The 124,131-nt window shown below is 46.2% G+C and overlaps 1 protein-coding gene across 5 annotated transcripts; it reads right to left on the bottom strand.

Annotated features, from left to right (window-relative positions):
* Positions 1 to 7,490: 7,490 nt before the first annotated feature.
* On the bottom strand, positions 7,491 to 80,499 carry LOC133262054 (zinc finger protein 131-like). 5 transcript variants are annotated; one of them, XM_061440939.1, is made up of 8 exons: positions 80,277 to 80,497; positions 76,453 to 76,591; positions 73,396 to 73,497; positions 71,279 to 71,423; positions 64,095 to 64,455; positions 63,770 to 63,992; positions 48,020 to 48,150; positions 7,491 to 8,359 (listed from the first exon to the last, which is right to left on the bottom strand). In XM_061440939.1, exons 2-8 carry the CDS (start codon positions 76,574 to 76,576, stop codon positions 7,697 to 7,699), a joined length of 1,749 nt encoding a protein of 582 aa, XP_061296923.1. In that variant the 5' UTR covers positions 76,577 to 76,591; positions 80,277 to 80,497; the 3' UTR covers positions 7,491 to 7,696. The 5 variants fall into 5 exon arrangements, with proteins under 5 accessions (XP_061296923.1, XP_061296919.1, XP_061296920.1 ...); XM_061440935.1 differs by having other exon boundaries at positions 63,770 to 64,455; positions 80,277 to 80,499; XM_061440936.1 differs by lacking the exon at positions 80,277 to 80,497 and adding an exon at positions 77,201 to 77,762 and having other exon boundaries at positions 63,770 to 64,455.
* Positions 80,500 to 124,131: the final 43,632 nt, after the last annotated feature.

Below are 124,131 nucleotides of genomic sequence, written 5' to 3'. Positions count from 1 at the left end.
TTCGAGTCAATTTGCCGAGGTGAAAGCAACCCAGCTGTCCTTGGACATTGCTGAATGAGAAAAATGGCCCAGTACTCTATGATGACTCATGGTTGGTGGAAAATGCCCTGTGAGGGTGGTCGCAGCAGTGGAAGCAGAGCAACTGGCAACGCAGAGGTGGGGCTGCTTGCACTGTGTCAAGATATCGCTGCCCAGGTGCAGAACCTGGTGGTGAAGGTACGCCATGTAAATGCTCATGTACCCAAGAGTCATGCCACTGAGGAGCACCAGAACAACCAACAAGTGGATCAAGATGCTAAGATTGTAGTGGCTCAGATGGACTTAGATTGGCAACATCAGGGTGAATTATTTTTGGCCTGGTGGGGCCATGACACTCCAGGCCATCAGTGCAGAGATGCAACATACAGATGGGCTCATGATCGAGGGGTGGACTTTACAATGGACACCATTGCCCAGGTTATTCATGACTGTGAAATGTGCTGTAATTAAGGAAGGTAAGCATTTAAAGCCTCTTTGGTATGGAGGACGATGGCTGAAGTACAAATATGGGGAGGCCTGACAGATTGGTTATATCACACTCCCATCAACCCGCCAAGGCAAGCGCCATGTGCTTACCATAGTGGAATCAAGCACCGGATGACTGGAAACAAATGCTGTGCCCCACACCACTGCCCGGAACACTATCCTGGGACCTGAAGAAACAAATCTTGTGGCGACACGGCACCCCAGAGAGAAGTGAGTCAGACAATGGGACTCATTTCTGGAACAAACTTAAGGACACTTGGGCCAAAGAGCATGGGATGGAGTGGGTATATCACATTCCCCTACCATGCACCAACCTCTGGGAAAATCGAATGGTACAATGGGCTGTTAAAAACTACACTGAGAGCATTGGGTGGTGGGACTTTCAAACATTGGGATACACATTTACCAAAAGCCACTTTGGTTGGTCAGCACCAGAGGATCTGCCAACAGACCTGGCCCATCCCAGTCAGAACTACATACTGTTGAAGGGGATAAAGTTCTTGTGGTGCACACAAAGAATTTGCTGGGGAAGACAGTCTGGGTTATTCCTGCTTAAGGTAAAGGTAAATCCACTCGTGGGATTGCTTTTGCTCAGGAACCTGGATAACAGATTTCCTGGCATATCAGTCCCCCAGGAGTATAAGGCTCTAGTAGATACTGGTGCCCAGTGTACCCTGATGCCATCAAGCTATCAAGGGGTAGAACCCATTTGTGTTTCTGGAGTGTGTCATGGTTTAAGCCCATCTGGTAACTCAGAACCATGCAGCTGCTCACTCACTCCCCCCCTTATTTCCCCCTGCTTCTGGAGGGATGGGGAGGCGAATCTAAAGAGTGTAACTCCCATGGATTGAAATAAGAACAGTCCAGTAACTAAGGTATAATACAATGCTACTACTGCTGCTGCTAATAATAATAATGATAAGGGAAATATTTAGGGGAGAGAATACAATTGATCATTACCTGCCTGACCAATACCCAGCCTGACCCAAAACAGCTATCTGGGCTTTCCAGATAACTCCCCCCAGTTCTATACTGGGCATGATGTGCTGTGTATGGAATACCCCTTTGGCTGGTTTGGGTCAGGTGTCCTGTCTCTGCTTCCTCCAGGCTTCCTGTGCCCCTCCTCACTGGCAGAGCATGAGAATGAGAATGTCCTTGGTCAAAGCATTGCTTAGCATCAACTAAAAACATCGGTGTGTTATCAGCACTGTTCTTACACTAAAGTCAAAACCACAGCACTGCACCAGCTACTAGGAAGGAGAAAAACAGCTGTTACAGCTGAACCCAGGACAAGTGACAGGAAGATCCCAAGAGCTGGCTGTACTGGAGGCTGAAATCAGCCTAACTGGGAAGTAGTGGCAAAAGCACTCCTTTTGTGACTGGCTCTGTGCATCCTAGGATCAGGAGAGGGTACTTCAAGGACACAAAAGGGTTCCAGTGGGATTTTGGTATAGCTGCCTTGGAGACAGATGAAATAAAGTCACTGTATTCACATCTTGCCTGGTCTCTCAGAGGATCCTTCTGTTGTGGGACTGCAAAGAATGACGAAAAACAGGTGCAAATCACTATTGCAATGATGCAGCAGCAACAATATAGTACCAAACATTACCACCCATAAGCTGATCCGTGGAGACTCAAGGAGAGATCAGCAGGATACGCTCAACCGTTAATTGCCCCATATGGCCAATACTAAAATCTAATGGAGAGAGTGGTGACTAACAGTAGGTTATTGTGGCCTGAATGAGGCCACTCCACCACTGAGTGCTGCTGTACTGGACATGCTAGAACTTCGGTATGAACTGGAGTCCAAAGGCAGCCAAGTGGTATGCCACAAGTGTTATTGCCAGTGCATTTTTCTCAACCCCTTTGGCAACAGAGTGCAGGCCACATTTTCTTTCACATGGAGGGGAATACAGTACACTTGGCCAGTACTGGGACCAGTGCTGCTCTGTCAGTGACATGGGCAATGGGGCTGAGTGCACTCTTAGCAAGTTTGCTGATGACATGTCGTGGGTTTAAACCCAGTCAGGTAACTCGTTCACTCACCCCCCCCCCTTCTTTCCCTCCCCTACTCCGGAGGGACGGAGAGGAGAATCGAAAAGAATGCAACTCCCACGGGTTGAGATAGAACAGTTTAGTAACTAAGGTATAACACAGATCACTACTGCTACCACCAATGATAATAATGATAAAGGAAATAACAAGGGAAGAGAATACAACACCTCAGCACCAGCTGACCGATAACTCGCCCCCAAGCCTGACCAAGCTCCGACCGATACCTCCTCCAACCCTGCAGTTCCCAGCCCTTCCGGCTAACTCCCCGTTACCTCCTGGGCATGACGTGCTGTGGTATGGAATACCTCTTGGTCAGTTTGGGTCAGGTGTCCTGTCTCTGCTTCCTCCTGGCTTCCCCTCCTCCCTGGCAGAGCATGAGGCTCAGCAAAGTCCTTGGCCAAACCAAACATCGCTATCAGTTCTGTTCCCAGGCCGAAAGTCAAAACACTGCACTGCACCAGCTACCAAGAAGGAGAAACATGACTGCTACTGCTGAACCCAGGACATGACACCAAGTTGTGTGTGTTCTGACAGCATGGTATGCCACAGAATGACCACACGCCATCTGTATAATATGCAGAGTTTATTAACAAGCACACTAAAGCAAATAAGCACATCAAAGCAAACAATAACACTAGTGTGAATCAGTTATACATATATATAAAATAAATAAGTACAATAAAGCAAATCATATATGTATATATGAGTAAAGTGCAGAGGAAAATTTAGCAATGCAACAAATCATTACTGCATAGAGAGAACAGAGGTTGAGAAGGAAATACATCACAAATTACCACTGAATCATCATCCAGGCCTACACTTCCCACTGGGAAGCCCCATTGCAGCCAATGCCAGGAGTCTCGGGTAACTGGGAAAATTCCTACATAGTGCGTCCACCCATTGGTGAGGCTTCGTATTCAGCCATGAGAAGGGCCTGCTTTTATACCTTTAGAAAAACAAAACATCTTTATGCCAGATCTGTCATTGTTTATTCGTGGGTCTGTTCAGTTACTTGTGATTGCACTGCTGTCCACGCTGAGAAGTGCTGGCCAGGCACGCTGGTGTGGCCAAGTGTGAAGGTCATAGAACAGCTGCACCCTCATGTTTTCCTACCTCTTTCCAACAAACCACTCATGATAAACATAAATATATATACTACACCAAATGCACTTTGACAAAAACATGCTTTGTTATGTCTCTCAGTCATGAGAGGGAATCAACTCTCAGACAGGCTCCCACCTATTAGTGTGGTGCAGTTGACACACTGGAGGGAAGGGATGCCATCCAGAGGGATCTTGAACAGGCTCAGGAAGTGAGCCAGTGCAAACCTCATGAAGTTCAACAAGGCCAAGTGCAAGGTCCTGCACCTGGGTCAGGGCAATCCCAAGCACAACTACAGGCTCTGTGGAGAATGGATTGAGAGAACACCCTGAGGAGGAGGACTTGGGGCTGTTGGTTGATGGGAAGCTCAACATGTGCCAGCAGTGTGCGCTTGCAGCCCAGAAAGCCAACTGTATCCTTGGCTGCATCAAAAAGCAGCATGACCAGCAGATGGAGGGAGGTGATTTACCCCTCTACTCTGCTCTGGTGAGACTCCACCTGCTTGAGCAAGTCCAGAGGAGGGCGATGAAGATGATCAGAGGCTGGACACCTCTGTGAAAGCAGGCTGAGAGAGGTTGGCTTGTTCAGTCAGGAGAATAGAAGGCTCTGGGGACACCTTATAGGTGTCCTTCCAGTACCTAAAGGGGGTCTACATGAAATCTGGAGAGGGAGTTTTTGCAAGGGCATGTAGTAACAGGACAAGGGGGAATAGCTTTAAGTTTACCGAGTGTACATTTTAGATTAGACATTAGGAAAAAATTCTTCACTATAAGGGTGGTGAGACAATGGAACAGTTTGCCCAGAGAAGTTGTGGCTGCCTGATCCCTGGCAGTGGCCAAAGCCAGGTGGGATGGAGCTTTGAGCAAGATGGTCTAGTGGAAGGGGTACCTGTCTGTGCATGGGTTTGGAAATAGATGATATTTAAGGTCCCTTCCAACTCTAACTGTTCTATGATTTTATGATGACTGACCCAGGGGTGGAAACACAGCCCTACCATCTGCCATAGACTGATCCAGACTGCACTGGAACATGGAAAGCTCCAGAACTCCTGCAGTATATTGATGACATTATCGTGTGGGGTGATACAGAAGTTTTTGAGAAAGGGAAGAAAACAATCCAAATCGACACTCAGTGGCTCAACCTCCACCTCCCGCTGTGATTGGCCCGGCGGAGACCAGCAAGTACCACCCTGGGGTGCTTGGCTGAGGCAGTGCCATCTCTGGAGGCTGGTTCTCTGCCTGGGCAGGAGGACACAGCCAGCTGCCATTGGAGCTCCCACTGCTGTACCTGAAAAACAGCTCCCTCCAACCCTGGTTACACAGGGCTGGCCACCCCTTCCCACCTCCCAGGAGACCAAGCTCCCAAGGTGGGATCCTGCATGGCCACTGATGAGAGGGCTGGCAGCCAGGATTGCTTATGCTCCCACCGTGTAGTGGTATGGGTGGTTGTCTTAGGCCAGTGGACAAGATGTGCTAGCAAGACCTTCTGTTGAGTCACAAGGTTCAGAAAAGACCTCTTGCTTTCCAGCTGATCATCAGATATTTAGAGGGGCTGGGTGTGGCTGAAACCAATCCTAGTCTCAGACTTGGTCAACAGTTTATGTCTAAAGGGTTGTGTCACCTTCCTTGTCCAAATTTGTCCTGCATGCCAATACTGTCACATACAAGGGGGGTTTCCTTGAACCCTTTATATTTGACTAGCCTGCCAGTTTCCCAAGAAAGATGAGACCCTTATGCTTGACCAGTTATCCCTGTGGTAACTTTTCTGACACCTCCTGCTTAAAACCCAAAAAGCCAGAGGGATCGTGAGGCCCCGCTTTCACGGTCTGTATTCATACTGAAAATCAAGATCAAGCGAGCTTTTGCCCTTCTGCTCCGCGGAGGTTTCCATCCTCCCTGAGCTCGCCTTAGGACACCTGCTGCCCAGGGAGGTTGTGAGTCTCCTTCCTGGAGACATTCAAAACCCGCCTGGACACATTCCTGTGTAACACTATCTAGGTGTTCCTGCTCCGGCAGGGGGATTGGACTAGATGATCTTTCGAGGTCCCTTCCAATCTCTAGCATACTGTGTGATACTGTGACCAGTCTGTGCGTTCCAGTACTCAACTCTATGACAGCCACCGAATCGGAGGGTGATTTGTCTAACCTATTCAGGGACCTTCCCTGACAGCATCACCAAGTCAAATCCCTATTTAAATTATTGAAGTCTATGGAGACTTACACAAAACAGACTTCAGGCTGAAGATTTTTATTATACAAAATACAAGTTTGTGACAAGATAAGGTTCAAAGATTGCCCGGTGATAAGATATGTCTGCAAAAACAAGCTTGAAGTGATACACAACCAAACTATAATCACTATAACAGCTAGCGTGAGCTAGTTCATTTGGCACGCATAATAAAAAGTTCTTACCCAATAATGTCCCTAGCGGGAGAAGACATGTTCAGCCTGTCAACTGATCCAGAAGTTATGATGGAGTCTTCTCTAACTCCTCCCCTCTTTCATTCACTTTATACCTTTTCTTTTAATCTCAGGTGGAGCTTGAGTGACTCTAGTCATGCATTCTTTTATATTGATTGATCTAAAATTCTCTGCTTTTATCTTAAAGATATAGCCGATAAAATAGCACATGCTCAGTGAGGAGTGGTTGTTCTTGGAGGTGGGTACTTTGGAATGGAGGTGTGCATTAGTGTTGCAATGAGATTATAATGAGCAAGGTCACCTAAGGAAAGTGATTTTACCACAGTTGCTGTCCCAGCAACAGACATCTCTTATATTTTCCAATTTGACAGCTGCTATGAGGCTTAAGATCTGCATGGTACCATCAAGTTCCCAAACCTGCAGGGAGTACAACAGAGCCTGGCCACAGTGTCTCCACTCCTCCCACCCTCCATTGCTCCTCTAAGTATCAGGTTGTGTTGCCTGGGGAAAAGTGGTGGAGTAGATTCCATGCATGCCAACCATCCTGAAAATGGTAACTGTATTTCACCCTAAAAAGGTTTCTTGTAATATTACAACTTCTGTTAGGCCCCAGTTTTCTCAAAAAACCCACGCCCCCTCCCCCCCCCCCCCCTCCCCAAGTGATTTTCCCATACACTACACTCCCACACAGGCTCAGCAGGAGTCTAGATGGAGGCAGCACTGGGCACAACAGCAGAGCACTGTTTCTCGCCTACCAAATTTGCAAGTTGTCATTGTGTCAAATGTCAGAATTTAATTTAAAAAAACAGGAACTCGCTACCATATAGACAAGTCTTCTCTATATTTATGTTTAAAAATACTAATTTTCAAAAATGACAATTTATAAAGGAAGAGTCTGCTGGTAGCTTTCTTTCAGCTCATGCTTACCACAGATTCTACTGAGCTTTTCCTAATTTAAAGTGTCTTGCTGCCTCCATATGGAATCTGTTTCCTCCTTCACCTCCTAAATTTAATGAAAATATAATAATAATAAAAATCAGTAGCTGACAATTTTAAGCAAAAATATAAAGCGCTATAACATTACCTACATTGCCTTTTACTGAACTAGGCTTTTGAACACCCTAGGAGTTTTGTGGAAATTTAACCAGTGTTGAAAAGGCACAGGATTTTTGTGGTCTGAGACTTCCAGCAGCAATGCTTTTTCCCTACATGTTGCCAACAAAGATGTTGAACAGCTCTGGTCACAATACTGACCCCTGAGGAATGCCACTCATCACTGATCTCCACTTGGACATCAAGCCGCTGACTAGAGTTATTTGAGTCTGACCATACCCAGAGATGATGCAACAGTGATACAAGCTATTAATTATTAAAATCCTCACAAAGCTGTCTGTGTCTGGTAGTTTTTGTTCCATGGTATATCATGAATGGGTAAGTTATTTTTCACATAGAAGTTTAGTTGCACATAAAGAAAGATAACTTTGGTCCAAAGGACAGCATATTGGAAATGTGATCACTGAGAGTTCAAAAATCAATGTAAAAGCTAACAAAAATAATTGGGCATTTCATTCCTAAACCTGCACAGTGTGGTTGTCTTAGTAATTTGCCTTTTCATTCTGTGTGTCTGCTAACTGTTGAGTTTTTAAGTCTTCAGCTTGTTCATGATCTTCCTTATCCACATCATCTACATGACTAGATTCCTTTTCTTCTGCTTCTCCTTGATCAGCACTTCCATATTCTACTTGTTCCAGGTCTGTTCCACTTATAAGTTCGGCCTGTACATCTTCCACCTGTATTTGATTTACATGCTCAACATGTAACTGCTCTACGTGAACTTCAGCACCTTGCTCAGTCTGAATATGTTCAACTTCCAAATAACTAATTTGCACCTGTTCTTGCAGTTCATCCACCTGTGTGCCTTTTATTAGATTGTCCTGTATGACATCCTGGTGCATCTGTTCCACAGTTACCTGTGCAGGATCCACCTGTACCTGAATTATTGGTAGGACATGGACTTGCTCCACTTGCTCTATTATAGTCATTGATGTTACTGGTTCAGCTTCTACAGCTTCCACTGGAAGAACCTCTTCTGTCACTATATGTTCTGAAATATTGTGCATGTCTTTGAGATGTCTTCTCAGCTCACTGCCTTGCATAAACCACAAATCACATAAGGTACAGTGGTTGGGTTTGTCACCAGTATGTATTACCAAGTGATCTTTGAATTGATCCCAGCTGTTAAACACACTGTTACAAACCTGAAACAAAAGATACGGTATGTTAAATGGTGCCAACAGAAATATGACATAGTGCCTATTTCAGATTATAGCTTCACATAGTGTAGTTTCTTGCTACTTGGATTAAAAAACAAAACAAAACAAACCTGCCATGTACATTAGAGATAAAAGCTGAGAAGTCAGCTTCAGATGAACAGAAGACCTGGTATTTATTTATTTTTAAGAAATGGTGTGCCGTTCTGAGTTGTGCATACACAGGATACCTACAAAAATTGAGTCAGTACAGCATTTGAAAGTTTTCTTATTTTAACATTATGTGAAATTCACATACAGATTCATGCCCCAATAAATGGTGCTAGAATTTTGGGTGGAAATCTACTTATATAATAATATATGATAAAAGTGTAATACAAACTGTTATTTTACTGAAGTTCTAGATGCATTACTACTAACCATTTCAAAAAAATGCTTGAGTGATTTCAGCAGATAAAAATCTCTTAAAACTTTGTTCCTTTAAGTCTGTTCTAGCTAAACGTACTGCTTTGAATGCAGGCATACTAGTTTCAAAAAGCACTGGAACACACTTCCCTTCAGCTGGCACTGAGATAAGTAACCTGAAAAACACAGAGTGACTGCAGAAATGAATGAGATGCCAGGGTAGAGAGAGAAGAGTGAGGTAGAACCAGGCTTGGAGTAAAGAAACAGGTTCAGAGGTCTTTTGTCCATGCAAGTGTTTGTGGGTGAACACACATTTCACTGTCGGAACCCCTTCAATATTGGCAAATATTTGTGAAACAGAATTTTCCATCTCCTTAATTTAAAGCAGCAGCACAGAAGGATGGAGTATCTGACAGGGATTAACTCGAAGAACAGACCTGTATAATAGACCTGAATATACCCATTTTGCTGTTGAGGTCTTAAAACCATGTTTCTGATGCCAGTGACATGCTTTCTGTCCTGCCCCCCTCCCCCAACGCTTTAGAAAGAAATTGCACACACTTTTCTTAAAATACTGACCTTATAGATAAGCACTCAAAATTACTTATCCATTGTCCTGGTTTCAGCTGGGATAGTTAATTTTCTTCCTAATACCTGATGCAGTGCTGTGTTTTAGGTTTGGTTTGAGAACAATGCTGATAACACACCCATGTTTTAGTTGCTGCTAAGTACAATCAAGGACTTTTCAGTCTCTCATGCTCTGCAAGTGAGGAGGGGCACAAGAAGCTATGGGGGAACATGGCCAGGACAGCTGACCAGAACTAGCCAAAGGGATATTCCATACCACAGAATGTCATGCTTGACCAATCTGATAGCCTTCTATGATGACATGGCAAGATGGGTCGACGAGGGGAGAGCAGTGGATGTTATCTATCCCAACTTCAGCAAGGCTTTTGACACTGTCTCTCATAACATCCTCATAGGTAAGCATAGGAAATGTGGGTTAGATGAATAGACAGTGAGGTGGATCAAAAACTGGCTTAACTGCTGAGCTCAGAGGATCCTGATCAGTGGAGTAGAATCCAGTTGGAAGCCTGTAGTCAGTGGTGTCCCCCGAGGGATCAATACTGGGCCCAGTCTTATTCAACTTGCTTATCAATGACCTGGAGGAAGGGATAGAGTATATCCTCTGCAAGTCTGCTGACCCTATGAAGCTGGGGGGAGTGACCAATACACATGAAGGCTGTGTTGCCATTCAACAGGACCTTGATAGGCTGGAAAATTGGGTGGAGAGAAACCTGTGAGAGACTGAACTGAAATCAGACTCCACTGTCCATTGTCTCAAAGATTGGTATTGGAAGCTGAGATGGGATTCCACCATCCATTGTCTCAGAGATAGGTGGGAGGAGTTGAGATAAGACCCCAAGGTCCATTGCCTGAGAGAAGGGTGTGAGGAACTGAAATGGGACTCCACCATCCATTGCCTGAGAGATGGGTGGGAGGAGCTGAGCTAAGACTCTCCTGTCCATTATCTCCAGGACTGGTGTGAGGAATTGCTACAGACATGTGCAACTGAAGAGCTGGATGCAAGACCAGCAAAACTGGTCCACCAGGAATGTGTAGTACTTGACAATAAGAACAGAGGTACTCCCCCCAACTCCTAATAAAAGAGGGAAAAGGTAATCGCCATCGTGGGACACCCTCCATGGGGACACCTCCAAGAGGACACCCTCCATAAGGACACCTCCACGAGTACACCTCTATGAGGACAACTCCATGGGGGCACCTATCTCTGATGACTACTATGGACCCTTGGGGACACTTTGCTCCAATATTGACGACAAAACCTGGAGGAATCCCACCACCGAGGACAACGACTACAGACCCTAACAAAACCTAATGAGGTTCAACAAGGGCAAGTGTAGGGTACAGCACATGGGAGGAAGAACCCAAAGTACCAGTACAGTTTGGGGGCTGACCTACTAAAGAGCAATTCAGCTAAGAAGGACCTAGGAGCTTTGGTGGATGATAAGTTGACCATGAACCAACAGTGTGCCCTTGTGGCTATGAAGGCCAATAGTATCCTGGGGTACATCAGGAGGAGTGGGGCCAGCAGATTGAAGGGAGGTGATCCTCACCCTCTACTCAGCCCTGGTGAGGCCACATCTGGAGTACTGGAGGAACAAGCAGGTTGTGTTGCTGACCCTGTTGCTGGTGTCCCAGACTGCTGACCAATATGGTCGCCTCCAGAAAGAGAGCTTGCAGTAAGAAGACTGCAGCAACTCAGACAGAGACCCTGTCCCAAACCGTGGCTGTTCAGGTCTCTGGATGCAGGGAGTGCCAGAGCCTGCTGCTGCCGGGGGAGGGAGGACAGCATTCCACTTGCATGAGGTGTGAGCAAGTAGAACATCTGCTTAGCCTGGTGGCAAAACTTAAGGAGGAGGTTGAGACACTGAGGACCATCAGGGAGTGTGAAAGGGAGATCGACTGGTGGAGTAACTCCCTGGTGTGCCAGTCAGAACGGTTCCAGGGAGATACCCCCCAAAAGGGGAACGACCCCCTGCCTTCTCACACAGAGGGGGATGGCACGAGACAGCCCCTGCCCTGTAGCTGTTGCGCAGAGGTAGGGGACCAAAAAGATGACGAGGGTTGGAAGCGAGTTCCAGTTCGGTGTCGTGGGAAACCCTCCCCCCTTCCTGCCCTGCTTCCCCAGGTGTCCCTCCGCAATAGGTTCGAGGCCCTGGATCTTGAAGGAGAGGTAGGTGAGAATGTGGGGCAAGGCCAGCCTACAAGGCCACATAGGAAAAGGCAGTCGACTTTGCACCTCAAGACTGCCTCTGATAAGAAAGAAAGAAGGGTCCCTTCTGAGAGGAACAGAGGGCCCGATATGCAGAGTTGACCCTCATCATAGGGAAGTGTGCAGTCTTCCTGGAGCCTGGATCAGGGATATCACTAGGGCGCTCCCCAACCTGGTGCACCCGACAGACTACTACCCGCTGCTGGTCTTCCAGACAGGTGAGGGGGAAGCTGCTTCCCGCAGTCTGAGGGGGATGAAGAAAGACTACAGGGCCTTGGGGCGGATGGTGAAAGAGTCTGGGGCTCAAGTGATCTTCTCCTCACTCCTTCCATCTTCCACTGATGATGTGGGATGGAATGGGAAGATTCAGTCCATAAACGATTGGCTTCGAGACTGGTGCTACAGGCAGGGCTTTGGATTCTTTGATAACAGCTGGTTTTATAGGGCACCAGTCTGGACAATGACAAGTGGGAAAGGTTTATCTCACAGAGGCAAAAGGATGCTGGGGCATGAATTAGCAGGGCTCATTTGGAGAGCTTTAAACTAGATTTGAAGGGGGATGGGGTTGTAGCTGGGCTTGCCCCAGTGGGGCAGCACTCCAGAATTGATGAAGACTGGGAGGCCTCCTATAATCCTAGGGTGAAATCAGTGTGCTCAGCTCGCTCCCTGGAATGTCTGTACACCAATGCACGCAGCATGGGAAATAAGCAGGAGGAGTTGGAAACCTGTGTTAAGTCAGGAGACTATGATCTGGTGGCAATTACAGAGACGTGGTGGGACAGCTCACATGACTGGAATATAGTCATGGAGGGCTATGTCCTTTTCAGGAAAGACAGGCCAGCCAGGCGGGGTGGTGGGGTTGCTCTTTATGTGCAAGAGCAGCTACAATGCACTGAGTTCTGTCCAGGGACAGATGACGAGCGAGTTGAGAGTCTGTGGGTGAGAATTAAGGGGCAGGCTGGCAGGGGGGATACTGTTGTGGGTGTCTGTTACAGACCACCAGATCAGGGTGAGGAAGTTGACGAGGCCTTCTACAGGCAGCTGAGAGCGGCCTCACAGTCACAGGCCGTGGTCATAGTGGGGGATTTTAACTTCCCTGATATTTGCTGGAAGGACCACTCAGCAACCCAGCCCCAGTCCAGGAGGTTCCTCCAGTGTATGGATGATAATTTCCTCCTGCAAATGGTGGATGAGCCAACCAGGAGAGGAGCGCTGCTGGATCTCATCCTCACTAACAAGGAGGATCTGGTTGAAGCAGTAAGGGTTGAAGGCTGCCTTGGTTGCAGCGACCACGAGATGGTGGAGTTCAGGATCTTGTGTGGTAGGACTAGTAGAATACCAAGTAGAATTGCAACCCTGGACTTTAGCAGGGCAAACCTTGGCCTTCTCAAGCAATTGCTAGGGGAAATCCCATAAGCAAGGCTGTTTGAAGGTAAAGGGGCCCAAGATAGTTGGTTGACATTCAAGGATTGCTTTTTCCAAGTTCAAGATCAGAGCATCCCGACACGTCGGAAGTCAAGGAAGAGGGCCAGGAGACCTGCGTGGCTAAATAGGGAATTGCTGGGTATGCTCAAGTGGAAGAGGAGAGTTTACAGGTCATGGAAGGAGGGGCTGGCCACTTGGGAGGAATATAAGGCTGCTGCTAGAGGATGTAGGAAGGCAGCTAGGAGGACTAAGGCCTCCTTAGAATTAAACCTGGCGAGAAGGGTCAAGGACAGCAAAAAGAGCTTTTCAAATACATGGCAGATAAAACTAACACCAGAGGCAATGTAGGCCCACTGATGAACGGGATGGGTGCCCTGGTGACAGAAGATACAGAGATGGCAGAGTTACTGAATGCCTTCTCTGTCTACTCTGCTGCAGGCAGTCCTGAAGAGCCCTGTACCCCTGAGACCTCAGATGAAGTCAGGTCAACAGAGCGGTTTGCCTTAGTCGATGAGGAATGGGTTAGAGACCAGTTGAGCAATCTGGACACCCATAAATCCATGGGTCCAGATGGGATGCACCCGCGGGTGCTGAGGGAACTGGCGGAAGTCATTGCTAGACCACTCTCCATCATCTTTACCAAGTCTTGGGAAACGGGAGAGGTGCCTGAGGACTGGAGGAAAGCAAATGCCACTCCAGTCTTCAAAAAGGGCAAGAAGGAGGACCCGGGTAACTATAGACCGGTCATCCTCACCTCCATCCCTGGGAAAATGATGGAACACCTTATCCTTGGTGCCATCTTAAGGCATATCAAGGATAAGAGTGTTCTGAGGGGCAGTCAACATGGCTTCACCAAGGGGAAATCATGCTTGACCAATCTCTTAGCCTTTTATGAGGAAATAACACGGTGGATGGATGATGGCAGAGCGGTGGATGTGGTCTACCTTGACTTCAGCAAAGCATTTGACACAGTCTCCCACAGCATTCTCACAGCTAAAATGAGGAAGTGTGGACTGGATGATCAGGTAGTGAGGTGGACTACGAACTGGCTGAAGGAGAGAAGCCAGAGAGTTGTAGTCTATGGGGCTGAGTCTAGTTGGAGGCCTGTAACTAGTGGAGTGCCTCAAGGGTCAGTACTGGGACCAGTATTATTTAATATATTCATCAACAATTTAGATGAGGGAATTGAGTGTAATATCAGCAAGTTTGCTGATGATACTAAGCTGGGAGGAGTGGCTGACACGTCAGAAGGCTGTGCTGCCATCCAGCGAGACCTGGACAGGCTGGAGAGTTGGGCAGGGAATAACTTGATGAAATATAACAAGGGAAAGTGTAGAGTCCTGCATCTGGGCAGGAACAACCCCAGGTTCCAGTACAGGTTGGGGAACGACCTGTTAGAGAGCAGTGTAGGGGAGAGGGACCTGGGGGTCCTAGTGGACGACAGGATGACCATGAGCCAACACTGTGCCCTTGTGGCCAAGAAGGCCAATGGCATCCTGGGGTGTATTAGAAGGGGGGTGGTTAGTAGGTCGAGAGAGGTCCTCCTTCCCCTCTACTCTGCCCTGGTGAGACCCCATCTGGAATATTGTGTCCAGTTCTGGGCCCCTCAGTTCAAGAAGGACAGGGAGCTGCTGGAGAGAGTCCAGCGAAGGGCAATGAAGATGATTAAGGGAGTGGAGCATCTCCCTTATGAGGAAAGACTGAGGGAGCTGGGTCTCTATAGTTTAGAGAAGAGCAGACTGAGGGGTGACCTTATTAGAGTATATAAATATATAAAGGGGGAGTGTCACGAGGATGGAGCCAGGCTCTACTCAGTGGCAAACAATGATAGGACAAGGGGTAATGGGTACAAACTGGAACACAAGAGGTTCCACTTAAACTTGAGAAGAAACTTCTTCTCAGTGAGGGTGACGGAACACTGGAACAGGCTGCCCAGGGGGGCTGTGGAGTCTCCTTCCCTGGAGACATTCAAAACCCGCCTGGACACATTCCTGTGTAACATTATCTAGGTGTTCCTGCTCCAGCAGGGGGATTGGACTAGATGATCTTTCGAGGTCCCTTCCAATCTCTAGCATACTGTGATACTGTGATACTGTGCCCAGTTCTGGGCTCCTCAGTACAAGAAACTGCTGACTGGTGTCAACATCAGAAATTGGGGTTTTTTGACCATGGTTTGGTTTACATGGCACTAGGTCTGCTGGTGGCAGATGGGGTATGCCTGTCCCAAAAGGGGAAAAGGATCCTAGCCAAGGAGCTAGCAGGGCTCATAGAGTGGGCTTTAAACTAGTTTTGAAGGAGGAAGGGAATGAAACCAGGCTCACTATATCCAGGGGGTAGCATGCCACTGCTGGAGGCTAGATCCACAGGGCAATTTAAATGCATCTATGCCAATGCCCACATCATGGGCAGCAAACAGGAGGAGCTGGAAGCCATTGTGCAGCAGGAAAACCATGACATAGTCACCATCACAGAAACATGGTGGGACGATCCGCATGATTGGAGTGCTAAAATGGATGGTTACAGGCTTTACAGAAGGGATAGGCAAGGAAAAAGAGGTGGTGGGGTTGCATTGTATGTCAGGGAGTTCACTGACTGCCCTGAACTTAATGCTGTGAGTGAGAAGGTTGAAAATTTGTGGTTGAAGATCAGGGGGAAGGCCAACCATGCAGATATCCTGGTAGGAGTCTGTTGTATACCACCCAACCAAGACAAAGATACAGATGAAGTGTTCTTCAAACAACTGGGAGAAGTTTCACGATTGCTAGCCCTTGTTCTCATGGGGGACTTCAACCTACCAGATGTCTGCTGGAAGTACAGTCTAGCAGAGAGGAAACAATCCAGGAGGGTCTTGGAGGGTGTGGAAGATAACTTCCTGACCCAGCCCATGAGTGAGCATACACGGGGAGCTGCCCAGCTAGATTTATCATTCGCAAACAGAGAAGGTGGGTGATGTGATGATTGGAGGCCGTCTTGGGCAAAGCAATCATGAAATTATTGAATTTTCAATCCTTGGAGAAGTCAGGAAGAAGGTTAGCAGAACTGCAACCTTATACTACCGGAGGGCTGACTTTGGCCTGTTTAGTATGCTAGTTGGGAGAATCCTTTGGGATACATTACTGAAGGACAAAGGGATCCAGGAAGGCTGGACACCCTTCAAGAATGACATCTTCAAGATGCAGGAGCAGGCAGTCCCCGTGTGCTGAAAACTGAACTGGTGGGGAAAAAGAACAGCCTGGCTGAACAGGGACATACTGGTGGAACTTAGGAAAAAAAGAATTTATCATCTGTAGAAGAAAGGACTGTCGACCCATGAGGAGTACAAGAATATTGTTAGGTTATGCAGAAAGAAAGTTAGAAAGATGAAGGCACAGCTGAAACTTAATCTGGCCACTGTCATAAAAGATAATAAAAAATATTTTCACAATAATATTAGCAATAAAAGGAAGACCAAGGAGAACCTCCATCCTTTACTGGATACTAAGGGAAACCTAGTGACTAAGGATGAGGGAAAAGCTGAGGTACTTAATGCTGCCTTTGCCTCACTCTTTAATAGTTACACCAGCCATCATCAGGTTACTCAGTTCCCTGAGTTGGATTACAGACATGGGGAGTTGATTGAAGTCCACCTAATCCAGGAATAAATGGTTAGTGACCTGCTGCACTTAGATGTCACATGTCTATGAGTCTGGATAGGTTCCACCCAAGAGTGCTGAAGGAGCTGGCAGATTTGCTCACCAAGCCACTCTGCATCATTTATCAGCAGTCCTGGTATAGTGGGCAGGTCCTTAAGGACTGGAGGTTGGCCAACGTGACGCCTCTACAAAACAGGCAGGAAGGAGGACCCCAGAAACTACAGGCCTGTCAGCCTGACCTCAGTGCCAGGGAAGGTCATAGAGCAGATCATCCTAAGTGAGATCACACAGCATATTCAGGAAAAAGAGGGGATTAAGCCCAGTCAGCACAGGTTCATGAAGGGCAGGTCCTGCTTAACCAACCTGATCTCCTTCTATGACAAGGTGACCCATCTGGTTGATGAGGGAAAGGCTGCATACATTGTCTATTTGGGCTTTAGTAAAGCATTTGACACTGTCTCCCACAGCATTCTCCTTGAGAAACTGGCTGCTCATGGCCTGGATAGGTGTATTCTTCACTGGGTAAAATACTGGTTAGATGGCAAAGCACAAAAAGTAGTGGTGAATGGTGTCACATCTAGTTGGTGACTGGTCACTAGTGGTATTCCTCAGGGCTTGGTGTTAGGGCCAGTGTTGTTTAATATCCTCACTGATGATCTGGATGAAGGGATTGAGTGCTTCCTCAGTAAATTTGCAGACTACACCAAGTTGGCTCAGAGCATTGATCTGCTGGAGGGTAGCAAGGATCTGTAGAGAGATCTGGACAGGCTGGATTGATGGGCTGTGGCCACTTGCAGGAAGTTCAACAAGGCAAAGCACTGAGTCCTGTACTTGGGCCACAACAACTCCATGAAATGCTACAGGCTTGTGGAAGAGTGGCTGGAAAGCTGCTTGGGGAAAAGGACCTGGGGGTGCTGACTGATAGCTGGCTGAACATGAGCCAGCAGTGTGCCCAGGTGGCCAAGGACAATAGCATCCTAGCCTGTAACAGAAATAGTGTGGCCAGCAGGACTAGGGATGTGATCGTCCCCCTGTAGTTGGTGCTGGTTAGGCCACAGGTTGAATCCTGTATTCGGCTCTAGGCCCCTAACTACAAGAGAGACTGAGATGCTGGAGCAGGTCCAGAGAAGAGTGATGAAGCTGGTAAAGGGCCTAGAGCACAAGTCTCATGAGGAAACAGCTGAGGGAAATGGGGTTTAGTCTGGAGAAAAGGAGGCTCAGGGGGGACTTTATCTCTCTGCAAGGAGGATGGAGAAAGGAGGTGGCTGGTCTCTTTTCCCAAATAGCAAGTGATAGGACAAGAGGTAATGGCCTCGAGCTGCACCAGGGGAGATTTAGACTGGATATTAGGAAAAATTTCTTCACCAAAAAGGGTAGTCAGGTATTGGAACAGGCTTCCCAGGTAAGTGGTGGAACCACTGTCCATAGAAGTGATATAAAAAATGTGTAGATGAGGCCCTTAGTGACATGGTTTAGTGGTGAATTTGGCAGTCCTGGGGAAATGGTTGGACTTGGTGATCTTAAAGGTCTTTTCCAACCTAAATTCTATGAAAGACAAGGAGCTACTGGAGACGGTCCATCAAAGGTACACAAGGATGATGAGGGGTCTGGAGCATCTCCCTTATGAGGAGAGATTGCAGGAGCTGGGCCTGTTTAGTCTGGAGAAGACTGAGAGGGGATATCATTGATCTCATTAACGCATATCAGTATCTCAAAGGCATGTGCCAAAACCATGTTGCCTGACTCTTTTCAGTGGTGCCCAGCAACAGGATGAGGAGCAATGGCCATAAACTAAAACACAAGAAGTTTCACCTACACATGAAGAAATTCTTTACGTTGAGAGTGACAGGGCAGTAGAACAGGCTGCCCAGGGGAGTTATGGAGTATCCCTCTCTGGAGACATTCAAAACCCTCCTGGAAACGTTCCTGTGTAACCTGCTCTAGGTAGCCCTGCCTTCCAACCCTAACAATTCTGTAATTCTGTAATCCTCAGTATATAAACTGGGGCGAATTGTCCAGAAGAGTCTGATTACTGCTTGGGGAAGGGCTGGGCATCAGTCAGCAGATGGTGAGCAATTGTGTTGTGCATCACTTGGTTTCTGTTTGTTTGATTCCTCTCTCCCTGTTTATTTCCTATTGTTACTATGATTCCTCTTCTTATATTTTACTTTATCTCAATTATTAAATGGTTCTTACCTAAACCCATAGATTTTATCTTTTTTTGATTCTCCTCTCAATCCCACTGGCGAAGGGGGGCAGTGAGCAAGGGGCTGTGTGGTACTGAGTGGCCAGATGGGGTTAAAACACAACAGTCCTTTTTGGTACCCAGCATGAGGCTTGAAGGGTTGAGATAACAACAGATCTGACCAGAGCGTGTTAAAACAAATTTGTTAAAGCATTCACTGCATAGGTTTAATAGTCACTAGTCACAATTTTGATTTATTTGCTCTCAGAGTTGTGCTTGGTCTCAGAGTTGCAATATGTAACACCTTACTTGCAGTAGGTATTCCCTGTGGTGATGTTTATCATTCTTAGGGCCTGGGCTAAGATTATAATTTTGTTGTACTTTGTAACACTGGCTTATGACATGATAGAAATGCCGATCATGAAACTAATCTGGTATGTGCAATCAGCAATGCTGTCACCTCTGTACTTAAGGAGTCAGCTAATAGGAATTATTAATACTTACACTTATTGCTTTCTCTCAGTCAATATATGGGGGAGATATCTTCCCTCACCTTGCTTCCTTTCTTCCCTCCTTCCTTCTCCTCCAGGTTGATTACAGTAGCATTTGAGAATTTTAAAGTTTTTTAATATCCTTTGAATACCCTTGAAACCAACCTGGTCCTTTTGCTAGGAAACAGCATGTTGCTGAATATGTTTCAGACCCTGTTTAAGGTTAAACAACTATGTAAGAATACCACCAGGAAATCTTCCTCGAGGCTGGATAGTTATGAGTGCCAGGGTGTGTGAGATAGTATGATCAAGGACCTAGGACAGCAGGCACCTACAGTGTTTTGGGATATGACCACTAAAGAGGTGCAGGATCCAGAAAAAAAGAGTAAAATATTTGAAAAAAGTATACAGGCCACAGTTTGCTTTTACTTGGAGGGGCATCCAGTACACTTGGAATCGACTGCCCCAGGGGCAGCTCTACCATCTGCCATGGACTGATCCAGACTGCGCAGGAACAGGGTGATGCTCCAGAACACCTGCAATACATTGATGACATCATTGTATAGGGCAATACAGTGGAGGAATCTTTTGAAAAGGGGAAGAAAATAATCCAAATCCTTCTAAAGGCTGTTCTTTCCATAAAACAATGTAAGATCAAGGGACCTGCACAGGAGATCCAGTTTTTAGGAATTAAATGGCAAGACGGACATTGTCAGATCCCAATGGATGTGATCAACAAAATAACAGCAATGTCTCCACCAACTAGCAAGAAAGAAACACAAGCTTTCTTAGGTGTTGTGGGGTTTTGGAAAATGCACATCCCAAATTACAGTCTGATTGTAAACCCTCTCTATCAAGTGACCTGGAAGAACTTGGGGGTCAGGGTTAAAGGGAATATAGCTATGGGAGACATTACTGTGGGGATCTGTTACAGACTGCCTGATCAAGGAGAACCTGCGGATGAAGCACTCTATAGGCAGATAGGAAAAGCCTCACGCTCGCAGGCCCTTGTTCTCATGGGTGACTTCAACCACCCTGACATCTGTTGGAAGGACGGTATGGCCCAGCACAAGCAATCCAGGAGGTTCCTCGATTGTGTAGAAGACAACTTCCTTCTGCAAGTAATAGAGGAGCTGACAAGGAGCGGTGCCATGCTTGACCTCGTGCTCACCAACAGGGAAGGGCTCGTTGTAAATGTGACGCTCCAGGGCAGCCTTGGATGCAGTGATCACGAGATGGTGGAATTTGAGATCCTCAGGACAGTGAGAAGAGCGTGCAGCAAGCTCACTGCCCTGGAATTCAAAAGAGCAAACTTTGGCCTCTTCAGGAATCTGCTTAGTAAGGTTCCATGTGATATAGCCCTAGAGGGCAGGGGGGCCCAAGACTCTTGGTTGATATTCGAGGATCACCTGCTACAAGCTCAGGAGTGTTGCATCCCAACTACAAGGAAGTGCAGCAGGAGGGCCAGGAGACCTCCTTGGATGGATAAGGAGCTCCTGAGGAAAATTAAAATGAAAAAAGAGGCTTATAATAAGTGGAAGCAAGGACAGGTGGCATGGGAAGAGTACAGGGATGTTGTCCAGGAAGCTAGGGACCAGGTTAGGAAAGCTAAGGCTCAGTTAGAATTAAACTTAGCTAGAGGTATTAAAGATAACAGGAAGGGATTCTACAGGTACATAGCAAATAAAAAACAGACTAGGGAGAATGTAGGCCCCCTCAGGAAGCTCTCGGGAGAACTGGCTACACAGGATTTGGAGAAGGCTGAGGTTCTGAATGACTTCTTTGCCTCAGTCTTCACTGGCAAAGGCTCTGACCAAACCACCCAAGTCTTGGAAGGCAGATGCGGGGACTGTGAGAAAGAAGACCTTGCGCCCACTGTAGGAGAGGAACTGGTTCGAGACCATCTTAAAAATCTGAACGTGCACAAGTCCATGGGTCCTGATGAGATCCATCCGCGGGTCCTGAAGGAGCTGGCAAATGAAGTTGCGAAGCCACTGGCCATCATATTTGAGAAATCATGGCAGTCAGGTGAGGTTCCTGATGACTGGAAAAAGGGAAATATAACCCCCATTTTCAAGAAGGGGAAAATGGATGATCCAGGGAATTACAGAGCAGTCAGTCTCACATCTGTGCCTGGCAAAATCTTGGAGCAGATTCTCCTGGAAGGCATGCTAAGGCACATGAAGATCAACAAGGTGCTTGGTGGCAGCCAGCAAGGCTTCATTAAGGGGAAATCCTGCCTGACCAATTTGGTGGCCTTCTATGATGGGGCTACAGAACTGATGGACAGGGGTAGAGCAGTTGATGTCATCTACCTGGACTGGTGCAAAGCATTCGACACTGTCCCACACGACATCCTTGTCTCTAAATTGGAGCGACATCAATTTGATGGATGGACCACTCGGTGGATAAAGAACTGGCTGGATGGCCTCACGCAAAGAGTTGTCGTTAATGGCTCCATGTCCGGCTGGAGACCAATAACGAGTGGTGTCCCTCGGGGATTGGTGTTGGGACCGGTCTTGTTTAAAATCTTTGTCGCTGACATGGACAGTGGGATTGAGCGCGCCCTCAGCAAGTTTGCTGATGACACCAAGGTGTGTGGTTCGGTTGATACGCTGGAGGGAAGGAATGCCATCCAGATGGACCTTGACACACTTGTGAGGTGGGCTGATGCCAACCTCATGAGGTTTAACCATGCCTAGTGCAAGGTCCTACACCTGGGTGGGAGCAATCCCAGGCACACCTACAGGTTGGGCAGAGAAAAGATTCAGAGCAGCCCTGCGGAGAAGGACTTGGGGGTGCTGGTCGATGAGAAAATGAACATGAGCCGGCAGTGTGCGCTTGCAACCCAGAAAGCCAACCGTATCCTGGGCTGCAAAAAAAGGAGCGTGACCAGCAGGTCGAAGGAGGTGATCCTGCCCCTCTACTCTGCTCTTGTGAGACCTCACCTGGAGTATTGTGTGCAGTTCTGGTGTCCTCAACATAAAAAGGACATGGAACTGTTGGAACAAGTCCAGAGAAGGGCCACAAGGATGATCAGGGGACTGGAGCACCTCCCGTATGAAGACAGGCTGAGGAAGTTGGGGCTGTTCAGCCTGGAGAAGAGAAGGCTGCGTGGAGACCTCATAGCAGCCTTCCAGTATCTGAAGGGGGCCTATAGGGATGCTGGAGAGGGACTCTTCATTAGAGACTGTAGTGATAGGACAAGGGGTAATGGGTTAAAACTTAAACAGGGGAAGTTTAGGTTGGATATAAGAAGGAAATTCTTTCCTGTTAGGGTGGTGAGGCACTGGAATGGGTTGCCCAGGGAGGCTGTGAATGCTCCATCCCTGGCAGTGTTCAAGACCAGGTGGGACGAGGCCTTGGGTGATATGATTTAGCATAAGGTGTCCCTGCCCATGGCAAGGGGGGTGGAACTAGATGATCTTAAGGTCCTTTTCAACCCTAACAATTCTATGATTCTAACAGTGATTTCAAATGAGGCCCTGAGTAACAACAAGCATTTGAACAAATTATAGAGGAGATAGTTCATACAGTAGCCCTTGGACCAGTCTGGACAGGGCAAGATGTAAAAAATGCGCCCTACACCACAGACAGGTAGAATGGTCCTATCTGGAGCCTCTGGCAGGAAGCACCAAGGGAGACTGTGCCCTTTCTCTCAAGAAGGAGAATATAAAAGAAACCATGGCAACAGGGTACTCCATGGTTTTACCTGTGAGACCATGGAGAGGACATGAGAAACGGGGATGGAAAACCTACATCAATCCAGAGGCACATGTACCTGACTTGTAAGGAAAACCAACCACAAACAGGGTTTTTTCCAGGAGAGTTGCTGCTCCAATCTCCAGTGGGCAGTTTCCCAGACAGAGTGGAAAGGCTGATCTCACACCTGATCCTATGGAAAGGAATTCTAACCCATTTCTGCAAGAAGTGGAGAATCCTATAGCCAAGACCAGAGGAGCCCTGCCTCCAGCCAGGTGCAGGAGAGGGACAACTGGGTTTACTGGACTGAGTGGATCAGATGGCTTGGCATGTCAGACCTACATATAAAGCTCTAGTAGACACCTTTTTACATTGTGTCCTAAAGCCATCAAGCTACCCAGGGGCAGAACCCATTCGCATTTCCGAAGTGACAGACTTTTGGTAAAGATGCCTTGGAGATAAAAAAATTAAGCAGCTGCCTACATTGCCTGGTGTCTCAGAGGACCCTTCAGCTGTGGGGTTGCTGAAGGCTGAAGAACAACAGGTGCCAATTGCGACCACAACAGTGCACCAGTGGCAATATCACACCAAATGAGACTCACTCATTCACATCCATAAACTGATTTGTCACCTGGAGATCTAGTGATTCAACAGGACCAGCTCACCAAATGTGCTAAGTACAAAAGTCTACTGGAGACTAATAGCAGATTATCATGGCCTGAACAAAGTCACGCCACCACTGCGTGCTGCTGTACCAGACATGCTAGAACTTCAATATAAACTGAAGTCAAAGGCAGCCAAGTGGTATGCTATGACTGATATTGACAATGCATTTTTCTCAATGCCTTTGCAGCAGAGAGCAGGCCACAGTTCACTTTTACTTGGAGGGGTATGTAAATTGTGAAAAATGTGCTCTACACTGCAGCCAGGGAGAATGGTCCTCCCTGGAGCTTCTGGCAGAAAGCTCCAGGGTAGACTTGCCAAGGTTTAAGCCCAGCCAGTAACTCAGAACCACACAGCTGCTCGCTCACTCCCTCCCCCCTTATTCCTCGCCCTGCTCCCAGAAGGATGGGGAGGAGAATTGAAAGAATGCAAATCCTACAAGTTGAGATGAGAACAATCCAGTAACTAAGGTATAATACCAGGCTGACCCCATGGCTTTTGGAGTCAGGGATACAGAGGATCCCAGGCCCTCTACATCTGAAAAAGAGATACTGGCAGATTACAAAGGGGTTTGAGCTGCTTCAGAAGTGATTTCCACAGCTACTCCTGGCCCCCCAGTTGCCCGTGCTGGGCTGGATGTTCAAAGAGAAGGTCTCCTCTACACATAGCGCAGCTGATGCTACGTGGAGTAAGTGGGTTGCACTGATCACACAAAGAGGTCAAATAGGAAATGCCAGTCATCCAGGAATGTTGGAAGTGACCATGGACGTGCCATAGGGCAAAGATTTTGGAATGTCACCACAGTCCATGTCACCAGAGGAGGAGGTGATGTGTTGAGGAGACCCCATTGTCTAAGGAAGTAAAAGGTAAATCTACCCAGTTCACAGAGGCAAAAGCCATCCAGCTGGCCTTGGACATTGCTGAATGAGAAAAATGGCCAGTACTCTATACTGACTCATAGATGGTGGCAAATGCCCTGTGGAGGTGGCTGCAGCAATGGAAGCAGAGCAACTGGCAGTGCAAAGGGAAAGCCATCTGGGCTGCTGCACTGAGGCAAGGTATTGCTGCCTGGGTGAAGAACCTGGTGGTGAAGGTACGCTACGTAGATGCTCATGTATCCAAGAGTTGGGACGCTGAGGTACACCAGAACAACCAACAAGTGGATAAAGCTGCTAAGACTGAAGTGGCTCAGGTGGATTTAGATTGGCAACATAAGGGTGAATTATTTTTAGCCCTGTGGGCCCATGATACATCAGAACATCAAGGAAGAGATGAAACATACAGATGGGCTCGTGATTGAGGTGTAGACATAACCATGGACACTATCACCCAGGTTATTCATGAATATAATATGTTCTTGTCCTGGGTTCAGCAGTAGCAGTCATTTTTTTCCTTCTTGGTAGCTGGTGCAGTGCAGTGTTTTGACTTTCGGCCTGGGAATAGCTGATAACAATGATGTTTTGGTTTGGCCAAGGACTTTGTAAGGCTCATGCTCTGCCAGGGAGGAGGGGAAGCCGGGAGAAAGCGGAGACAGAACACGACTCAAACTGACCAAACAGGTATTCCATACCACAGCACATCATGCCCAGGATGTAACTGGGAGTTAGCCAGAAGGTCTGGGACTGCGGGGTTGGAGGAGGTATTGGTCAGTGCTTGGTCAGGCTGGGGGGGGCGAGTTATCGGTCGGCTGGTGGTGAGATGTTGTATTCTCTTCCCTTGTTATTTCCTTTATCATTGTTATTATTGGTGGCAGCAGTAGTGATTTATGTTATACCTTAGTTACCAAACTGTTCTTATCTCAACCCGTGGGAGTTGCATTCTTTTCGATTCTCCTCTCTGTCCCTCTGGGAGTAAGGGGAGGGAAAGAAGGGGGGGGGAGAGTGAGTGAACGAGTTTCCTGACTGGGTTTAAACCACGACAGCTCTGCAATTACGCAAACACAAACCCATTTGTGAGATCACCATATTAATGAAGAATTAACTTTGATGAAGCCAGACAAAAGTATCAGTGATGGAATCTGAACCGGCTTCAGAATACAACAATCCAACACCACACACCATCTTTACTCTCCTGGAAGACTACTATAATAGAAGAAGCCTGAAGTCATAGACTAAAAGAACTCAACAGACTTTTCTAGGGTTGTTCCATAGACTAAGGGAAAAATATCTGCATGTATACAGCAAAAGACAGGAAAGGTGATGGTGTACTGGGAAGTTTGGGACCTGGCATGATGTAAATGATCTGGAATTAGATGTGGATACTGTCCTGGTTTCGGCTGGTTTCTGCCCTCTTTCAGTTTAAAGCTATTCTCCCTTGTCCTGTTACTACATGCCCTTGCAAAAACTCCCTCTCCAGATTTCATGTAGACCCCCTTTAGGTACTGGAAGGACACCTATAAGGTGTCCCCAGAGCCTTCTATTCTCCTGACTGAACAAGCCCAACTCTCTCAGCCTGTCTTCACAGAGGTGTTCCAGCCCTCTGATCATCTTCATCGCCCTCCTCTGGACTTGCTCAAGCAGGTCCATTTCCCTCTTGTGTTGGGGGCCCCAGAGCTGAACACAGTACTCCAGGTGGAGTCTCACCAGAGCAGAGTAGAGGGGTAAATCACCTCCCTCCATTTGCTGGTCATGCTGCTTTTGATGCAGCCAAGGATACAGTTGGCTTTCTGGGCTGCAAGCGCACACTGCTGGCACATGTTGAGCTTCCCATCAACCAACAGCCCCAAGTCCTCCTCCTCAGGGCTGCTCTCAGTCCATTCTCCACAGAGCCTGTAGTTGTGCTTGGGATTGCCCTGACCCAGGTGCAGGACCTTGCACTTGGCCTTGTTGAACTTCATGAGGTTTGCACTGGCTCACTTCCTGAGCCTGTCAAGATCCCTCTGGATGGTATCTCTCCAGCATGTCAACCACACCACACGGCTTGGTGTCATCGGCAAACTTGATGAGGGTCCACTCAATCCCACTGTCCAAGTTCCTGACAAAGATGTTGAACAACGCCGGTCCCAATACCAACCCCTGAGGAACACCACTCATCACCGGTCTCCACTTGGACATCAAGCTGTTGGCCACAACTCTGAGGGTGAACATCCAACCAATTCCTTATCCACTGAGTGGTCCATCTGTCAAATCCATGCCTCTCCAGTTTAGAGACAAGGATGTCATGTAGGACAGTGTCAAATGGTCTGCCACAAGTCCAGGTAAATTATGTCAGTCACTCTTCCCTTATCCACCAATGCCATGGCCCCATCATAGAAGGGCACCAAATTTGTCAGGCCCAATTTGCCCTTAGTGAAGCCATGTTGGCTGTCGCAGATCACCTCCTTCTGCCTTAGCATACTTTCCAAGAGGATCTGCTCCATGATCTTGCCAGGCACCAACGCAAGACTGACTGGTCTTACTTTTTTCCCTTTTTAAAAATGGGGTTATATTTCCCCTTTTTGATTCAACAGGAACTTCATCAGATTGCCATGGCTTCTCAATGGATAATAATGGATAATGGCTTGGCAACAACATCATTCAAATCCCTCAGGATCCCTCAGAGGAATCTCATCAGGTCCCATGAACTTGTGCACCTTCAGGTTCTTTAGATGATCTCAAACTTGATCTCCTACAGAAGGCAGTTCCTCATTCTCCCTGTCCCTGCCTTTGCCTTCTGTGACTTGAGTGGTGCAGCTGGAGCACTTGCCAGTGAAGACACAGGCAAAAGAAGTCATTGAGTACCTCAGCTTTCTCTGTGTCCCAGATGACCAGGTCTCCCGTTCCCTTCTGGAGGGGGGCCACATTTTCCCTTGTCTTCCTTTTATCCCCAATGTACTTACAGAAGCTTTTATTGTTGACTTTAATATCCTTGGCCAGATTCAGTTCTGTCAGGGCTTTAGCTTTCCGAACCTGATCCCTGCCTGCTCAGACAATTTCGCTATATCCTTCCCAGGCTACCCATCCTTGCTTCCACACTCTGTAGGCCTCCTTTTTATGCTGGAGTTGTTCATCCACACACACCTCCTGGCACTCTTACTCAACTTCTTAGTTGAGATGCATTGCTTCTGAGCCTGGAGGAGGTGATCCTTTAATATTAACCAGCTTTCTTGGGCTGCCTCTTCCCTCCGGGGCTTTATCCCATGGCACTCCAACAAGCAGATCCATCAAGAGGCCAAAGTCTGCTCTCCTGAAATGCAGGGTAGCCAGCTTACTGCACACCCTCCTTACCACCTTAAGGATCTCAAACTCCACCATTTCATGGTCACTGCAGTCAAGGCTTCCCTCCAGCATCACATTCCCCACCAGCCCCTCCTTGTTGGTGAGAACAAGGTCCAAAATAGTCCCTGTCCTTGTTGGTTCCTCTATCACTTGGAGAAGGAGGTTATTATCAATGCATTCCAAGAACCTCCCGGATTGCTTGTGCCATGCTGTGTTGTCCCTCCAACATATATAGGGGTGGTTAAAGTCCCCCCATGAGCCCCAGGGCTTGTGAACATGAGGCCACACCTTTCTGTCTATAGAGGGCATGATCTGCTCATTCTTCCTGGTCAGGTGGCCTATAGCAGACACTCACCGTAATGTCCCCTATCCCTACCCTCCCTTTAATACTGACCTATAAGCACTTACCCCAATCAAAAACTTCTCAGTTTCTCATGCTCTGCCAGTGAGGAGGGGCACAAGAAGCCAGGAGGGAGCAGAGACAGGACACCTTACCCAAACTAGCCAAAGGAGTACTCCTTACCACAGTACATCATGCCTAGTATATAAAGTGGGGGGAGTGACCTGGAAGGGTCAGACTGGGTATTGGTCAGCAGGTGGTGAGTAATTGCACTGTGCATCACTGTTATTGGTTATCATTGTTTTTTTTGTCCCTTTCCCCTTTTAGTTTTATATCTCTTTTCTTGTTATTCCCCTATTATTATTATTAGTAGTAGTAGTGGTAGTAGTAGTATTATACTGTACTTAATCTTAGTTATTAAAGTGTTCTTATATGAACCTGTGGTTTTTAAATTCTTCTGATTCTCCTCCCATCCCACCCAGGAAGAGGGGGTGAGGAAGCAGCTGCATGTTCCTTAATTGCCTCTAGGTTTAAATGACAGCATCTCATCATGAGTTTTAATCATCAGTTTTCTCATCATTTCAGCAGTCAGTATAGAGGGTCCATGTGATGTGATCCACCATCATTTCTTGTCCTTTTTGCACTGTAGTAGATTGGCCAATTTATCTTCTTTTTCCTTACATTCCAGGGGTTCTATTTCTTTTGATGGAATTAGAACATAAATTGTGGCACTCAGTGCCTTATGTTTTTCAGCCTCATCTGCTCTCTGGTTTCCTTGAATTACATTAGAATTTCATTTCTGGTGGGCCTTGCAATGGATTATAGCAACTTCCTTTGGTTTTTGTATTGTTTTTAATAAGTTTAAGATCTCTGTCCCAAATTTTATAGGTGCACTGCTGGCAATAAAGTCCTTGTTCTTTCCAAATAGCTCCATGGGCATGATTAACTCTGTTTTCTTCAGTCAGTTCTAGAGCTCTAGTTAAAGCAATTATTTCTGAATGCTTTAATTTCTCAATCTTCAATTAGGGTTACTGCAGCATAGCCAGCCTTCCTCTCTCATCTCACAAGAATGTTGCTTCCATCAGTATATAGTTCTTTGGAGCTCCAAGAGGAACATCTTTCAAATTCGGCCTACTAGCATATACCTGTTCGATAATTTGCAAACAGTCATGATTAGAATCAATTTATTTTTTTTCTTTTAGATTGCGGGGGTGGGGGGAGGATGGCACATTCTACAAATGGCTTGTTTTCCATCGTTTCCCAATTTTCATTGTCTCTGGGAAATCTCAAATCTGAGACAGTCTGGTTCATAATTTGTACTTTCTTTTCTGATACTCGGTACCCAGCCCTTCCTAAGAAATTTAGGAGGATAAGTCTTTTCTTTACAGATCTCAGCAGTATCTGCCCTCAATAATATATCCACATACTGAAGAAGGGTTATTTGGCTTTCCTTACCTGGCCACTACTCCAGTTCCTTGGCCAGGACTGTTTAAAGATGGTTGGGCTATTTTTGAATCCTTGTGGTAACACAGTCCAGAAGACCTAAGTTATCTTCACAGTCAATGGGTCCTCCCATTCAAGGGCAAAAATGTTTTGGCTGTTGTCTTGGGTTCAGCAGTAGCAGTCATGTTTCTCCTTCTTGGTAGCTGGTGCAGTGCAGTGTTTTGACTTTCGGCCTGGGAACAGAACTGATAGCGATGTTTTGGTTTGGCCAAGGACTTTGTGAGCCTCATGCTCTGCCAGGGAGGAGGGGAAGCCAGGAGGAAGCAGAGACAGGACACCTGACCCAAACTGACCAAAGAGGTATTCCATACCACAGCACATCATGCCCAGGATGCAACTGGGAGTTAGCCGGAAGGGCTGGGAGACTGCAGGGTTGGAGGAGGTATCGGTCGGTGCTTGGTCGGGCTGAGGGGGGCAAGTTATCAGTTGGCTGGTGGTGAGGTGTTGTATTCTCTTCCCTTGTTATTTCCTTTATCATTATTATCATTGGTGGTAGCAGTAGTGATCTGTGTTATACCTTAGTTACTAAACTGTTCTTATCTCAACCCGTGGGAGTTGCATTCTTTTCGATTCTCCTCTCCGTCCCTCCGGGAGCAGGGGGAGGGAAAGAAGTGGGGGGGTGAGTGAACGAGTTACCTGACTGGGTTTAAACCACGACAGCTGTTTTCTTCCAAAGGTATGCAAAAGAATAGTTGTTAACAATGTATATGCTTTTTCACTGGAAGAATGGGATTCTATTCTATTCTATTCAGATTGATATTCTCTCAAAAGTCCATATTTGAAGAAAAATACTCACTATTGTCTCCAGACCTTTTCTGTCTTCTCTACTTGATAGGGTACTGTTTCTTTCTTACCAAACTCCTGATTTCAGTTCAGTTTTCACCGGTTGAACATTTTTTGCTTTTCCAGGTTTTCAGTTGCTCATACAAAAGGAGCAAGTGCATTCTTGATTTCCTCTGGAATGTTTTCAAATTCCTTCTTTGTTTTCTGTCTCCGTCTAATAAATATACTTGAGCTTGCCAAGCATTAGCTTTAGGTAAATGAACTTGGACCTTTCCGTTTTCAAAATTAATTTGTGCTCTTAGTTTATTTAATAAATCCCATCCTAGAAAAGGCATTGGGCACTCTGGTAAGTACCAAAAAAAAAATCCTCCAATTTTACATTTCAGTGGTTTTAAGAATGATTTAACCTCTTGCTTTCCTCTGGCTCCAACAATAGAAAATTGACTCAAGGGTCCTTTACAAGTATTTATAACAGAATGTTTTGCTCCTGTATCTACTAAATCTTCATTTTCATTCTCCAGCTTTTATTCAGATTTCAGTTCCCATTATAAGTAAATCAGCTTCAGGAAGTATTTCCTGAGGCTGCCTGATGCTTTATTTTTTGGAGGGGGCACTCATTTTTCCAGTGTCCTTGGCTCTTTGCAAAAGACACACTGATTGATTCCTAGGGGTCTTATCGTATTTCCATTACCATTTTTTTCTTCTGGTTTGTAAAAATGATTTAATAAAACTTGTATATCTTTCCAATCTGGATTATGATTTTCAATGACCATCTTGAAAGAGCTGTACATTTTCTCTGGGTTTTCTCTATATGATCCAGCTGATTCCTTCCAATTCATTAAGTCAGAAGTATTGAAAGGCACTCTAACAAATACAGGCTTTCCTCCTGGACCTACACCCTGACAGACAGGAGCCACTAGTACAGGATGTTGTTGTGCTGGGGTTCTCCCTGCTATAGAACTAAAATTATCACTCCCTCTGTAGTTATTTCTATGACTATTCCCACTATCTGGAGCTACCAACATCTGATCTTCCTTGTCATCATTTAATATCAAACACCTTTTCCCAATACTACATGCTGAACAACAGCACAAATCTGTATCTTCCATTGTCATCATTACATTTGAATCAGAATCTAACAGTTTACATTTTTTTCCAAGTGTCATGATCTTTTCTTAAAGCAAAAGATAACGACAGATATGACCGGAGTGTGTCAAAATGTATTCGTGATAAGCATTTACTGTTTTGGATTAATAGTCACTCGTCACAATGCTAATTTATTGGCTCTTGGAATTGTTGTGCTTAGTCCAAGTTTCATTATGTCATACCTTACTTGCAGCCAATATTTGCTGGCTTAGTGTTGATCAGTTTTGGGGCCTGGGCTAAGGTTCTCGTTTTCTTGTACTTTATGATAATGGCTTGTAATACAATAGAATTATTGTAAAACTGATCTGGTATGCATTCTCAGTATGGCCGTCACCTCTATACTTCAGGATGCATGTAATGGGAATTGTTAACAATTACACTTCTTTTTCCCCCCTTTGGAGGGCCAACCTATGAAGGATACATCCTCCCGCACCTTCTGCTCCCCCACCAGGCTATTTACAGTAGCATTTGAGAATTTTAAAGATTTTAAATATCCTTTGAATGCCCTGAAACGAGCCTGCTCCTTTTGCTAGGAATCTGCATGTTGCTGCATATACTGCATACATATTACCTATGGCCATACCACCCTGAGAATGCCCGATATTGGCTGATCTCAGAAGCAAAGCAGGATCGGCCTCGGGTCTTGTCTAAGGTTAAACAACTGTCTAAAAATGCCACAAAGAAATCTTCCCTGAGACTGGACAGTCATGAGTGGCAGGGTGTGTGGGATAGCATGGGCAAGTATCTAGGCCAGTGGGCCCCTCCAGTGCTTTGGAACTTTACCCTTGAACAAGTGCAAAATCCAGAAATATTAGCAGAACTCTTAGACAAGGTGTGCTGTTGTCCTGGCAATACCAGAGAGGAACAAATCACCACAACATGCTGGGGTTTGACCTATGCCTACAGAGCCCTGTTCTATAAGAAGGAAAAAGATGTCTTTGGATCTGATGGCAAAGCAACGGACAACATGACTGCTCCATCCCCAGCAAGGAGCACAACAATCACTCCAACTCCATGGAAAGACACTGAAGCCACTCCAACCACAGTAGCTGGCACTGCAGCTGAACCAAAAGGCCAATCCATGCCAATATCATTAGCCAGTATAAGCAAGAGAAAAAGCAAAGGAAAAGCATGAAAAGGAACTCATATAACGAAGAAGATGAAAACTCAATGCACGAATTAGAGGGGATGACATCTGAACGAGAGGAATTAGTACAAGAAACAGAGGAAGAGGTAACGTCTTAATCTCTGTCCTTGAATGAGCTGTGGAATATGCAAAAACATTTCATCATCACCTGGATGCTCCAATGCTGGGACAATGGGGCCAACAGTCATGAACTAGAGGGTAGCAAAGCAGATGGGACCAGTTGCTAGGGAAGGGGGAATTGACAAAGCAATTGACAAAGAGAAATGGGTCCTCAGCCTCTGGAGGTGGATCTTGGCAGATGTGAAGGAAAGGTATATCTACAAGGACGATGTTATATGTCACCCAGGCAAGTAGACAACGACAGAGAAAGGTCTCCAGTACCTGAGAAAATTAGCCATTCCAGAGATGATCTATCATAAACCAGATGCCAGGAATGTACCTGTAGATCCAGATGAAGTCGAATGCACATGACCCATGTGGCGGAAACTTACACGGAGTGCACCATCATCATAAGCCCACTCATTGGCATCAATGAGCAGGGGGGATGCAGCGTCACCAGCACAGGATGAACTGACTCATCATCTCTGAGAGTTTGAAGACAATCTCACCCCTTCCATCATTTCAGTTGTGGAAAAACTCCTGACCCAGGAGTTCAAAGAACTGAGAGATGATCCATCCGATCTATCCAGCTCCCAACAGGTACAGACCCACATTTCAGCTACTAACAAAAGGTGCCCTATTGCTCAAGAGGGAAGATACAGGAGGTACACACCACGGGGCACCCTATGGTTTTACCATGTGCTACATGGAACTATAAAGTCATAGAATCAGCTAGGTTGGAAAAGACCTTTAAGATCATCAAGTCTAACCATTTCCCCAGGACTGCCAAGTCCACCACTAAATTATATCACTAAGAGCCTCATCCACAGGATTTCTGAACAATTCCAAGGATGGTGATTCCACCACTTCAATGGGAAGCCTGTTCTAATACCTGATTATCCTCTCTGTGAAGAAATTCTTCTTAATATTCAATCTAAACCTCTGCTGGAGCAGCTGGAGGCCGTTACATCTTGTCCTATCTCTTGTTACTTGGGAGAAGAGATCAAACCCCAACTCACTACAACATCCTTTTAGGTAGCTGTAGAGAGCGATAAAGTCCCCCATGAGCCCTCTCTTCTCCAGACTACACAACCCCAGTTCCTTCAGCTGTTCCTCTTAAGACTTATTCTCCAGACCCTTCACCAGCTTTCTTGCCCTTTTTTTTGTTGCCATTTTCAGCACATAGAGACCACCTTCTCCTACACCTTGAAGATTTCATTCTTGAAAGGTGTCCAGCCTTCCTGAATCCCTTTGTCCTTCAGTAATGTATCCAAAGGGATTCTACCAACTAGCATACTAAATAGGCCAAAGTCAGACCTCCAGAAATATAAGGTGGCAGTTTTGCTGACCACCTTCTTGACTTCTCCAAGAATTGAAAATTCAGTAATTTCATGATTGCTTTGCCCAAGACGGCCTCCAATCATCACATCACCCACCAGTCCTTCTCTGTTTGCAAATGATAAATCTATCTGGGTGCCCTGGGTTTAGCAGTAGCAGTCAATTTTTCTTGTTCTTGGTAGCTGGTGCAGCGCTGTGTTTTGACTTCAGCCTGGGAACAGTGCGGATAATGCTGATGTTTTCAGTTGTTGCTAAGTAATGTTGTCCTGGGTTCAGCAGTAGCAGTCATGTTTTTCCTTTGTGTTAACTGGTGCAGTGCTGTGTTTTTACTTCTAGCTTGAGAACAGTGTTGGTGAAGCCGATGTTTTCAGTTGTTGCTAAGTGATGTTTACCCTGACCAAGGACTCTGTGAGGCTCATGCTCTGCCAGGGAGGAGGGGAAGCTGTGAGGAAGCAGAGACGGGGCGCCTGACCCGGGCTAGCCGGGGAGGTATTCCATACCACAGCACGTCATGCCCGGGGTGGGGGGGTAACTGGGAATTACCCGGAAGGACAGGGGCTTCCGGGTGGAACTCGTTTTCTTGGCCGGTGGTATCGTATTCTCTTCCCTTGTTATTTTCCCTCATCATTGTTTTAGCTGATAGTAGCGGTGGTGATTTGTTGCTGGACTGTTCTTGCCTCAACCCGTAGGAGTTGCACTCTCTCGATCCTCCTCCCCGTTCCTCCGGGAGCGGGGAAGGGGAGAGCCCCGGTGCGGGGGGGGGGGAGACGGACACGGACCTCGATTGTTGTCAGCTCGGCACCACTCACTGGGAGTGAGTGAACAAGTTACCTGACTGGGTTTAAACCACTACAGTTCTTTTTGGCGCCCAACGTGGGGCACGAGGGGTTGAGATAAGAACAGATCTGACTGGATTGATAGTCACTCGTCACAATGCTGATTTATTGGCTCTCAAGATTTTTCCTCTTGATCACACAGTTTCAGTATATCATATCTTACGTCCATCCGGTATTTGCTGTATTAGTGTTTTTCAAGGGTGGGGCTTGGGCTAAGGTTTTTATCCCATTGTACTTTATGGTAATGACTGGTAATACAATAGAATCATTGATCATGAAACTGATCTGGCTTATGTTCCCAGTGTGGTCACCACCTTTATACTTTGGGAGGTATATGATGGAGGTGCTTAGAAATTACACATCTTTTTTCTCCTTCTCAGGTGCTCAACCTGTGAAGGAGACATCCTTTTACCCTCCTAGTCGTCCCCCCAGACCATTTACATTTGAGAGTTTTGAATTTTTTGAATGGCCTTTTAATGCTGTTGAGACTTGTTTGCTGATGGTGATGGGAATCACCATGCTAACACGCATACAGAGTGTGTTTTGCCCACTACTGATTTCAAGAGTTAAGCAGATTCAGGTTTGGGTCTTGTCTGGGGTCAAACGACGATGTAGGAGGACCGAGAGATTTTCCCTGAGGCTGGACAGCCATGAGTGGCAGGGTGTGTGGGATAGTATGGGCAAGTATCTAGGTCAGTGGGCCCCTCCAGTACTTTGGAATTTCACTACCGAACAACTGCAAAATCCAGAAGAATTAGTAAAACACTTAAATGAGGTGTGTGGTCATTCTGGCCATACCAGAGATGGACAAATCACGGCAACGTGCTGGGGCTTGGCCTATGCTTACAGGGCCTTGTTCAACACTATCCAGCACCTTCAAAAGGAAAAGAATGTCAGCGGATTTGAGGGCAAAGTGACAGTCGCTACTCAAACTTTGGCTGCAATGAACTGCGCAGCTACCCCATTGGCAAGTACAGCAGCTGCTCAAACTTCAACTGCAACAGACAGCACGGTTACCCCAGCTCCAAGCACTGTAGCTACACCACCCCCAGCAACAAGTACAGTCGCTACTCAAACCACAGTGATAATCACTGCAGCCAAACCAGAGGACCAATCCGTACCAATATCGGTTGCCCCTGTACGCAAGAGAACAAGCAAAAAGGAGGCAAAAAGGGTGAAGCGAGATGAAGAACCAATGAATTCACCACCCGGTCCAGAATCTGATCAGGAGTCATCCTCACATGACGAAGAAGAAGAAGAGGTAACTTCTCGACCTCGGACCTCAACCGAGCTGCGGAATATGCAAAAAGATTTTACCCGTCAACCAGGGGAGCACATCATCACCTGGTTACTCCGATGCTGGGACAATGGGGCCGATGGTCACGAACTAGAAGGTACAGAAGCCAAGCAGCTGGGATCACTTGCTAGAGAAGGGGGAATTGACAAAGCAATTGCAAGAGAGAAAAAGTCCCTCAGCCTTTGGAGGAGGCTCCTGGCAGCTGTGAAAGAAAGGTTTCCGTACAAGGATGATGTTACGAGCCGTTCGGCCAAGTGGACTACTATAGACAAAGGCATCCAGTCTCTGAGGGAATCAGCCATCGTAGAGATGATCTATCACATCAAGCCGAATAACGGGGATACACCTATAGATCCAGATGAAGTTGAATGTACACGACCCATGTGGCGAAAACTTAAACGGAATGCACTGTCATCATATGCCCATTCATTGGCAACAGTGACCTGGAATGACATAGTACCACTAACAGTGGATGAAATGGTTCATAAACTCCGAGAGTTCGAAGACAATCTCCCTCCTCCCCCAACAACTGAGCAGCTGACCACCTTGCCTGGTCTCTCAGAAGATCCCTCTGCTGTGGGGTTGCTGAAAGTTGAAGAACAACAAGTGCCAATTGCGACCGCAACAGTGCACCGGCGGCAATATCGCACCAACCGAGACTCCCTGATTCACATCCATCAGTTGATCCGTAGACTGGAGAGTCAGGGGGTGATCAGCAGGACCCGCTCACCCTTCAATAGCCCCATATGGCCAGTGCGAAAGTCTAATGGAGAATGGAGACTAACAGTAGACTATCGTGGCCTGAATGAAGTCACACCACCATTGAGTGCTGCCGTACCGGACATGATAGAACTTCAGTATGAACTAGAGTCAAAGGCAGCCAAGTGGTATGCCACGATTGATATTGCCAATGCATTTTTCTCCATTCCTTTGGCAGCAGAGTGCAGGCCACAGTTTGCTTTTACTTGGAGGGGTGTCCAGTTCACTTGGAACCGACTGCCCCAGGGGTGGAAACACAGCCCTACCATTTGCCATGGACTGATCCAGACTGCACTGGAACAGGGGCAAGCTCCAGAACACCTGCAATACATTGATGACATTATTGTGTGGGGCGATACAGCGGAAGAAGTCTTTGAGAAAGGGAGGAAAATAATCCAAATCCTGCTGAAAGCCAGTTTCGCCATAAAACGGAGTAAGGTCAAGGGACCTGCACAGGAGATTCAATTTTTGGGAATAAAATGGCAAGATGGACGTAGACAGATCCCCACAGATGTGATCAACAAGATAACAGCAATGTCTCCACCAACTAATAAGAAAGAAACGCAAGCTTTCTTGGGTGCAGTGGGGTTCTGGAGAATGCGCATCCCAAATTACAGTTCGATTGTAAGCCCTCTCCATCATGTGACCCGGAAGAAGAATGATTTTAAATGGGGCCCTGAGCAGCAACAAGCCTTTGAGCAAATTAAACGTGAGATAGTTCATGCAGTAGCCCTTGGACCAGTCCGGACCGGACCAGATGTAAAAAATGTACTGTACACTGCAGCTGGGGAGAACGGTCCTACCTGGAGCCTCTGGCAGAAAGCTCCAGGGGAGACTCGAGGTCGACCCCTCAGCTTTTGGAGTCGGGGATATAAAGGATCTGAGGCCAGCTATACAACAACTGAGAAAGAGATACTGGCAGCCTATGAAGGGGTTCGAGCTGCTTCGGAAGCGATTGGCACTGAAGCACAGCTCCTCCTGGCACCCCGGCTGCCCGTGCTGGGCTGGATGTTCAAAGGCAGGGTCTCCTCTACACATCATGCAACTGATGCTACATGGAGTAAATGGGCTGCACTAATTACACAACGAACTCGAATAGGAAATCCCAGTCGTCCAGGCATTCTAGAAGTCATCATGGACTGGCCAGAGGTCAAAGATTTCGGAATGTCACCAGAGGAGGAGGTGATGCGCGCTGAAGAGGCCCCACCATATAAGAAACTGTCAGAAAGTGAAAAGCAGTATGCCTTGTTTACTGATGGCTCTTGCCGTATTGTGGGAAAGCATCGGAGATGGAAGGCAGCTGTATGGAGTCCTGGACGACAAGTTGCAGAAACTGCTGACAGAGAGTGTGAATCGAGTCAGTTTGCTGAGGTGAAAGCCATCCAGCTGGCCCTGGACATTGCTGAACGAGAAAAGTGGCCAGTACTTTATGTCTATACTGACTCATGGATGGTGGCAAATGCCCTGTGGGGGTGGTTGAAGCAATGGAAGCAGAGCAACTGGCAACGCAGAGGTAAACCCATCTGGGCTGCTGCACTGTGGAAAGATATTGCTGCCAGGGTGCAGAACCTGGTGGTGAAGGTACGCCATGTAGATGCCCATGTACCCAAGAGTCGGGCCACTGAGGAACACCAGAACAACCAACAAGTAGATAAAGCGGCTAAGATTGAAGTGGCTCAGATGGACTTAGATTGGCAACATAAAGGTGAATTATTTTTGTCCTGGTGGGCCCATGACACTTCAGGCCATCAGGGCAGAGATGCAACATATAGATGGGCCCGTGACCGAGGGGTGGACTTAACAATGGACACTATTGCCCAGGTTATTCATGAGTGTGAAACGTGCTGCAATTAAACAAGCCAAGCGGTTAAAGCCTCTTTGGTCTGGAGGACGATGGTTGAAGTATAAATATGGGGAGGCCTGGCAGATTGACTATATCACACTGCCACCAACCCGCCAAGGCAAGCGCCATGTGCTTACCATGGTGGAAGCAACCACCGGCTGGCTGGAAACATACGCTGTGCCCCATGCCACTGCCCGGAACACTATCCTGGGCCTTGAGAAACAGATTTTGTGGGGACACGGCACCCCAGAGAGAATTGAGTCAGACAATGGGACTCATTTCCGGAATAACCTTATAGATATTTGGGCCAAAGAGCATGGCATTGAATGGGTATATCACATCCCCTACCATGCACCAGCCTCTGGGAAAATCGAACGGTAAAATGGGCTGTTAAAAACTACACTGAGAGCAATGGGTGGGGGAACTTTCAAGCATTGGGATACACATTTACCAAAGGCCACCTGGTTGGTCAACACCAGAGGATCTGCCAACAGGGCTGGCCCAGCCCAGTCAGAACTTTTACATATTGTAGAGGGGGACAAAGTTCCCGTGGTGCATATGAAGAATTTGCTGGGGAAGACAGTCTGGGTTATTCCTGCTTCAGGTAAAGGCAAACCCACTCGTGGGATTGCTTTTGCTCAGGGACCTGGATATACTTGGCGGGTAATGCGGGAAGATGGGGAAGTCCGATGTATACCTCAAGGGGATTTGATTTTAGGGGAAAACAGCCAGTGAACTCAATTGTATGCCATTGCCTGCTGTGTAATGCTTTTATAGCCCATCAACTAGATGTCTCCAGGTCACCAGCGACTGGCCCTGACTTCCCTCCAGCCATCATCCCAACAGAGAATGAACTTGGAACTTCATGGACCGAATGGACTCGGCAGCATTATAGGGATTGGTCCATGCACTAAGAAAATGATTTTTTCCTCTTGGTCTGTATGTATCTGGATGTATATATGTGGGAGAGCGATGGTGTACTGAAAATGTGGGATCTGAGCACGACGTGAATGGTATGGAATAAGGGGTGGATAATGTCCTGGGTTCAGCAGTAGCAGTCATGTTTTTCCTTTGTGTCAACTGGTGCAGTGCTGTGTTTTGACTTCTAGCTTGAGAACAGTGTTGGTGAAGCCGATGTTTTCGGTTGTTGCTAAGTGATGTTTACCCTGACCAAGGACTCTGTGAGGCTCATGCTCTGCCAGGGAGGAGGGGAAGCTGTGAGGAAGCAGAGATGGGGCGCCTGACCCGGGCTAGCCGGGGAGGTATTCCATACCACAGCACGTCATGCCCGGGGTGGGGGGGTAACTGGGAGTTACCCGGAAGGACAGGGGCTTCCGGGTGGAACTCGTTTTCTTGGCCAGTGGTATCGTATTCTCTTCCCTTGTTATTTTCCCTTATCATTGTTTTAGCTGATAGTAGCGGTGGTGATTTGTTGCTGGACTGTTCTTGTCTCAACCCGTAGGAGTTGTACTCTCTCGATCCTCCTCCCCGTTCCTCCGGGAGCGGGGAAGGGGAGAGCCCCGGTGCGGGGGTGGGGGAGACGGACACGGACCTCGATTGTTGTCAGCTCGGCACCACTCACTGGGAGTGAGTGAACAAGTTACCTGACTGGGTTTAAACCACGACAAATGTTTACCCTGACCAAGGACTTTGTGAGGCTCATGCTCTGCCAGGGAGGAAGGGAAGCCGGGAGGAAGCAGAGACAGGACACCTGACCCAAGCTAGCCGAAGAGGTATTCCATACCACAGCATGTCATGCCCGGGGTGGGGGGTAACTGGGAGTTACCCGGAAGGACATGGGCTTCTGGGTCAGACTCGTTTCTCGGCGGGTTGTATTGTATTCTCTTCCCTTGTTATTTTCTCTTATCGTTGTTGTCGTTGGCAGTAGCGGTGGTGATTTGCGTTGTACATTGTTTGCTGGACTGTTCTTGTCTCAACCCGTGGGAGTTACACTCTTTCGATTCTCCTCCCCATCCCTCCGGGAGCGGGGAAGGGGAGAGCCCCCAGGGGGGAGGCTCAATTGCTTCCAGCCTGGCACCACTCACTGGGAGTGAGTGAACAAGCTGTCTGGCTAGGGTTTAAATGACGACAGTTCTTTTGGCGCCCAATGTGGGGCACGAGGGGTTGAGATAACGACAGATCTGACCAGATTAATAGTCACTCATCACAATGCTGATTTATTGGCTCTCAAGGTTGTTCCTCTTGATCTCACAGTTTCAGTATAACGTACCTTACTTCCAGCCGGTATTTGCTGTATTAGTGTTTTTCAAGGGTGGGGCTTGGGCTAAGGTTTTTGTCTCATTGTACTTTATGGTAATGACTTGTAATACAAGAGTTTCATTGATCATGAAACTGTTCTGGCTTATGTTCCCAGTGTGGTCACCACCTTTATACTTTGGGAGGTATATAATAGAAGTGCTTAGCAATTACACATCTTTTTTCCCCTGCTTGGGTGGTCAACCTGTGAAGGAGACATTCTTTTACCCTCCCAGTCGACCCCCCAGACCATTTACAGCATCATTTGAGAGTTTTGAAGTTTTTGAATGGCCTTTTAATGTTGTTGAGACTTGTTTGCTGATCGTGATGGGGAGCACCATGTTGGCACACATACCGAGTGTATTTTGCCCACTACTGATTTCAAGAGTTAAGCACAGTCAGGTTAGGGTCTTATCTGGGGTCAAACGATGATATAGGAGGACCAAGAGATTTTCCCTGAGGCTGGACAGTCATGAGTGGCAGGGTGTGTGGGATAGTATGGGCAAGTATCTAGGTCAGGGGACCCCTCCAGTACTTTGGAATTTCACCACCGCACAAGTGCAAAATCCAGAAGAATTAGTAAAACATTTAAATGAGGTGTGTGGTCATTCTGGCCATACCAGAGATGAACAAATCATGGCAACGGGCTGGGGCAGGGCCTTGTTCAACACTATCCAGCACCTTCAAAAGGAAAAACCCTATGGTTTTACCTGCGGGATTAAGGAGAAGACAGGAAAAAGTGGGATGGAAGACCTACTTCACCTTTGGAGGAACGGGTGAGTGAACTGAAGAGGGGAGCAAGGGCCAAGACTGATCGTCCCATGAGAGCTACGGCTTCAGTCTCTGGTGAGCAGTTGCCCAGATGGAGTGGAAGAGCTGATTTTACTCCAGCTCCTGTGATAAAGAAGAATAATCCCTTTTACCACGACTTAAGTGTCCAACACTGTTGATGACCATTAGAGGGGCCCTGCCTCCAGCCAGGTGGAGGTAGGAGACAATCGGATTTACTGGACTGTGTGGATCAGATGGCCTGGCACATCAGTCCCACAGAAGTATAAGGCCCTAGTAGATACCGGTGCACAGCGTACCCTGATGCCATCAAGCTGTCAGGGGGTGGAGCCCATCTATATTTCTGGAGTGACAGGAGGATCCCAAGAGTTGACTGTGCTGGAGGCTGAAATCAGCCTGACTGGGAGGGAATGGCAAAAGCACCCTATTGTGACTGGTCCAGAGGCTCCATGCATCCTCGGCATAGACTACCTCAAGAGAGGGTACTTCAAAGACCCAAAAGGGTACCGGTGGGCTTTTGGTATTGCTGCTTTGGAGACTGAGGAAATTGAGCAGCTGTCCACCTTGCCTGGTCTCTCAGAGGATCCTTCTGTTGTGGGGTTGCTGAAAGTTGAAGAACAACAAGTGCCAATTGAGACCACAACAGTGCACCGGCGGCAATATCGCACCAACCGAGACTCCCTGATTCCCATCCATCAGCTGATCCATAGACTGGAGAGTCAGGGAGTGATAAGCAGGACCTGCTCGCCCTTTAATAGCCCTATATGGCCAGTGCAAAAGTCTAATGGAGAGTGGAGACTAACCGTAGACTATGGTGGCCTGAATGAAGTCACACCACCACTGAGTGCTGCCGTACTGGACATGCTAGAACTTCAGTATGAACTTGAGTCAAAGGCAGCCAAGTTGTATGACACAATTGATATTGCCAATGCATTTTTCTCATTTCCTTTGGCAGCAGAGTGCAGGCCACAGTTTGCTTTTACTTGGAGGGGTGTCCAGTTCACTTGGAATTGACTGCCCCAGGGGCAGAGACATAATAATCCTCCTATCCTCCTACTTATCAGTTAGTTTAACTGCAGCCCATCCTGGACACCTGCGGTTCCCAGATACTCCTTATCCCTGTGTCCTGTTCTTCTAGAATGTTTTTCTTAAACTAGCAGGGGGGTTGGAACTAGATGATCTTAAGGTCCTTTCCAACCCTAATTATTCTATGATTCTATGATTCTATGTCACAACTATAACGATTTATCTTGTGAGAATTCTCAGTACGTTCTCTAGCTGTACTCTTTTTTCTCTATGTATCATGCACCTCAGTAATTTTCCATTGCTACTGTTACAAAGCCATCAAACTTAACATTACTTAAAACTAATTCTAAAGGTTTCAACATTCCATTTTGTGATTTTCTGCCCCCTTGTCTCAAATTACAGCCCTACCATTTGCCATGGAATGATCCAGACTGCACTGGAACAGGGGCAAGCTCCAGAACACCTGCAATACATTGATGACATTATTGTGAGGGGCGATACAGCAGAAGAAGTCTTTGAAAAAGGGAGGAAAATAATCCATATCCTGCTGAAAGCCGTTTTGCCATAAAACGGAGTAAGGTCAAGGGACCTGCACAGGAGATTCAATTTTTGGGAATAAAATGGCAAGATGGACGTAGACAGATCCCCACAGATGTGATCAACAAGATAACAGCAATGTCACCACCAACTAATAAGAAAGAAACGCAAGCTTTCTTGGGTGCAGTGGGGTTCTGGAGAATGCACATCCCAAATTACAGTTCGATTTTAAGCCTTATCTATCATGTGACCTGGAAGAAGAATGATTTTAAATGGGGCACTGAGCAACAACAAGCCTTTGAGCAAATTAAACACGAGATAGTTCACGCAGTAGCCCTTGAACCAGTCTGGACTGGGCCAGATGTAAAAAATGTACTGTACACTGCAGCTGGGGAGAACGGTCCTACCTGGAGCCTCTGGCAGAAAGCTCCAGGGGAGACTCGAGGTCGACCCCTCGGCTTTTGGAGTCGGGGATACAAAGGATCTGAGGCCAGCTATACCCCAAATGAAAAAGAGATACCGGCAGCCTATGAAGGGGTTCAAGCTGCTTCGGAAGCGATTGGCACTGAAGCACAGCCCCTCCTGGCAGCCCGGTTGCCCGTGATGGGCTGGATGTTCAAAGGCACGGTCTCCTCTACACATCATGCAACCGATGCTACATGGAGTAAATGGGCTGCACAAATTACACAACGAACTCGAATAGGAAATCCCAGTCGTCCAGGCATTCTAGAAGTCATTATGGACTGGCCAGAGGGCAAAGATTTCGGAATGTCACCAGAGGAGGAGGTGATGCGCGCTGAAGAGGCCCCACCATATAAGAAACTGTCAGAAAGTGAAAAGCAGTACTGATGGGTCCTGCCATATTGTGGGAAAGCATAGGAGATGGAAGGCAGCTGTATGGAGTCCTTGATGACAAGTTGCAGAAATGGCTGAAGGAGAGGGTGAATCGAGTCAGTTTGCTGAGGTGAAAGCCATCCGGGTGGCCCTGGACATTGCTGAATGAGAAAAGTGGCCAGTACTTTACCTCTATAGTGATTCATGGATGGTGGCAAATGCCCTGTGGGGGTGGTTGAAGCAATGGAAGCAGAGCAACTGGCAACGCAGAGGTAAACCCATCTGGGCTGCTGCACTGTGGAAAGATATTGCTGCCAGGGTGCAGAACCTGGTGGTGAAGGTACGTCATGTAGATGCCGATGTGCCCAAGAGTCGGGCCACTGAGGAACACCAGAACAACCAACAAGTGGATAAAGCGGCTAAGATTGAAGTGGCTCAGATGGACTTAGATTGGCAACATAAAGGTGAATTATTTTTGGCCCGGTGAGCCCATGACACTGCAGGCCATCGGTGCAGAGATGCAACATATAGATGGGCTCATGATCGAGGGGTGGACTTAACAATGGACACTATTGCCCAGGTTATTCATGAGTGTGAAACATGTGCTGCAATTAAACAAGCCAAGCGGTTCAAGCCTCTTTGGTCTGGAGGACGATGGTTGAAGTATAAATATGGGGAGGCCTGGCAGATTGACTCTATCACACTGCCGACATCCCGCCAAGGCAAGCGCCATGTGCTTACCATGGTGGAAGCAACCACCGGGTGGCTGGAAACATACGCTGCGCCCCATGCCACTGCCTGGAACACTATCCTGGGCCTTGAGAAACAGATTTTGTGGCGACACGGCACCCCAGAGAGAATTGAGTCAGACAATGGGACTCATTTCCGGAATAACCTTATAGATATTTGGGCCAAAGAGCATGGCATTGAATGGGTATATCACATCCCCTACCATGCACCAGCCTCTGGGAAAATCGAATGGTACAATGGGCTGTTAAAAACTACACTGAGAGCATTTGGTGGTGGGACTTTCAAACATTGGGATACACATTTACCAAAGGCCACCTGGTTGGTCAACACAAGGGGATCTGCCAACAGGGCTGACCCAGCCCAATCAGAACTTTTACATACTGTAGAAGGGGATAAAGTTCCTGTGGTGCACATAAAGAGTTTGCTGGGGAAGACAGTCTGGGTTATTCCTGCTTAAGGTAAAGTGAAACCCACTCATGGGATTGCTTTTGCTCAGGGACCTTGATGCACTTGGTGGGTGATGCGGGAAGATGGGGAAGTCCGGTGTGTACCTCAATGGAATTTAATTTTGGGTGAGAACAGCCAATGAACTCAATTATATTCTGTTGCCTTCTATGTAACTCTCCTATAGCCCATCAGCTAAATGCCTATCTCTGCCACTCTGGGCTTTCAAAAGAAAATATATGCTGCAATGACTGTCAGCAGAGAATAAAGTCAGCAGCAGCAGGAGTCTCCCAGTGCTGTCCTCAGGTCAGCATTGACTGAACCTGACTTCAGTGTGATCATCACCCCAACAAAGAATCAACTTTGATGAGACCAGATGAGATCAGTGGCATCATCAGCAGGCAACAATCCAACACTAAACACTGTCTCTCCTGCCCTGAAACACGACAGATGAATCCCAACATAATGTACTGAATGAACTCAGCGAACATTATAGGGATGGTCCATGGAATAAGGAATGATATCTGTCTCTTTGTGCGCGTGTGTGTGCATATGTGCGTGAGACATATATGTGAGACATATATGTGTGTGTGCATATGTGCGTGAGACAAAAAGCGATGGCGTATTGAAAACAATGTGGGACCTGAGCAAGACATAAATGGGATGGAATAAGGGGTGGATACTGTCCTGGGTTCAGTTGTAACAGTTATTTTTCTCCTTCTTCATAGCTGGTGCAGTGCTGTGTTTTGGCATTAATCCAAGAACAATGCTGATAGCAACAACTAAAACATCGGTGTGTTAAAGTAATGCATACCCTGATCAAGGACTTTTCACAGGAGTGAGTGAGCAGCTGTATGGTTCCAAGTTACTGGCTGGGCTTAAACCAAGACAGGGTCTCAGAAGAGCAGAGTAGACGGGGAGAATCCCCTCTCTCAAGCTGCTGACCATGCTCCTTTTGCTTCAGCAACACAGAGAATTTATTTATCTCCTGCATTAATTCTCACTGCTTTCAGTGAATAAGATCAGTTTTTCTGTAACAATTAAAACCGATATCCAGCAGTTTCATTTACTACAGAACCCAGTTTAACCTCAAACCACAGCTATTCTGTGAACTCAGTAAGGTCAGAACCTTAAGGAAGAAGAATATTCTTAATTGAGACTGTCACAGCAGTGAAGCAGCAAAATGATATATAAAAATGCTACAACTTCAGTTCTCAAGTCTTCTAGCTTTACAGAATCAAGTTTTAAAAGCTAAGTAATCCTTCTGAACAGCTTTTCAAATGTCAGCTATGTATAGTGAACAGGTACACTAGCTATCCATCTACAGCATTTATACTTGCTTAGAAGACATTACAGATTGTCCTCATAAGTTGGAATGACTTTCCAAAGTCAATATATCAGTATTAAACAGAATAATAAAATAGGAAACAAAAATAGTACTGGGTTGGGGCAATCCCAGGCACAGCTACAGGTTGGGCAGAAAAGAGATTCAGAGCAGCCCTGTGGAAAAGGACTTGGGGGTGTTGGCTGATGAGAAAATGAATATGAGCCGGCAGTGTGCGTTCGCAGCCCAGAAAGGCAACCATATCCTGGGCTGCATTAAAAGGAGCATGACCAGCAGGTCGAAGGAGGTGATCCTGCCCCTCTACTCTGCTCTCATGAGACCTTGCTTGGAGTACTGTGTACAGTTCTGGTGTCAGCCTGGAGAAGAGAAGGCTGTGTGGAGACCTCATGGCAGTCTTCCAGTATCTTAAGGACGTCTTCAAGGATGCTGGGAAGGGACTCTTCATTAGGGACTGTATTGATAGGACAAGGGATAACAGGTTCAAACTTAAACAGGGGAAGTTTAGGTTAGATATGAAGAAGTTCTTTACTGCGAGGGTTGTGAGGCACTGAACAGGCTGCCTAAAGTTGTGAATGCTCAATCCCTGTCAGCATTCAAGGCCAGGTTGGATGGAGTCTTAGGTTTAGTGTGGGGTGTCCCTGCCCATGGCATGGGGGTTGGAATAAGATGATCTTAAGGTCCTTTCCAACCTTCACTATTCTATTCTACGATTTATATTTTGGACTTTAGTGAAGCATGCTCATAAGCAGGAAAGGCCTAGGTCAGTGCATCAAGAACCTTGAAAAGGAAGCAGAAAGATCAGTAAAATGCAGATTAACACTTACCTATCCAAAAAAATCTCCCTGGTTAACAATGTATTATGAAGCTCCATATCACTAATTCCATATTTTAAAATGGAACTACTTAGATATAAGAATTTACCTTCATGCTGTGGTTGAATGCCATCTTTATATTTTATTTTACTAAAATTAGTTCTTGGAGACATAAGCCCACTCTCATTGTTTCCTGCTCAGTAATCCCACACTCCCTCAGCACAGGAAGGAATATCTAGCCTCAGACTCTGCTACTTCTGTTACCCACCTGACATTCGTACAGCTTCTTTCTTCCCTTTCTAGCTCCAGCTCCAGACTGACAGGCTGCGAGGTGACATTTGAGCGTGCTATTCCTAGCAAAGCGTTCATGGCAGTTTGGACATTCAAATGGTTTTTCACCTGTTAAGACAGACACAGGGATTTGTAAGCGTATAAAACCAGACAGTTTTCGGTCAGCTCTCCCTTCCCTTCTTCCCCTCTCCCATTTGTGTAGATTGATAAATATGCTGTGAAGACATGGCCAACTGAATTAGTCTACAGAAGAAAAGACATTCTATTTAAAAAAAAAAAAGGAAAAAAAAAGGGCAAAAACCTAAGGTGGACTCATAACTCTCATTTATAAAACAAATAAAACCCAAACCAAGAATGCAGCATAATTCCCAGTGCCATTTAAGGTACATTTAGGTTTTTATGGAAGTTAGATTACTATTCTGATGAAATATCTTAAAGAAACAACAGCTATTTATCTCTTTTCACCTGATAATATTAACAGTTAAAGACTTGACATTAGTATATACTGACACATTAAAGAAGGAAGTATTTAAATAATAAAAGGTTTTATTTTCAAGAACAGCTTATGCTTGAGAGCTGAAACTGAGCTCTTGAAAAAGAAGTTGGCACAAAATGACCATGAAGTAACAATGCATCGGTATTAAAACAAACAACCCCTCCCAAAACTTTCATCCAAAGTAGTATAGCGTTATCATCATCATCAAGTAGTAACAAAGAACAACTTGTGTCCCTGTTTACTAATGTCATCATACACAAATGCAATGAAATTCAAGGAAATTAAAGAGCAAAAAATTAGAAACAGTGTGTTTCTTCTGAAAGTCTAATTATTTTTCTGATGGAGGTACCAATACCAACATAACTACTGAAAGAAAACTACTTAATGAACTCCAAAAGAGGCCAAGACATTTCAGTGAGTAACATCAGAATCTATTATAGCTAGATTAAGTTTAAAAGCCTTTTCAGGAATGCAGTAGTTATTGACTGCAGAGATAGAAAGCCAATAAACCTGTATTTTCAGAAATAAGGATATTCAGGAGTGCCTAACTAGCTTTTAAAAGAAATCCACAAGTAGCATATAATTCTCTCTTATACACCTAAAGGCCACAGAAAAACATTAAGTGGTGGGAACATTCTCCTTAATGCTTACAAAATGCTATGTTTTTGGGGAGTGTTGTACAGGTAATGCAGAGGATGCTGAACTGCCATCAGTCTTGTAGATCAAAAATAACAGACTTTTCACAAGCAACTAAACACATTGGTGAGCCAAGAGGATACTACAGAACAAAACTCACACTACAGACCTTCGCCTGCCGTACAATTTGGTCACATTAAAAGAGTTACTTAGAGCAAAGCACCCCCCAGTTAAGGACAGATTTATTCTATTTTTGCTCAAATTCTTCAATCACCTTCAATGTGTTCTGCCAAAAGTATTTGAAAATGACAATTGAAAGACAACAGTGGTGATATCCAGAGGCCAAAAGACATTGTGTGACTACTTGCACAGTACAAATCAACACTGTGACCTCTGCTGCACCAGTCACAGTAGTGATGGAAAAGAGAGAGCATGTCAACCTGTCTCTAGCTTGAGAAACAGTGGCAAGCTGGGGGGATAGACTCCACTAAAGATGACACCTTACTTCTCTATCCCCAGGTGTCATCCAACTACAAATTTAGTCTGATCTAAGTGAGATTTGAGGAAGAGAAAGGTTTCTGGCCTGATCTAACAATTATCTTTTCTCCATTTATGAAAATAGGTGAGATTTCAGTTGCCAATCATAAGTAACTCACAGGACAGAAATTCTGACCAAAAATAGTCCAATATTGTGCTGTTCCTTTATAATCCTACAGCCAAAGGAAGGCAACTGCCCAAAATAAATATTTCTTAACCCAATGTCCTGGATTCAGCAGTAGAAGTCATTTTTCTCCTTCTTAGTAGCTGGTACAGTGCTGTGGTTTTGACTTTCAGCCTGGGAACAGCGCTGATAACACTGATGTTTTTAGTTGTTGCTAAGTAATGTTTAGTCTGACCAAGGACTTCCTGAGTCTCATGCTCTGCCAGGGAGGAGGGGAAGCAGGCAGGAAGTAGAAACAGGACACCTGACCCAAACTAGCCAGAGGTATTCCATACCACAGCACATCATGCCCAGGAGAGAGAACTGGGGGCAGTTACACAGAAGGGCTACATCACCGCTCAGTTGGGCTGAGTATTGGTCAGCAGGTGGTGAGTGGTTGTACTCTCTTCCCTTGTTATTTCCCTTATCATTATTATTGGTGGTAGCAGCAGTGCTTTCGTGTTATACCTTAGTTACTGGACTGTTCTTATGTCAACCCATGGGAGTTGTATTCTTTCAATTCTCCTCCCCATCCCTCCAGGAGCGAGGGGGGGGGGGGGGGAGAAGTGAGAGAGAGACTGCGTGGTCTGATTTATGGCTGGGCTTAAACGACGACAGTTATTTTTGGCACCCAACGTGGGGCACGAAGGGTTGAGATAATGACAGAACTGACCAGAGTGTGTCAAATCGTATTTGTGATAAGCATTTACTGTTTTGGATTAATAGTCACTCATCACAATGCTGATTTATTGGTTCTCAAAGTTGTCACACTTGATCTCAGAGTTTCAGCATGTCGTTCCTTACTTACAGCCGTTATTTGCTGTGTTAGTGTTTATTGGCTGGGGCCTTGGGCTAAGGTTCTTGTTTCACTGTACTTTATGGTAATGACTTGTAATACAATAGACTCATTGATCGTGAAACTGATCTGACTTGCGCTCCCAGTGCAGTCACCACCTCTATACTTTGGGAGGTATATAATGGAAGTGTATAGCAATTACACATCCTTTTTCCACTCTTCGGGTGGTCAGCCTACGAGGGAGACATTCCCACACACCCCTGCAACAAGTGCAGCAGCTACTCAAACTCCAACCGCAGCAGACAACACAGCTACTCCAACTCCAAGCACAGCAGCTACACCAGTCCCAGTAACAAGTACAGCAGCATCATTTGAGAGCTCTGAAGGTTTTGAACGGCCTTTGGGTACCCTTGAGAACTGCCTGCTGATTGTGATGGGGATCAGCATGTTGGCACACATACAGAGTGCATTTTACCCATGACCATTTTGTCTGATCTCGAAAGTTAAGCAGTCATGTTTGGGTCTTGTCTAGGGTTAGATGATGATATAGGAGGATGAAGAGATTTTCCCCAAGGCTGGACAGTCATGAGTGGCAGGGTGTGTGGGACAGTATGGGCGAGTATCTAGTCCACTGAGCCCCTCCAGTGCTTTGGAAGCATCGGAGATGGAAGGCAGCTGTATGGAGCCCCCAACAACAAGTTGCAGAAACTGCTGAAGGGGAGGCTGAATTATTTTGAGCCTGGTGGGCCCATGACACCTCAGGTCATCAGGGCAGAGATGCAACATACAGATGGACTCACAGTCGAGGGTGGACTTAGCAATGGACACTATTGCCCAGGTTATTCACGAGTATGAACAAGTCCACTACCTGTAAAACACATTTTAGATTTTTAAAGAATGGCTGTCCTGGGTTCAGCAGTATCAGTAATTTTTTCCTCCTTAGTAGCTGGTGCAGTGCTGTGTTTTTGACTTTCAGCCTGGGAACAGCACTAATAACACCGATGTTTTTAGTTGCTGCTCAGTAATGTTTACTCTGACCAAGGACTTCCTGAGTCTCATGCTCTGCCAGTGAGGAGGGGAAGCAGGCAGGAAGTAGAGACAGGACACCTGACCCAAACTAGCCAAAAAGGTATGCGTGCTGTGTGGTTCTGTGTTGCCAGCTGGGCTCTAAACTATGACAACAGCAAAGACCTTAATTAATTTTCTTAATAAGTTTGTACAATCTGCATACGAATTACTTCAGTTACAGTGTTTTTAGACAAGGGCTTTGAAAAATATTCTGCAATCAAAATTCCCAGTAAAATCGGAATCAAAGCTGTTCAGTGTCTCTTTCTGCTAGGGAATATAAGCTTTGCAAAATACCATGACAATCACAATGAGCAGTAGCTTCAATCAAAGACTGATTCACCTCCTCACACTAAGGTGAATCGTCTTGTGTTTTACTGCCTGGCCATTGCTCCTTGTCCTGTCACTGGGCACCACTGAAAAAAGTCTGGTACCATCCTCCTGCCACCCACTTCTCTCAATCTCCTCTTCTCAAGACTAAACAGTCCCAGCTCCAAAATTTCTACTCATAAGAAAGATGCTCCAGATCCTGATCAGCCTTGGGCGCCCTGCAGGACCCTGTCCAGTAGCTCCTTGTCTTGTACTGAGGAGCCCAGAATTGGAAACAGTGCTCCAGATGTGACCTCACAAGGGTCATGTAAGAGGGGGAGGATCACCTCCCTCAACCTACTGGCCCCACTCCTCCCAATGCACCCCAGGATACTATTGGCCCTCCTAGCCACAAGGGCACACTGCTGGCTCAAAGTCAACATAGAATGCACCGATACTCCCAGGTCCTTCTCAGCTGAACTGCCCTCTAGCAGGGCAGCCTCCAACCTGTACTGGTACTTAGTGCTCTTCCTCCCCAGCTGCAGTACCCTACACTTAGAATCATAGAATAGAATCATAGAATCGTTAGGGTTGGAAAGGACCTTAAGATCATCTAGTTCCACCCCCCCTGCCGTGGGCAGGGACAGCTTACGCTAAATCATATCACCCAAGGCCTCGTCCAACCTGGCCTTGAACACTGCCAGGGATGGAGCATTCACAACCTCCCTGGGCAACCCATTCCAGTGCCTCACCACCCTAACAGGAAAGAATTTCCTTCTTATATCCAACCTAAACTTCCCCTGTTTAAGTTTTAACCCGTTACCCCTTGTCCTATCACTACAGTCTCTAATGAAGAGTCCCTCACCAGCACCCCTATAGGCCCCCTTCAGATACTGGAAGGCTGCTATGAGGTCTCCACACAGCCTTCTCTTCCCCAGGCTGAACAACTCCAACTTCCTCAGCCTGTCTTCATACGGGAGGTGCTCCAGTCCCCTGATCATCCTCGTGGCCCTTCTCTGGACTTGTTCCAACAGTTCCATGTCCTTTTTATGTTGAGGACACCAGAACTGCACACAATACTCCAGGTGAGGTCTCACAAGAGCAGAGTAGAGGGGCAGGATCACCTCCTTCGACCTGCTGGCCATGCCCCTTTTGATGCAGCCCAGGATATGGTTGGCTTTCCGGGCTGCGAGCGCACACTGCCTGCTCATGTTCATTTTCTCATCGACCAGCACCCCCAAGACCTTCTGCGCAGGGCTGCTCTGAATCTCTTCTCTGCCCAACCTGTAGCTATCACAGTATCACAGTATGCTAGAGATTGGAAGGGACCTCGAAAGATCATCTAGTCCAATCCCCCGCTGGAGCAGGAACACCTAGATAAGGTTACACAGGAATGTGTCCAGGCGGGTTTTGAATGTCTCCAGGGAAGGAGACTCCACAACCTCCCTGGGCAGCCTGTTCCAGTGTTCCGTCACCCTCACTGAGAAGAAGTTTCCTCTCAAGTTTAAGTGGAACCTCTTGTGTTCCAGTTTGTACCCATTACCCCTTGTCTTATCATTGTTTGCCACTGAGTAGAGCCTGGCTCCATCCTCGTGACACTCCCCCTTTTATATATATTTATATACACTAATAAGGTGTCCTGGGTTCAGCAGTAGCAGTCATGTTTCTCCTTCTTGGTAGCTGGTGCAGTGCAGTGTTTTGACTTTCAGCTCGGGAACAGAGCTGATAGAGATGTTTTGGTTTGGCCAAGGACTTTGTGAGCCTCATGCTCTGCCAGGGAGGAGGGGAAGCTGGGAGGAAGCAGAGACAGGACACCTGACCCAAACTGACCAAAGAGCTATTCCATACCACAGCACGTCATACCCAGGATGTAACTGGGAGTTAGCCAGAAGCGCGGGGAGACTGCAGGGTTGGAGGAGGTATCGGTCGGAGCTTGGTCGGGCTTGGGGGGCGAGTTATCGGTCAGTGGGTGGTGAGGTGTTGTATTCTCTTCCCTTGTTATTTCCTTTATCATTATTATAATTGGTGGCAGCAGTAGTGGTTTGTGTTATACCTTAGTTACTAAACTGTTCTTATCTCAACCCGTGGGAGTTGCATTCTTTTGATTCTCCTCTCCGTCCCTCCGAGAGCAGGGGGAGGGCAAGAAAGGGGGGGAAGTGAGCGAACGAATTACCTGACTGGGTTTAAACCACGACATAAGGTCACCCCTCAGTCTCCTCTTCTCCAAACTATAGAGACCCAGCTCCCTCAGTCTTTCCTCATAAGGGAGATGCTCCACTCCCTTAATCATTTTTGTTGCCCTGCGCTGGACTCTCTCCAGCAGCTCCCTGTCCTTCTTGAACTGAGGGGCCCAGAACTGGACACAATATTCCAGATGGGGTCTCACCAGGGCAGAGTAGAGGGGAAGGAGGACCTCTCTCGACCTACTAACCACACCCCTTCTAATACACCCCAGGATGCCATTGGCCTTCTTGGCCACAAGGGCACAGTGTTGGCTCATGGTCATCCTGTCGTCCACTAGGACCCCCAGGTCCCTCTCCCCTACACTGCTCTCTAACTGGTCGTTCCCCAACCTGTACTGGAACCTGGGGTTGTTCCTGCCCAGATGCAGGACTCTACACTTTCCCTTGTTATATTTCATCAAGTTATTCCCTGCCCAACTCTCCAGCCTGTCCAGGTCTCGCTGGATGGCAGCACAGCCTTCTGGCGTGTCAGCCACTCCTCCCAGCTTAGTGTCATCAGCAAACTTGCTGATAGTACACTCACTTCCCTCATCTAAATCGTTGATGAATATATTAAATAATACCAGTCCCAGTACTGACCCTTGAGGCACTCCACTAGTTACAGGCCTCCAACTAGACTCAGCCCCATAGACTACAACTCTCTGGCTTCTCTCCTTCAGCCAGTTCACAGTCCACCTCACTACCTGATCATCCAGTCCACACTTCCTCAATTTAGCCGTGAGGATGCTGTGGGAGACTGTGTCAAATGCTTTGCTGAAGTCAAGGTAGACCACATCCACCGCTCTGCCATCATCCATCCACCGTGTTATTTCCTCATAAAAGGCTAAGAGATTGGTCAAGCATGATTTCCCCTTGGTGAAGCCATGTTGACTGCCCCTCAGAACCCTCTTATCCTTGATATGCCTTAAGATGGCACCAAGGATAAGGTGTTCCATCATTTTCCCAGGGATGGAGGTGAGGATGACCGGTCTATAGTTACCCGGGTCCTCCTTCTTGCCCTTTTTGAAGACTGGAGTGGCATTTGCTTTCCTCCAGGCCTCAGGCACCTCTCCCGTTTCCCAAGACTTGGTAAAGATGATGGAGAGTGGTCTAGCAATGACTTCCGCCAGTTCCCTCAGCACCCGCGGGTGCATCCCATCTGGACCCATGGATTTATGGATGTCCAGATTGCTCAACCGGTCTCTAACCCATTCCTCATCAACTAAGGCAGGTTTAATTCTAAGGAGGCCTTAGTCCTCCTAGCTGCCTTCCTACATCCTCTAGCAGCAGCCTTATATTCCTCCCAAGTGGCCAGCCCCTCCTTCCATGACCTGTAAACTCTCCTCTTCCACTTGAGCATACCCAGCAATTCCCTATTTAGCCACGCAGGTCTCCTGGCCCTCTTCCTTGACTTCCGACGTGTCGGGATGCTCCGATCTTGAGCTCGGAAAAAGCAATCCTTGAATGTCAACCAACTATCTTGGGCCCCTTTACCTTCAAGCAGCCTTGCCCATGGGATTTCCCCTAGCAATTGCTTGAAAAGGCCAAAGTTTGCCCTGCTAAAGTCCAGGGTTGCAATTCTACTTGCTATTCTACTAGTCCTACCACACAAGATCCTGAACTCCACCATCTCGTGGTCGCTGCAACCAAGGCAGCCCTCAACCCTTACTGCTTCAACCAGATCCTCCTTGTTAGTGAGGATGAGATCCAGCAGCGCTCCTCTCCTGGTTGGCTTATCCACCATTTGCAGGAGGAAGTTATCATCCATACACTGGAAGAACCTCCTGGACTGTGGCTGGGTTGCTGAGTGGTCCTTCCAGCAAATATCAGGGAAGTTAAAATCCCCCACTATGACCACGGCCTGTGACTGTGAGGTCGCTCTCAGCTGCCTGTAGAAGGCCTCGTCAACTTCCTCACCCTGATCTGGTGGTCTGTAACAGACACCTACAATAGCATCCCCCCTGCCAGCCTGCCCCTTAATTCTCACCCACAGACTCTCAACTCGCTCGTCATCTGTCCCTGGACAGAACTCGGTGCATTGTAGTTGCTCTTGCACATAAAGAGCAACCCCACCACCCTTCCTGGCTGGCCTGTCTTTTCTGAAAAGGACATAGCCCTCCATGACTATATTCCAGTCATGTGAGCTGTCCCACCACGTCTCTGTAATTGCCACCAGATCATAGTCTCCTGACTTAACACAGGTTTCCAACTCCTCCTGCTTATTTCCCATGCTGCGTGCATTGGTGTACAGACATTCCAGGGAGCGAGCTGAGCACACTGATTTCACCCTAGGATTATAGGAGGCCTCCCAGTCTTCATCAATTCTGGAGCGCTGCCCCACTGGGGCAAGACCAGCTACAACCCCATCCCCCTTCGAATCTAGTTTAAAGCTCTCCAAATGAGCCCTGCTAATTCATGCCCCAGCATCCTTTTGCCTCTGTGAGATAAACCTTTCTCACTTGTCATTGTCCAGACTGGTGCCCTATAAAACCAGCTGTTATCAAAGAATCCAAAGCCCTGCCTGTAGTACCAGTCTCGAAGCCAATTGTTTATGAGCTGAATCTTCCCATTCCTTCCCACATCATCAGTGGAAGATGGAAGGAGTGAGGAGAAGATCACTTGAGCCCCAGACTCTTTCACCATCCACCCCAAGGCCCTGTAGTCTTTCTTCAGCCCCCTCAGACTGCGGGAAGCAGCTTCCCCCTCACCTGTCTGGAAGACCAGCAGCGGGTAGTAGTCTGTCGGGTGCACCAGGTTGGGGAGCGCCCTAGTGATATCCCTGATCCAGGCTCCAGGAAGACTGCACACTTCCCTATGATGAGGGTCAACTCTGCATATCGGGCCCTCTGTTCCTCTCAGAAGGGAATCCCCTACTACAATGACCCTTCTTTCTTTCTTATCAGAGGCAGTCTTGAGGTGCAAAGTCGACCGCCTTTTCCTATGTGGCCTTCTGGGCTGGCCTTGCCCCACATGCTCTCCTTCAAGATCCAGGGCCTCGAACCTATTACGGAGGGACACCTGGGGAAGCAGGGCAGGAAGGGGGGAGGGTTTCCCACGACGTCGAACTGGAACTCGCTTCCAACCCTCGTCGTCTTTTTGGTCCCCTACCTCTGCGCAAAAGCTACAGGGGAGGGGCTGTCTCGGGCTATGCCTGGGATTGCTCCGACCCAGGGATAGGACCTTGCACTAGGCATGGTTAAACCTCATGAGGTTGGCATCAGCCCACCTCACAAGTGTGTCAAGGTCCATCTGGATGGCATTCCTTCCCTCCAGCGTATCAACCAAACCACACACCTTGGTGTCATCAGCAAACTTGCTGAGGGTGCACTCAATCCCACTGTCCATGCCAGCAACAAAGATTTTAAACAAGACCGGTCCCAACACCGATCCCTGAGGGACACCACTCGTTACCGGTCTCCAGCCGGACATTGAGCCATTGACGACAACTCTTTGCTTGCAGCCATCCAGCCAGTTCTTTATCCACCGAGTGGTCCATCCATCAAATTGATGTCGCTCCAATTTAGAGACAAGGATGTCGTGTGGGACAGTGTCGAATGCTTTGCACAAGTCCAGGTAGATGACATCAACTGCTCTATCCCTGTCCATCAGTTCTGTAGCCCTATCATAGAAGGCCACCAAATTGGTCAGGCAGGATATCCCCTTAGTGAAGCCATGCTGGCTGTCACCAAACACCTTGTTGAACCTCATTAGGTTCCTCTCCACCCAATTTTCCAGCCTATCAAGGTCCTACTGAATGGCAGCACAGCCTTCATGTGTATCAGTCACTCCCCACAGCTTCATATCATCAGCAAACTTGCCAAGGGTACACTCTAGCCCTTCATCCAGGTCATGGACAGACAAGTTGAATAAGATAGTCAATTGCTGAGTTGAGTAACTCCAGAGAGCATGCCTTCAACACCTGAGCAGGGGGAAGCATAGCGTCCAGGAGCCTCAAATCAAAGTGGCAAGAGCCACTGAGGGAGCCTCAAGTCCTTGACAGGACTTGCCCAGAAGCCAGCAGCTCAGCTGATGCAAGCAGCTGACTCACAGGGGGTGGCATCAGGAGGGATGGCACCAGCCCTGACTGAGTAAAAACCCACCCCAGGGAGCACAAGTGACCAGAAGCAGGGCGAACAGGGAGTGGCATGGCAGGGCACAGCACAGCACTTTGCGGAGGCAGGGCAAGCAGGCAGGTGAGCATTTACGTCATGACCAGGGCCTAGTCTGGGAGCTCTACTCTGGTTGTGGCCAACACAGGCACCCAGAGCCGAGGAGAGGTTGCAGCGCAGACCTCAGAGTATAGAAAGTGCCCTGACTGGTCTCTTTAGACAAGGATACAAAATAGACAGGGCTGTGGTCAGTGCACCATGGTGGAGGTCCTCCTGCAGCAGGTGGCTGAGCTGCAGGAGACTGTTGGTAAGCTGAGAGGAAACTGGACTACTTGCCCCAGGCACAAGCTGTGCAGGGGGCTTAAGCATCCATCATAGCACATACAGGAAAGAAGGAGGGCATTAACCCAGGAAGCTGGGAACTAGTAACAATAAAAAAAAAAAAAAGGAAGAGGGCAATATACAATATACATAGCTCTAGAGGGCAGGGGGGCCCAAGACTCTTGGTTGATATTCAAGGATCACCTGCTACAAGCTCAGGAGTGTTGCATCCCAACTAGAAGAAAATGCAGCAGGAGGGCCAGGAGACCTCCTTGGATGGATAAGGAGCTGCTGAGAAAACTTAGAGGGGAAAGAAGAGACTTATAAAAGGCAGAAGCAAGGACAAGCAACCTGGGAAGAATACAGGGATGTTGCTAGGGATCAGGTTAGGAAAGCTAAGGCCCAGTTAGAATTAAACTTGGCCAGGGATGTTAAGGATAACAGGAAAGGATTCTTTAAGTATGTACCAAATAAAAGAGAGACAAGGGACAATGCAGGCCCCCTCAGGAAGCCATCAGGAGAACTGGTGACGTGGATTTGGAGGAGGCTGAGGTTCTTAATGACTTCTTTGCCTCAGTCTTCACTGGCAAATGCTCTGACCACAACACCCAAGTCTTGGAAGGCAGATGCAGGGACTGTAAAAATGAAGACCTTAGGCCCACTGTAGGAGAGGATCTGCTTCGAGACCATCTTAAAAATCAGAACATGCACAAGTCCATGGGACGTGATGAAACCCATCCGTGGGTCCTGAAGGAGCTGGCAAATGAAGTTGCTAAGCCACTGTCCATCATATTTGAAAAATCATGGCAGTCAGGTGAAGCTCCCCGATGACAGGAGAAAGGTAAATATAACCCCCATTTTCAAGAAGGGGAAAATGGATGATGCAGGGAATTACAGACCAGTCAGTCTCACCTCTGTGCCTGGCAAAATCTTGGAGCAGACTCTCCTATAAAGCATGCTAAGGCATATGAAAAACAAGGTGCTTGGTGACAGCCAGCACAGCTTCACTAAGGGGAAATCCTGCCCGACCAATCTGTTGGCCTTCTATGATAGGGCTAGGGAACTGATGGACAGGGGTAGAACAGCTGACATCAGCTACCTGGACTTGTGCAAAGCATTCAACACTGTCCTGCATAACATCCTTGACTCTAAACTGGAGAGACAACAATTTGATAGACCACTCGATGGATAAAGAACTGGATGGATGGCTGCACACAAAGAGTTGTGGTCAACAGCTCAATGTCCAGTTGGAAAACAGTAACAAGTGTTGTCCCTCGGGGACTGGTGTTCGGACTGGTCTTGTTCAACATCTTTGCCAGTGACATGGACAGTGGGACTGAGTGCACCCTTGGCAAGTTTGCCGACGACACCAAGATGTGTGATTCAGTTGATAGGCTGGAAGGAAGGAATGCCATTCAGAGGGACCTTGACACGCTTGCAAGGTGGGCCAATGCCAACCTCATGAAGTTCAACCAAGCCAAATGCAAGGGGTCAGGGCAATCCCAGGCACACCTACAGGTTGGGAGAGAAGAGATTCAGAGCAGCCCTGCAGAGAAGGACTTGGGGGTGCTGGTTGATGAAAAACTGAACATGAGCTGGCTTCAGTGTGCACTCGCAGCCCAGAAAGCCAACCATATCCTGGGCTGCACCAAAAGGAGTGTGACCAGCAAGTCAAAGGAGGTGATCCTGCCCCTCTAACTCTGCTCTCATTAAACCCCACTTGGAGTATTATGAGCAGTTCTGGTGTCCTCAACATAAAAAGGACATGGAACTGCTGGAGCAAGTCCACAGGAAGGCCACGAGGATAACAAGGGGGCTGGAGCACCTCCCGTATGAAGACAGGCTGAGAAAGTTGGGGCTGTTCATCCTGGAGAAGGCTGCTCAGAGACATCATAGCAGCCTTCCAGTATCTGAAGGGGGCATATAGGGATGCTGGGAAGGGACTCTTCATTAGAGACTGCAGTGGCAGGACAAGGGGTAATGGGTTCAAACTTAAACAGGGGAAGTTTAGGTTAGATATAAGGAAGATGTTATTGGCTGTGAGGGTGGCGAGGCACTGGAATGGATTGCCCAAGGAAGTTGTGAAAGCTCCATCCCTGGCAGCATTCAAGGCTGGGTTGGACAGAGGCTTGGGCAACATGGCCTAGTGCGTGGTGTCCCTGCCCATGGCAATGGGGGTTGGAACTAGATGATCTTAAGTTCCTTTCCAACCCTAACGATTCTATGATTCTAAAACCAGACCCAGTATTAATCCCTGAGGAACACCACTGACTACAGGCCTCAACTGCACTCTACTATGCTAATCACAACACTCTGAACTCTGCCATTCAGCCAGTTTTTGATCCACCTCACTGCCTATTCATCTAACTCACATTTCCTAAGCTTACCTACAAGGATTTTACTGGAGACTGTGTCAATAGCCCTGCTGAAGTCAAGGTAGATAACATCCACTGCTTTCCCCTCATTGACCCATTTTGCTATGTCGTCATCAAAGGCTACAAGAACGGTCAAGCAAGATTTACCCTTGTTGAATCCATGCTGACTATTCCTGATGACCTTTTTTTCTATGTGTTTGGTGATGACCTCCAGGATGCCGTTCCATCACCCTTCCAGGGATGGAGGTGAGGCTGACTGGCTGGTAGTTTCCCAGGTCCTCCTTCTTGCCCTTTTTGTAGATGAGAGTAACATTGGCCTTCCTAGGCCAATCACACACTGACCAATATCAACACTCCACAGATGCAAAGACATTCCATTTAAAAGGATTTGGCAGCAAAAAAAAAGCTGAGAATATGTAGGACTGCTACTCTCCATTAAATTCTGGTGATTCATGACTGACATATTAAACAAAAACTTCTGAAATATCGGGACAACATATATTTTATATATATAAATATGCATATAATGTTCAGTACCTATTCAAACAGTAAAAACTTTTCAGTAAGATGAAGTAGCACTTCAACCTCCCATATAAAAGTAGCACAAGTCATTTTGTACTCAAAATATGCTATCCATGTTTCAGAGGCATATTTTACAGTAGTAGACTTTTTTGTCAGTCGCTAGAAAAGATTTGCTGTGTTAACTCACAAAAAAGATTAAATCATAGGTGAGATATCAAATGCAATAATGAAACTCTCAGACAAGATGGTACAAGAGAGTTGTTAGGGGCTATTTTACACCTAATTCATTAATAGGCATTTGTTCAGAAGTTCTGTTAGTTAAAAGGTTTCTTTAAACTGTGTATTCCAGTAAAGATCACAGTTCAAATCATATTTCAACAGAACTGTGAAAATGAGTGGCTCCTCGGTTTGGTAATTTTGGAGAAGAAAATATGCTTTAAGAAATGATTCTGAAAAAAACTTTAAGATCTAACAGACTTGAGAAAGAAGCTTCATTAGTGCTTTCTGTTTTCAGGTGCCTATTTTTAACCACCTCATTCACCCAAAGCTTCTATCCACGGTGTCATGGTTTAGACCCAGCTGGTAACTCAGCACCACACAGCTGTTCACTCACACCACCTCTTCCCCTCCCTTGGCAGGATGGGGAGGAGAATCAAAACAATGTAAATCCCACAGGTTGAGATGAGGACAGTCCAGTAACTAAAGTACAATATTATATTATTATTAAGAATAAGGGAAATAACAAGGGGAGAGAATATAAAGCTTAAAGTGGAAAGGGAAAAAAAAAAAAAACAACAAACCAGTAAACACAAGTGATGCACAATACAATTGCTCACCACCCCCTGACTAATACCCAGCCTGACTCAAACAGCAACTGGTCCCCTCTGTGTAACTCCCCCAGTTTTTATACTGGGCATGACATGCTGTGGTATGGAATACCTCTTTGGCTAGTTTGGGTCAGGTGTCCTGTCTCTGCTTCCTCCCAACTTCTTGTGCCCCACTTCACTGACAGAGCATGAGAGAATGAAAAGTCCTTGATCAGGGTAAGTGCTACTTAACAACAACTAAAACATCTGTCTGTTATCATCACTGTTCTCAGACTAAAGCTGGAACACAGCACTGCAACAGCTATTAGGACGGAGAGGTAAAAAAAACCACAAACAAACAAAAAAACACAACCCCAAAACCAAACACACAAACAACAGCACACACACACACTGAGGCAAGGGGGGCACAAAATTACAAAATTGAATATATAAACCTTTAGAATCAGTTTTAAGTAATATTAAGTTTGATGGCTTTGTAACAGTAGCAATGGAAAATTACTGAGGTGCATAATACACAGAAAAAAAAAAGTAGAGTACAGCTAGAGAACATACTGAGAATTCTTGTATAAGATAAACCATTGCAGTTGACATAGTTTTAGGCCCTATAACCTTAGTACAAAATCAATGTAAGAAAAACAGTGTAGAAGAACAGGACGCAAGAATAAGGAATATCTAGGAATGGCAGGTGTCCAGGATGGGCTACAGTTAAACTAACTGATAAGTAGGAGGATAGGAGGATTATTATGTCTCTGGTGCTAACAAACCAATTAAGCTGGTATAAGCATCTACTGTGTGTGCTTCAAAGGCTGCCAGAAGTGATGAAGATTGTTGGAAGAAGTAAACAACCCTCAGATACCACCACCACAATTCTGTACGCATGGGGGGAACTTTCTGGAAAATAACATAATCCATAAGTAGCCTCATGAATATGTATGTATGCCCAGGGACTACATAAGGATGGCTTGTGTAGCAATAGGGGGACACATGTTAGGAGGAGCTATCCCCCATGTCTCCCGGTGCCGCAATAAAGAATACCTGCTTGTCAACTTGAAACTCTGTTGGCAAGTTTGTTCCTGGAGTTTTCTCCGAATCAACACACACACACACAATAACCCAAACAAAAAACTGTTACAGGTGAAACCAGGACAAACAGCAAAACAAAGAAAAACAAGACACAACCCCCCTCACACACCCCAAACCAGCATTTTAGTTCTAACTAGAAGCCAATTATTTCTAGCACTCAGGACTCACATGCTCTCTTCAGTATATTTTCTATTTCCCCAAAACATGCAAAACCCCAAAATGTTAGAGCTAAGGTCACAAGGACAGAACTATAGAAATGCTCTTACCTGTGTGCTTCCGAAGGTGCTCTTTAAAATGTCCAACGTGGTCAAACTGCTTATCACAGTACTGGCATATATGTATTTTTTTGCCAGGTCTTTGCTTCTTGCTGGCACCACCTTCATCAAGGTGGTAACAGGTGAGGTGCTGTTTCAAAGCAGTCTCTCGTAGGTACCTTTTTTTGCATATGTCACACTTGTACCTCTCAGTAGAGTGTGTTTTCATGTGTTCCTTAAAATGGTAAAACAATTTAAATGAACGGTTACATTTCTCACAGCAGAATAAATTCTTCATATGTGACAGCTGAAGTTCCACAATTTCAAAACCTTCTACCTGTTTGCACAAGGTATCAGATGCACTGTCATCTTCCTCCTGGATCTGGCATTTTCCCTCTCCCTGACGATACTTGCTGGTGATATCTGCTAAAAGAGCCAAAGCAGATGCATCTGATGTACCTGTTGTCTGTATGTACTTTATGGATTGCTCTGCAGAAGCTACTTCAAGTGTTTCGATGCTGTCATCTTCCACTTCAATGATCCCTTCAGCAACCTCAACCTCAATTTCAACAGGCTCTGATTCTGCAGGTGGTAGTGTTTCTGTGATAACATTAGAAGTTTCAGCTACCTTCCTCTTCTTTGGTTTATTTTTATCTTGTATTTGATTTGATTCTAAGGGTGATGAAATTTCTTTGCTCCTGGAAAGCATTTACATAAACATAGTTAAGATCCATAAGCACTTACATAAAAATTCCTGCCTGATAGTGAGCTTATACATTAAACACTCACTAGCTGTTTCTCAAAGCAGCTGAATGATGAACTACCACATAACCTGCATGCATTTTGGAAGCTACTTTGTCCTTAATCTATATTCCTTACAGCTATAGAATAGCATGGTTAATGTTGTGGAAAATCTGACATAAGGTTATTGAAGCGACAGACAGGGGCAGAGCAGTTCACATCATCTATATGGACTTGTGCAAAGCATTCAACACTGTCCTGAACAACATCCTTGTCTCTAAACTGGAGAGACAACAATTTGATAGACAGACCACTCGATGGATAAAGAACTGGATGGATGGCTGCACACAAAGAGTTGTGGTCAACAGCTCAATGTCCAGTTGGAAAACAGTAACAAGTGTTGTCCCTCGGGGACTGGTCTTGTTCAACATCTTTGCCAGTGACATGGACAGTGGGACTGAGTACACCCTTGGCAAGTTTGCCGATGACACCAAGATGTGTGGTTCAATTGAGGCGCTGGAGGGAAGGAATGCCATCCAGAGGGACCTTGACACGCTTGCAAGGTGGGCCAATGCCAACCTCATGAAGTTCAACCAAGCCAAATGCAAGGGGTCAGGGCAATCCCAGGCACACCTACAGGTTGGGAGAGAAGAGATTCAGAGCAGCCCTGCAGAGAAGGACTTGGGGGTGCTGGTTGATGAAAAACTGAACATGAGCTGGCTTCAGTGTGCACTCGCAGCCCAGAAAGCCAACCATATCCTGGGCTGCACCAAAAGGAGCGTGACCAGCAAGTCAAAGGAGGTGATCCTGCCCCTCTAACTCTGCTCTCATTAAACCCCACTTGGAGTATTATGAGCAGTTCTGGTGTCCTCAACATAAAAAGGACATGGAACTGTTGGAGCAAGTCCACAGGAAGGCCACGAGGATAACAAGGGGGCTGGAGCACCTCCCGTATGAAGACAGGCTGAGAAAGTCGGGGCTGTTCAGCCTGGGGAAGAGAAGGCTGCATGGAGACCTCATAGCAGCCTTCCAGTATCTAAAGGGGACCTATAGGGATGCTGGGAAGGGACTCTTCATTAGAGACTGCAGTGGCAGGACAAAGGGTAACGGGTTCAAACTTAAACAGGGGAAGTTTAGGTTAGATATAGGGAAGAAGTTATTTGCTGTGAGGGTGGCGAGGCACTGGAATGGGTTGCCCAAGGAAGTTGTGAATGCTCCATCCCTGGCAGCGTTGGACAGAGCCTTGGGCAACATGGTTTAGTGGGAGGTGTCCCTGCCCATAGCAGGGGGGTTGGAAAGGACCTTAAGATCATCAAGTTCCAACCCTAACTATTCTATGATTCTGATTCTAATAGTTTTAAATAGCTCCACTTGATCAATCCCAGGCATAGCTACAGGTTGGGCAAAGAAGAGATTCAGAGCAGCCCTGCAGAGAAGGACTTGGGGGTGCTGGTCGATGAGAAAATGAACATGAGCCGGCAGTGTGCGCTTGAACTGTTGGAGCAAGTCCACAGGAAGGCCACGAGGATAACAAGGGGACTGGAGCACCTCCCGTATGAAGACAGGCTGAGGAAGTTGGAGTTGTTCAGCCTGGGGAGGAGAAGGCTGTGTGGAGACCTCATAGCAGCCTTCCAGTATCTGAAGAGGGCCTATAGGGATGCTGGAGAGGGACTCTTCATTAAGGACTGTAGTGACAGGACAAGGGGTAATGGGTTAAAACTTAAACAGGGGAAGTTTAGGTTGGGTATAAGAAGGAAGTTCTTTCCTGTTAGGGTGGTGAGGCACTGGAATAGGTTGCCCAGGGAGGTTGTGAATGCTCCATCCCTGGCAGTGTTCAAGGCCAGGTTGGACGAGGCCTTGGGTGATATGATTTAGCGTAAGGTGTCCCTGCCCACGGCATGGGGGTTGGAACTAGATGATCTTAAGGTCCTTTCCAATCCTAACGATTCTATGATCAATATACACTATCTATCAAGAAGAAAAGCCAATTAGTCTAATGGCATAAGTTTATCTAAGAAACTTGTGAAATTCTGTAGTTGGTAAGAAAATTTGCCCAAAGGAAGGAGTTATTTGGCCTGCCTACTCAGAAATGAGACTCAAGTCCTTCCTACACTATTCACCTCTTAAGCTCTGTAGTGAACCCAATTGTCTGCAATACTTGCAGCTTGCTAGAAAAAACTACAGCTGTGACTTCACACAGTGATTATTATAACATCGCATACTTCAGGAAAGCACACAGCTAAGGTTTTTGTTGGGCCTTTTTATTTGGGGGGGGGGGGGGGGTGTTTGGATTTTTTTTTTTTTTTAAAGCAGACACTGGGATGTGGATAGAGTTTAGTTTTATTTAGCTTAATTCTCTGGGCTTAAACAGAACCCACAACTCTCATCCTCTTTTTGCACCATAAACACACACCCCCCTTCCTCCAAGACAGCTGAGTGGGCCAATGCTTTCAAGTCACACTCTCACAGGTGTCAACAGCACTTAAATCAGTAGCAAAACCTCCAGCATGCATCAGTTTTGAAAAAATGAGTGGCTATCTTCCCCTCAAATCAAACTGACAAGAGTAATTCGGGCTTTTACCTTCCTTTACAGCCTGATGAATCCTTTTATGTAAGCTACACCATACCTACTTTCATGTTTTGTAGTAATAGGAAAGATAAGGATTTTCGAGAATACATGTATGTCATACGGCACAGATGTGGCTAATGACCTCATGCAGGACACAGCTTATTATTATGGGGGAGGGGGGCATCATTCCATCCCAAAACTCCCAGTCAGTTGCCAGCACCTATAATAAATGCTCTGAGCAATGTAGAGATATCCCAGCTGCTCCAGCCAATGAGCCGGCTTCATTTGGATCTTGGCTCAGATGCCTCTATACAAATGCCCATAGAATGGGGAACAAACAAGAGGAATTTGAGATGTGTGCACATCTACAAGGATATAACAGGCATCGCAGAAAGATGGTGGGATGGCTCCTATGACTGGAGTGTTGGAATGGAAGGTTACAGGCTTTTTAGAAAAGACAGCCCCGATACGTGGGGAGGGGGAGTTGCCCTTTATGTTAGGGATAGCCTGGAGAGTATGGAACTCTGTCAGGGGACAGGTGAGCAGTCCACAGAGAGTTTGTGGGTCAGGGTTAAAGGGAATATAGCTACGGGGGACATTACTGTGGGGATCTGTTACAGATCGTCCGATGAAGGAGAACCTGCGGATGAAGCACTCCATAGACAGACAGGAACAGCCTCATGCTCGCAGGCCCTTGTTCTCATGGGTGACTTCAACCACCCTGATATCTGTTGAAGGGATGGTACGGCCCGGCACAAGCAATCCAGGAAGTTCCTCGATTGTGTGGAAGATAACTTCCTTCTGCAAGTAATAGAGGAGATGACAAGGAGAGGTGCCATGCTTGACCTCGTGTTCACCAACAAGGAAGGGCTTGTCGGAAAGGTGATGCTCCATGCCAGCCTTTGCTGCAGTGATCACGAGATGGTAGAGTTCGAGATCCTCAGGACAGTGAGAAGAGTGTGCAGCAAGCTCACTGCCCTGGAATTCAAAAGAGCAGACTTTGGCCTCTTCAGGAACCTGCTTAGTAATGTTCCATGGGATACAGCCCTAGAGGGCAGGGGGGCCCAAGACTCTTGGTTGATATTCAAGGATCACCTGCTACAAGCTCAGGAGTGTTGCATCCCAACTACAAGGAAGTGCAGCAGGAGGGCCAGGAGACCTCCTTGGATGGATAAGGAGCTCTTGAGGAAAATTCAAAAGAAAAAAGAGGCTTATAAAAGGTGGAAGCAAGGACAGGCGACCTGGGAAGAATACAGGGATGTTGTCTGGGAAGCTAGGGACCAGGTTAGGAAAGCTAAGGCCCAGTTAGAATTAAACTTGGCCAGGGATGTTAAGGATAACAGGAAGGGATTCTATAGTTACATTGCAAATAAAAAAAAGCAGACTACGGAGAACATAGGCCCCCTCAGGAAGCTCTCGGGAGAACTGGCTACACAGGATTTGGAGAAGGCTGAGGTTCTTAATGACTTCTTTGCCTCAGTCTTCACTGGCAAAGACTCTGACCAAACCACCCAAGTCTTGGAAGGCAGATACAGGGACTGTGAAAATGAAGACCTCAGGCCCACTGTAGGAGAGGATCTGCTTCAAGACCATCTTAAAAATCAGAACATGCACAAGTCCATGGGACCTGATGAAACCCATCCGTGGGTCCTGGAGGAGCTGGCAAATGAAGTTGCGAAGCCGCTGTCCATCATACTTGAAAAATCATGGCAGTCAGGTGAAGCTCCCCGATGACAGGAAAAAGGGAAATATAACCCCCATTTTCAAGAAGGGGAAAATGGATGATCCAGGGAATTACAGAGCAGTCAGTCTCACCTCTGTGCCTGGCAAAATCTTGGAGCAGATTTTATTGGAAGACATGCTAAGGCATATGAAAATCAACAAGGTGCTTGGTAACAGCCAGCATGGCTTCACTAAGGGGAAATCCTGCCTGACCAATTTGGTGGCCTTCTATGATGATGGGGCTACAAAACTGATGGACAGGGGTAGAGCAGCTGATGTCATCTACCTGGACTTGTGTAAAGCGTTTGACACTGTCCCACACGACATCCTTGTCTCGAAATTGGAGCGACATCAATTTGATGGATGGACCACTCGGTGGATAAAGAACTGGCTAGATGGCCGCACACAAAGAGTTGTGGTCAACAGCTCAATGTCCTGCTGGAGACCAGTAACAAGTGGTGTCTCTCAGGGATCAGTGTTGGGACCAGTCTTGTTTAACATCTTCATCGCTGACATGGACAGTGGGATTTAGCGCGCCCTCAGCAAGTTTGCCGATGACACCAAGGTGTGTGGTTTGGTTGATACGCTGGAGGGAAGGAATGCCATCCAGAGGGACCTTGACACACTTGTGAGGTGGGCCAATGACAACCTCATGAAGTTTAACCATAACAAGTGCAAGGTCCTACACCTGGGTTGGAGCAATCCCAGACACACCTACAGGTTGGGCAGAGAAGAGATTCAGAGCAGCCCTGTGGGGAAAGTCTTGGGGGTGTTGGTTGATGAGAAAATGAACATGAGCAGGCAGTGTGCGCTTGCAGCCCAGAAAGCCAACCGTATCCTGGGCTGCATCAAAAGGAGCATGACCAGCAGGTCGAAGGAGGTGATCCTGCCCCTCTACTCTGCTCATGTGAGACCTCACCTGGAGTATTGTGTGCAGTTCTGGTGTCCTCAACATAAAAAGGACATGGAACTGTTGGAACAAGTCCAGAGAAGGGCCACGAGGATGATCAGGGGACTGGAGCACCTCCCGTATGAAGACAGGCTGAGGAAGTTGGGGCTGTTCAGCCTGGAGAAGAGAAGGCTGCGTGGAGACCTCATAGCAGCCTTCCAGTATCTGAAGGGGGCCTATAGGGATGCTGGAGAGGGATTCTTCATTAAGGACTGTAGTGATAGGACAAGGGGTAACGGGTTAAAACTTAAACAGGGGAAGTTTAGATTGGGTATAAGGAGGAAATTCTTTTCTGTTAGGGTGGTGAGGCACTGGAATAGGTTGCCCAGGGAGGTTGTGAATGCTCCATCCCTGACAGTGTTCAAGACCAGGTTGGACAAGGCCTTGGGTGATATGGTTTAGTGTGAGGTGTCCCTGCCAATGGCAGGGGGGTTGGAACTTGATGATCTTAAGGTCCTTTCCAACCCTAACTATTCTATGATTCTATGAAATTGCTTATTAAATATTCAGATACAGAAAGACAGAGCAGCTATACTTATAGTTTCATCTAGCCTGGATTTCTGATGTCTAGGTGGTGACAGTTACTTTGCACATTACTGCAAGGAGCTCCAGAATCACATACCAAAATAATAATCTGCTCGGCAAAGAGGAGAGAGACTACCATCCTTGCGCACATTGTGTGACTCAGGTGTGAAACTCTGGATGGGGATACACACATACAACTCACTGTACCTCAAGGAATAACAGCTGGTTGTTTTCTTTCTAGTCTAGATTATGTGATGTGGAGCTCATTACACAAATGGTTAGTTCTATAATAATCTCTACTTTACCTGAAATTTCTGAAGTTTACCCCTTTCATTCAAAACTCAGACAGAGTCACTGTACTGCAATTCTTCCCCCTTCTACTGGGGTTGGAGAAAACTGAGACTGATAGTGATACACATTTGTTTTTCTAACCAAAGAAACCCCACCAAAAAAAAAAAAAAAAACTATAAAGGATGGCAATAGCTCTAAAACATTTGATTAAACAGCAACATTTGATGAAGTACTGATCCCATATAAAGCTGATAACAATTACATTTGTTCAAGAGATTAACTTTGCACCTTGAAGTTTTTTAATCACTGCCTATTCTCTTGAAAGCAGAAAGCTACATGAAATCAAAACACCAGCACATATTTGTTAATGTGGTCTAATTAACTGAGGCAAATTGTCACTGTACACCCAACTGTAATTGAGTGTGGGCAGTCAGCACTGAGACCTAGTATTAGTTAACACAAAGTCACAGGCCTACAATGTCTGCAACATCTACCAGCCATGTCACTTGTCATCAAGTTCCAGCCCAAAGAATGTGACGTTCACTTTTAAGCCTTTATAATTCTGATCCATATTTTATAGTCAAAGATTATACGGTCCCACACAGGTTTAGAAGGTCCCAGGATAAGAAACAGCACTGCAAAATACAGGCAGCCAGCTCCTGTAAAAGGATTATTAAGACTCTACATTTCAGTGTTGGGAAGAAAAAGAGACTTATGTGTTTACCTGATTTCAAGTGCTTTGATTGCTTCTAACATCTGTAGATACTCAGCTGCTTTCCAAACATCATTTGCTTCTTCCTCACCTTGGACCATTAGTTTTGCTGTATAGGTGAACTCAATTAGGTGACGAAATGCCATGTTACTTACACCTGTTTACAAGCAAAAAAAAACCAGCCTCTTTTACCAATTACTTCATCCTGCACACTTGCCTACTTACCATTTTGCTCACAACACTTAGACAACCAGTTTCATGAAGATGCCACTCTTGAAAGGCTCATGTTGGAATAAGATATCTACTATAGAAATGTGGGAATCTTGAACAACTATAGGGTCATGTCACACCGTTGCGGTTTAAGCCCAGCTGGTAACTCAGAACCATGCAGCTGCTCCCTTACTCCCCCCCTCCTTCCTCCCCCTGCTACTGGAAGGATGGGGAGGAGAATTGAAAGAATGTAACTCCCACGGATTGAAATAAGAACAGTCCAGTAGCTAAAGTATAACACAAAATCACTACTGCTACCACCATTAATAATAACGATAAGGGAAATAATAAGGGGAGAGAATACAACTGCTCACCACCCACTGACAGATACCCAGCCCGACCCAAGCAACAATCTGGGCCTTCTGGGCAACTACCCCCAGTTTATATACTGGGCATGACATGCTGTGGTATGGAACACCCCTTTGCTAGTCTGGGTCAGGTATCCTGTCTCTGCTTCCTCCTGGCTTCCCATGCTCCTCCTCACTGGCAGAGTATGAGACTAAAAGTCCTTGATCTGAGTAAGCATTACTTAGCACCAACTGAAAACATTGGTGTGTTATCTGCATTGTTCCCAGGCTGAAAGTAAAAAATGCAGCATTGCACCAGCAACTAGGAAGGAGAAGAATGACTGCTACAGCTGAACCCAGGACACACCAAAGATAAAAGGAACGGTAAGATGGACAAAAGGCTGCTTGTATGAAATAATAAAATCCATAAATTTAAACATAAAAAAAATAGAGATCTCTCTCTCAGAGATCTCTGAGCAGAAAGTTACTGGAAGCCATATTACTCCAGGAAATCGCTCCTTGCCTGCCAAGCAAGTATTGCTCCACACGTACCCTGTTCTTACACTCCTACCAAGGCATCTTTCTCTTTTTTATTTTTCCTCAGAAGTTTTTTCCAGTGGCAATAGCTATCTGTACTGGTTTTAGATGGGACAGAGTTAAATTTTTTCATAGTAGCTTGAAAAGTGCTGTGTTTTGGATTTGTTCTGAAAATAACTTTGATAAAACACTAATGTTTCAGTTACTGCTGAGCAGTGCTTACACTTCAGTCAAGGTCTTTTCTACTCCTCATACTGACCCACCAGCAAGGAAGCCGAGGGTGTTCAAGAAGTTGGGAGGGGACACAGCTAGGACAGCTGACCCCAACTGACCAAAGGGATATTCCATACCATATGACATCATAGAAGCATAGAATAATTAGGGTTGGAAAGAACCTTAAAATCATCTAGTTCCAACCCCCCTGCCATGGGCAGGGACACCACACACTAAACCATGTCACCCAAGACTCTGTCCAACTTGGCTTGAACACTGTCAGGGATGGAGTATTCACAACTTCTTTGGGCAACCTGTTTCAGTACCTCACCACTAATTCACCTCACTTTATCATGCTCAGTGATAAAACTAGAGGGGGGTGGGAGAAGACAGGCAGAGGGCATCAGTCAGTTGGTGGCAAGCAACTGTTCCTTTGAATCACTTGTCTTTCTTGGGTTTTAATTTCCTGTTATATTTTTCCTGTTATATTTCCTCTGTTATATTTTCTCTTTTCCTTACCATGTTTTGAAAGTTATTTTTTTAATTATTACACTGTTTTTATCTCGACCCATGAGTTTCTCACTTTTACCTTTCCAATTCTTCCCCCCATCTCGCTGGTAGGGGAACAAGCAAGCCTTGCTGTGTGGTGCTTAGTTGCCAGTCAGGGCTAAATCGCAACACTGTCTCAGAACAACTCAATAGCTGAGACCAAGAAAGCTAATCAACATGACCGAGCATGCCTTTAAGTCCATACCAAGGATACTACATTCATTTTGAGCTTGGTCACTCAACTCTGAAGGCTTTTATTTGCATGAATAATACCTTCAATCTCCACCAAGGGCTCCTGAGTGAAATCTTGGAAAAAATTGTAGAAGAACTGGCTACAGGCAGCAAGAACAGCCTTATGAGCTTTGAAATGGTGACCTACAAAAAGAGGAAAAAAAAAAAAAATCAGTTTAGGATAACATCATCCTTACTCATGGCAGAGAAGTGACTCAGAGCAGCCCTGCAGAGAAAGACTTGGGGGTGCTGGCTGATGAGAAACAACATGAGCCGGCAGCGTACACTGACAGCCCAGAAAGACAATCATATCCTGGGCTGCATCAAAAGAAGCATGACCAGCAGGTCAAAGGAGGTGATCTTGCCCCTTTATTCTGATCTCATAGGACCCCACTTAGAGTACTGTGTGCAGTTCTGGTGTCCTCAACATAAGAAGGATATGGAGCTATTACAACAAGTCCAGAGGAGGGCCATGAGGATGATCAGGGGGCTGGAGCACCTCTCACATGAAGACAGGCTGAGAAAGTTGGGGCTGTTCAGCCTGGAGAAGGCTGGGTGGAGACCTCTTAGCAGCCTTCCAATATCTGAAGGGGGCCTATAAGGATGCTGGGGAGGAACTCGTCATTAGAGACTGTAGTGACAGGACAAAGGGCAACAGGCTCAAACTAAACCAGGGGAAGTTCATGTTAGATATAAGGAAGAAGTTCTTTACTGTGAGGATGGCGAGGCACTGGAACAGGTTGCCTAGAGAGGTGGTGAATTCTCCATCCCTGGCAACGTTCAAGGCCAAGTTGGACAGAGTCTTAGGCAACATGGTCTACTGTGAGGTGTCCCTACCAGTGGCAGAGGGGTTGGAACTAGACGATCTTCAGGTCCTTTCCAACCCTAACTATTCTATGATTCTATAGTAAAGAATAAGGGCAGATGCAGAGAAGAGCACAACTGCAGAACCACCCCAGTCTACAAATCTATTTCAGCAGCATATACTATGTCTCCTGGTAACATGGAATACCACTGCACCTAGCCTATCCCATCTCATGCAGGCCCTTGCTGACATCACTGAGCTTGTTGAAGCTATACAACTCAATCAACTGGAGGACTTGCTCATTCCCTAGTGGTTTTTTTTCAGATATTTAATATCCTGTTCAAACTTTTTCTTTGCGCAACCTGTTCCAGTGCCTCACCACCCTCACAGTAAAGGTGAGCAATGCCAGCTCATGTTCAGTTTCTCATCAACCAACATCCCCAAGTCCTTCTCTGCCAGGCTGCTCTGAATTACTTCACTGCTCAACCTGTAGCTGTGCCTGGGATTGCCCCAACCCAGGTGTAGGACCTTGCACTTGGCTTAGTTGAACTCCATGAGGTTGGCATTGGCCCACCTCTCAATTGTGCTAAGGTCCCTCTGGATGGCATCCCTTCTCTCCAGTGTATCAACTGAACCACAGTTTAGTGTCATCAGCAAACTTGTCTTCTCTTCTCCAGGCCGAATGTCCCCAACTCTCTCAGCCATTCCTCATAGGAGAGGTGCTCCATCCCTCTGACCATTTTTGTGGCTCTCCCCTCAACCCTCTCCAACAGGTCCATATCTTTCCTGTATTGAGGACTCCAGAGCTGGACACAATACTCCAGGTGGGGCCTCACCAGAGAAAGGGGCAGAATCATCTCCCTTGACCTGCTGGCCACACTCCTTTGAATGCAGCCCAAGATACGACTGGGCTTCTGGGCTGCAAGCACACATTGCTGTCTTACATCCCATCTTTCATCCACCAGTACCCCCAAGTCCTACTCAGGGATACTCTCAATCCCTTCATCCCCTAGCCTGTACTGATACTGGGGGTTGCACCGACCGTCCTGGGTTCAGCTGTAACAGTTATTTTTCTCCTTCTTAGTAGCTGGTGCAATGCTGCATTTTTGACTTTAGCCTGAGAACAACACTGATGCTTTTAGTTGTTGCTAAGTAATCCGAACAAGGACTTTCTCAGTGTCATGCTCTGCCAGTGAGAAGGGGCACAAGCTGGGAGGAAGCACAGACAGGACACCTGACTCAAACTAACCAAAGGGAAATCCATACCACAGCACTTCATGCCCAGTATATAAACTGGATGGAATTACCCAGAAGGCCCAGATCACTGCTGGGTTGGGCTGGGTATCAGTCAGCAGGTGGTGAGCAATTGTATTGTGCATCACTTGTGTTTATTGTTTTCCTTTTCCCGTTTTAGTTTTATATTCTCTCCCTATGTTATTTCCCTTATCAAATTATTATTGCTGTTAGTAGTAGTGGTTTTGTATTATATCTTAATTACTGGACTGTTCTTATCACCATCTGTGGCATTTACATTCTTTTGATTCTCCTGCCCATCCCTCCAGGAGCAGGGGAAGAACAGAGAGGAGTGAGTGAGCAGCTGCGTGGTTCTGAGTTACCAGCCAGGCTTAAACCACAACACCAACCCAGGTGCAGGACCTTGCATTTGGCCTTGTTGAACCTCATGAGGTTCACATGAGCCCACTTCAAGCTTGTGCAATTTCTTCTGCATGGCATCCTGTCCCTCAGGCATGTCAAGTGCACTACTCAACTTGGTGTCATCAAAATAGTAGAAGCAAGAAGGCAATCTTATTTCAATCTGGGGTTTTTAGTTGTTCATTTGTTGTGGGTAGGGTTTTTTTGTGGGTGTTTTGATTGGTTTTTTTTTGTTGTTGTTGTTGTTTTGAGGTTGTTGGATTTTTTTTTTTTAAATCAACAAATACTTGTTTAAGTTCTCTGCATGCAGTCAGCTCAAGTTAGGCAAAGATATTTTTAGGATATTTTCTGAATCCTTAGACAACACATTAAATATAGTACAGCAGTTTCAAAGTGGGCTTCTATCTGAAAATATTTAGCCCCTTGTTTGGAAAAGCAGAAGCAAAATTACTAACCACTGCTGATGATTCTGTTCAGCCCAAGATTTTAAATGAAACTCTGCAAGCAACTTGCACATCAATACAGATCCAATAATGTTAGCAACCCAGTTTGACAGCTGACCTGTGACAAGTCCCATAGCTTCCCAACACAGCTTTCAGAATTCTCTATACCAACTGGTTCTCAGGCCTGTACATACATACCATCAACAATCAGAGTGATATCTGTAAACTGATCCTGCTCACGTTGTTCATTCAGCCTATTCAAAATAACTTTATAATGCTCAGGGAATTCCTGGATACATTCCATCATTTCTTCAGCTTCCATGGAAAAAGGACTAGTCTGCAAAAAATGGGGTAGGACAGTAAGAATACTGCACAAGTCAGTAAATACTACACAGTCTGGTTAGTATACAAACATGAACTAACTAGCACTTCTCAGGCACTACAAAACAATAAATTGTCTCAGTAACAGGTTTACTTGATTTTAGGTGACAGGTAGGAAGCATTCAGGTTAATGGAGTATAGCATTATTTATACACATGGAAAACGCAGTCAAAGTGGGTAAGTGCATCTCTTTATTCTACAGATTCATCAGAGACCCACCTCCCTCAAAGCAAATACTGCAGGGATATAACATCTCCACAGACAGCTATTCTATAACACCTCAGCACTGTAATGTCAGAATCTTTATAAAATTACTTCTTGCAATTCTACCAGTCCACTCGGTAGAAGAACAGTTCTGACAGTTTTCATACTTAAGTCACATTTTGTATCTAGTGAACACAAAACGTTTACTTCTTTTAAATAAGGATGCAATAAAGCAGCACTTTTCAGCTTCTGAGTACAAAGGAGTTGCCAGGAATATAATATGTTGTCACACCCAAGAGCTTCTTATTCTCTTAGCCTTCTTACACTTCTCCCCCTGCAACACAAAATAGTCTTTGCCAACCTTTTGAGAGAAACACGGAGGCTTGTAATCTGATGGCTCTTACTCCCTTACTTATACAACAAACACAGGGGGTAGAAGTTGCAGAGATTCTCGAACCTGAAGAGTTTTAACAGAACTCTGTGCCTGTAAATAAGACACATATGTTAGTGTGCTGCTTATGCAGAAGGATCTCTGGAGAAAGTCCAAGTGCTTCAATTAAAGCATTTCAAAAATTAACTCCCAACAAAAATTACTTAGGATCTGTGCAGCAGCACTCATCTTCAACTCCCACATTCACATGGCTCTAGTATCAAAAATGCCACAGAAAAAGCAAAGACACTTCAAAGTCACATTAAAGGAAGAAAGGCAGAAGAGCAGCTAGCATCAAGCCAAACATTAAATATAGAGATAGAAAATTCTGGGTGCTTCCTAACTTCTGATGGAGATTTTTGGTGTGATTGGAAAGTCCTGAGCACAAACCTGTTAAACCTGATCCTTATGTGCACTAACAACATCTGAGCTGATACCACCATGCTTGCTAAATCTCCTGTGCAGCTGTATAAATTCTACCTCCCTTCCAACAAACACATACTGGTATACTTCCAACAAACACTGGTATATGGGGTTCAACAGAAGTAGAGAGAAGAACTACCTGGCTGTGATAAAAGCAAAGTTACTTTTTATGACTAACATATTAAGTAAAGAAAATTGTGGAATTCCTATTGTTATGGTTTAAGCCCAGCTGGTAACTAAACAACGCAGCCACTTGCTCACTCCAACCCCTTCTCACCCCACCCCACCCCCCCCCCAGCGGATGGGGAAGAAAAATCAAAACAATACAAATCCCACGGATGGAGATAAGATCAGTGCGGTAACTAAGGTATAACACAAAACCACTACTGCTACCACCAATAATAATAATGGTAAGGGAAATAACAAAGGGAGAGAATATAAAAGGGGAAAGGGAAAAGAAAACAATAAACACAAGTGACACACAATACAATTGCTTACCACCCGCTGACCGATACCCTGCCCAACCTGAGCAGCCATCTGCACCTTCCAAGTAACTTCCCTCAGGACACCTATTTTTACCACAAAGCACACTCTTTCTTGCATCTCAGAAAAACTGTCATATGGAGAAGTCATTTTGCCAAGAGTATGAAAGAAGAGCAGAAGCAACTGTTTATGGAAATCTAGCTCTAGCTGCTATCACTGCTTTGCCAAGCAGATGCCGAAATACATATCAGAGTCTTGTGAAGGCAAATGGGAAGGTGAGGCTGAAGGGAGAGAATGCTGCTGCTGTCTTCACCTCATATGTAATGATGGGTCTAAAACAGATGACCAGCAGCTCCTACCTTTCTTTTGTTGTCTGGTATTCCACATAAAGTTTCATGTGGGAAGCTGTCAGCCACTTACTACACTGTTTAATTCTTCTGGCCCATTTTTGATACATCATACAAGGACAGATGGCTTGCAGTTAAAAGCCTAATTCCCCAAAAGTTAAACCAAACAAAATTTTAACCCCCACATCTCATTATTTCCACCTACCCCAAATTTACTACCAAATCATGTTCGTAGGAAGTTCTTACAAAAAAAAAACTCTCAAAATAACAGAGCGAGCCAGGATAAGAAATTTTGAAGTTTCAGTCTCAGAAGACTGAGTCATGAACAGGAAAACTACAACTTATGATAGATAACTTACTGTCCTGAATTAACACAAAACTAGTAAAAGCCATGTGAATTTATCACATATCTAAATACAGTTGCAGCATTCATCGAGTATTTTCATTTTAAACTCAGTGATATTGCATAAGAAAGCCCAAGAGAACAGCATATTTTCATAATGCTACTTTGCAGCAGGAAGCAAAAGGCACAAATCATCAAAGAAAAACCAAGCAGCCAAGCAAGGCAGACAGAAGCAATCCAAGATCCAAGCTGGCACTTACATGCAGGCTCATAGATGAGAGACAGAAACTGAAATAATTCAGTTAGTTACCTGGATTTTCTTGGAAAACCAAGTTGACTACTGAATTCACCATATCAGCCTCTGACACTGGATGCATGTCATATACATGCAATTTACATATCTGCCCTCATAAATCTACCTCAGTGAGGCCATCTTATTATTTCCACACTCCTGGTCTTCAACAGGAACTCCTCTTATTTTAGGCACTAGACATTTTCTTTGCTTATATGGATCAAACACAAACACAGGCAGGCAGAACAGAGTTATAGCAATTCAGACAACACAGGTCAGCAGACTGAGCACTGGTCAAACCACTGCCATCTCATTGTAGCTATCTCAGGAAAGAAACATGAGGGATACTTGGCAAGTCACTGCTTCAAGAGAACACAGACACGAGAATTTCTCATGCATTTTGCTGTATATTTTCCTTCTAAAAATAACAGCCACAGAGCAAAGATACGAGCCAGTCCCTCAGTCCCCTCTCAGCCACGGACAAGACCTCACTCTGAGGCAGAAGTGACCCAGGCACTCACGCCCTACCGAGCCGAGCAGGGCACACACCAGGTATTACACTGCCAAAGGGCAATAAGAGTCCTCCTGCTGCCCACAGAGACCGTGAGGTGGCGCCACGACCTGCCGTCAACGTCCCTTAGAGTCCCCACCACCCAACAACTCCGCAAAACTCTCAAAGACCAACTAGACCAGGCTAACCGCCTCGGAGCTTTAGCCTGCACAGTGGCCAGCTACAACCCCATTGGCGGGCGCTGATGACAGTCAGTGCGTCCACCACCAATCGTAGGGCGGTGACAGAGCACGCCCCAGGTGGAGAAGCCAATGACCGCTCGCCGAGTCCCAGGAGCGGGAGGAGGCGGAAGGCCTAGTTAGTGCTGAGTGCCTGTTGGGCACAGGCATTTCAAGAGCAGCGTGGGTGGCCATCGGCAGGCGCAATTATTCTACGGGAGTGCCTCCGAGGACAGTGCCGGTCCGAGCCATGCATTTAGCAGCACCGCAGCCTCGTTAGTCGTTATTACGTCATCAAAGCGCGCATTAAATCGATGACTTTTTAAATCCCGGCCGGATTGCTTGTGTGGCGTCCTGTGAGGTGGGAAAACAGTTCTGCTAGGTACTCACCGCGAGGAGCCCCTCGTCCTGCCGCGCTCACTCCTCCGTTACCGATTCCTGCTCCCCAACACGTTGACAAGCGGGGCAAGAGCCAGCCAATCTCTACTCGCATTCCCAACCTGTACTACACGGCGGAAGTCGCGTAGTACAAAATCACCTTTCACATGACAGGGTGTGCAGTTTGATTTTTCGGTGTATTCTGGGAGTTGTAGTCTGGCACTCTGTCAGTCTGCCAGCCAGCACCACGCGGCTCAGGACGGGGCGCGGCCTTTGGGGGTGGCCGGTGCCGCCGCGAGGAGTCGAGTCGAGCCGAGCCGAGCTGAGCTGCGCCGGGCCGGGCCGGGCCACGCCACGCCAGGCCAGGCCTGGCCTAGGAACGGAGCGGGACAGCCAGGCTGTCTACCTCAGGGCTAGCACACTTCGTGCAGTCTCAGCCCGGAACAGGGCCGGGAGCCCTGACGGCAGGCGGCCACTCTTCCCGGCAGGAAGGTTGGCTGGGGGAGCGACCAGCTGCAGCCACCTGAAGCCCCGCGGGAAGGCGGTGTGGCGGCGGGGAGGTGGCCTCGGCTTCTCGGCTGTTCCGCCTCTGGGAGGGGCACGGCTGCTTTCCGATCATGAAAGGAAAATGCATTAAATTCACCATTAGAATAAGATTAATCACCGTCGATTCTCCCAGACCTCAAGTCTGTGCGTTCGCTAGTTTCATAAATGAACCAAGTCCGTGCAAATTGCCACTGTAAAAAGTGCTGAAAATATTTGACTGCCCTTACTGTGTTACGGAAATTATGAATGCCAGCCACTATAAAGGGGTTTGACTCTAGGTTTCTGCCGAATCAATAGGCTGAGAGGAGATTCTTCTATAAAGTCCTTTTTATTAATAGCACTACAGCTTGAGCTGGGTGCCTCGGAGGAGGGATTTTGAACAAAGAAATCCCATGGCAATCTAAATTTCCCACCCCTCATAACAATATTAGGGTCTTGGGTTTATGAAAGAACTTCACTACTTAAGATTTAGCAAAGTGTCTGCTTGTTTTCCACAGGCTGACTGTGGAAATTTCCATTGGAAACCAACTAGAAAGTTGAAATGTGAAGAGAAGTATAATTCAGAACATAACTCATGCAGTTCACAGGGTGATATAGCTGTTGCTGGGTGCTGTATGCCAGTGCTCCAGAAGACCATAAAGGCATTGAAGAATCTCTAGGTGTCATAGGAGTTTCATGTGTTTAGAATGGATATAAAGGTGGGCAGCTTTCCAGATGTGTAGAAAGAGTAGAAAACTGGACCTGTTGCTATCTGTTGGACCACAGTTTAATCTTCAAAGTACTGTACATAAAATGCTTTTGGTAGAACTGCAGGAAAAAAAAAAACAACACATTAGGAACAGCAGGATTTCACAAAATATGTTGGCTTTGCAGCAGCTGGCTCTTGTTTTAAAAGTTCAGTTATTAAAATGCTTTAATTTTTGTGTAATATGTTAAGATTAACAAAAAGCATTTATTTATCAGAACTTTGTGTTTCCGAAAGATTCTGTGTTTACTGTCAGACACTGAAGCAAGTGATAAAATTATGCAATTATAGGACATGTTGGGGAACAGTTTTATAATGCTGTATATTTCTCAATAATGGGTGTTTTCTGAACATGTTAAGCCAAAATTATTATGTTAATGGAATAAAAGGTAAGGATAATTACAGAATTTCTTATGTTTTGATTTTCATAAACATTAAATGGACTCAGTGTGGGCAGGAGATTTTGTAAGATCTTAGGAATCCTGAAACTGAGTTTTCATTTCCTATTTTTGCAAAATTGTTTCTAGTGCCTGCATTCTTAAGAAATTATTGTCAATGGGATTCAAATGCTACAGACTGACTTGTAAAAATCTTTACTTTTTTTTTTTTTTCTGTCAGGTTTCATAATATTTGCTATGTACCAAAATACACTGTTGGTGCAATTACTTCTAAGTCAGCGGAATTACTCTGGAATTAGTTGGAATCACACTGGAATCTGGAATGAACTGGTCTAGATCCTTATGGGTGTAAACTGGATCAGTACTGATTTCAAAACACAAGAAATGAGGCCACTTTAAAATCACTGAAGTGTTAAAAACAAGTCAAGACGAAATTACAAAGAGGAAGGAACAACCTAGTCTGATTAATAGCATTAAAAGAAAATCCAGTTATTTTGAACACTTGCTCTTCAACTGTTTACATATAACAACAACAAAAACAAAGTATATTTATTGTAGGGGAACTCCACTGCAAAATAAAAGAAAGAAGATCATGCAGGAAACATACTAGCTCAAATTTATTTATTTATGTATGTATTTATTTTCCCTGAGTGGAGCCAATATCCTGCTGTGTTTTGCTATGGGAAGTTCAGAGTCTGAAATTTGTTTAGGCATGGATCTCATTTTTGTTTTCTCTTCAGATAAAGCCCAGCCATGTAAGCAGGGCTGGGGCTAGTTCAGGCTCTCTATTTCCTCCCAGGCGGAGGGACAGAGACCCAGAACTGCAAGGAGCCCCAGAATGGCATACTGGGGAGGAGAAGAGTGCTGAATTCTAGAGAGTCAGTGAAAGTGGTGGCTCTCCTCCAAGCTAGCCGATACTTGTGTGTGTCTTCCAGGTAAACATAAATCTCTGTTAAAACATGACTGGTCAATAATTTAGTGACATATGAGGATAATACATGTGCCCAACTACAGATGCACTCAATGAACTCTAGCTTCCTCAAATGCTGCCAACCCAGCTGGCATGTGAGACCCAGTGACCAGGTTAATTCCCAGTGGGAGTGTTCTTTACAAGTGACTCAGATTCTTCAATGCTGTGGTTTAAGCCCAGCCGGTAAATCAGAACCACGCAGCCACTCACTCAGTCCCCCCTCCCCGCTTCCTCCCCCTATTACCGGAGGGATGGGGAGGAGAATCGAAAGAATGTAACTCCCATGGGTTGAGACAAGAGCAGTCCACTAACTAAGGTATAACACAAAACCACTACTGCTACCACCAATAATAATAATGAAAAGGGAAATAACAAGAGAAGAGAATACAACTACTCACCATCCACCGACCGATACCCAGCCCAACCTGAGCAGCAACCTAGCCCTTCTGGGTAACTCCCCCCAGTTCTCCATCCTGGGCATGACTTGTTGTGGTATGGAATAACACTTTGGCTAGTTTGGGTCAGTTATACTATCTCTGCTTCCTCCCGGCTTCCCCTCCTCCCTGGCAGAGCATGAGACTCAAAAAGTCCTTGGTCAGAATAAACATTACTTAGCACCAACTAAAACATGGGTGTTATCAGCATTGTTCCCAGGCTGAAAGTCAAAAACACAGCACTGCACCAACTACTAAGGAGAAAAATGACTGGTACTGCTGAACCCAGGACAGTATCCACCCCTTATTCCATACCATTCACGTCATGCTCAGATCCCACATTTTTCAATATCCCATCACTCTTGTCTCATATATATATATATATACATGCCTCCATACACACACAAAGAGAGAGATATCATTCCTTAGTGCATGGACCAATTCCTATAAAGCTGCTGAGTTCATTCAGTCCATGATGTCAGGATCCATCTCTTCTAACAGTCTTTCAGGGTGTGCAGTGTTGGATTCAGATCAGGGATGTTGCAGAGCAGCTGCCTGCTCTAGTAAGTCCCACTGACTATTACCCACTTCTAGTTGTCCATGTGGGTGCTAGTGATATAGACAGCAGTAGCCCGGAGAACACTGAGAAGGACTACAGAGCCCTGGGAGAGGTGGTTAGGGGCTCTGGAGCTCAGATAGTCTTTTCATCAATTCTCCAGGATAAAGGGGAGGACCTTAAAAAGGCTAGGATGATCAGCCAGGTTAATAAATGCTTAAAACAGTGGTGCCATAGTCAGGGGTTTGGGTATCTATCTTGAACATGGGCCTCAATTTGGGAGGCCAGGTCAACTGGAGGCTGGTGGAGCTGGTCTAACGAAAGGGAAGAGCGGTTTTGGTAAGACACTTGCCAGGCTGGTCAACAAAGCTTTAAACTAGATGTGTTGGGGGAGGGGGGCCTCATTCCATCCCAAAACTCCCAGTCAGTTGCCAGCACCTATAATAAATGCTCAGAGAAACGTAGAGATCATAGACTCATAGAATGATAGAATCATAGAATCGTTAGGGTTGGAAAGGACCTTAAGATCATCTAGTTCCAACCCCCCTGCCGTGGGCAGGGACACCTTACGCTAAATCATATCACCCAAGGCCTCGTCCAACCTGGCCTTGAACACTGCCAGGGATGGAGCATTCACAACCTCCCTGGGCAACCTATTCCAGTGCCTCACCACCCTAACAGGAAAGAATTTCCTTCTTATATCCAACCTAAACTTCCCCTGTTTAAGTTTTAACCCGTTACCCCTTGTCCTGTCACTACAGTCTCTAATGAAGAGTCCCTCTCCAGCATCCCTATAGGCCCCCTTCAGATACTGGAAGGCTGCTATGAGGTCTCCACGCAGCCTTCTCTTCTCCAGGCTGAACAGCCCCAACTTCCTCAGCCTGTCTTTATTCAGGATGTGCTCCAGTCCCCTGATCATCCTCGTGTAGAGATATTCCAGCCGCTCCAACCAGTGAGCCGGCTTCACTTGGAGCTTGGCTCAGATGCCTCTACACAAACACACAAGACAATAGGGAATAAACAAGAGGAATTAGAGATGTGTGCACGTCTACGAGGGTATGATATAATAGGCATCACAGAAACATGGTGGGATGGCTCCTATGACTGGAGTGTTGGAATGGAAGGCTACAGGCCCTTTAGAAAAGACAGGCCCAACAGATGGGGACAGAAAGTTGCTACTTATGTTAGGGATAGGCAGGAGAGTATAGAACTCTATCTGGTGACAGGTGATCAGTTAACAGGGACTTTGTGGGTCAGGGTTAAAGGGAGAACAGCTATGGGAGACATTACTGTGGGGATCTGTTACAGATCATCTGATCAAGAGGACTCTGGATGAAGCACTCTATAGACAGATAGGAACAGCCTCACGTTCACAGGCCCTTGTCCTCATGGGGGACTTCAACCACCCTGATATCTGTTGGAGGGATGGTACGGCCCGGCACAAGCAATCCAGGAAGTTCCTCGATTGTGTGGAAGACAACTTCCTTCTGCAAGTAATAGAGGAGATGACAAGGAGAGGTGCCATGCTTGACCTCGTGTTCACCAACAAGGAAGGGCTCGTTGGAAATGTGATGCTCCAGGGCAGCCTTTGTTGCAGTGATCACGAGATGGTAGAGTTCGAGATCCTCAGGACAGTGAGAAGAGTGTGCAGCAAGCTCACTGCCCTGGAATTCAAAAGAGCAGACTTTGGCCTCTTCAGGAACCTGCTTAGTAATGTTCCATGGGATATAGCCCTAGAGGGCAGGGGGGCCCAAGACTCTTGGTTGATATTCAAGGATCACCTGCTACAAGCTCAGGAGTGTTTCATCCCAACTACAAGGAAGTGCAGCAGGAGGGCCAGGAGACCTCCTTGAATGGATAAGGAGCTCTTGAGGAAAATTCAAAAGAAAAAAGAGGCTTATAAAAGGTGGAAGCAAGGACAGGCGACCTGGGAAGAATACAGGGATGTTGTCTGGGAAGCTAGGGACCAGGTTAGGAAAGCTAAGGCCCGGTTAGAATTAAACTTGGCCAGGGATGTTAAGGATAACAGGAAGGGATTCTATAGTTACATTGCAAATAAAAGACAAACTAGGGACAAAGTATTCCCTCTCCGGAAGCTATCATGAGAACTGGTGACCCTGGATTTGGAGAAGGCTGAGGTTCTTAATGACTTCTTTGCCTCGGTCTTCACTGGCAAAGGCTCTGACCACAACACCCAAGTCTTGGAAGGCAGATGCAGGGACTATGAGAATAAAGACCCCAGTCCCACTGTATGAGAGGATCTGGTTCGAGACCATCTTAAGAACCAGAAATTGCACAAGTCCATGGGACATGATGAAATTCTTTCATGGGTCCTGAAGGAGCTGGCAAATGAAGTTGCTAAGCCACTGTCCATCATATTTGAAAAATCATGGCAGTCAGGTGAAGTTCCCGATGACAGGAGAAAGGGAAATATAAAGTGAAAAATGGAAGACAGATCTTGTTCAACATCGTCGTCGGTGACATTTACAGTGAGATTGAGTGCACCCCAAGGAAGTTTGACGATGACACCAAGCTGTGTGGTTCAATTAATATGCTGGAGAGAAGAAATGCCATCCAGAGGGACCTTGACACATTTGTGAGGTGGGCAGATGCCAACCTTATGAAGTTTAACCATGCCAAGTGCAAGGTCCTACACTCAGATAGGAGCAATCCCAGGCACACCTACAGGTTGGGCAGAGAAAAGATTCAGAGCAGCCGTGAGGAGAAGGACTTGGTGGTGTTGGTTGATGAGAAACTTAACATGAGCAAGCAGTGTGTACTCACAGCCCAGAAAACCAACCATATCCTGGGCTGCATCAAAGGGAATGTGACCAGCAGGTCAAAGGAGGCATCCTGCCCCTCTACTCTGCTCTCATGAGACCTCACTTGGAGTACTACGTACAGTTCTGGTGTCCTCGACATAAAAAGGACATGGAACTGTTGGATGAAGTCCAGCCACGAGGATGATCAGTGGACTGGAGCACCTCCCGTAGGAAGACAGGCTGAGAAAGCTGGGGCTGTTCAGCATGGGGAAGAGAAGGCTGCATGGAGACCTCATAGCAGCCTTCCAGTATCTAAAGGGGGCCTATAAGGATGCTGGGGAGGGACTCTTCATTAGAGACTGCAGTGGCAGGACAAGGGGTAATGGGTTAAATTTCAACAGGGGAAGTTTAGGTTAGATATAAGGAAGAAGTTCTTTACTGTGAGGGTGGCGAGGCACTGGAATGGGTTGCCCAAGGAAGTTGTGAATGCCCCATCCCTGGCTGTGTTGGACAGAGCCTTGGATGACATGGTTTAGTGGGAGGTGTCCCTGCCCATGGCAGGGGGTTGGAACTCGATGACTCGATGAAATCATTCTTTGATTGTTGCCTGCTGATGAGACCGTGGAACTCATCTGGTCACTGCTGAGCTCATCTGGTATCGTCATTCTTCGTTGGGATGATGGTCGGAGGGATGTGAGGTCCAGTCGCTGGCTACCTGAAGACATCTAGTTGGTGGGCTATAAAAGTGCTACATAGTAGGCAACAGCATATAACTGAGTTCATTGGCTGTTTTCCCCTAAATCAAATCCCCTTGAGGTTGACATAGGACTTCTCTATCTTCCCGCATTACACACTAAGTATAACTGGGTCCCTAAGCTAAAGCAATCCCATGAGTGGGTTTGCCTTTACCTGAAGCAGGAATAACCCAGACTGTCTTCCTCAGCAAATTCTTTATGTGCACCACAGGAACTTTATCCCCTTCTAGAATATGTAAAAGTTCTGACTGAGCAGGGCCAGCCCTGCTGGCAGATCCTCTGGTGTTGACCAACCAGGTGGCTTTTGGTAAATGTGTATCCCAATGTTTGAAAGTCCCACCACCAAATGCTCTCAGTGTAGTTTTTATCAGCTCATTGTACCGTTCGATTTTCCCAGAGGCTGATGCATGGTAGGGGATGTGATATACCCACTCAATGCCATGCACATGGTTATGTGTTTGTCTCGATGCTAACAATCCAACTTGGCCTTATACACTTCCAGGGATGGGGCACCCACAACTTCTCTGGGCAACCTTCTCTGGGACAAAGGACTCATAACATCATCCTTGGATGGAAACCTTTCTTTCACAGCTGCCAAGAGCTGCCTCCAAAGGCTGAGGGACCATTTCTCCTTCACAATCACTTTGTCATTTCCCCCTTCCCTAGCAAATTCCCAGCTGCTTAGCTTCTCTAACTTCTAGTTCATGCCTGCCAGCCCCACTGTTCCAGCATCAGAGCAACCAGGTGATGATGTGCTACCCTGGAAGGTGGGTGAAATCTTTTTGAATATTCCGCAGCTCAGTTGAGGTCCAGGGTTGAGAAGTCACCTCTTCTTCCTATTCCTCTGATTCATGTATTAATAACTCTAGTTCAGATGCCATCCCCTGTAGTGAGTGCATTGGGTTTTCATCTTTCTTCACTGCACAGGCTGCTTTGGTTCCTTTTCCCTTTGCTTACAGGGGCAACTGATATTGTCACGGATTGGTTCTTTGGTTTAGCTGCAGTACCTATCACTGTGGTTGGAGTGGCTGCAGTGTCTTTCATTAGGGTTGGAGCAGCTGCAGTGCCTGTCATTGGGGTTGCAGTGGCTGCAGTTTCTGTTGTTGGCGTTGGTCTAGCTGCTGTGCTTGGGGATTGAGTAGCTGCATTGTCTGTTGCTTTGCCATCAGATACAGAGATGTCTTTTTCCAGACACACTCTGTAGGCATATGCCAAGCCCCAGCATGTTGCAGCAAGTTGTCCCTCTCTGATATTGCCAGAATGACAGCACCCCTCTTTTAAGTGTTGTGCTGATTTTTCCGGATTTTGCACTTGTTCATGGGTGAAATTCCAAAGCACTGGAGGGGCCCTCTGGACTAGATACTTGCCCATACTATCCCACACACATTGCCACTCTTGACCGTCCAGCCTCGGGGAAAATCTCTTGGTGGTCCTCTTACATCATCATATAACCCTAGACAAGACCCAAGCCTGACCCTGCTTAACTTTCGAAATCAGATGAAATAGGGCATTCTCAAGGTTGCATGGCTGTGGGCAAAACACGCTGTATGTGTGCTCCATCACAATCAGCAGGCAGGTCTCAAGGGTATTCAAAGGCTATCCAAAACCTTTAGAATTCTCAAATGCTGCTGTAAATAGCCTGGTGGGGGAGTGGAGGTTGTGAGGGAATGTCCCCTTCATTGGTTGACCCCCTGAGGGGAAAAAAAAGTGTAACTGCTAAAAATTCCCATTATATGCCTCCTAAAATATAGAGGTGATGACCACACAGGGAACGCAAGCCAGACCAGTTTCATGATCAATGAGTCTAATGTATTACATGTCTTTACCATAAAATACAGTGAAACAATAACATTAGCCCAGGCATCACAGCTGATAAACACTAAAACAGCAAATACTGGCTGTAAGTAAGGCACAACATGCTGAAACTCCGAGACCAAGATCAACAACTCTGAGAGCAAATACATCAACGTTGTGAATGCTTATCACAAATACGATCAAAGAGAGTCTGGTCAGATCTGTCGCTACCTCAGTCCTTCGTGCCCCACATTGGGCACCAAAAGGAACTGTTGGGTTTAAGCCCAGCCGGTAACTCAGAACTACACAGCTGTTCGCTCACTCCCCCCCCCCCCCCCTTCTTCCCCATTGCTCCCAGAGGGATGGGGAGGAGAATTGAAAGAATATAAATTCCACAGGTTGAGATAAGAACAGTGCAATAACTAAGGTATAATACAGTACTACTACTACCACCAATAATAATAATAATGATAAGGGAAATAACAAGGGGAGAGAATGTAAAAATAAAAGGGGAAAACAAACACAAGTGATGCACAATGCAATTGCTCACTACACGCTGACCAATACTCAGTCTGACCCAAGTAGTGATCTGGGCCTTCCGGGTAACTCCCCCCAGTTTATATACTGGGCATGACATGCTGTGGTATGGAATACCCCTTTGATTAGTTTGGGTCAGGTGTCCTGTCTCTGCTTCCTGTCTGCCTCCTCTCCTCCCTGGCAGAGCATGAGACTGAAAAAGTCCTTGATTGGGGTAAACATTACTTATCAACAACTAAAAACATCCGTGTGTTATCAGCACTGTTCTCAGACTAAAGTAAAAAACACAGCACTTCACCAGCTACTAGGAAGGAGAAAAATAACTTCTACAGTTGAACCCAGGACAGTGTCTGATGTGTGATCCCCCTACATAGTCCAGTAAACCCAAGTTGTCTCTCTCCTCTGCCTGGCTGGAGGCAGGATCCCTCTAATCCTAATCATAAGATTCATCACTTAGTTCTTGTAAAAAGGGATTTAGAATTACTTTTTATAGGAGTTGAAGTCAAATCAGATTTTCCACTCCATGTGAGAAACTGCCCACTGGAGATTGGAGCAGCAACTTTCCTGGGAGGATCCCCGTTCACAGTTGCTTTTCCTTGCAATTCATATATTTGTTCCTGTAGGTCGAGGTAGGTTTTCCACTTCCTTATGTCCTCTCTGTGGTCCAGCAGATAAAACCACAGGGTATCCTGTGGTGTTTACCTTCTCTATCCTCCCTCTCAAGCAGCAGGGTGCTTACTGTTAATAGCTGAGATGTGGGTCAGTACAAATGGGGAGCAGGACATATTCTCTCTGAACTGCTGGAAGTCCCGGACAGTTTCTCCACAGCTGAAATGATGGAAGGGGAAACACTGTACAACTGGAGTTGATGAATCACTTCATCCGCTGTCAGTCCCGCTTTGTCCATCCAGCTCATTACTGCCAATGATTTGGCACATGATGACAGCACACCCTGTACAAATTTCCCCTGCATGGGTTGTGTACATCAGACTTCATCTAGATCTGTGTGTGACTGCTCAGTGTTTGACTTATAATAGATCATCTCTAGAATGGCTACTTCCCTCAGGTACTGGATACCTCTCTCCATTGCTGTCAACTTGACTCTGCAACACATAATGTCTTCCTTGAAGGGATACCTTTCCTTCACACTTAACAGAAGTTGCCTCCAGAGGACTTGTGTCCCTCTTGCAATCGCCTTGTCAATTCCCCTTTCCCTAGCAAATGAACCCAGCTGCTTAGCTTCCCTACCCTCTAATTTGAAACTGTTTGCCCCATTGTTCCAGCATCGGAGCAGCCAGGTGATAATGTGCTCAACTGGATGACAGCTGAAATCTTTTCACATGTCCTGCAGCTCAGTCAAGGAGAGGGACTGAGAGGTTACCTCTTGTTCTGCCTCCTCCTCCTGTTCTGATTATGGCCCTGTTTCATCCTCCTTCACTAAATGAGCTGTCTTTCATGTCCATTTCTTCTTGTATATAGGGGCAACTGATACTAACACAGGTTAGTTTTCTGGTTCATTTGTATCACCTATTGCCAGGGTCTGAGTGGTTGTCATGTTTGTCACTAGGGTTTGAGTAGCTGCAGTGTTTGTCACAGGAATTAAAGTAGCTGCAGTGCCTGTTGCTGGACTTTGAGTAGCTACAGTGCTTGTTATGGAGCTTGCAATAGCTGCAATGCTTGTTGCTGGGGTTAGAGTAGCTATAATGCATGCCACGAGGGTTGATGTAGCTGCAATCCTTGTTGCCGGAGTTTGAGTAGCAACAGTGCTGTTCACTGGAGTTTGAGTCCTTCTCCTTTGAGCCACAGTGCTTCTCAAAGGGGTTGGAGTAGCCACAGGTAGCTGTTTAACCCTAAGCAAGATCTGAACCATATTCAAAACCACGCTGGTTCCTAGCAAAAGAACCAGGCTGTTTTCAAGGGTATCTAAAGGATATTAAAATTCTTATATATTACTGTAATTATCCTGGAGGAGGAGGAGGAGGATATAGGCAGGCAGGCAGGAAGATGTTTCTCTTACAGGTTGGCTCTCGAGGAGAAAAGGCCAAAGTTGTAATTATTAATAGTTTCCACCAGATGGCTCCCGAGGGAAAAAGGTGACGACGATACTGAGTGCGCATACCAAATTAGTTTCTTGACACGATTCTATCGTAGCATAACCCAGCACCGAACAACGAAATGCTGTTCAAAGAAATGATAACCTTATTCCAAGCCCCACGGAAAAACATTACCATAGGGAGCACGTAAAACAAGAATAGTATTACATAGCATGCCTGTGAGCACACACTCATGAACTCTGAAAACAAATGAAGAAACATCATGACAAATTACTATTACAGTACAATAAATGCTTACAACAAATTTGTTTTAACACGCTCTGGTCAGATATATCGTTATCTCAACCTTTCATGTCCCACATTGTGTGCCACAAAGGACTGCTGCAGTTTAAACCCAGCTGGCAGATCAGGTACCATGAAGCCACTCACTCCTACCCCCTTCCCCACCCCCCCTTCAGAAGAATCAGAAGAAGGTAAAACCTATGGTTTGAGATAAGAATAGTTTAATAATTGAAATTCAGTAAAATATAATGATAATAGAATAATAACAACAATAACAATACCAATGATGATAACAGGGAACAATGAAAAAAAAAAAGAGAAATAAAAATTGACAAAGCGGAAGTGACAGACAATAAAAATGTTCACCACCTGCTGACCAATACCCAGCCCATCCCAAGCAGCAAATGATAGCTCCCAAACAATTCCCCCAGTTTATATACTGAGCATGATATTCTATGGTACAGAATACCCCTTTGGCTAGTTAAGGTCAGCTGTCCTGGCTACACTCCATCCAAGCTTCTAGTGCACCTCCTCATTGTCAGGACATAAGAAAATGAGAAGTCCTTCATTTAGAGTAAGCACTACTTAGCAACAACTAAAACATCAGTGTGTTATCAGCATTATTCTCAGACTAAAACAAAAAACACAGCACTGTACCAGCTACTGAGAAGAAAATTAACTATCCCAGCCAAAACCAGAATATGATCACACTCAAGAGTTGCAGTCAACGGCTTGATGTCATTGTGGAGACCAGTGACCAGTGGTGTTCCTCAGGGGTCAGTATTGGCACCAGCACTGTTCAAAATCCTTCTCAGTGACATAAAGAGTGGGATTGAGTGCACCCTCAGCAAGTTTGTTGACGACACCAAGCTGTGCAGTACAGTCAACATGCTGGAGGGAAGGGCTGCCATCCAGAGGGACCTTGACAGGCTGGAGAGGTGGCGCAATGCCAACCTCATGAAGCTCAACAAGGCCAAGTGCAAGGTTATGCACCAGTGTTGGGGCAATCCCAAGCACAAATATAGCCTGAGAGATGAGTGGATTGAGCTGTGTGGGTACTTGGGGATGCTAAAGTGATTATGAGCTGGCAGTGTGCACTTGAAGTGCAGAAAGCCAACCGTATGCGAGGCAGCATCAGAAGTGAGGCTGGAGGGTCAAGAGAGGTGATTCTCCACCTCTACTCCTGTCGTGGTTTAAGACCAGCAGGTAACTCAGAATCATGCAGGTGCTCACTCACTCTCTCCCTACACCCCCCTCACTGTGGTATGTGGATGTGCTGTGGTATTGTCGTGGTTTAAGCCCAGTCAGCCACACATACGCTTGCTCACTCCTCCACCACCCCCCTCCTCCCCCCAGCTCCCAGAGGGATGGGGAGAAGAATCGAAAGAATGTAACTCCCGTGGGAGGAGATAAGAACAGTCCAGGAAATAAGGTATAACACAAAAAAAAAAAAAAAAAAAAAAAAAGCAGTGATCTAACCCTTCCTGGTAACTGACCCCAGTTTATATAGTGGGCATAACATGCTGTGGTATGGAATACCTCTTTGGCTAGTTTGGGTCAGGTGTTCTATCTCTGCTTCCTGCCTGCTTCCCCTCCTCCCTGGGAGAGAATGAGACTCAGAAAGTCCTTGGTCAGAGTAAAAATTACTAAGCAGCAACTAAAAACATGGGTGTTATCAGCGCTGTTCCCAGGCTGAAAGTCAAAACCACAGCACTTCACCAGCTACTAAGAAGGAGAAAAATGACTGCTACTGATGAACCCAGGACAGTATCCACCCCTTATTCCATACCATTCACGTCATGTTCAGATCCCACATATTTAATATACCATCACTCTTATATCATATATATACATATATATACATCCACACAGAGAGAGAGAGAGATAAGTCCTTAGTGCATGGACCAATCCCTATAATGCTGCTGAGTCCATCCAGGCCATAATGTTGGTCTCCATCTCCTGTAACAGTCTTTCAGAGCAGGGGAGGCTGTGCGTAGTGTTGAACTGTTGCCTGCTGATGCTGATCGTTCCTTTAACGCAGAACTCGTCAGGTTTCATCAAATGATGGTCGGAGGGAAGTCAGGGCCAGTTGCTGGTGACCTGAAGACATCTAGTTGGTGGGCTATAAAAGTGCAACACAGTAGGCAACAGCATATAACTGAGATCATTGGCTGTTTTCCCCTAAATCAAATCCCCTTGAGGTAGACATAGGACTTCTCTATCTTCCCGCATTACACACTAAGTATAACTGGGTCCCTAAGCTAAAGCAATCCCACAAGTGACTTTGCCTTTACCTGAAGCAGGAAAAACCCAGACTGTCTTCCTCAGCAAATTCTTTATGTGCACCACAGGAACTTTATCCCCTTCTAGAATATGTAAAAGTTCTGACTGAGCAGGGCCAGCCCTGCTGGCAGATCCTCTGGTGTTGACCAACCAGGTGGCTTTTGGTAAATGTGTATCCCAATGTTTGAAAGTCCCACCACCAAATGCTCTCAGTGTAGTTTTTAACAGCTCATTGTACCGTTCGATTTTCCCAGAGGCTGATGCATGGTAGGGGATGTGATATACCCACTCAATGCCATGCACTTTGGCCCAAGCATCTATAAGTTTGTTCCAGAAATGAGTCCCATTGTCTGACTCTATTCTTTCTGGGGTGCCGAGTCACCAGAAAATTTGTTTCTCAAGCCCCAGGATAGTGTTCTGGGCAGTGGTGTGGGGCACAGCATACATTTCCAGCCACCCGGTGGTTGCTTCCACCATGGTAATCACATGGCGCTTGCCTTGGCGGGTTGGTGGCAGTGTGATATAGTCAATCTGCCAGGCCTCCCCATATTTATACTTCAACCATCGTCCTCCAGACCAAATAGGCTTTAACTGCTTGGCTTGCTTAACTGCAACACATGTTTCACACTCATGAATAACCTGGGCAATAGTGTCCATTATTAAGTCCGCCCCTCGATCACGAGCCCATCTATATGTTGCATCTCTGCACTGATGGCCTTAAGTGTCATGGCCCCACCAGGCCAAAAATAATTCACCCTGATGTTGCCAATCTAAGTCCATCTGAGCCACTTCAGTCTTAGCAGCTTTATCTACTTATTGGTTGTTCTGGTGCTCCTCAGTGGCATGACTCTTGGGTACATGAGCATCTACATGGCGTACCTTCACCACCAGGTTCTGCACCTGGGCAGCGATATCTTGCCACAGTGCAGCAGCCCAGACAGGTTTACCTCTGCATTGCCAGTTACTCTTCTTCCATTGCTACTGTCAACCCCACAGGACGTTTGCCACTATCAATGAGTCAGTATAGAGATAAAGTACTGTCCACTTTTCTCATTCAGCAATGTCCAGGGCCAGCTGGATGGCTTTCACCTCAGCAAACTGACTCGATTCACCCTCTCCTTCAGCAGTTTCTGCAACTTGTCGTCGGGGGCTCCATACAGCTGCCTTCCATCTCCTATGCTTTCACACAATACGGCAGGACCCATCAATAAACAAGGCATACTGCTTTTCACTTTCTGGCAGCTTCTTATATGGTGGGGCCTCTTCAGCACGCATCACCTCCTCCTCTGGTGACATTCCAAAATCTTTGCCCTCTGGCCAGTCCATGATGACTTCTAGAATTCCTGGATGACTGGGAGTTCCTATTTTGAACTGGGAGTTCATTGTGTAATTAGCGCAGCCCACTTACTCCATGTAGCATAGGTTGCATTATGTGTAGAGGAGACTGTGCCTTTGAACATCCAGCCCAGCACGGGCAGCCGGGGTGCCAGGAGGAGCTGTGCTTCAGTGCCAATTACTTCCGAAGCAGCTTGAACCCCTTCATAGGCTGCCAGTATCTCTTTCTCAGTTGGGGTATAGTCAGCCTCTGATCAATTGGCACTTGTTCTTTGACCTTCAGCAACCCCACAACAGAAGGATCCTCTGAGAGACCAGGCAAGGTGGACAGCTGCTCAATTTCCTCTGTCTCCAAAGCAGCAATGCCAAAAGGCTATCAGTACCCTTTTGGGTCTTTGAAGTACCCTCTCCTGGGGTTGTCTATGCCAAGGATGCATGGATCCTCTGGACCAGTCACAACAGGGTGCTTTTGCCACTTCCTCCCTGTCAGGCTGATTTCAGCCTCCAGTACAGTCAACTCTTGGGATCCTCCTGTCACTCCAGCAGTATAAATGGGTTCCACCATTTGGACAGCTTGATGGCATCAGGGTACACTGTGCGCCAGTATCTACTAGAGTCTCATACTTCTGTGGGACTGATGTGCCAGGCCATCTGATCCACACAGTCCACTAAACCCAACTGTCCCTCACCCCCACCTGGATGGAGGCAAGTCCCCTCTAATAGTGATCACAACATTGGTCACTTATGTCTGGTAGACAGGGATTAGTCTTCTTTATCACAGGAGCTGGAGTAAAATCAGCCTTTCCACTCCATCTGGGAACCTGCTCACCAGAGACTGAAGCTGCAGCTTTCATGGGATGATCATCCTTGACCTTTGTTCTCTTCTTCAGTTCACGCACCTGTTCCTCCAGAGCTGAGGTAGGTTTTCCATCCCACTTCATCATGTTTTCTCCGTGATCCCACAGATAAAACCATAGGGTGTCTCGTTGCATGTACCTCCTTTATCTTCTCTCTTGAGCAGTAGGACACCTTTTGTTAATAGCTGAGATATGGGTTGATACACGTGGGGAGCTGGATAGATCAGATAGATCATCTGTCAATTGTTTGAACTACCGGGACAGTTTTTCCACAGCTGAAATGATGGAAGGGGTGAGATTGTCTTCAGACTCTCGGAGTTGACCAATCAGTTCATCCACTGTTGGTAGTACTATGTCATTCCAGGTTATTGCTGCCAATGAGTGGGCATATGATGATGGTGCATTCCATGTAATTTTCCACCACATGGGTCGTGTACATTCTACTTCATCTGGATCTACAGGTGCATTCCCGGCATCCGACCTATGATAGATCATCCCTACAATGGCTGATTCCCTCAGAGACTGGATGCCTTTCTCTAGAGTAGTCCACTTGGCCAAACAACTCATAACATCATCCTTGTACACAGCGTCCAAGAGCCGCCTCCAAATACTGAAGGACCATTTCTGTTTTGCTGTTGCTTTGTCAATTCCCCCTTCCCTAGCAAGTGATCCCAGCTGCTTGACTTCCCTACCTTCTAGTGCGTGACTGTCGGCCCCATTGTCCCAGTATCAGAGCAACCAGGTGATGATGTGCTCCCCTGGTTGATGAGTAAAATCTTTTCACATATTCCGTAGCTTGGTTGAGGTCCGGAGTCAAGAAGTCGCCTCTTCTTCTTCCTCTGAGTCATGTATAATAACTCTTGATCAGATGCTGTTCCGTATAGTAAGTGCATTGGTTCTTCATCTTTCTTCACTGTATGGGTTGCTCTTTGTGCCTCCTTTTTGCTTTTCCCCGTCCATACAGGGGCAACTGATATTAGCACGAATTGGTCCTCTGGTTTAGCTGCAGTGATTATCACTGTGCTTGGAGTGGCTGCAGTATCTGTTGTCAGAGTTGGTGCAGCTGCTGTGCTTGGGGTTTCAGTAGCAGCAGCATCTGTGCTGTCTGTTGCTTTCGGGTTTTGGGTAGCTTCTGTACTTGTCGCTGGGGTTGGTGTAGTTGCTATACTTGGAGTTAGAGTAGCTGCGTTATCTGTTGTAGTCTGAGTTTGGGTAGCTACTGTACTTGTCACTAGAGTTGGTGTAGCTGTTGTATTTGGAGTTGGAGTAGCTGCTTTGTCTGTTGCTTTGCCATCAGATCCAGGGACATTTTTTTCCCTTTGAAGGTGCTGGATAATTTTGAACAGGGCCCTGTAAGCGTAGGCCAAGCCCCAGCACGTTGCCATGTTTTGTCCCTTGCTGGTATGAGCAGGATGACAACGCGCCTTGTTTAAGTGTTTTACTAGTTTTTCTGTATTTTACACTTGCCCACTGGACTAGGTACTAGCCCATACTATCACACGCATCCTGCCACTCATGACTGTCCAGCCTCGTTGAAAACCTCTTGGTCCTCCTATGTCATGGTCTAACCCTAGACAAGACCCAAACCTGTCTCTGCTTAACTTTAGAGATCAGACAAAATGGTTGTGGGTAAAACACACTCTGTGTGTGCTAACATGCTTATCCCCATCACAATCAGCTGGCAGGTCTCAAGGGTACACAAAGGCCATTCAAAACCTTCAGAACTCTCAAATGCTGCTGTAAATTTTCTGGTGGGGGAGCTGGGAACATAAGTGAATGTCTCCTTCATAGGTTGACGACCCGAGGAGGAAACAAAAGGTGCGTAATTGCTAAACACTTCCATTTTATGCCTCTGTCCTGGGTTCAGCAGTAGCAGTCATGTTTCTCCTTCGTGGTAGCTGGTGCAGTGCTGTGTTTTGACTTCTAGCCTGGGAACAGTGTTGGTGATACCGATGTTTTCGGTTGTTGCTAAGTGATGTTTACCCTGACCAAGTACTTTGTGAGGCTCATGCTCTGCCAGGGAGGAGGGGAAGCCGTGAGGAAGCAGAGACGGGGCACCTGACCCAGGCTAGCCAAAGAGGTGTTCCATACCACAGCACGTCATGCCCGGGGTGGGGGGGTAACTGGGAGTTACCCGGAAGGACAGGGGCTTCCGGGTGGAACTGGCTTTCTTGGCCGGTGGTATCGTATTCTCTTCCCTTGCTATTTTCCCTTATCATTGTTTTAGTTGATAGTAGCGGTGGTGATTTGTTGCTGGACTGTTCTTGTCTCAACCCGTAGGAGTTGCACTCTCTCGATCCTCCTCCCCGTTCCTCCGGGAGCGGGGAAGGGGAGAGCCCCGGGGTGGGGGGGCCCTCGATTGCTCTCAGCCCGGCACCACTCACTGGGAGTGAGTGAACAAGCTGTCTGGCTAGGGTTTAAACCACGCCAGCCTCCCAAAGTATAGAGGTGATGACCACACTGGGAACGCAAGCCAGATTAGTTTCATGATCAATGAGTCTATTGTATTACAAGTCATTACCATAAAGTACAGAGAAACAGGAACCTTAGCCCAAGCCCCCCAGCCGATAAACACTAAAACAGCAAATACCAGCTGTAAGTAAGGTACGACATGCTGAAACTCTGATATTAAGAGCATCAACTTTGAGAGAAAAGAAATCAGCATTGTGACGAGTGAGAACTATTCCAAAACAATAAATGCTTATCACAAATAAGATTAGACACACTCTGGTCAGATCTGTTGTTATCTCAACCCTTCGTGCCCCACGTTGGGTGCCACAAAGAACTGTCGTGGTTTAAGCCCAGCCGGTAACTCAGAACCACGCAGACGCTCGCTCACTCCCCCTTCCCTCTTCTTCCTCCCCCCACTCCTGGAGGGATGGGGAGGAGAATCAAAAGAATGTAACTTTCACGGGTTGAGATAAGAAGAGTCCAGTAACTAAGGTGTAATACAAAGTCACTACTACTACCACCAGTGATAATAATGATAAGGGAAATAACAAGGGGAGAGAATACAATTGCTCACCAGCTCACCACCTGCCGACCAATGCCCAACCTGAGCAGCGATCTGGGCCTTCCAGGTAACTCCCCCCATTTTATATACTGGGCATGACATACTGTGGTATGGAATACCCCTTTGGCTAGTTTGGGTCAGGTGTCCTGTCTCTGCTCTCTCCTGGCTTCTTGTGCCCCTCCTCACTTTTGTTAATAGATGAGATGTGGGTTGATATGTTGCAGAATGACTCTAGGAGCAGGAGCATAGAGCCCTGGAGGACTGTGCGAGCAAGGCAGGGGGTGGCCCCCACAGGTAACCGGAAACCGGACATGGGATGAGAATGTGGAAGAAGCTGTGTGGGGCTAACCAATACTGTTGTGCCAAGGAGGAGTGGCTGAATACCACTCCTATATGTATGTTAACTGCATCACAAATGAAGTAGAAGTTTGCTTATCACCCATATTGGGTTGGCCTGTCTGCTTCTCCTCGCCGCTTACAAATGGCGCCCGAACAGGGACCATGGACTACAGGGCCCTGGTCACTGGGGACCTGGAATACAGGGCCCCGACTAGCAGGGACCCGGAATACAGGGCCCCGACTAGCAGGGACCCGGAATACAGGGCCCCGGTTAACGGGGACCCGGATTACAGGGCCCCAGTTAACGGGGACCCGGAACGGCGAGTGATTGGCGCCGGTGGCAGCAGCCCTGGAGCGCGGGCAATGCTGCTGCGGTGGCGTGACGGACCCGGGTGCTTGGACTAACTGAAAGGAATCCGCTGCTGGGGCGAACCAGACACTGCTGCGTCAGGAGGCCGATCGGAGACCGAGGTTACAGGACGATCCAGGAGAAGACGATCCGGAAAAAGCCGCCATCAAAATGGACCGAGAGGTAGCCCTGGACTTATTACAGTGCTTTTTATAAAAGCCGGGAATTGAGCCCTGAACTTATTACAGTGCTTTTTATAAAAGCGGGGAATTGAGCCTGAGACTCTAAAGCAGCTAGCAGGTCTAGTGGCTGCAGGGAAGGCGAAGGGACTTTTTGTAGATCCTAATACAGTTTTTGAGGAGAGTGAGTGGCGAAAGTTTGGTGATGAACTATCTGACTCAATGTTTAATGATTATAAAACGGCAGAGAAACTCGGTAAACCACGGAGAGAAGTAATAAACTGTATAAAAGGTTACAAGGTGGAAAAGGAAACTGCCGCGGTAGCAACGGAGAAACTAGGAACAGACGTCCCCGGTCGGTTGAAGCCGGGGGAAGATTATGACTCGTTTCCCCCAACTCGTGGGAGCACAGGGTTCCTCCCCCCCCTTCCTTTTCTCCCCCTCCATCATAAGGTGCCGCGGAGGAAGTGTAACCCCCTGCTCCCCCACCACCCCAGTTCCAAAAGTAGGGACTTTGAAAAGGACAGAGAAAGTATATTAGAAGGTATACGCATGATAAATATCGAGGAATCCGAAAGAAAGAGGGAGGTGCCTCAGCGCCGGATCGATTGCGGCGCCATTTTGAAGCACGCAGTAGAAAATTTAAAGGAACCGCGAGCCTCTCCAACCCACTATACCCTAGAGTGAAAAAATTTTTAACTCAGTCACGGAGGAGCCAGGTCTGCAGATGGCTACATACCGAACGAGAGACATCTGATAAGAAAGACACAGCTGCGAGCAACGGAGACCCTGAGTTCGGCCCAGGATCAGCCCCCGAATCCCCTGAATCCGAGCCAGATTTATATCCTCTGCTTCCAGACCCTGACTCTTTGTCTCCCGGGTCGGTCTGCTCAGATTTACTGGCCCTGGAGACACTCAGTTGTAACAACGGGTAACCAAGGATGCGATCATTACTGGGGAATTTTCTGCAATGGGCATCTTTGCATATCCTGTGTTTACTACACAGCAGGGGGCTAAAGAGTGGGAAGCTCTTGATCTCAAAATAGTTAAGGAGGCCTGACAAACAGTGACCACGTATGCGTTAAAATCCTCTTATACTCAAGCTGTATATGTTATGATTTTTTTTCTTGCAATTGACAGGGGGAGCCCATACAGTTTCTCTGTGATACTCATGTACTAGAAGTTGGTAAATATAAGTATGTCCAGGTTTCTATCAACCCTTGGAGACCTTTGTAGATACTGCTGGCCACTTCTCCCAGCACAGGCTGGCCACCTGTGTCGGAATGAGTGTGCATTTTGGTCAGTATAAAAGCCCACGCCTCATATGATGTTGGGGAGGCAGAGCCTCTGCGGGGACGCTCGCTAAGGTTGAGCCTGCCACGTCACACTGCAATGATGCTTCTCGGAGCTGGTTTGCTGTTAGTCTCCACAGGGTCCTTGTGCCACGTTCTGTACGTGGAACTGTAGTGGGAGTAATGATTGTCTGGATTTTGTGCTTCAAATATTGTAGTTGTGTGGCGTGTGCTTGTGGGATCCCATACGCGTGTGCGTGTGTGTGTATTGAGGGCAATTCGTGTTTTATGTATTGTTGGGTTCATGTAAAAGTTTTTAACGGGTAGCTGTTTAACATTTTGGGCATGAAAGAGTTAATGTAAAAGTGCGGTTGCCGGCAGGTATTTATAGTTGCTGCTGAAGCAGGCAGGCAGCTGTAGCTGCTGCCAAGCAGGCCGGCTTTTGCAGGGATTAAAAAAAAAAAAAAAAAAAGGAGAAAAGAGCAATGATGCAGCAAACTTCTCAACAGTTAACAATTTGCAGTTTAACCTGTCTGCTTCTCAAGAACTGATAACCTGGGGGAGGGGCTATATTTGTGTCCTCCTGCTTACAGGTCCATGGCGACTGCCTGCAGTTTGTCAATCCTTGCTATGAGCTGGACAGACGAATGGAAAAACCAGATGCCTCAGCTACAGGAGCTGACTGTGAATACCCCAAGCAGAATGAGATAGAGGAAGAGAAAGAACGATTAACTGCAAAACATCACTTGGGGACAACTGTAAAGTAACATCCTGAATATGTGTGCTTGTAAAGTAGCTATTATTAGAGGTTGTGATTTTGTGTATAAAACCACATGTATTTACTAGCTAGTTGCTAATAAGAAACTGCACCTTGTATTGTATAGATTTGTCACTTGTAAAAGAGATGTTAGAGTATGGAAATTTGCAGTAGCTGCTAGAAAATGCTAAGGCAAAAGCTAGAAAGATTTTAATACAATGGTAGTCTTATAAAGCAGGTGATGGAACAAATTAAGAGGGTGGGAGAATTCCACTGGTAAGAAATTTCTTTGGCTAGTCCCTCACTGCCATCAGAATCTTCAATATGCTGCTGCACCCTGTAATAGTTACTCTGCTAATGTAATTGTGTGTGCGCCTTGCTGTAGTAGCGACTTGTTACTGGATAAAACAAAAGGGGGGAGATGTGGAGACAGTGTTCTCACGGGAGAGAGAATGTATGGTTGGTGCATGGACTTTGGGTGGTCCTGAGGGATGCAGCGGGGCCGTGGGAGGCCTGAGGAAGCTTAAGCGGGCAAGATAAGAGGCTGGAGTTCACCGAGTTGGTGAGAACTGTGGACTGTTGGCAGGCTTTTGGGGTTGAGTTCTCACACCTGTGTTTGGCCAGTTGTATGTTGGTCACTGGGGGTCTTCGGGACGTGTATCCAATCATAATATGCCAAATCACTGTAAGTGCTTCAGCCAGGGCCTTGGCTCAACTAAGTAGACTGGGTTGCTGAGTTGCTAAGCAGACAATTTGTCGTGGTTTAAACCCAGTCAGGTAACTCGTTCACTCACTCCCCCCCCTTCTTTCCCTCCCCCTACTCCCAGAGGGACGGAGAGGAGAATCGAAAAGAATGCAACTCCCACGGGCTGAGATAAGAACAGTTTAGTAACTAAGGTATAACACAAATCACTACTGCTACCACCAATGATAATAATGATAAAGGAAATAACAAGGGAACAGAATACAACACCTCAGCACCAGCCAACTGATAACTCGCCCCCCAGGCCCGACCAAGCACCGACCCATACCTCCTCTAACCCTGCAGTCTCCCAGCCCTTCCGGCTAACTCCCAGTTACATCCTGGGCATGACGTGCTGTGGTATGGAATACCTCTTTGGTCAGTTTGGGTCAGGTGTCCTGTCTCTGCTTCCTCCTGGCTTCCCTTCCTCCCTGGCAGAGCATGAGGCTCACAAGGTCCTTGGCCAAACCAAAACATTTCTCTCAGCTCTGTTCCCAGGCCGAAAGTCAAAACACAGCACTGCACCAGCTACCAAGAAGGAGAAAAATGACTGCTACTGCTGAACCCAGGACACAATTCTACATCGAAGGCAATTTCTGATTTGTTTTAATGTTGACTCTGTAAGACATGCAACACTGCAGAACCTTTTGTTGTTGGAACAGGGATATGGATGTGAAGAGTTTGATGGAATGTGTTGTATGAGTCTCTCTGATTATGCTAATTCGATGCACGCACAGCTGAGAACCCTGGCTCAGCTTACCCAGCAATAGTAAATGAGCAATATCCTAAGAATAACTAGATGGTTGTCTTCACGGGGCATTACAGTCAAACACTGCTGTTTAAAGTACTGCACTTATGTATCATTGTTAGGTTAATCATCGTAGCTATTAGACTTGCTTATAGTTGTGTGATAAAACAGGTGAACAGAATAACCCACAATGCCTTGCTCGCACAAAGAAAAAGGGGGGAATTGTTACAGAATGACTCTAGGATCAGGACCATAGAGCCCTGGAGGACTGTGCGAGCAAGGCAGGGGGTGGCCCCCACAGGTAACCGGAAACCGGACATGGGATGAGAATGTGGAAGAAGCTGTGTGGGGCTAACCAATACTGTTGTGCTACGGAGGAGTGGCTGAATATCACTCCTATATATATGTGAACTGCGTCACAAATAAAGTAGAAGTTTGCTTATCACCCATATTGGGTTGGCCTATCTGCTTCTCCTCGCCGCTTACATTGATACACGTGGGGAGCTGGATAAATCAGATAGATTATCTCTCAATCGTTTGAACTCCCGGGACAGTTTTTCCACAGCTGAAATTATGGAAGGGGTGAGATTGTCTTTGAACTCTCAGAGTTTATGAATTATTTCATCTACTTTTAGTGGTCCTGTCATTCCAGGTTACTGTTGCCACTGAATGGGCATATGATGATGGTGCATTCTGTGTAAATTTCCATCACATGGGTTATATACATTCTACTTCTTCCGGATCTATGGGTACCTCCCCATTATTCGGCTTGATGTGATAGACCATCCCTACAATGGCTGATTACCTCAGAGACTGGATGCCTTTCTCTAGAGTAGTCCACTTGGCCGAACAACTCATAACATCGTCCTTGTATGGAAACCTTTCTTTCACAGCTGCCGAGAGCCACTTCCAAAGGCTGAGCGACTGTTTCTCTCTTGCAATTACTTTGTCAGTTCCCCCTTTCCTAGCAAGTGATCCCAGCTGCTTGGCTTCCCTACCTTCTAGTGCATGACTGTCGGCCCCATTGTCCCAGCATCGGAAAAAACAGGTGATGATGTGCTCCCCTGGTTGATGAATAAAATCTTTTCACATATTCCGTAGCTTGGTTGAGGTCCGGGGTTGAGACGTCACCTCTTCTTCCTCTTCTTCCTTTGATTCACATTCTAATAACTCCTGGTCAGATGCTGTCCCAGGTGGTGAGTACATTGTTTCTTCATCTTGCTTCATCTTTCTTGCCTCTTTTTTGCTTTTCCCCTTGTGTACATGGGCACCCGATATTGGCATGAACTGGTCCTCTGGTATAGCTTCTGTACTTGGAGTTGCAGTAGCCGCACTGTCTGTTGCGGTCAGAGTTTGAGTAGCTGCTGTACCTGTTGCTGGGGCTGGTGTAGCTGCTGTACTTGGATTTGGAATTGCTGCGCTGTCTGTTGCGATCAAAGTTTGAGTAGCTACTGTACTTGTCACTAGGGTTAGTGTAGCTGATGTGCTTGGAGCTGGAGTAGCTGTGCTGTCTGTTGCTTTGCCGTCAGATCCACTGACATTTTTTTCCTTTTGAAGGTGCTGGGTAGTGTTGAACAGAGCTCTGTAAGCATAGGACAAGCCCCAGCGCGTTGCCATGATTTGTCCCTCGCTGGTATGGACAGGATGACAACACACCTCATTTAAGTGTTTTACTAATTTCTCTGGATTTTGCACTTGTCCAGTGGTGAAATTCCAAAGCACTGGAGGGGCCCACTGGCCTAGATACTTGCCCATACTATCTCACACGCCCTGCCACTCATGACTGTCCAGCCTCGCTGAAAATCTCTTGGTCCTCCTATATTGTCATCTAACCCTAGAGAAGACCCAAACCCGACTGCTTAACTTTCGAGATCAGACAAAATGGTTGTGGGTAAAACACACTCTGTGTGTGTGCCAACATGCTGATCCCCATCACAAACAGCAGGCAGTTCTCAAGGGTACTCAAAGGCCATTCAAAACCTTCAGAACTCTCAAATGCTGCTGTAAATTGTCTGGTGGGGGGCCCGGGAGCATAAGGGAATGTCTCCCTCATGGGTTGACCACTCGAGGAGGGAAAAAAAGATATGTAATTGTTAAACACTTCTATTATATACTTCCGAAGGTATAGAGGTGTTGACCACAGTGGGAACGCAAGCCAGATCAGTTTCATGATCAATGAGTCTATTGTATTACAAGTCATTACCATAAAGTACAGAGAAACAGGAACCATAGCCTAAGCCCCCCAGCTGACTAACACAGCAAATACCGGCTGTAAGTAAGGTATGACATGCTGGACCTGTGAGATCAACTTTGAAAGCCAATAAATCAGCATTGTGACAAGTGACTATTAAACCAAAACAATAAATATTTATCACAAATAAGATTAGACATGCTCTGGTCAGTTCTGTTGTTATCTCAACCCTTCGTGCCCCATGTTGGGCACCAAAAAGAACTGTCGTGGTTTAAGCCAGCCATAACTCAGAACCATACAGTCTCTCTCGCACTCACTCCCCTTTTCCCTACACTCCCGTAGGGATGGGGAGGAGAATCGAAAGACTATAACTCCCCGAGTTGAGATAAGAAGAGTCCAGTAACTACGGTATAACACAAACCCACTACTGATACCACCAATAATAATAATGATAAGGGAAATAACAAGGGAAGAGAATACAACCACTCACCACCCCCCAACCAATACCCAGCCCAACCCGAGCTGTGATGTGGCCCTTCCGGGTAACTGTCTCCAGTTTATTTAGTGGGCATGACGTGCTGTGGTATGGAATGCCTCTTTGGCTAGTTTGAGTCAGGTGTCCTGTCTTTGCTTCCTCCCAGGTTCCTTTCCTCCCCGGCAGAGCATGAGACTCAGAAAGTCCTTGGTCAGACTAAACATTACTAAGCAGCAACTAAAAACGTCAGTGTTATCAGTGTTGTTCCCAGGGTGAAAGTCAAAACCTGCGGCAGCTACTAAGAAGGATTAAAATGACTGCTACTGCTGAACCCAGGACAGTTGGAAAAGACCTTTAAGATCATCAAGTCCAAGCATTACCCCAGGACCAAGTCCACCACTAAACCATGTCACTAAGATCGTCATCTACACTTTTTTTGAACGCTTTTAGGGACAGTGATTCCACCACTTTCCTGGGAAGCCTGTACCAATATCTGACTACCCTCTTTGTTAAGAAATTTTTCCTAATGTCCAATCTAAACCTCCCCTGGTGCAGCTTGAGGCAGTTACCTTTTGTCCTGTCATTTGTTACTTGGGAGAAGAGACTGACCCCCACCTCACTACAACCTCTTTTCAGGTAGTTGCAGAGAGCGATGAGGTCCCCCTTGAGCCTTCTCTTCTCCAGACTAAACAACCCCAGTTCCCTCAGCTATTCCTCATAAAACCTGCTCTCCAGACCCTTCACCAGCTTTGTTGCTCTTTTCTGGACCTGCTCCAGCACCTCAATGTCTTTCTTATATGAGGGGTCCATACCTGAACACAGTACTCGAGATGTGGCCTCACTAGAGCCCAGTAAAGGGGGGTGATCACTTCCCAGGCCCTGCTGGTTGCACTATTTCTGATACAAGCCAGGATGCTATTGGCCTTCTTGGCTGCCTGGGCACACTACAGCCTCATGTTCAACCATCTGTCAGTCAGCACCCCCAGGTCCTTTTCTGCTAAGCAGCTTTCCAGCCACTCTTCCCCAAGCCTGTAGCATTGCATGGTGTTCTTGTGGCCCAAATGCAGGACCCAGCACTTAGCCTTGTTGAACCTCATGCCATTGGCCACAGCCCATTGATCCAGCCTGTCCAGATCCCTCTGCAGAGCCTTCCTAGCCTCCATCAGATCATCTAACAGTTTGATAGATTTTGCTTGGGATTTCACTGCATTTCCTAGAAATGTAAGATGACCAAGGGGCCCATTTAATTTAGATGGAATACAATGAACAGAAGTATCAGTTATGGTAAAATCTATTGCTGTTGCAACGTCCACTCCGGCACTCCCTGCGGTGGCGGAGGGGATGCAGTCCAGACACCCTGATTTTGTGTCATCGCGCGGGGTGGCATCACACTCACATTCAAGTTTCCCGACGGGGTTCCGTCTTTTTTAAACTTTGAACGACATTCAATTGTCTTGTGGCCAAATTTGTCACATTTAATACATTTGTCTGCAGGATCAGTAACACCACAGTGAGGGGGTCGGGTTGGTGAACTAATTTTCTTTACAGTACGCTGCTTTTTAAAATGTCCCATCCATCCACAATTATAACATCTCATACCTTTAGTACCCCCACAATCACCCTGACCTTGCTGTAGAAAGGGTTTAACAGCAGCGGCAAAGGCAGTAGCCATGTATCCAGCCTTTTCCTCTGCTGTGCCCACTTTAGAACATGCATCCATCATTTCTTGAAGACCAGCAGATTTTGGCAAAACCTGCAAAATACGCTTACAAGCTGGGTTAGCATTTTCCATAGCCAGAGACATAATCATGGATTCTTTAGCATTAGATGCCAGATCAATATTCTTTTCGATAGCTTCTGTCAATCTGTCAATAAATTGCATATAGGGCTCAGTAGGTCCCTGTTTTACTGATGGATATGAAGGATTAGGCTTTCCTGCTTCCGGCACAGCTTTCAGAGCAGCGAAAGCTAATTGCTGTGCTTGCTGTAAAACTTCAATTTTCATACGACCTTGTACTCCATCAGGGTGAAATTGTCCCTTTCCCAATAACATTTCAGATGAAACACCGTGCAAAGGGTGATGAGGATTACACTCTGAATTCTCATCTGCAGCCCTTGCAGCAAGCTCCTCAAACCCACTTTTAAAATGCAGGAGCTGGGAAGGAGTTAATAAAATTGCAGCCACTCTGAGACAATCATTTGGAGTTAGAACATTGCTAGAAAAAAAAGCAGATAACATTTGCTGTGTATATGAGGAAGACATACTGAGTAATTGCTCCCTTAATTTCTTTCATAGCTTTCCAGTCCATAGGAGTCCAGACAGACTGTCCCTGAGAATTTATAATAACAGGGAATGCAGCGGGAACATCTATCGGTAAAATAGTACCGTCTATAATTGCATCCTGAATGCAGCCTCGCCATCTCACGGCACTCGGATTAGCTTTATTAGATGTAGGAGTCGGTGGTAATGGCACATCACATGGACTGATCTTATCTGTTTTTTCCGTTTTTTCTGGGGCTTGCTGCCTCTCCTCCCCCAACTTGTCCAGGCGGTCCCGCAAGTCCTGCAATTGCTTATTTAAGGATTTTGTCCATTGTCCCCAGTTCCACTCATTTTGCAGCTCCAGTGGAAGTGATGCAAGCGGTGGCGTATGTGGCGGAGGTGGGTATTTATTCGGGGTTACACTCTCCTCCTCAGGAGACTCCGACCCCGGTGAAAAAATCTTGGGGACTAAGTTTAGGGGCAGTAGTGGCATGAAAAGGGTTAACATCAGTTTGTTTCGGTTGCTCAGTAGCCGCTACTGGCTTCTGAGTATCAGCTGGAGCTACCGCCCATAAAGGCATTGTCGACATAGGATAGGGGAAAGGCGCAGGGTCCTCAAATTTTTGTACTGTACTGCGTGCCGGTTTTTGACCAGAATGTTTTATGCCCGAAACAGACGACACTACCATGGCTGTAGCACCGGGTGCTGAGTCTAATGTAGGTGCAGAGCCCTGCTGTTGTGAAGGCGAGTCAGAGAGAGCTGGAAAAGCGGATTTTGCCGCCTGTTTCTCAGCCTTCATTGCGGCTAGAGTCCCTTTTAGTAGTAACCAGGGGGCAGCAAGAGACTTCGCCTCCTTAAACCCACAAGTAACGTGATCCCACAGGCGTGCCCCATTTTTTTCCAAGTCCCGAGATCAAGAGCTTCATTAACCCCCTGGATCAGCTCTTTTTCTTTACTCCAGAGCAACAATCTTTTTAACAGATTATCGTCATATTCTATCCCTCTCACTGAAAGGATATGCTGGAAGAGCTTAAGGATGACCATTTTTTTTCCCCCATCCTAACCCTCTTCTAGACCCCGTCGGCTGTTACCTTATTTGCACTGTGCAGTGTCTTCCGGGCTCACAAGGCTCCGGTCCAAGGCGTCTACCTCCCGATCCTGGTCCTGCTGGATGGAACCCAGCCGACGTCCCTGCGGCTCCGCGTTTTCCATTTTCTTCGGTGCCACACACTTTAATTCTTTCAGCTTCAATATGAAAAATAAGGGGAGGTCCCTGTTCGGGCACCAATTGCCACAGAATATAAATGGACTTAGTCAGAGATCAATATGATCAGACAAAAAGCCGTTTATTATAAAGCCTTAACCCCTTAAATACTGTTTCTTACATGCACTTACAGTGATTTGGCATATTATGATTGGATACATGTCTTGAAGACCCATAGTGACTAACACATAATTGGTTAAGCACAGGTGTGAGAACTTGACCTCAAAAGCTTGTCAACAGCCCACAGTTCTCATTAACTCAGTGAAATCCAGCTGCTTCTTATCTTGCTTGTTTAGGCTTCCTCAGGCCTCTCATGGCCTTGCTGTATCTTTCAGGATTATTCAGAATTTATGTACCAATTATCCATTCTCCTGTGAGAACACTGTCTCCACATCCAGGAATCCTAGAAGTGACCATAGACTCACCAGAGGGCAAAGACTTTAGAATGTCACCAGAGGAGAAGATGAGATATGGTGAAGAGACCCCACTGTATAAGGAAGTAAAAGGTAAATCTAGGCAGTTTGCAGAGGTAAAAGGCATCAAGCTGGCTTTAGAGGTTTCTGAACGAGGAAAATGGCCAGTACTTTACCTCTCTACTGACTCATTGATATTGGCAAATGTCCTGTGGGGTTGATAGTAGCAATGGAAGAAGAGTAACTGACAATGCAGAGGTAAACCTGTCTGGGCTGCTGCACTGTGGCAAGATATTGCTGCCCGGGTACAGAACTTGGTTGTGAAGGTACGCCATGTAGATGCTCATGTACTCAATCTGATGCCCACTGAGGAACACCAAAATAACCAACAGGTGGATCAAGCTGCTAAGACTGAAGTGGCTAAGATGGATTTAGGGTGAATTATTTTTAGCCCTGTGGTCCCATGACACCTCTAGGCCATCAAGGCAGAGATGCAACATATAGATAGTCTCATATCCTGTTTTCAGCTGGGATAGAGATAATTTTCTTCCTAGTAGCCGATATGGTGCCGTTTTTTGGCTTTAGTCTGAGAACAATGCTGATAACACACTGATGTTTTAGTTGTTCCTAAGTAATGCTTACCCTGATCAAGGTGCTCTGCCAGTGAGGAGGGGCACAAGAAGCTGGGAGGGAGCAGAGACAGGACACCTGACCCAAACTAGCCAAAGGGGTATTCCATACCACAGCACATCATGCCCAGTATATAAACTGGAGGGTTACCTGGAAGCGATGGATCACTGCTCATGTCAGGCTGTGTATCAATCAGGGGGTGGTAAGTGATTGCACTGTGCATCACTTGTGTTTTCTGAGCTTCGAGTTTTTTAATTTTTTTTTCATTAAAATTATCATTATTTTTTTTTTGTTGTTCTTTCTATTATCATAGAATCATAGAATGGTTACAGTTGGAAAGGACCTTAAGATCATCTAGTTCCAACCCCACTGCCATGGGCAGGGATGCCTCATCCTAGACCATGTCACCCAAGGCTCTGTCCAACCTGGCCTTGAACACTGCCAAGGGTGGAACATTTACCACTTCTCTGGGCAACGTGTTCCAGTACCTCACCAGCCTCAGAGTAAAGAACTTCTTCCTTATATCTAACCTGAATTTCCCCTGTTTTAGTTTAAACCCATTACTCCTTGTCCTATAGCTATAGTCCCTGATGAAGAGTCCCTCTCTGGCATCCTTGTAGGCCTCCTTCAGTTTAGTTATTAAACTGTTCTTATCTCATGGGTTTTACATTCTCTTGAGTCTCCTCCCCATCCCATCCAGGGAGGGGCAGGGAAGTGGGGAGCAGTGAGTGAGTGTCTGTGTGGTACTTAGCTGCTGGCTTGTGGGTTTAAACCACATCACCTTGACTTTTGCAACTTGGGCAGTGTGGCTGGAGCTCTGCAGCATCTATAAAGAAAGAGGCTAAACACGCACACACACACGCTGCTTTCACAACTAATTCCACTTTATTCACTCCAGCATGGTAATATATAGCATACACACACAGGTCCAAGCCATGAAGCCAAACAGCAACTACATCATTCCCAGTGACTGTTTTCAGTCACTATAAATTCCATTCTATAAACAATCACTCCCCAGGCTGCTTCCCAGCCTGACCTTGCACCCAAACACTCCCTGGCTTACTCAAGACCCAGGTGCACTATCAGCAAGGCTTCTTCTTTAATTACCCACATAGCAGGAACAGGATGGCTTGCAGTTCCCATATCTCCCCCTTTTTTGTTTTGCATGGTACTTTAGCTTCTGTTCTTCACAAGTTAGCAACAAGTCTCTAGATGACATGGAGGAAAAACAAAGCAAAGCAGTGATGCCCAAGCTCCAAAGACAATATATCACCAATTGTCCTGGGTTCAGAAGTAGCAGTCATGTTTTTCCTTTGTGTTAACTGGTGCAGTGCTGTGTTTTGACTTCTAGCTTGAGAACAGTGTTGGTGAAGCCGATGTTTTCGGTTGTTGCTAAGTGATGTTTACCCTGACCAAGGACTCTGTGAGGCTCATGCTCTGCCAGGGAGGAGGGGAAGCTGTGAGGAAGCAGAGACGGGGCGCCTGACCCGGGCTAGCCGGGGAGGTATTCCATACCACAGCACGTCATGCCCGGGGTGGGGGGGGGTAATTGGGAGTTACCCGGAAGGACAGGGGCTTCCAGGTGGAACTCGCTTTCTTGGCCGGTGGTATCGTATTCTCTTCCCTTGTTATTTTCCCTTATCATTGTTGTAGTTGATAGTAGCGGTGGTGATTTGTTGCTGGACTGTTCTTGTCTCAACCCGTAGGAGTTGCACTCTCTCGATCCTCCTCCCCGTTCCTCCGGGAGCGGGGAAGGGGAGAGCCCCGGTGCGGGGGGGGGGGAGACGGACACGGACCTCGATTGTTGTCAGCTCGGCACCACTCACTGGGAGTGAGTGAACAAGTTACCTGACTGGGTTTAAACCACGACACCAATGAATTGGCCAGACATACTGGGAGTCATGGGAAGCTGGCGACAGATGCTGTTACTTCCAAAAACTCAGTCCTTGGCTTTCCTTATCCCCTTCTCTGCTTGAGGAGTCTTAAATCACAAAAGAGCAGTTTCTTGACTTTAGCATTTAAAGATGGAATGTTCAAATACAATACTTATTATATTATTATTACTTACAATAGTTACTTATGCTAACTTTTGCTTTTTTTTTTTTTTTTTTTACTGTGAGGGTGATGAAACCTGCTTTAGAATACCCTGCTTGAGCAGGGGATTTGGACTAAATCATCTCTCATACCAACCACGGGCTGCTTGGCCTGCCCTTCCCTCCTGGTTGGCCCTCTTATAACAGAGGAGGCGATCCCTTGCATCGATGTCTGGCATGGCCTGTGTCCCCACCACTCAACACCTGCTGAGATGCAGCCAAAAGCAGAGCTAAAGGTTCTTCTTGTTGGCAAACACAGAGGCCAATCCAGTCTTGCTCTTGACTATGGTAGGAGGCAATTGGCCAGCCTCAGTCCTTGAACCTCGTTGTCAATGCAGAGTTTCACCTTCCTCATCCAGTAACAAGTCGCCATCATGGTAAAGCACACACAGATTTGCATTAGCAGTATAACTACTACAGGGTGCAGCAGCGCTTTGAAGATGCTCATGGCAGTGAAGGACCAGCCAAAAAAATTTCCTGCCAGTGGCATTCTCCCACCCTCTTAATTCATTCCATTATCTATTTTATAACACTGCCATCATGATGTACAGTTATTAGTATTTTTCTAGCTTCTGCCTTAGCATTTTCTAGCAGCTGCTGCAAATTGCATGCTCTATCATCTCTTTTACAAGTGACAAATCTGTATCGATAGGGGTTGGAGTTATACTACTATACATGGTGTAGTTTCTTATCAGCAACTGGCTAGTAAATACAGGTGGTTTATACACAAAATCACAGCCTCTAATAATACCTACTTTGCAAGCACACATATTCAAGTTGTCAAACATGGTCTGGTTATAGAAACTTTTCAGTTTCCCCCAAGTGATGCTTTACAAATCATTCCTTTTTCTCTTCCTCTGTCTCATTCTGCTTAGGGTCTTCAAGGTCAGCTCCTGCATCTGAGGCATTGGGTTCTTTAACTTGTCTCTTCAGCTCATGGTACGGCTTGACAAACTTTGCAGGATGCCACTGTGGACCTGTTGGTAGGAGGACACAAGCATACCCCCTCCCTCAGGTTATCAGTTCCACAGGCCCTTCCCATTTCTGCGGGCCCAAAGGATCACGATACCACACTTTAGCACGTTCAGAAGGCAGACTATCAGAGCCAAAATGTTGTTGTACTGCAGTGACAGGAGCATTCATGGAAGATTGAGTGCAATTTAAAAACTTCAATGTATAGATGGCATTGTCTGAATGTTCTTGAGGGACCATATTCACCCTTTTTGTTTTTGTAGCATGGATTTCAGAACAGCGTGAGTTCCTTCCACAATCCCCTAGCCTGTAGGGGAGTGGGGAATACCAGTGATGTGCGTGACACCCCATTGCTGTAAAAATCATGATAATGCTAATGAATTATATTCAGGGCCATTATCCATTTTCAACTGGGAAGGAACTCCTAAGGTAGCAAATGCACGTGTTAAATGTTGGATAACATCACGGGCCTTCTCTCCTTTATGGGCAGAGGCTGAAATCATATGTGAAAATGTGTCAACAGACACATGAACATATTTAAAGGCACCAAAGGAAGCAACGTGTGTAACATCTGTTTGCCAAAACTCATTTGCCTTTAAGCCATGAGGATTTATACCCATGGCAAATGAGGACTGAGCTGTTTACTGGCGGTCAGGGTAAGACCTAACAATTTTCTTTGCTTGAGAATAAGACAGGTTAAAGTATTTCTTTAAAGCAGACGCATTCTGATGAAAAAAGGAATGTGAAGCATCTGCAGAAGTAAACTGCACAGTGTTAACAGTCAAGGAGTCTGCTATGTCATTGCCCACAGTTAAAGGGCCAGACAGGTTGGAAAGCAACATATTCTGAGTCACAAACAATATTTAAGGATTCTGCAGGGAACAACTGTATCCCATATAAGACCGCAGCAATTTCAACAAGCTGCATAGAGCCATCCACATGTGTAACAGAGGATTGCCAGGAATCATTTTCAAACCAAACTACAGCAGCTTTGCCAGTTTTTCCAGAGTGTCATTTTTTAAGCCCAGCTAGCAACCCAGAACCACGCAGTCGCTCTCTCACTCCCCCCCCGTCCTCCCCCTGCTCCCAGAGGGATCGGGGGAGAATAGAAAGAATGTAACTCCCACGGGTTGAGATAAGAACAGTCCAGTAACTAAGGTATAACACTAACCTACTACTGCTACCACCAATAATAATAATGATAAGGGAAATAACAAGAGAAGAGAACAAAACCGCCTGTCCTGTCTCTGCTTCCTCCCGGCTTCCCCTCCTCCCTGACAGAACATGAGACTCAGAAAGTCCTTGGTCAGAGTAAATATTACTGAGCAGCACCTAAAAACATTGGTGTTATCAGTGTTGCTCCCAGGCTGAAAGTCAAAAACACAGCACTGCACCAGCTACTAAGAAGGAGAAAAATGACTGCTACTGCTGAACCCAGGACACAGAGCCATCAACAAAAATTGTTTTAGCATCCTGAATGGGTTGCATTTGAATTACAAATCGCTCCTGTAGATCAAAATCTGAAACAGCTTTTAGCAATTTATGTTTCAGAGTACCATAAAAACTTTTCCTATAAAGTCTGCTAACACTATTTGGAAAGAAACAGACTGAGCAAAAAGGAACTGAAAGTCTGTTGCAATTAATGTAAATACATTTCTGCAGGGTCGTTGCCTGTTAAATGTTGAACCCTCGTACGGCCTTTGGCGATTAAGTCATCAATCATATCTAACTGTTCTGTCACAGTCTTTCGCTGGGTATGTGGCAAAAGAACCCATTCCAAAAAGTAAACAGAGTTACTGTCTATTTGACATATAACTTCTAATGGCCTTCATTGCATATTAACAACGAGCAGAGAAATTGGCAAGTGTAAATGAACTCTAGCTGCCTGTAGCGTCTCAGTTTTTTGAGTCACTATATTCAAAGCATCAATAGCTTTAGGTGTAAGCTGACGAGGAGAATTCAAGTCTAAGTCCCCTCACAAAAAAATCAAAGAGTGGTTCAAAGTCGGCACTAGTAATACCCAACATAGGACACACCCAATAATAGTACCTAAGAGCTTCTGCAAATCATTCAAATTTGTGATTTTGTTTGCCCGTTTTAGCTTCTGAGGCTTTACTGTTCTTTCAGTTAGCACCCAACTGAAATATTTCCAGGGTGGCATTCTTTGTATCTTTTCCTGGGCAATTTGTAGTCCAAGACAACATAAATTTTCTGTTAAATGATTAACAGTAGTTACTAAATATTGTTCCGTTTCTGCACAGACCAAAATGTCATCCATGTAATGATAAGTTATCAGTTCAGGAAATGCACTCCTAGTTGGTGATGTAGCTGTGGAAACTACCAGCTGACAGATTGTTGGACTGTTCATCATTCCTTGTGGCAAAACAGTCCATTGATATTTTTGCATGGGAGCAGCACAGTTGACTGAAGGCATAGAAAAAGCAAAATGATCACAATCTGCAGGATGCAAAGGAATTGTAAAAAAACAATCCTTCAAATCAATAATGCAAAGAAACCAGTCAGCTGGAATCATAGGATTAGGCAAACCTGGTTGTAAAGCCCCCATGGGTTGCATTACGTTATCAATTGCACGCAGATCTTGCAGAAGTCGCCTTTTCCCTGATTTCTTTGGGATTACAAAATGGGCGTGTTCAAGGGGCTAGTAGATGGAACAATATGTCCTGCTTTCAGTTGCTCTTCAACCAATAAATCCGCTTGCTCCAATTTTTCCCCTTTTAAAGGCCACTGATCAACCCAAACTGGCTTTTCTGTTAACCATGAAAGTTTGAGCAGGGGCTTCAGATCAGTGATCGTTAGGATAAATTTGCCCTGTCTGTGGTAAGTAACAAATTCCATTGCATTTGCAAATCTCTCCCCCACAGATTCATAGAAACTGGCAGTATATATGGTTGTAAATGAGCTACAGCACCATCCTGTGCAATAGCTTTGAGGACGTGACTAGTTTTAAAAGGAGATTGTATACCTCTTATTCCAGCAACTGTTTCTAAAGCCTTTTCAAAGGGCCAATCAGTCGGCCATTGAAACTGAAATAATTGAAACACCTGCCCCAGTGTCTATTAATCCACTAAAGACTCTATTCTCTATTTGCAAATTCAATAAAGGTTGTTTCTGAGTAATGTCCTGGGCCCAAAAAACCTCAGCTTTCCCAGAGCTTCCAAATCCAGAGGTATTCCTTGTGTTAATTTCTACTTTTGGCACCCAGTATGGAATCAAAACAAGTTGTGCTAATTTTTGATCTTTTGGAATTTTATAACTGCCGTTTAAAGCAGATGCTAGAATTTTTATTTCTCCTGTATAATCCAATTACTCCTGGATGAATTTTTACTCCTTGGAGAGTTGTAATTGAGTGTCCTAACAAAAGACCCATAAATCCATTTGGTAAAGGTCCCCAAACAGTGGTAGCTATAGCTTTAACAGTGGAGCAATCTAATTTGATGTTGGTGCTTGTTGCCAAATCCAACCTGACGCTGCCTGTTGTGGCAGCTGCAAGGTCAGAGATGGAGCGTTTGCTGCAAAAAACCTGTTGTTTTGAGGAGCACTGGGTTTCGTCATGCCCGGCTTGGAGTTTCCTGACAAAGGATTTCCATCCTCATAAAATTTAGATTTACATTGATTGCTCCAGTGATATCCTTTCTTGCATCTGGGACAGAGTTGAGATGGAGTTTTTCCTGTCTGCTTTTGTTTCTTTTTGGGACACATTTTACTAATATGTCCTTTCTGTCCACAGTTAACATTTTTGATGACTCATATTAAATTTCAATAATGCAGCAGCCATTACAGAAGCCTTATGAGCCTCTGTACCGATATACCAACATGTTTTAATAAACTCAGCAGTGTCTGTAAATTTTTTCCTGACTGGGGCTCAAGCAGCTTTGCAATCTCCGTTTGCATTTTCATATGCTAGCTGAAATAAAAGTGCATGAGCAGCCTCAGGATTATCAATCTGCCTTTGTATAGCATTGTTTAATCAGTCTATAAAAGACACATAGGGTTCCTGAGACCCTTGGTGAACAGTTGTGGAAGAAGTAGCTTTCTTTCCTGATTCAGGTACTTGCCTCTAGGCTTGTACAGCCATACGGGCAGCTGGCTGGAATACCAGAGGGTTTAGATGAATTTTGTTATAAAAACCTAATATCACCAATCTGTTTTAATTGATTTTTATTATAATTAATATCGAGAGACAATAAGCAAGCAGTTCTGGGTGCTCTGGGGAGTCTCTGCTCCGCCCGAGATGCACGAGGGGAACTTCTGGGGATAGTCTCTTATACTTTTTGGTTTCCCAGGCTTCTTGGGTTTCAGCCAATCCTGTTGTCTTCTTTTCCAAGGCTTCTCCACCTGTTGCTGGGGTCTTGTCTCCGGGTGAAGAAATATTATGTCTATCACAAGTCTGACCGCCATCTTAGCCCCCATAAATTCCACTCCTTATGTGTTTATTTGTTCAGCGCACAGATTTCACAACGTTCTGTAACAGGACATATCTCTAAGTTACCTACCCCCCCCCCCCCTTTCTAAGAACATTCATGCAATTTAAACAATGAACAAAACATTTCTTTGCACAATATTGCGGTTGACCCAGGGGAATTATTCCCTTGTTTCTTCTTCCTCCTCACTGTGGTATTGACAGGGACACTTATCATACCCTTTGCACATAGCACAATGATCACAAGGGATTCCATCTCCACACAAAGTGCAATGATCACTAGGACCCCTGAGTTGCTGACACGAATCACTCTGATGTAACTCATAATTTGATTATGAGGGTGCGACCATCGCCCAGAGCCTGTTAACATGTCAGCATCTATTGGTATTCCCCTTTGAACATTATCTAATTAATACCTGTAAAGCCACTAAGTTATTATATTCCAATCTCCACACAGAGCATTGAGCAGGTGTCAAAATCGTTTGCATTAAAGTGTTCAAATCCCATGGCACCATAGATCCTGAACTAGCCATCATTTCTAGCAGACTTAATGTATAAGGACTTTGAATTCCATTTTCCATCACTGAGTTTTTCAGTTCCTTAAATACTGCACACAGAATATTTTCATGTACCAGTTGTTGTTGTCCCTGCCCATCTGTTCTATAAAATACAGAAAAAGCGAAAACCATGTCTCCAGTAAAATCACCATCCTCTATCGCTTGCCCCATACATTTTTGTATAAATATTTTAGTAGCCTTCTGGTTAACTAACAGCTGGTCAAATGGTTCTTTATTGAGATCAATCAAGGGAGGTGCGGTAGGTTGAGGAGCATGAGGAATATTCAATATGAATGCCTTTAATGTTGTCAAAGGTGGGTATAAATTTTGTTTCTTTTCTGAATCTATGGGGCCAGGATCAAAAGGATCATCAGGCTTCTCAGAAAAGATATTCACGTCGTTCCGTCTTTGCTCTTTCAAATTGTCAATATTTTGATAATTTGTTTTATCATGTTTCTGAATTATATCCTTAGCAGGTTGTAGATTAGATAATGCAGAATAGACAAAATGCCATGTCACTATTAAAACACCCGGAACCTCCATACCAAGGCGATTTTGAGTCTGTAAATGTTCTCCCACTCTCTCCCACATCCAAGTATGAAATGACCCTGTTGCTGGAAACCAGTTGCAATTTGTTTTCACCCATAACAAAAGCTTCATTACTTGCTTCTCAGACAAATGATATCCAGAGGATTTTAAAATTTGCTGTAAATCTTTCAAATATAATTTCTGTTCGGCTATTTCTACTTGCCCCATTTTTCTAACACAATCCCATAATTAACCGTTCAACAGGTATTACTGACCTTTAACAGGCAAGTGTCAGTACCAGAAATTCCCTGTCAGAGTGCATGGACACCGCAATGTTGAGCAGTTTAGTTACCACATATAGGGCATAATTTGCAGCATCTGTAAAGAAAGAGGCTAAACACAAGCACACACACACACACTGCTTTCACAACTAGTTCCACTTTATTCACTCAAGCGTGATAATATATAGCATACAGATACAGGTCTGAGCCATGAAGCCAAACAGCAACTACATCATTCCCAGTGACTGTTTTCAGTCACTATAAATTCCATTCTATAAACAATCACTCCCCAGGCTGCTTCCCAGCCTGACCTTGCACCCAAACACTCCCTGGCTCACTCAAGACCCAGGTGCACTATCAGCAATTCTTCTTCTTCTTCTTTAATTATCCACATAGCAGGAACAGGACAGCTTGCAGTTCCCACAGAACTCTTACTGGTGGAGACAGAGGTGAAAAAGTCATTGAGTACCTCAGCCTTCTCCATGTCTTCGGTGTCCAGGTCTCTCGTTTCCTTCTATGGGGGGCCGCATTCTCCCTCGTCTTCCTTTTAACCCTCATGTACCTATAGAAGTTTTTCTAATTGCACTTTATTTCCTTTCCCAGATTGAGTTCTGTCAGGTCTTTAGCTTTCCGAACCTGATCCCTGCCTGTTCCAAATGTTTCTCTACATTCTTCCCAGGCTACCCACCCTTGTTTCCACCCTCTTTTAAGCCTCCTTTTTATACTGGAGTTTGTCCAGTAGTTCCTTGTTCATCCATGCAGGTCTCCTGCCGTTCCCGCATGATGTCCTCTTTGTCTGGATGCATCGTTTCTGAGCTTGGATGTGATCCTTGAATTCTTGGCCTCCTCTTCCCTCCAGGGCTTTATCCCATGGCACTCCACCAAGCAGATCACTTCAGAGGACAAAGTCCACTCTCCTGAATTCCACGGCAGAGAGCTTGCTGTGCACCTTCCTTGGTGCCCTAATTTTCTCAAACTACACCCTTTTGTGGTCACTGCAGCCAAGGCTGCCCTCTGGCATCACATTCCCCAGCAGCCCCTCCCTGTTGGTGAGGACAGGGTCCAGAATAGCCCCTCTCCTTATTGGCTTCTCTGTCACTTGGAGAAGGAAGTTATCATTGATGCATTCCAGGAACCTCCCAGTTTGCTTGTGCCCTGCTGTGTTGTCCCTCCATCGGAGGGGTGGTTGAAGTCCCCCATGAGGACCACGGCTTATGAACGTGAGGCTACACCTGACTATAGAGGGTCTCATATGCTTGGTCTTCCTGGTGGGCAGTCTGTAGAAGACCCCCACTGTAAGGTCACCTGTCCCTGCCCTCCCGTTAGTCCTGATCCATAAGCTCTTGGTTGGATCCTCATCCATCCCCAGGTGGAGCCCTGTGCACTCCAGATGGTCACTGGTGTATAGGGCAAACCCCCCTCCTCAGGTCCCGGTAATATATATAAGAAATATATATATTTGATTGTCCTGGGTTCAGCTGTAACAGTTATTTTTCACCATCTTAGTAGCTGGTGCAGTGCTGTGTTTCTGACTTTCAGCCCGGGATCAACACTGATAACATGCTGAGGTTTTTAGTTATTGCTAAGTAATGCATACCCTGATCAAGGATTTTTTGGTCTCTCATGCTCTGCAAGTGAGGAGGGGAACAAGAAGCCAGGAGAGAGCAGAGACAGGACACCTGACCCAAACTAGCCAAAGGGGTATTCCATACCACAGTATGTCATGCCCAGTATAAAAAATGGGGGGAGTTACCTGGAAGGCCCAGATCGCTGCTCGGTTGGGCATTGGTCGGCAGGTGGTGAGCTGGTGAGCAATTGTATTCTCTCCCCTTGTTATTTCCCTTATCATTATTATCACTGGTGGTAGTAATAGTGACTTTGTATTACACCTTAGTTACTGGACTCTTCTTATCTCAACCCGTGAAAGTTACATTCTTTTGATTCTCCTCCCCATCCCTCCAGGAGTGGGGGGAGGAAGAAGGGGGAAGGGGGAGTGAGCGAGCGTCTGCGTGGTTCTGAGTTACCGGCTGGGCTTAAACCACGACAGTTCTTTGTGGCACCCAACGTGGGGCACGAAGGGTTGAGATAACAACAGATCTGACCAGAGTGTGTCTAATCTTATTTGTGATAAGCATTTATTGTTTTGGAATAGTTCTCACTCGTCACAATGCTGATTTCTTTTCTCTCAAAGTTGATGCTCTTAATATCAGAGTTTCAGCATGTCGTACCTTACTTACAGCTGGTATTTGCTGTTTTAGTGTTTATCGGCTGGGGGGCTTGGGCTAAGGTTCCTGTTTCTCTGTACTTTATGGTAATGACTTGTAATACAATAGACTCATTGATCATGAAACTAATCTGGCTTGCGTTCCCAGTGTGGTCATCACCTCTATACTTTGGGAGGCTGGCGTGGTTTAAACCCTAGCCAGACAGCTTGTTCACTCACTCCCAGTGAGTGGTGCCGGGCTGAGAGCAATCGAGGGCCCCCCCACCCCGGGGCTCTCCCCTTCCCCGCTCCCGGAGGAACGGGGAGGAGGATCGAGAGAGTGCAACTCCTACGGGTTGAGACAAGAACAGTCCAGCAACAAATCACCACCGCTACTATCAACTAAAACAATGATAAGGGAAAATAGCAAGGGAAGAGAATACGATACCACCGGCCAAGAAAGCCAGTTCCACCCGGAAGCCCCTGTCCTTCCGGGTAACTCCCAGTTACCCCCCCACCCCGGGCATGACGTGCTGTGGTATGGAACACCTCTTTGGCTAGCCTGGGTCAGGTGCCCCGTCTCTGCTTCCTCACGGCTTCCCCTCCTCCCTGGCAGAGCATGAGCCTCACAAAGTACTTGGTCAGGGTAAACATCACTTAGCAACAACCGAAAACATCGGTATCACCAACACTGTTCCCAGGCTAGAAGTCAAAACACAGCACTGCACCAGCTACCACGAAGGAGAAACATGACTGCTACTGCTGAACCCAGGACAGAGGCATAAAATGGAAGTGTTTAGCAATTACGCACCTTTTGTTTCCTCCTCGGGTCGTCAACCTATGAAGGAGACATTCACTTATGTTCCCAGCTCCCCCACCAGAAAATTTACAGCAGCATTTGAGAGTTCTGAAGGTTTTGAATGGCCTTTGTGTACCCTTGAGACCTGCCAGCTGATTGTGATGGGGATAAGCATGTTAGCACACACAGAGTGTGTTTTACCCACAACCATTTTGTCTGATCTCTAAAGTTAAGCAGAGACAGGTTTGGGTCTTGTCTAGGGTTAGACCATGACATAGGAGGACCAAGAGGTTTTCAACGAGGCTGGACAGTCATGAGTGGCAGGATGCGTGTGATAGTATGGGCTAGTACCTAGTCCAGTGGGCAAGTGTAAAATACAGAAAAACTAGTAAAACACTTAAACAAGGCGCGTTGTCATCCTGCTCATACCAGCAAGGGACAAAACATGGCAACGTGCTGGGGCTTGGCCTACGCTTACAGGGCCCTGTTCAAAATTATCCAGCACCTTCAAAGGGAAAAAAATGTCCCTGGATCTGATGGCAAAGCAACAGACAAAGCAGCTACTCCAACTCCAAATACAACAGCTACACCAACTCTAGTGACAAGTACAGTAGCTACCCAAACTCAGACTACAACAGATAACGCAGCTACTCTAACTCCAAGTATAGCAACTACACCAACCCCAGCGACAAGTACAGAAGCTACCCAAAACCCGAAAGCAACAGACAGCACAGATGCTGCTGCTACTGAAACCCCAAGCACAGCAGCTGCACCAACTCTGACAACAGATACTGCAGCCACTCCAAGCACAGTGATAATCACTGCAGCTAAACCAGAGGACCAATTCGTGCTAATATCAGTTGCCCCTGTATGGACGGGGAAAAGCAAAAAGGAGGCACAAAGAGCAACCCATACAGTGAAGAAAGATGAAGAACCAATGCACTTACTATACGGAACAGCATCTGATCAAGAGTTATTATTCATGACTCAGAGGAAGAAGAAGAGGCGACTTCTTGACTCCGGACCTCA

The sequence above is a fragment of the Pezoporus flaviventris genome, unplaced genomic scaffold (genome assembly GCF_033815535.1).
Source record: "Pezoporus flaviventris isolate CSIRO_AGI_PZ_B2104156 unplaced genomic scaffold, CSIRO_AGI_Pfla_v1 ptg000185l, whole genome shotgun sequence".
Classification (NCBI taxonomy): domain Eukaryota; kingdom Metazoa; phylum Chordata; class Aves; order Psittaciformes; family Psittacidae; genus Pezoporus; species Pezoporus flaviventris.
Note: the sequence above shows the minus strand (reverse complement) of the source record. Positions and strands in the feature narration are given on the sequence as shown.

Coding starts and splice junctions, on each gene's coding strand:
- LOC133262054 (XM_061440935.1), bottom strand. CDS start 76,576: ATGGAAGCTGAAGAAATGATGGAATGTATCCAGGAATTCCCTGAGCAT. Junction 73,498..76,452: donor TATCACTCTGATTGTTGATG/GTATGTATGTAC, acceptor CTCTTTTTGTAG/GTCACCATTTCAAAGCTCAT. Junction 8,360..48,019: donor AGAAGCTGTACGAATGTCAG/GTGGGTAACAGA, acceptor CTTTTGTTTCAG/GTTTGTAACAGTGTGTTTAA.